This window comes from Chrysemys picta, chromosome 10 (assembly GCF_011386835.1).
Source record: "Chrysemys picta bellii isolate R12L10 chromosome 10, ASM1138683v2, whole genome shotgun sequence".
In the NCBI taxonomy this organism is placed as follows: domain Eukaryota; kingdom Metazoa; phylum Chordata; order Testudines; family Emydidae; genus Chrysemys; species Chrysemys picta.
Genome location: NC_088800.1, coordinates 79,302,836 through 79,424,131, shown reverse-complemented (window position 1 = coordinate 79,424,131; position 121,296 = coordinate 79,302,836). Strand labels below are relative to the sequence as shown.

Genomic DNA, 121,296 nt, shown 5'->3' with positions numbered 1-121,296 from the left:
CTGGCTTGCCCTCTACCCCCCCCCCCCCATAACTCCCAAGTAGGCAGCAAACTGGTGGCAAGAGGGATGAGGCCGTATCACATGCTATTAGCTATTCCAACTTTCATTGCAATGCATGGACATCATCGGGGAGATTGCTGTAGTTACACTGGGAGCCTTAATAGTCCCTACAGCAGCCACATTTATATTCCCTCCACCTTCACCTTCTGTGCTACACCTTCTGGAGGCACAGCACAGATGCTGCCCTCCAGATGTTTTACGCCTATCATGCTGGTCCTGTTGTTTTAGTTGTTTATTTTGCCTGTATGTTACATTGGAAATTCAGGTCGTGTCTACTCTTTTTGCTTGAAAAATTCTATGGATGACTAGAGAATGGGTAGGTTAGCGATCTCACCCATACTAAGCAAGTCAATCCTGATTGAGGGGGCTGTGTGATTGTTATTCCGACTTTAAAATATCCTTTTGGTTTGGTTTTGATAACTTCTATTTAACTCCAGCACTTGCCAAATAGTGAGCGTAATACATGTCTTGTTAAAGATGCTACACTCTCTGCCATCAATCAATCAAGGGTTGAAAGAGCTCTCACTCCATAGCTCTGGGCCCTCCAAGGGACACTGCTAGCAAAACAGGTATGACAAGACATAAGGCTCCTGATATTTTTAAGGTTAAAAATACAATCACCCCCTAGTCTTTTAATACCTTGTTCATGACTTCAGAAAGAAACAGGGAAATTACTCATTTTTGTCCTTTCTAGGTCATCTTTAAGGAATCCTTTATATGAAAACAAATCTAAAACCATACATGTAGCTACAGAAAAACCATCGTTTTGGTGGTTTCTGTACTTGAGATTCAGCCATCAGTAGCCAGCAATGCAAATGAGGTAAGTTGCACTCACCATCTGTTTGAAAGTGCAATATAACGTTCCTGGGTGAGTCATCAGCAGTGGGGATTGAACCCTGGACTTCTGAATCTTAAAGCACAAGCTGCACCTTGTGCCTAAAGAGATGTTTCTGTTAGCTGATGCTATAGAATATCAGAACAGCTATACTGGGTCAGACCAATGGTCCATCTAGCCCAGTATCCTGCCTTCTGACAGTGCCAATGCCAGATGCATCAGAGGGAATGAACAGAACAGGGCAATTTTGAGTGATCTATCCCCTGTCATCCAATCCCAGATTCTGGCAGTTGGAAGTTTAGGAACACAAGGAACATGGGCTTGCATCCCTGATCATTTTGGCTAATAGCTGTTGATAAAGATGAACTTATCTAATTCTTTTCTGAACCCAGTTATACTTTGACCTTCAAAACATCCCCTGGCAATGAGTTCCACAGGTTGACGGTGCACTGTGTAAAGAAATACTTCCTTATGTTTGTTTTAAACCTGCCGCCTATCAATTTCACTGGGTGACCCTTAGTTCTTGTGTTATGTGAAGAGGTAAATAGCACTTCCCTATTCACTTTCTCCGCACCATTCATGATTTTATAGACCTCTATCATATTCCCCTCCCCCTTAGTCATCTGTTTTCTAAACTGAACAGCCCCACTCTTTTTAATCTCTCCTCATATGGAAGCTGTTCCATTATACCCTCAATCATTTTTATTGCCCTTCTCTGTACCATTTCCAATCCTAATATATCTTTTTTGAGATGGGCCAATCAGAACTGGGCGCAGTATTCAAGACTTATCAACCTCTGCATGTGGCCAAGTCACCACAAGAAGGGGACAAAGGGCCACACCGAGTGGGTGTGGGATACAAAAGTAGGGTGAGCTCTACCTCGGCTTTCTTTGTCTACACTTGAGATTTGCCTTAGTGCAGCTGCTACGCTTGCGGGATCAGGGATAATTGCAAATATTGGCAAGGCCTTTGCATTCCCTCCTGAAAGTGGATCCGGATGGAAGCCATCGAATGAACAAATGCATTTGGGAAAACAAAACTGCAATGCCCTGCAAAGCTAGATGTGTTAATAATCAAACTTGATTTGAATACACCAATCAGAACAGGAAGCAAGGGCCACCCAGCGACTCATAGGCGGAGCCGGAATTGTGCTGGAGGGATCAGTAACTGCTGCCCAGGGTCATTTGGGATGACTTCTCAAGGGGTTGACTGACATTTGCAAAGCTGAGTCGTGGGTTTGAATTATGCTAGGAGTTTGTGAGCAACCTCTCGGTCTGTTTGGAGCTAAAGTCTCTGATGGCGTATCGCTTGTGGAACGATGTGAAGTGAGTTGCTGCCTGGCTCAAAGCAAACCACATCAGAATGGATCCGTTGCTGTGGATGGGAGACATGGGCTTTGGGGCTAGCTTTTCAGTAGCCCAGGCGGTGTTACCTGACTCCATTTAAGATATATTTTAAAAAATTTTCACTGGCCCCCTCGCAATGTTTCTGGGCACAGATACAGTGAAATTTATGTTTATGTGATTGTCATTCACTATATATTTGCGAGTGTCTAATTCAATGAGGCAATGAAGTGACTGCCTCTTAGCGGTATCACAACCTACATGTTTATTATTAATAATAATAATACATTTAGCTAAATACACAATAAGAAGGTTCTCTGAAATGCATTGACCAATAAGGATGGATTCTTGTCTAGGTTTTATTGCTCATAAATTGTTTTAAACAATATAGAGATAACTAACTAAAGTCAAATTAAATCTAAAGAAACTTAACCCCACAATCAGCTGTGTGCAGACTGTATACCCCATTTTCAGCTCGTTGAGCAAACCTTGACTAAACAGATGGGTTTAATTTTTCCTATATGTTTATTTTTATTTCACTAGCTATTGAGTGAATGCATTACCACCCCATAATACTATTATGTTAGTGTATTGCAATAGCACATAGAGGCCCCAGGTGGGATCAGGGCCTCATTGTGTTTGGCATCACACAATGTAAGGCCACACCCCTGCAGCTTGATCCACACGAACAAAAGAGTCCATCTGCACGATCCGACAGCAGGATTGAGGCTTAATTAATGAATAAATGTTTGAAATGTTGTACTCTGTTTGCAACAGGGTACAATAAATGCTTTCAATGAGGGAGTAGCCTGTGATAGTAGATAGACAGGCCTTAAGGTAAAGTCCTATACAATTTAATAGGGCTGAAACCAATATGAAGCTGCAGAAATTTCACGGGGTTCTATAGAAAGTAATCTGAAACCAGCTCTTATGAGTTTATCACGAATCTCACCGTATTTGATGCTTGTCTTAAAAGTCCCAGCGCTCGGAGTCATGGGATTATGCAATAACCCTGGATTCCATTTAAAAAGAGTAAATTATTAGCTGTGATAAATGCTTGAAAACGTGTTTCCCGAATAGCTCAGAAACCGGAAGGCAAGTTAAAAGACCCTCTCCCCCATGTATTACTTTAATAACATATCCTGCTTTCTAAACCAAGTTTATGGGGTTTTTTTGGCACCTGACTCGTTGTTTGGGGTTGGCAACTCTGAAAACCCTATGACTGTAGTATGGGATGAGATCTTTCAAAGGTTTTGTTGGCTCAGGCTATCAGGACCTATGGCAAAGAGTCTAGAGACGATTTTCCGTGTAATCCCATACCATGGCTCAAAGAAGGTTTGGAAAAATTGCCGTAAGGGATCAGAGTAGCAGCCGTGTTAGTCTGTATCCGCAAAAAGAAGAACAGGAGGACTTGTGGCACCTTAGAGACTAACAAATTTATTAGAGCATAAGCTTTCGTGGACTACAGCCCACTTCTTCGGATGCATCCGAAGAAGTGGGCTGTAGTCCACGAAAGCTTATGCTCTAATAAATTTGTTAGTCTCTAAGGTGCCACAAGTCCTCCTGTTCTTCTTTTTGCGTAAGGGATCAGGGATTGCCCAGTGCCACTCCCAACATGACGGCTAGGAAGGGGGCGAGAGCCACTGCCACACTCAAGATGGCGGCACGAATGGGCGTCAATGCCACTCCCAACATGGCGGCAAAGGACGGCGCTGAGACGCTAATGCCACTCCCAAGATGAAGGCAGGGAGCTGGCCCAGGAGAAAGAGCGGAAGTGAGGTCAGAGGTGCGCCGGAAGTGTGGGGTGATCCTGAAGCCGGAGAAGCGGCTTGTTTAAGCGGCTCGAGAGGGCGGCCCGGGCTCTGGAGGCAGCTGCTGTGGGGCCATGTTCGACCCGGGACAGGTAAAGCTGCGGGAGAGGGGCAGCGGCCCGGCGCCATAGCAACCCCCGCCCGGCCCCATAGCAACCCCCTCCCATCTCTATCTGACTCCGCCCCCTCCTGCCTTCATCCCTCCCCACAAAGCCTCTTCCCTACGGGCCCTGCTGGCCCAGCTCCCCCCCTTCCATCCCCGTATATCCCTCCCCCGTCCCCCCCCGCAAGGCCCTTCGCTGAGTGGGCCAGGGAGGCTGAGCTCGCCTAGCCCCCACTCTCGGGTGGGGATGGGGATGGGGGCGGGGGCGCCGCACTGATGCCCCCTTGCTCTGGCGGGGGCCCTCGATGGCAGCCTGGCGCCTTTCTCAACCATACCATCCACATTCCCCGTGTTTCACTTCGCGGAATCCCCTTCACTGCCGATGGTTAAGAATCCGCTGAACAAACATCTGTCAGGGATGATCTCGGTTTATTTGGGCCTGTCTCAGGGCAGGGGGCTGGACGTGATGACCTCTTCTCTTGAGACCCCTTGCAGCCCTACATGTCTATGATTCTAGCCTCGCGCGCCTGCTCCAGAGTTGTTTTTCTCCTGTTGATGTTGTTTTGGCTTGGCTTTCTTTTGAGACCCAAGGACTGTTGTCATACTTGTTTTTGATTAGAACAAATGACAGAACCGTGGAAGGGATTAAAATGTAAAAATGAATGGAAAGTAACCTTAGAAATCAAAGTAGGCTAATTCTGGGGCTTGCCAGGTGATCCTTTCACTTCCATGTCAGTGCCCGGCCTGGTTATGGGTTGTTTAGTTAAACTGGAAGGGGAACTGTCTAGGATCTTACTAGTGGATGAATTCTTTCTATGAGTTAGCAGGAATTTATAAATTGTGATCTTTGCTTCGTGCATCTTTTATCCATGAGAACTGCATAATAACTGTTTCTGAAATGATCCTTAAAGGAGCGGTTCAGCTGTTTCAATGCTCTAGCTGTAGTGCAGTGTGTTGGTGGGGTGTTTGGCCATGTCTGTGCTGGGTATTTGTTGTCTGTACTGGCTTAAAATGTTTTCTCTCAGTTTAGAAAATGTATGTCTAGACTTTTAAAACAGAGTCTGACCATAGGACCAAACTCATATATCATATATATTTAGGGTACTGCACTGCTTTCAGTCAGTTCAGCAAACTCGTTTGAGCCCTTTTAAAGACAGGAGGAGAAATCCTGGCCCTCATCAAAATCAGTGGCAAAATTTGCATTGATTTCAATGGGACAGGATTTCCGTGAGGGTCTTTAATAATCTAGTTTTGTTCTTATCTCTGTGTAGGCATGCTGTAAATGCCAGACACTCAGGCCTGGGAGTATTATTTTGCTACAGAATCATTCCCAATGGCTGCTGTAGTGTTGATGAGCTCTGGGATTAATAGTCTGTTAGCTGGGAATTCTTGCCACAACATGTGATCTCAAGGGAGGGAGGATAAAAAGGAAAAACAGAGGTGGAATATGACTTTGCAATTTCTGTAGTTTCAAACGCTGTAAACATCTGACATAAAATGTACAAATAAGCTGAAGGCAGATGGTGGTATAAAAGATGAGGCAAAGTAAGAGGTTCTTACTTGGATCACACGTTTTGAGGGTAGGGGGAATAGAGGTGATAGGTTGCATTTCTGAAGAAGGGGAAAATCACTTTCCCAACTCCCAAGCAGGTCTTGGGCAGTACTGGGAATTAACTAGTTTAGTAACAACACCATAGCAATAAACTAAAGGACAGAATGAGCATAAAAGGGTTTTCTTCTGTTTCTAAATCAGCACTTAGAAGGAGGCTGATGAATTGGCAAAACGAGGAGAAGGCACTGCAGTATTGGCAAGGCAGTAGTGCAAAATCTGTTCTAGAGGAAAGTTGGTCTCTGTAGACAGTAGTAACCAATGGCTCAATCTGTGAGGCTTAATCTGTTTCTACCTCGGCTTATTTTATAAATCCTGCTCTTCCCAGGTCTGTCTTTTCTCCTCTGTCTCTCATTAACTCCATGAGGCTTCCGAGCTGACTTGCTGCTTTTTCCTTTCAGGAGACGCTGAGTGCAGAGATTGGGGAGGACAGTAATGGCATCAACCTGATGGAGTTCTCAGATGAGATCCTTTTGCACATCCTGAGCTACGTTTCTTGCACAGACCTTGTTCTGAATGTGAGGAGAACCTGCAGAAAGCTTGCAACTCTTTGTCTTGACAAGAGTTTAACCCACACGGTGCAACTTCATAAAAAATATCAGGTGGGGAGAAGCTGGTTTTATGCCCAGATAGGGCATGGGGATTGTGGTAGGCTGCCAGAGTGGGCTGCTTCAGAGAGTATGAAGACAGACTGATTTCTCCAAGTACAAAACAAACCATAAACATAGTTATATCCTTATAGCCCTGACTTGGAGGGAAGGGGATGATTTCTCAAGAATTAGGACAGTTAGTATGGCTACTCCAGAGACCTACTGTCACTTGGTTTAGGATGTAGTCCAGAAAGCCAATGTTACAACCACTTCTGGTTTTCCATATGGCTGTTTAAAAACAAACAAACAAACAAAAAAACCCGCTTAACTAGAATGTACAGTAGACCTATTTCAGAATGTCAGTTGTATTCCAAATCACTTAACTGGCATTTTAAAAAAAAATCTAAATTGTATGTAACAGCCTGCAGGTGATAAACTAAAGGGATAGCAACAACTTGAAAACAAGTAGCTTTAAAAAAAGTTTAATGTAGCTTTGGTCATTTCTGTCTTCCCAGGATGATGATGTTAAGATGCCCTTACAATGTTTCTTATTTCTTCAGAATTTGTTTCTCTTCCTGTTAGTGAAACACCCACATGAACAGGGGGAAATGACTACACAAAGTGCTGTCAAATACCCAAAGTAAACTAAAACCGACAAATGTATTTTTCGGTCTCTTGGTTATAGAAAATCTTAAGTGTTGTAATGATAGTAGGTAGTAAAAACAACTTCCAGGTAGAAGTGTGACTTTTAAGTTGACTGTCTCTCTAAGTGTAGGAAAGGGAGAAAGCATATTTCATCTAATGTGGAATGGGCTGGAAAGTGGATGAAGCACAGAGAACAAGCAGTAGTTCCTCTGTCAACTTGAACTCTTCCACAGATGCATAATTCTGCAGACATAGGGCCTGAATCTGAGAAGTGGTGAATACCCTCAATTCCTGTCAGTCATTGTCACTTAGCATCTGTTAGGGCCAGTCAGTAATGCAGATTCAAACTAGAAACTAAATGAAATGTAATCTTCGAGATCCTAAATCCAAAGGGTAAAACAAACTACCAGCAGTTACAACAATATGATACTTAGTACTTTTATTGTGCATTTTATCCAGGGGTCTCAAAACACCCTAGTAGAGGGTATGTCAGATGGGAAACTGAGGCACTGAGAAGTCAGGCAGTATAATTAAGCATCCTCTTCAATGTTACTGAAGCGGTTTGTGTTTAAATACAGGTCAACAAGGACAAAGTGAAGCAGCTAATGAGGGGGATTGGAAAAGAGATCCACCAGCTGAACATGGCTGGCTGCTACTGGCTCCCCAGTTACACCATTGACCATGTAATACGATGCAAGAACCTAGTGAAGCTGAACTTGTCTGGCTGCCATCTCACCTCCCTCCGCCTCTCCAAGATGCTCTCTGCTCTCCAGCACTTGCGCTCACTGGCAATTGATGTAAACCCTGGTTTTGATGCCAGCCAGTTGAGCAGTGAATGTAAAGCCACACTTAGTCGTGTACTGGAGCTCAAGCAGACCCTTTACACACCGTCATATGGGGTGGTTCCATGCTGCACCAGCCTTGAGAAACTGCTGCTCTATTTTGAGATCCTAGACCGATCCCGAGAAGGCTTAATTTTGTCTGGCCAGCTGATGGTGGGTGAAAGTAATGTCCCCCACTACCAGAACCTTCGTGTCTTTTATGCTAGGTTGGCTCCTGGCTATGTCAATCAGGAGGTGGTGAGGCTGTATCTGGCAGTGCTAAGTGACCGGACCCCAGAGAATCTTCATGCCTTCCTCATTTCTGCCCCTGGCAGTTTTGCAGAGAGTGGAACCACTAAAAACCTTTTAGACTCCATGGCTCGAAATGTATGTTTGGATGCTTTGCAGTTGCCCAAGTCCTGGATTAATGGATCTGGCCTCCTTCAGCACTTGAAGTTCAACAACCCTTTCTACTTCAGCTTTAGCCGCTGCACCTTATCTGGTGGCCACCTGATCCTGCGCGTTATTAATGGAGGGAAGGACCTCAAAAGCTTGACCAGTTTGAATCTCAGTGGCTGCATTCACTGTCTGTCTTCTGACTCCTTGTTTCGGAAGGCAGAAGATGATATTGACAGCAGCATTTTGGAGAGTCTGGTTGTTTCCTGCTGCAATCTGAGACATCTGAACCTTTCTGCTGCCCACCATCACAGCTCGGAAAGCCTAGGGAAGCATTTGTGCCAGCTCCTGGCACGGCTAAAGCACCTGCTGTCTTTGGCGCTGCCGGTTTGCTCCATCACAGATGTTCCTACAAACACAGACAAGCCACCTGTGCAGTCTGTGACTAATGTGGTGCCCCCAGGCCTTGGGAAGAAAATCCGGATTGGGGTGCCAACATATGCCAAGAACTTCTTGGAGCAGTCAAATCAGAAGTCTCAATCCTCTGTGTTTTGGACTCTATTGGAGAACCTCCCGTTTTTGAAAAACTTGGAGTTAATTGGGTCCAACTTTTCCTCTGCCATGCCCCGGAATGAGCCAGCAATTCGGAACTCACTGCCCCCTTGCAGCCGGGCACGGAGCGTTGGGGATTCAGAGGTGGCTGCCATTGGCCAGTTGACCTTTTTGCAGAACCTCACTTTAGCACAGCTACCTAATATCCTGACTGGTTCTGGGCTTGTTAGCATTGGATTGCAGTGCCAGCATCTGCAGAGTCTCTCATTAGCCAACCTGGGCATGATGGGAAAAGTGGTCTATATGTCTGCCCTCATGGACATGCTGAAGCACTGCAAGTGCTTGAGGGATCTCAGGTGAGGGCCTGTTATTGAGCTCCATTTTTATTCATGCATATCTAGAAAGGTGTCTATGTGGAGGAGAGGGGGATCTTATTGGTCCAACATAAGGAGGAAAATATACCAGCTTTCAGGTCCCATGGAAGGTAGCTGTGATGGCCTGAAAATTAGAGGGTTTTCCTCCTGGATAGCAGGTTTGTGGAGGTGGGAATGGAGTGTGTGTTCTGTATTGTCCTTGAGAAGCAGAGCTGGTCTGTATACCCTCAAGCCCCTGTGGCCTCCAAGGAGGATATATTCCTAAGACTCTCTCTTGGCAGTGCAGAGCATTGCAAGTTAACATGTTGGTCTACAAAGAGCTATCTCCTCTCTCCTGATCTCTTATCAGACCTCTGGTTAGCTCTCTTAACTAGTGATTGCTCTATGATAATGCAGAACATTTACCCTCCAAAAGCTCTATTCATTGCTGCTTCTGAATTGGCCTTTCTCCATAGAGTCTAAATGCTTTAACTCTCCCAAACAAAGGTAGCATGATTCATCCAGATACATAAAGAAACCTCAACTATAGCTAAATGACATGGTGTAAATTCTGTGAACATTCTCTCAACAGGTTTCTTCATGAGCTCTGAAGGTGGCACTTAGGTCAATAGAAGTGTTTATTTTTAAAACATCTTTGTGTTGGTGAAAGCTGCTGGATTCAGAGCTCTGACTGACATCTTCTGTCCATGGCAGGTGCAGCATGGGCAGTGGCAGTAGAAGCCAGGAGAGCAATTTAGCCTTTGGCTTTGTCTACACGAGGGACTTTTGCTGGCACAGCTATGTCGGACAGTGGTGTGATCGCTGACCAACGTAGCTCTGTCAGCAAAAACCCCTAGCGCAGATGCAGCTATACTGCCAAAGCTGTGCTTTTACTGATAGAGCTTGTTTCACTTGGGGGTTGGTTTGATGCCAGTACAAAGCACAACTTTGTCATTATAGCTGTGTCCACACTAGGAGCGTTTGGCCAGTCTAGTATACTGGTGTTCTTATACTGGTAAAGGGCTTCTAATGTAGACCTGGCCTTTGAGAGGCTAAACATCTTCAAAAAGAGCTAGTTACATAGCAAGACTAATCTTTGGAGAAAACAATTTGATGTGCAGTGGTGGTTTCCATTTGGCCAGGCCCAGAGAACTTTGCATCCAGGAACTATGGTATGCCTTGTCCTCAGGAGTGCCCAGTCTGTGGTGGAGAGGATGTGTACAGCTTCCCACAAAGGAAAAGCCCACATGTCTCCCATGGTAGTAGCATAAGAGCACTCTGCTTAAGGTACCATAACTTTCCAAATGGAGTTGGGGAAGGTTTTATCTGGAGGAGTTGCTCAACATTTAAAACCTGTCAGTAAAGTTGTTCGTTGAAAACCGGATTGGGTGTCATTTGGCGAATTCCACCATCCTCAAGAATTTTCTGCAAGCCTAGAAATTAATTTCAGGTGATGTTACAAAGCAGCAGTGTCACCTAGTGAATAAAATAGAGTATTACTAGCGTGCATTTTCCCTCCACTTCCCCTACTCACGTTTGGAAGTTATTAACCCAGAAAATGGGAGCCAGTGTGTCTTTGTGTCAGATTCACATTAGGATGATGACATATTGTGAAAAATCAGGCAGGTTTCTGATTTTTAGTTAACGCAACTGGAAAATTGAGTATAATGCAGGATCTTAAGTGACAACCAGGTATTGCTCACCTCTAGGGTGAATTGCTGGGTAGCTGTCAAATAAAAACACCTTCCCACAAGCTTCCTTACTGCCAGAAAGTTCTGGACTGGCAAAACAGGACGTAACAATTATCAGGATGAAGAGTTGCTCAGATACGCCTCCATACCACAAAAGGCTAGATAGAGATTATCCAGTCCAGGGTGGGATTGCCTGCTGGTTGTCATCTATTGGATTACACATCTCCAAGCTCCTGGCTCGACTGACCCAGTGACTGAGTCTCATAACTGCTTTGAGATCCTTCTAGCAAACCTGGACTGAGCAGCCGTATCTTCCTGGTGCCACTGACCTTTTGCAGTGGAGATACTTTCTGTAAAATGGTTATTTGGACATGCAGAATCTGGTTAGGCTGCGAGTTACAGCATGGAAGCTGATAGCTTCCAGAAATTTCCGTAAGGGAGGGGGAGGTGTTTAGTACTTTCCACTGTGAATTTTCAAATTGACACATTCCTTTCTGAAGTGGTCCATGTGCTGCAGACTGACTGTCAGATTCCTTTACTTAATCAAATCCAGACCAGTTCTTTGGCCTATGTGAAATATAGGAGAGGTTGCATAGAATCATGTGCTGACAGATTCTTCTCTGACACTTCCCTCCCCCCCCCCCCCTTTCTTTCTTCATCTCCTCTCCGTTGACCTATCAGGGCTTGAAGATGTTCAGCCTGGTGGCTCAAAAGCACTAGGTCTAGGGTTACCATACGTCCGGATTTTCCCAGACATGTCCGGCTTTTTGGTCCTCAAATCCCCGTCCGAGAGGAAATTCCAAAAAGCCGGGCATGTCCGGGAAAATAGGGAGGGGTCATGGGGCTTGGATCCGGGCTGGGGCCGGAGCTGGATCCGGGCTGGGGCCGGAGCTGGATCCGGGCTGGGGCCGGAGCTGGATCCGGGCTGGGGCTGGCGGTGCTCGGCTGCCGGCCAGCACCGCTCGGCCAGGGCCGGGCCGGAACCGGGGCCCGGGCCAGGCCAGAGCCGCTGGGACCGGGGCTGGGGTTGCTCGGCCAGCGCCCCAGAGCCTGAGCCGAGCTGGGGTCACCAGGACTGGGGCCGGAGCCGCTCGGCCGGAACCGGGGCCAGAGCTGCTCAGCCGGGGGGGCTGGACTGGGCCGTGCCCCCCAGCCCCAGCTTACCTGCTGCCTGCCTGTTTCAGGCTTCCCGCGAACATTTGATTCACGGGAAGCAGGGGAGGGGGAGGAGCAGGGGGGTGGAGCGTTCAGGGGAAGGGGTGGGGCCGGGGTGGGGAAGGGGTGGAGGTGGGCCGGGGGCAGAGTTGGAGCGGGGCCAGGGCCTCTCTTTGTTTTTTTTTAAATATGGTAACCCTAACTAGGTCTCCATCAGTGTCTGTTGTGAATCAATTTTTCCTACTTGGTTCACTCTACCTGGAGTCTTACCATCCTCTAGGCAACAAGCTCAATGTGACTAGCTTGCTCAGCATTTGGTCTGCTGGAGCAGCAAGGCCCCATTGTCTATACCAGCTATTAGCCTTCTGACCAGATGCCAAGTAGCCAAGTCTGGGCCTGCCTCAGTCTCCGTTTGCTGATGTCATGTAAACTGCTCATTGCTGAAGGGTAGCACTCTGTAAGCAAGAGGGCTGAGATTGGAATATCACCTTTGCTATGGTGCTCCCACTCAGACATGAGACTATCATGTGCATTCTGTATATAGATAGTGCTAGACCACTCCTGATCTCTGAATCCACCAGCTGTTTTCAAGTGGGAGCAACACATGGCTAAATTGGAGACACTCATTGCACCATTCACAGCCCCATACGAATGCTGCATCCCCCACTTGTTTTAAAGCAGCAGGCTTAAAATTCATCCTCGGACTTGTTTGTGTTTTTCTTGCAGGCTAGAGCAGCCGTATTTCAGTGCTAACACCCAGTTCTTCCAGGCACTGAGTCATTGTTCTTCTCTCCAGCGCCTTTGTGTCATCTCCCGGAGTGGAACTCTGCAGTTTGATGCAGTGATGTCATTCATGGCCAACTGCCTTGAGGTCGTCATGTGCCACATGTTTATGGGAGAATCTCTCACAATTTGCAAAAATCTTCAGCAGACCATTTTACGGAGGTGAGTAAGAAAGGGGCCGAGGTGGAATTTCTGGGGCTGTTCAGGATTTATCCCCATTGCCTTTCCCTCCAGCTTTTATATGGGCCAGGTGTGGGAGCACTGTGTAGTGTTCTCATGACCTTTTAGCATGCTAAGAAGCTGACAGGTGAAATTTAACTTCTTGGCACAAAGAATGGCCTCTTATTTTAATAAGAGCCATTCAATGAGCTACTTGTAAGTATTCTGTAAGGTTTTTTTAATCCCCTTGTCCCATCATGATTGATTTGAAGCTTCAATCATACAGTTACATGATAAATCAAGTGACAATTTCATGTAAACAAAAAAACATCTGGCAGCATTTTAAGTACTGAAGATGTCCGAGTTTGAGCCTTTCCTCCTTCCCCACAAGTAGCTACAGCTCATTCACCGACCACTAATCCCTTGTGAATGTCGCTTACTGATAGTGCCCCAGTAGAGCAGTTCAAAGCCTTCTGATTGGCTAAGGGGGGTTCTTTTTGGTGTAGCCCTTGCATGTTTGGCAGTTCTTAAATAAGTCTTGTCTAGCCCCTTGCAGTGTTCTGAAGCTCACATAGTGGGAAGCATTTGTGTATGAACCGTGAACTCCTTTTGAAAATAAAGCTTTTAATTACACTTGGCATGGTGGCAGCCATCTCACAAAATATTTCCCATTCAACAGAGACTTCACACTATTTTTTTTCCTTTTCTTAAGGCATTTGGTGTGTTTTCTTAGTCACCTACTGTGGCTTTCCTCTATTACATTTTAATAAAAATTTCAAATCAAATGGCATTATTATTATTATTGCATCCTAGATGGTAGTTCTACCCCAGCCCTTCCCCAGCTTCAGGCTTGTTTTCTAGGATTAAATCCAGCAGAGGCTATGACTGTATTATCTACCTAGCAAACTATGTACAAGACTGCTTATTACTGCCTCTAGGAGCATGCCTGTTCCTTTGGGATAGTAGCTATTGGAAAACATACCAACATCTGAGTAAATAAAGTCCCTGTGATGTGTCAACCGTTTTTTTGTTTTACTGGGCTGTCATCTCTGTAAAAGCATTTCTTTATCTAATTCATTTGTGTGCCATGGGGATCTTTAGAAAGATCCAAAAATCCCCTGTCCGCTTTTCTCCTTCTATATGCCTGTTCGAGATGTCATTGCAGCACTGGCCAGAATTTTAATATCGTTTTATTATGCAGAGCTATGCTATTCCTCACCCGTATTGCAGATCTCCTCCTCCTCCTCTTTTCTATGCTACATATCACTTTTGTAAATTCTGTGTCTCTTTATATTTGAACTCCCAGTAATTTTCCAAAGAGCAGCTGATGCCTTGTGGAAAATGCTGAAAACTGTCTTATATTTAGAAACAATTCTGCCTGTCATTATTATTATTCTTCCCTTGTGTTTTATTAATAGGGATGTTTGTATGAAAACAGGATCTTTGGGGGTTTTTTAAAGAGAGCATCTGCTCCTGCTGTTAATTCCCCACCTGAAGTCATAATCCTCTGACACTGTAATTGGTGGCTCTGGAAACGATTTTGATGTCACGTAAGATTATGACTTCAGGAAGAGGATAAGCAGCAGGAGCAGATGCTCTCCTAAGCAACAAAGATCCTGTTCTCGTGCAACTGTCTCTAGTAATAAAATACAAGGAAAGAAATACAGAAAATGATGTGTAAGCAGAACACGAAAGCTTCCATGCCACATCAGCGAGTCTTTAACCATGTGACTTTTCCAGCGTTACCATTTTAGTCCTTGTACAAATATGCCTTCAAATGGGGTCAATAATTGACTCTCTTGACTGTGGTTTATCTGCAACTGCGAGGGTAAAAAGATATGCAGTAAAATTGAGAAGAGATTATTTTTGCTAGCTAGTTCATTGCTAGGTCTTCGGATGAGAATTGTAGTTTGCACAGTGTAGCTCTTTAGTATGCTGGTATTGTACCCCCAAATCCAACAATCTAATACCACAGAAAACACCCAGCAAATATGAGATTAAAATAGCTTTATTCCAGAGTAAGAAAACAGTGATTTTTGCTTTGGAAATGATTTCTATGGGCTCTGTGTAAGGCCAGAAAACATGAAGGGCTAGTGTGTGTGGGGACGGGGCGGGGGCTCTCAAAGCTGAACATTTCTTTGTTTTCTTCCCTCCCTCGGAGCCATGTGGGAGTACATCGGGACTTTCTCTGTCACTGCTATGGACTAGATGATTTGGTTTGGATTCTGGAGGGTCCTGGGGATGGCTAGTTTTGAATGGGGAGGTGCACCTTAAGTGAGATTAATTGTCGTTTTAAAGCAGGGGTGGGCAAACTTTTTGGCCAGAGGGCCGCATCTGGGTATAGACATTGTATGGCGGGCCATGAATGCTCATGAAATTGGGGGTTGGGGTTGCGGGGGGGAGCGGGATGAGGGTTCCGGCTGGGGGAGTGGGCTCTGGGCTGGGGATGAGGCATTTGGGGTGCAGGAGGGTGCTCTGGGCTGGGACCAAGGGGTTCGAAGGGTGGGAGGGGAATCAGGGCTGGGGAAAGGGGCTGGGTCGGGGGGGGCTTGGGTGCAGGCTCTGGGCGGTGCTTACCTCAAGGAGCTCCCGGAAGCAGTGGCATGTCCCCGTCTGGCTCCTACGCGGAGGTGCGGTCAGGCGGCTCTGTGTGCTGTCCCACCTGCAGGCGCCGCCCCTACAGCTTCCATTGGCCCCAATTCCCGGCCAATGGAATTCATGGAGTTCCCGGCCAATGGGAGCTGTAGGGGGCAGCGCTTGGGGCAAGGGCAGCATGCGGAGCCCTCTGGTTGCTGCTATGCATAGGAGCCAGAGGAGGGACATGCCCCCGCTTCTGGGAGCCATGCGGAAAGCCCCCGACCCCACTTACCGGCTGGAGCGCCGAAACAGGGCAACCACCCGACCCCGCTCCTTGGCGGGAGCTCAAGGGCCAGATTAAAAGTTCTGATGGGCCAGATGCGGCCCATGGGCTGTAGTTTGCCCCCCCTCCCCCTCCCCCGTTTTAAAGGGATGTGGAGAATTGAAGGGCAACTCTGGAAAAGCTTTCTGTTAAAGATGCGGAGGTGCTCTTGCTGAAGTCTTTAGAGTTTGGAGTGTTCAAAAACATGGTCTAGAGCAGTGATATTCGAACGCTGATCCGTGAAGGGACTCACGCTGGTGATCCGGGGAGAGCGGACTAGTCACATGGTGCTGTTTCTCTCTCCAGCTGTTGAGTTACATTAGAAGAAGCTGAAAGTACATTATTTTTCTAATACTATTTTTCCATGTAGGTAATTGCTGCAGCCTTCACAGGGATGTTGATTGACTGTCAGCAGGAGGGGAGGTGGCCCATAATCATAAAGAGGAAGGTTGGTGTTTAGGAGACACTGTTCAAATGTCCAAAGTTTGAGAATCCTTGTCTGGTAGATGGAGCACAGGGGGAGCGGAGGCAGGAAGTCTGGTGTTTCAGTCCCAGCTTGGTGTATTGCCTTGCTTTAAGTCCTCAGTTAATTTTCTTCAACTTTCTCCTCATCTGTAAAATGCGGATCATATTTGTGCCTAACTCGCTGGTTGGCCCAGAAGTTGGATAGAGATGAAGAGGTTGATAATTGTATCCTTTTAGTCTTGAGGCTACTATAGGCAAGAAGCTGCACAGGTCCATCTTTTCATGGAATTCATTTTATGGTAAGGTTCCTGGATTCTGCCGCACTGTGATGTGGGCTGGGAGTTCTCCAACAGGATCATCTCATTATCTTAAGTGTAGGCTTTTAACAAATGAATTTTCACATTTAAATCAGTGCAGTACCCTCTCTGCATGCATCGGTATTAAATTCTATTTTATGTCCCAACATCTTTGATGCGCTAGAGGCGTTCATATGAACAGCACAGTTGTAACATAAAAGTTGCAGGGGTGAAGCTGGGTTTCCTGGCAGTTGGGTTTTTTGTCATTAGCTGAGAAGTAAGAGGTATTCCAGTAATTGGATGCTTATGCTATAATGATCAGTGAAATAGCGAACAATGTTGAAACTTAAATTATTGTCAGTCATAAGATGATTTGGGCAGTTCGCACCTCTCAGAGCTATTGCGTTAGGCTGTCTACAGAGTCAAGAAGAGGTCGCTGCCTGAGTTTACTCTTGCTTTATGTTTTCAAGGTTTTCTTCCCATCATAAGGGGTAGAAACCATTTTTATTTTAAACAAAACTTCAATTTTGAAGCACAGCTCTGTGGTAGGGGGTGCCTTTCATGGCTGTGGAATATATTGCGTCCTGACTCTTGACAACTTTATAACTGGAAGGCTTTGTGTAAAGGTTGGCTTGTAGCCAGCTTCAGAAATATAGTTGTCCCAGTTGGTAGCTGAGTATTAATGGTCTCTGTGCGTGTAGTTTATTTCAGTCTCTAATGTAGATGCATATTTGTGAGCTTTTAAACGTTGGTATGTTTGTGGTATCTGGTTCTAGCTTCCCTCGCCTGTTTGCTATACATATGTTGGCTGTGGTGGTCACCTTTTCCTCCAGATGCCTCTGATATAATTTTGTGTCCACTGCACTGGCACACAGTAGAGATTGTAGAACTGATATGGAGCCCTCCCCTGATAGTTCAGCAAACAGGATGACAAGGCCACGTTCCCTGAACTGCAGAGGAGACTAATTACTTCACTGTATGCAAATAGGTTTCTTGGCATTTAGGGGGGAGGGGAGGGGTGTTCTATCATTCACTTTTCATGTTGCCCAAGCACACATGAGTCCCTCTTGGGAAAGTAAGGAATTAGAGCATTAATCTGGGACTTGGGAAACCCAAATTTGGTTCCCTGTGCTGCCACAAACTTCCAATGTGTCCTTGGACAAATCACTTAAATCTGTTAGTCATAGAATATCAGGGTTGGAAGGGACCTCAGGAGGTCATCTAGTCCAACCCCCTGCTCAAAGCAAGACCAATCCCCAGACAGATTTTTGCCCCAGATCCCTAAATGGCTCCCTCAAGATTGAACTCACAACGCTGGGTTTAGCAGGCCAATGCTCAAACCACTAAGCTATCCCTCCCCCAGCAACTGGTAATACTCAAACTTAGTATATCTGTGTCTCTGTTCCCCATCTGTGAAATCGGGATAGTGGCTTTGCCTTACCTCATGGAAAGTTGTGAGAATAAATATATAAAAAGATTGTGGGGGACCCAGATTCTTTGGTGATGGGGACCATCTGAGTACCTAGCTAAAAATGGAGCGAATGAGAATACTGCTGTTTCCTTTTTAGATTTGCACATTACCACTACCAGAAATACACTTCTGAAATATTTCAGTCCAGATGGGTGTTAAATTTACTTAAGTAGGCGTTCCATTAACACTACTCCACGTGTTAATTCTTGAACTGTACCGTAAATATTATGTTTCATGAATATGGAGCATGACAGTTTTAGATTCCAGTCTGACCAATTCTGTGGAGCAAGAAAGTTTCCTCAGGAGGCAAAATTAAATGCTTCCTTCTGGGATTTGTTTTACCAACTCTTGCTGTAGATTTTAAAAATAGTTGTACCTAGCCAGTGTGTCAAACCCTATTCCAGCCAGACACTTCTATGGTGTTAGGACATTACTTTCTCCAAGCTGTTTTCCCAGAGTAGATTTTTGAATTGTAGTTCTCATAAATCTCCACTAGATAGAGCTGTGGTATATAGTAGATCTACCACCAATGTTGACTCTGTGTGTGTTGCGGGCCATGTATTTCTTCACCCCAGAAATCTTGCAGAAAAGGCTGGAATTCAAATCCCTTTTGCATAGTACTTCTACATGGCACCATTAGCGGGCATGGTATTTCACAAATGCCGAAGAGAAGTTCCTTTTCCTGCAGAGTTTACCAGCAAAAGAACGGACTGCAGAAAGAGATGTGGTATGAAATGTTTGGCAAATGTCTTACTGGCTCCAGGGACTTTTTTTCCCCTCCCAGTTTATTTTTAATCATTTGCAACTGGTAATACTCAATCTTTAGAATATTAGACCTATAGCACCTATCACTGCAGCAATTTTTAGCCACATTTCAATAGTAAATCATGGAAATCTCTGAAAAGTCCCTGACAAGACACCATAGAAATAGAATGGAAATGCAACTATAGCTCAGCGATAAAAAGGCCTTTATCATTGAGGATTTTTGGAATATAAAGCGAAACCATCAAGGAATACGTTGGAGTTATGATATTTATAGTCATGGGATCACAGTTAGGACTGAGATGTCAGCTCAGAGCTGGACAGCTTGTGGTTTCAAACTAACTGCAGTGTTTTGAGGAGGTATGTGATGAAGGGTGGTGATTGCACTGCTTGGTACAGTTATTTGTCTCAAGAATGCGTTATTGTAGTACCCTATACTTGCTGCTACTATTGAAGTCTGCTGGCTAACAAGGGAGTGACCGGCTACTCTAGGAGCATTAGTTACAAGGTGATCCAGGGGACTGATGCAGGGTTGGGAGCCAGACGCTCCTGTTTTTCAGTCCTGGCTATATAACTGTCTTGCTGTATGGCCTTGGACAAGTCAGCCTCTCTGCCTCTGTTTTCCCATCCGTATTGGTTACCTGTCTCCATAGAGCTGTTGAAGATTGTTTATGCAGTGCTTTGTGCCTTTAAAATGTTGTGTTTAGTATTACTCCAGTGCTGCAAAGTGACTGACTCCACAATTCTATTCCTCTAGCCGCCACTGTTCCCAGCCCCTCTTGTGAATCCTTGGAACTGGAAACTGGGGAGAGAGGAGGAAAAGAAGTACCAAGTCACCTTTTCCAATCCCCTGCCAGTGTAGGGTTCTTCCCAGCATTGTAAATGGAGTGCTGTGTCTAGTTTGAATTGACTTCGGCAATAGGAGTCCTACCACTTCCCTGGCGTGGCTATTCCACAGTCTAATTAGACCTCCCTGCTAGGAAATTTTCCTACTATTTAGCCTAAGTCTTCCTCTGCTCACTTTCATCCTTTTCTAACCCTAAACTCTTGGATCCTCCTAAATACTTTCTCCTATGGTGATGGTGACACCCTTAAAATGTTTATCCAATTCCCCGCCCCCCTGACTCTCCTTAGTTGTCATTTAGTCTAGCTGTGCCTATTTAATTCTCCCTTTCCTCAGAAGTCACCCCATTAATCATTGTAGCTGTTCTTCTCTGAAAGTCCCTCCAATTGGTCAACCTCTTCCTAGTGAAGGCACTTTTTTGACCCACTGGATTCTTATTCCGCATGATGCTCAGTTCAGATTCTGGTTCAAACTCAGTGGCCCCTATGGATGTTACTGACTTGCAGAGCTAAAGCTCAGGGGGAAAAACCCAGTGAGGGTGAGAAGCTAGTGCAAAATTACAAATCTTCTTTGTGAATTCTGCAAAGTTCTCCACCATGCTCTTCTACGCTGCCCACCTTGACGTTGCAAAGAGTGGGTATTGCTGCCTATGGCTTATGCTAGATTTAAAGCTGCGTCTTTGCCTTCTCTTCTCTACACTTCTTTCTGACCTTGAAAAACGACCTCCTAGTACACTGCTGTTCTTTGTGAACCCAGTGTTGGCACATTAGCTGCCAAACCCACTTCACTAGCTTAAGCATATTGTGGACTCAGTCCCTGCCTCTGATTGCAAGAAGGCTTAATGTATCGCTAGACTGGTATAGTGAATCATTCGAATCTTGGTCCAGCTTTCATTATCTGTTTGTTTCCTGCTCTTAGAAACCCCTGAATCATCCTGTCTCAGACTGAATTAATAATAAACTGCATCCATGTCCCCTTACATTACCCATTGGAGTGCTTGGTGGAATTTGACTGTATTCTGGGTATGGTATTGCAACCATCGTTAGTACTGCCTAGCTTCGACATGGGCCAGTTACGGATACCTCTCTATGGGCAAGCTGATCTGATTTGTAGGTGCATCCCTGATGGGATTTTAATATTTTCTTGTTGGGGCCACCCATCTATCCCCTTTCTGGCTGCATTCCTGTTGTTAGCCTGCACCACTCCTCCTAATTACTTGTATGCCTGCTGTGGCGGGTACGCAGTTGAGGAAGTGTTAGAGGATTGCATGATCTGGACACAGTCCTCCTCAAATAGATCTATAGCCCCGTGTCCTATGCAGCATGGTCTCTTACTTTCTCCTGGCTATGCAGTCCTAGTGGAATCTCTGCCCTGGTGCCTTTTTGCATACATGAACGTGGGTATGAACAGAAATGTAGCTTTAATGTGTTTCCAAAGTAGAAAATGCACTCACTTGAGCAGCTATTGCAATAACATCTTAATCTGCAGAAGATGTTAAGAAAAAACTTCCCAATGTGTTTCAGCTGGTTTCTGGCAGAGTGTTGCTCTAGCACTTGTGCTGGGTGCTCTGGCAGCTTTCCTTTGGGTCTCGTCTCTTAATCTCCAACTGCCCTCTCGTGTTTGACTGCTTGGTCTGCAGCTCAGGGGGCATCATAACTTCCACTTCTTCAGTACCCCAAAATCTCAAAGCACTCTATTGTTAAGCCTCACAGCACCCATATGGAGTTAGTGATGTATCATCCCCATTTTACAGATGGAGAAACTGAGGCACGGAGAGATGAAGTAATTTGCCCACACTCACACAGTGTGTGTGACAGATCTCACTCCCTGTTCGTATTTCCTACCCACAACACTATCCTTTCCCTGCTGGGAAATGACATTGTGTCACTGAAACCTAGGGACAAGCAGCAGGATAATCTGGCTTGTCATTACTTGACTGGCTTCCAAATAGTCCTGTCCGCACCCATTGGTCAGAGTTTGGAGGCTGTAATTAAGAGCCTTAAAATGAGGGAAATGATGGGGTTCCTTTGGATGCCATTGGGGACAGCTCGGTCATAGCAGATGTGGGGATGAAGAGACCCTGCTACCGAAAAGCGCTTTCAAAACAGAGCTGTACTGTAAATGTAGCTGGTTTTGCTGAATATGAACAAATTGAGGCTATTTTAATGAACCCAAGGATCTCGCTTTCCTGCGAAGCTCTTGACGGCAACTCCTGCTCTGGGGTTCTGAGCTGGAGTCTGCTAATCATTGATATTCCAAAGGGGTCCACAGCAAGAATGGCACAGGGGAATTGGCCCACTTTATAGTGGCTACAAACCAGCTTTGTTCCCCTCTTGGGAGACTCCGTGAAGGACAGGTAGATGTAAATGGAGCTCTCTGCCTCATGAAAGAAGGCACCTTGGGGATAATTATACCAGCACATTCCAGGGAGCCAGAGCTCTGGCACAGATGGAAATTAGCCCTATAGAAGTTATTGGGGTAGGGAGGTGTGTGCGTGCATGTTTGTTTGGGAGATTGTCATAACAGGGTATGACGGTTGAAATTTCCTAGTGGCAGTGTAATGTGCGGGAAATGACCCAAGCAGCAGAACCTAGTGGCATGGATGCTTGGAGTGATTGGAAGCAGGAGAAAAGTGCACATAGGTCATGCCACTTAAGATGACCTGTCTGCCACTCTGGCTCACAATCTTTTTTTATACTAAATTAATCCACTATGAACTGTGCACACTGTGTGCCCTGCTGCTCACGTGCTCTTTGTAGCTTCTGCCACGCCGCGCTTCAGGGAAGGGAATTTCAAGCCCTGGCATCGCTTATAGGCTTCAGCCCTACATTTAAATCACAAATGTCTCTTCCAGTGAAAACAAAACTGCTGGAGTTTCTGGCTTAAGGCGAAACAGCGTGCACACAATCACGCGTGTGGCTGAAACAAATTGATATGACCAGAAATAGGGCAAAATTTGAGTTGTACTGAGTAGCCTTTCCTGGCTAATTAGCTGCTTCCTGAAGTAATGCTCCAAAGTTAGGAGTGATGTGTAAGTGCTGTTACAAAATGGTAAGTGGATGTAAAGGAGTCTAAGACTGTGTAATTTACACACCGAGAGGCTGGCAGGAAGTAAGCCGGAGCATGGTAGGATTGGAAGAATAGTGCAGGGGTTCTCAAACTGGGGGTCGGGACCCCTCAGGGGGTTGTGAGGTTTTTACATGGGGGGGGGGGGTTCGCGAGCTGTCAGCCTCCACCACAAAGTCCACTTTGCCTCCAGCATTTATAATGGTGTTAAATATATAAAAAAGCATTTTTAATTGATAGTGGGGGGGGGGTCGCACTCAGAGGCTTGCTATGTGAAAGGGGTCACCAGTAAAAAAGTTTGAGAATCACTGGAATAGTGGATTAATTCTAAATGGCGACTGGATCCAGTTCAACCAAAGGGTACCCTGCTCCCCACAAATCATGGCACTCCTGGCTCCCTACCAATATTTCTTCCTCCCTATTCTCCATGTAGGGTCCCAAAACTCCTAGATGGTATCCTCTTCTCCCCTCTCCCCCGTGGATCTAAATTTGGTGTCTTTGTCCTCCTAGCCCAGGTCCTGAATTTGTGGATTCATGGATCAAGAGCTAGAGTCGTCCTCCTTTAGTTGCTTTTCCTGCTACACACCTCTCCTCCGTCCCCTCATTGTGTAAGTTATACCAGCTTAGCTGCCCTTACACCTACTTACTGGCATGTGTGAAGTGATGTGCCAAATTCAGATGATGTGTAACATACAGAACCTTTGTTATATTCCTCTGGAGGTCTCGGGGGGAGCAGGGAGAATGGGAGATTTGTTTCAATGCAAGATGTCACCAAGTCCCTTCAAAGCCCCTCCTTATAACCAAGAGAAAATAAGTTGGTATAGTGCCTACCGCATTGGGGCCTTTTTCCTAATGACAGTCTCTGGGAGCTACTGTAATACAAATAACTAAATTGAGGTATTAATAATCTGTGCCCTAGTGTTGCATAATCTTTGCTAAACTTTGCTTGTTCTCGGCTGCCTTTTCTATGCAACTTTAGTAGGTGGAGTTTAAGGGGCTCATTCTGTTTCCACTTTAAAAGTACATCTGACAGCACATATATGGGTATTTGCCATGAGATAATGAATTCAGTCTAGTGACTCTTTTGTCCTGGAAAAAATCAAGGAAATCTGATTGAACTACAGATTTGCTTTCAACTTTTCCTTCCTTTTTGACTTTGTCCATGACCTACATATTGGATCCTGCCGTGCCAGTTGGAAATAATTGAGATTGTAGTGTAGGTTATTTACCAGACTGTTCCTTTGAAAATACTCGTACTGTGCCCAGGCCTCCATAATTTTGGGGCAGGCAACAAAGCTCCATTAACCCTTTTTGGCTAACAGCCTTGTGCAATACATTAGGTGTAATTAAAGGACGGGATAGGAAGGCAAGGTCTTGCTTTTGTTAATGCCAGAATGAATTTTAGGTGTGCCCTGCATCACAATCGATGTGTCCATTTTCGAGCTCCAAGGATGACTATAGCCAATTGCAGATGTTCACATCCAAATACATACTCTTCAGAAATCTGCTTTTGCATAAAGAGCCACTGGGGTCTTGTTGGTTTGAGGCTAAGTATACTGGATCAGAGGCTGCTATGGAAAGCTTGTCCTTTTCTTTGTTATCCCAGAGATTGCCCCCTCCCCCCCTTAAAGGATAAATACTGAAGAGCCAGCTAGTCAATTGCTTAGAAAACTTACTTCCATGTAATTAATCACGAGGAGTCTAGTTTGGAGATTGATTTGTAGGAGAAAGCAAGCAACAGTCACAATTTTTGGCTTGTTTTCCTTGGAATAGAACAGGGATTCAAGTCTGGAGCTGCAACTCTTTTGTCTCCCCAGCTCCACATCCCCCTCCATCCGACAGGTTTTCACTAAACACACCATAGACTTTCAGAGATAGATCCAGTTTGAAATCCATCCAGGTGTGGAATGAGGGAAGAATCTTCAAGAAGATTACAGCAGCTATGCTGCAACTCGTTAACTCAATGTCTTCCCCTTCTCCCCATCTCCACCCCATGCCTGGGGTCTTTTAGTGCTAGTACTAAGTGCTGTTCACTTAATCTAGCCCACCTGGCCAGGTGTATGAAGAATGGAATTGCCTTGCGGCAGAGGACGGAAGGAACATGCACACAGCTTCTGCAGAGGTGTCTGCTTTGGGGAAATGCTAATCCCATTTTAGCATTATGACAGCAGCTCGTTAAAAGTTGTTTTGAAATGTGCAGCTAAAGCACCGGCTTTGCACGCACACACAGCTGAGAATAATGGTAAACCATGTGCGTTTCATTTTCATTTTCAGTTGCGCAAATCGAACATGGAAAGAATTTGCAGGCATAAACTTGCTGTGGTATGCAATTTACAAGTTTCAGAGCAACATACAGTTTCCAGTTTTAAAAAAATACAACTCACAAAATTCAAAGGCATATTTTGGCTGCTTTTTTTTTTTTTTTTTCCTGCAGATCATGTTCAAAGCTCTTCAAAAATATTTACATAATTCCAGCTTCTTGGAAGGCATATTTAATGTGTATTTTTCCAGTACTCTGAGGCAAATTATGTGTAAACTTGGTTAGAGTCCCACTTTTTAAATTATGTATAAATTCTGTTTGTCGTTTGTGTGGTGTTACGGTAGCATCCAGAGACCTCAATTAAGATTGGGGCTTTGCTATGCTGGAATGCCGTACAAACACAGAAATAGGAGAGAGTTTTCTTTGCCATGAGGAGCTTACAATCTAAGGCACCAGTCCTAAAAAGAGATCTGCGTGGGTGGGTGGACCCCAGTGAACTTGGGGTGGGGATTATTAATATGGTTCCTTCTTCAGCAGGATTGTGGCCCTTAAATGAGTAACGTATGAAGAGCTGGGGGTGGGGGAGAGAATATCCAATATGTTTGCTACATCCTAGTGTTGAAATCACATAAATACCAACTTTATCCAATTGCCTTTGGCCTAGCCATTATTTGTTGGCTAATTTCTTACAAGCATTGCTGCAGAAATAGGTCTTGAGATGGGAATTGGCGGCAAGAGTGACAGGTTTATGGATCTGTTTCGGGAGAAGTTTCTGTGCATAAGGGTTGGCATGGAAGGAAGCACAAATATGTTTGTGGGAGGTGCTTCTTCGATCCATCACCCAGAGAGAAATGCGAGCCTCTCGTGGATCGAACTGCAGTATGATCTGTCTGCCAGCATTAATCTTTAATCAGCAATAATTACTCTGAAGTTTCGTATGGGATTCTAGCACCTGAACTTACGGTCACTCTACAGCCCTGTAACACCACAATATGGATAATTATTTTAGTGTGATGGGTGTGCTCAGAATTGTACAGACACATGGGTAGACAAGAATCTTGGGCTATAGTGGACACTACTACAGTTCAGACACATGATTCACAGGGTGAATGTCAAACTAGGCTCTGCCTTAGTGGGTTTATGTTCTAACATGGATCCAGTCTACCCTAGAACAGTTAAGGAATAAACTCTGGACACACTGCTCAGGGAGATTGCTATAACCCTGCTAGCAACAACCCATGTGTTTAAATATAGTTGCATAACTATTCTAATAACAGTAATGTAGACATGGCTCTGCCCAGTCAGCCAATCAATACTTACCTGTCCTCATTCTGATGGTCTTCTCTTACCCTGTAGTCCGTCCACCCCTCCTCCCTCCCCCCCCCCCCCCCCCCAAATGTGTTCTTCTGTGACTTCTCTGATTTGCTGTCATGCACCGTACTTGCTATCTGTGCCGGCTTTCATTTCAAAAATATTGCATATGGATTTAACTTCTGCTGTTTTCTTCTCCTGCTCCGTAATTACAACCCTGCTGCTCCTGTCTCTCCTGTTGTCACATCAGTCTGCTCTCTGTCGAAAGGTCTGTGATGCTCAATGTCTGCTGAACGAAGTGGCAAAAAAATTAGCAGAAGGGGCTGGGGCTAAAAAGCTTGGTGTAGAAGGGAGTGGAGGTAAAGGGCTAATAGATTTAAAAAAAAAATGTAGTAAGCCAAAATTCTAGTGACAAATATGGCTGTTTGCTTTTGGGTTTACTCAAACCTGGAACTGTGTGCACCTGTCACAGGCTGTTAGGTGGCTTTTATTAAAAATGACACTGTTGCCAGTGTATTATTCTAACACTCATAAACATTTAGTATCTGCAGTGGTAGAGCTTTCCTTTTTCTCTAACTGCAGCGTTTATCCTCCCTAGGCTGTACAATTGACCCTTCAGTGATAATCCCAGGCCCAATCCTAGGGCAAATCCCAGACAATTTAGTCCTAATTTTGCAAGCTGTAAAACCTGCTGTTGTTAGTGAGAGTTTAAATTGCTACCCACCAGCATCTTACCCAGCTAAGGAAAGTCTCATGCAAAGTTCTAAGGATCCCTTCCTCCTCTTGTAAGATCTCCATGTTGTGCTTCCCAATCTCCATTTTGGGATTGGATCAGGACTCCTTTCAGACTCCTCCTAAATTAGCCACATGGACCCACTGCAAGGTAATAAAGTCCCACACAGGTGGGAGAACTTGATTTCCTGTCTCAGCAAGACTCTCCTTCCCCTTCTGCTGCCTCCTACTCTACCCATGCAAGTTTTTTCCCTTGTCGCAGAACTAGCATTTCTCCTTGGCTAATAACTTGTATCTGATTTAGTTTCCAGGCAGACCGCCCTGCATTAAATGTCGTCATTTTCCCTCTACTACATGAGGACTTGACGGAGGTCATCAGAGATGTCCCCATGATGCACTTGGATGAAATTACCTTGTTTAAAAGCAGAGTGGCTGAGGAACCTCCAAACCTGTGGTGGTGATTGTGCCATAGCACATGTAGAACAGTTGGGATGAACGTGTGAAACAGCTTCTTATTGGCCTGGAATCCCCCTTCTTGAGCTTCTGGCCGCCTTATGGGATGCTGTACGATCACTTTAAATCAGTGCAATTGAAAAGCAGAAGAGCCTCGACAAACACCGACCTTGCACATAAAAATACAATATCAAAGCCTTTTGGAACCATATGGAGATTTCCTTGTGGTTAATAATGAATTCCTCTTTTACGTTCTATTAGTTAAAGGTAAGAGAAACTAACTTAAAGAATGCTCCCATTCTTACCCTTCGCCCCTTGTTGCCTGATCTATTTCTGTAGGGTTCCTGTGTACTTTGGTGGTATGCGCTGTTGTTTCCTCAGTGATCATTCTTTGCTTGAGTCTGTTGTTAATGGCAAAGTAGGAAGCCTGATTCTGGGTGAGTTAATGTCCCTCTGTTACAATGGGCACAAAGGTTCATTGCTCGAATGAAATGTATCATACCTCTTATTATAAATGTGTGTACATAGTTACGCACGTGTGATGAGAAATATTTAAGGGTATTCTCTTTTGAGAGAAGTACCTCAGGTTTTTTTGGTTTTTTTGCCCCCACGTAGCAAATCATGATTGTTAACCTTTCAAGCCCGTTGCTACATTCGCCTTGCTGTTAATGTTTGGGCCGTTTGGCTTGTGGGGAAGAATTCCTCATTTGTGTCTCGAGTTTCCTCTTTAGATTTCACAAACTCCATGTTACCAAATCGCCAACCTGAGTCCCATCTACCCTAAAAATAATAAATAAATCAACATGTCAGAACACTGGGCCAATGGCAGTGTAGGTGGGAGCCTAATGGACCAGCTCTATCCCCAAATCATGTGCATGAGCATGATTTCAGAGATTGTATGGAGTATTTTCAAAGTGTAACTTCATTAGCCTTGCCTGCTCTACTGAGTGTCCTTAGGAATTTGTAGTGGGCTGGATCACTTTTCAGAGTGCCTTATTGATGTAGCACTTTCTAAAGGGTCAAATCGCTGTGCCAAAAGCCAAAGTGCGCGTATTTAGTACAAATGTTCTAGGTGGTGGTAGGATTTCCCTTGAAGTGGAATATTCCATGGTAAAATATGGGGCTAATCTTTTCCTTAGAGGTTATCCATTTGAGTTTGAACACTTTCAATCCAGTGGTATGGCAAACAGCTGTGCTATGACATCACTGCTTGGGAACTCAGCACGTCCATGGGTGACGTCACAGAATCGGCTAGTCAGTGTTTCCTACAGAGCAGTGCCATAGTTTCATAAGCAGTGGCTACTGGGAACGGTGTCAAAAACATCATGGTTTCAAAGGGTGGATTGGATAGCAGAATAGATCTTTACGCAGGCTTCAGACACTTTTCTCTAGTCTTGTTCCCACTGCTTAAAAATTTCCAGACTTGTTTATCCTGTCCTACACGTTAAATCATGGGCCAGCCTGATGCAACCCATATGTGTACAAAGAGGACCTAACTATATGTGTGCTCATTGATACTTTCTCAGCATTCACCATTTATTAAGAGTGAGGCTGCATATTACCCAATTAACCCATCGGAGCACATTTGTACTCCTCTTTGCTTTAGAGCTCACCCTTACCTTTAAGAGCATCAAGTAGTTAACTTTTGCCTTCTCTTTCTGTACACTCTTTTCAGCAGCCCCTTTACTGAGTGGGACTTCCAGATCGAAGCTCTCTTTCCCTTTCCCTTCCCACAGGACAGATTGGCTAGCAAGGGTGTGGGAGTGCGAGCTGCTAGTCTTGTAGCTATTAAATAAATAAGCAGATGGATTTTATGCTTTTGCGTGAAGCAGGTGCCCTGTAGCATTTCCGCAGCTTTAGCCAGAGCCCCTCACCGCTGGGCCACTGGATGAGGTGCTCCAGAACTAAACTAGGTTTCCAAAATATCCCTGACGTGTGTGTGTGTGTGTGGGGGGGAGTTCTGTTAAGCATGGGTAGGTAGGTAGCTGTTACCCCTTCGCTAGGGTCCTACCACTGTTTTCTATCTAGTTGTCTCCAGAATCCTGTCTCTCTCTTCTAACCTCTTCTTGTATCTGTGGCTTGGTTGAGCCCCCTTCTTTGTCAGGCTGGGCTCCTTTCTCCCTCACAAAGCAGATGTACTTTTTGGGGGGGCAGGAAAATAAATTACTGCTTTGTCCAGGTGAGACCGCTCTGGGCAGTTGCTGAGTAGATCCCTTCTCCAACACAGATTATTGGGGTTAGGTAATGAGGAGATATTGAAGCATCACTAAAGCTGCATTTCTTTTCCTCCTGAACCCCTAGCAACTTCAGTGTGGAGCCAGAGGGAAAGGTGAGTGGGTACAGGTCTGGAGACAGATCTCTGATATTCAGTCCATTATGGGAACTATCCTAGCCAATAAACAGTGGCCTCAAGTAGTGCATAGTGTGGTGCCTGAATGCTATAGGTAAGAACCCTTTTGCACTTGAGCAGGGATTTCTCTTTCTAACAAGTAATGGGGCACCGTTAAGAGATGGCTCAATGGATTCTAGTTACGAGGAAACTTCCAGCTCCCATTTTCTTCCTGCTGGAAGGATCTGATTTCTGTGATATCTGCTGAATAGGCAGAAAAAATAGATTCAAATCTGGCTCTATTGTTCAAAAAGGTATGTTCTAATAGGTCCATGCTTTTCCTAGTCCTTTCTTTTAAAAACTGTGTTGGTGTGATAAAATATGCTTCATGAAGGTCAGTTCCTTTGTAAAGAGATTCTTTCCTACCTCTAGGTAAAATGGGAGTGGATCCCTTTATCAAGTATGTATACGACCATTATTGTATTGCCCGTGGCATGATGCTTAGACATCTGTATTCACGTGAGCAGGTCTGTGATCTCAATATGAACCGCAACGTTCAGAATAAGGGCTAGGAAAGGCCAGCCAGTCGCACCTCAGGTTATGCTAAAGGGACCGAAAAGAATCCTCACCCCCAAACGGTGGGACCATGCTCTGCATCCCTGCTACAGAGCCTCCTGACTGTGAGTGAGAATTTCCGCTGCTTCTGCACTCCAGGCAGGAGTCACCAGATGTTAATAATGTGCTTATTTTCTCTAAGTGCTATTTTGGCATCGGTGTTAATTACAATTTATATTCTGCAACGTTTATACTGGGAAAAGAACCCACCCTAATAGTCCCCAATTGGCAGTGCTGGGCTATTAAACATAGTACCATATGTTCTGAGCAGAGAAGTATATGGGATTCAAAGCATAGTCAGCATTAAGGTTCCATGTGCAGTTTTTGGGGAGGACTTTTTGTCGTTGTTCTTGTTCCTAGTTTTTCTTTGACACAAAATGCCCTTTTTTGTTTACTCTCCATCCCCTCCACTCCAAAAATCCCTCCCTGCCATCTGTGGATGAGACGATTGTCTGACTCACCCCGTTCTCTTGAGCACCCTGAACCGCATCAGGTGCCCTTCCCACAGGGGCTGCTTCTGCGGTGCTCCCGGTCCCTGCCGGACAGTGAAGGAGCACCAGTTATTAGATCAGAACTCTGACCGTTCCTCTGGCAGTGGGCTCTATTGCTAGCAAACCATTGGGTAGGCCACAAACTCCCGTTCTTTGCAAGTGTTTGGATGGATGCATTTTGACGCTAACTGGATCGGATGCTAAAGTTAAATTAAAAGTTACAGTCACAAGATCATTGATGCCAAAACATGTGTAACAAAATGGCTTTCCATTCCTGCTGCTTGGTGGGTTCTAGGCTTTTTTTAAAGTGGTTTTAGCTTTTGATAAGGAGAAGCTGACTGGATCAAATTAGTCGAAAAAAGGCACCTTAAAGGGAATGTAATCCTGTTAGTTTCTTCCTCTGCCTTTTGGCAAAGCTCTGTTTGGGTTCTCTTTTGGCACCTTGTTTAAAACCCTCCCACCCACTCATGGTACAGCAACAATATATCACGTCATCAGGTTTCCCGAGTGCTGGGAGTGATGCTAACCTGTCACCCTGCGGTGTGGCACTTCAGCGGTAAGAAAAGAGTTTAAAGAGAATGGAGACAGCTTGATCTGTTGGCTGGAGCATCAAACTGGGAGCTGGTTTTCAGTCTCCTCTCTGCCACTTGCTCATTGTGTGATCTTGGGCAAGTTGTTCAACCTCTCTGTGCCTCAAGTCCCCCATCTGGCTCCCAGGTCACATTAGGCTATTGTAAAGCTCTAAAGTGTTGTCCGTCTTGGAGGACAAACAACCGAGGACAGTGCTAATTTAGGAGGAGGGGAAAATGGGATGAATTAGAGCAGCTGTCTTGAGTTTCCTAACGTGGCCCAAGGTGGAGTAGAGTCCAGGTGCTGCCAGCTGCAATCCCAATATCAATATCCTGATTGTCTCAGGTGACAGAGTTAAAAACACAGAATAAACAGGGCACTGGGGAGCTTCCCAACAATGGAAACTGCTGTTGAGCATTTCTATTCCCTGTGAAAGGCCACATGAACCATATACTACTAACACTCCCATAGGCGGCGGTCACCTTCCTTAGCTGACTGTTACTGGGACTTACCCTGCTGCTGGCAACGGGCTGCCCCATGACTGCCGGTGACTGTGGGCTAAAGGACTTCTCCATTGCTCTCCTCGTATTGAGAGGAAGGGATGAAAGTCTTGCAGATGAGTGCTACTATAGGGCTTGCCAAGAGCCCTCAACTCTTGTTTATCCCAGTGAGAATTGCGGGTGCTCAGCACCTTGTAGGTCCAGCCTTTCACCTTTTGCAGTGGGGGTCTCGTAACTTCAGAAACAAAATCCTGATACTTAATTTAGCAAAAAGTGAATACTCCAGGTGGTGCGGTAGCTTATTTGATCTGCTCATGGGAGACTAAATCCAGTGCTGATCCTGGCTGATGCTGTGTCCAGCCAAAGTCTTTCACACTCCTACCAGGAGGAGAATAAGTCTGGAAAAGGAGCAACGTGAACATGACTTGGCTATTGCAGAAGAAAATCTCTCTCTCCATTGCAGGGTCCGTAGGCTGCCTCCCTGTTCGATTAGATGCATAGGCAGCCAAGGCTCTCTAGCAGGAGAATCATTTCCATAGAAACCGATTGGGATGTTGTAGAGGGAATAATGATTAATAGCGAAGGGACGTTGCCTCAGGCCCTTTTCATTTTTTCGGGGGCAGCGAGGGACAAACCAGAAGGAAGCAGAGCCCAGGTAGGGGGAGATGCAGTCTCTAACACTAATGAAAAACATCTCTTCCATTAATTTCCAGGCCAGCTCCCCTCTTCTCCCTCCCTCGGCGGCTGCTTTCCAGCTTCCTTTGAATTTTCAAAATGGCTAACCTGGTTAGAAGTAATGATAAAAGGATGGATGATGCCTGGCTATTAACATGGTTGCTGTTAGCAGCAGGATCTCAGCCATAAAACATGAAGCAAGGGAGACATTGACCTTTCTGCTGTTTTGAAATGAATGGAGACATCGATATCTATTGTTTTCAGTGGCATTGACCTCTGACACTCTCACTTCTCCTTCTCCCTCGCTCTTTTATTTCCTCCTGACGCTTGGGGAGAGGGGTCAGTTTGTACCATCTATTGATCCTGATCTTACTTGGTGATAGGGAAATAATTAGAATTGTAAAAGATCTACATCATACTAGCACTGTATATATATACACATACATACATCCCTCCCCCCACCCCCCATTGGAAATTCAAAACTCCTAGATCTGAAAGAAGGCCGATCAATTTAGGTTTAATTACTAAATGTTTTTTATTTTAGCTTTGTAAATGCTCAAGTGTAGCATTTTATGTTACTGTCACAGGAGTCTGGATGCCTGGTGCCTTGTTTTATTTATTTATTTTGTCGTAAGTAGCCCCTCTTATGTGAACAACTTCTGCGTACTGAGAATGTGAAATCAGGCATTGCTAATTAGCTGGATGACAATTAAGTAATGTAGCACAAAACCATTAGGACATCGAATTTGTTTTTGAAGTTTCTCCTTTGAAGTGGAAGCTGCAACTCTGCCCAAGGCTGCTAGGGAAATGTTTTTTTGTCAGAATTTTCTTTGAAAAATGTCCGTGTAAAGTCCCTATTCTGTTGAGAATCTCCTATATTCACTCCTATATAAACAGAGGGTGAAACTTTGTTGTCAAAATGTTGAATTTAAAAAAAAAAAAAGACATTTGAGCAATTGGTCTCTAAGTAACACCCACTTTTTTGGTATAACTGTTACTGAAACCGTTGTTTCAGCTTGCTGTAAGAGAACTGTGTTACAATGGGAGTGAAGACGTATGTTACACCGAAACATGAAAGCTAGAGGAGGTAGCTTCCAAAATCAAGATTTAGCCTGTGATGTGCTAAATGACACCAGGAACCCAAGCAGCCTGTTTGCAAATGACTGACAAACTCCTCAGTTTTAACAGCTCCATCTGTGCACTTGTTTTACACTTGTATTTACAGCTCGCTCTTTGTTCATAATAGTGAACCACATTCTCAATGTGCAATTTTTCATGTACATTTGTGGCATGTAAAAGATTTCAAATAAAGAGTGAAACTGATTTTAAAACAGGTCCAGTTCATTGCCTCCTGCCTTTTTATTGTCTTCAACAACAACGAGGGGGGGGGGGGGGGAAGAAACATGTTGCTAAGAGGCCCACTTTTGTGTTTAAAGTTAAACAGAAGCTATATGGGTATGTTTAGGACCGTATTGGTACTGGCTACAGCCAAGCATGTTGTGGGTAGGAATGTTCTAAGCTTTCGGACACAGCTCTGCTAACCCACTTCAGTTTTGACTTGGAACACCCCTACTGTTTGCAGTTAAGGGCTCAGTTATGTATTTAATGGAGACAGGTCCTGACTCCCAGACTTTTAGACTTTTATAGCACAAGCCTGGATTTTCAGAATTACCGATGCAAAAATGCACCTAATCACAGTAACTTTGTGCACAAAATGACCAGTTAAACTTGTAACTGCCAACTGGTGTATGCACTATTGCAGGCAGAACAATGGTGACTTCACATGCCCAGTCCTGAAAATCCTCCCCCTTGTCTGTCTAGCACCAAGCTGAGACTGTAACTTGCATATGAACTTTGCCTATTCTAAATTTGAGCCCAAGTTCTCAAGGTGGGTAGGTAGATTAAGTAATGCATTGCAGCCACCTGGTCCCCATGCCCTGGCCAAGCTAAATAATGTGTACTTTCAGACCTATGTACTTGTTACCAGTACAGGAAGGAGCTGACCAATCTGACTGCAGCAAAATGTGACCCAGGGGGTATTAGGAGTCAGTTTGTGTAGTTGAGTGAAATTACAGCATCCTTATTTCAGAGACTCATTTAACCTGAGAGAAGGGAATCTAGAAGTTAATAAATAAAACCAGGAAATACAATGAAATGGTGAAAGCGTTAAACATAATCAACTGTCTGAATCACGACTAATCAAACCTTTTTCTGTGACCTCCCAACTGGATGAGGATTAACCTGTATCAGCACCTCTGGGTCCATAACCTCTTCTTTGCCACATCAGATAGAATCCTGATGTCTGGTTTCATGAGGAGCCTGTGTCGGTTGTTGACGGTGTATGTGCCATCAACTGTCTAAGCCGGACGGAAGGGTATTTTTGGGAGTACTGTACCAAGTCCTCCTCATACATGGTAACAGCTGGAGTGGTGGCAGCCTCTATCTGTCTTCAGTAGAACAACATACAAGCTGTAACCAGGGTTGTAAAGATTCTTGCATCCTATCTATACTACAGCTTCCGCCATTGTTTCTCCAGTAATGATCAACGGCTATGAAGTTTGCTAAAGCAGATGTCTGAGGCCTGGTCCACAATCAGAGTTGTGCCTGTTTCATTAAAGGTGTGATTTTAAACTACTGAAATGATGTAGCTGCATGTTTGCACATGCTTAAGTCATTGAACTTAAATGCACAGAAATTAAGTGACTTGCCTAGCACGAGAGAGGCCCAGCTGGGAGCAGAACTGTATCTGGCTTACTTGAGTTTAAATGTTCTGGGGCAAGCTAAACTTGTTTTAAAACTGCTATTTCACCAGTTTAACTAAACCGATGTAAATTTGTTTGTAAACAAGCTCATAGAACGTTGAGCATCTTGCATCTGGTGGAACAGCACTAGGGAGTGACACAGGCAAGTCTCCTGAAAGTGGCTCATGGTTTGTGACCTTTTTCATAGATTAAGGACAAAAGGAACAGAGAGTCCTGTGGCATATTTAAGACTAACAGATCCAGCCTAACACGGCTAGCCCTCTGATAAGGACAAAAGGAACATGTGTTAATTTAGCCTGACCTCCTGCGTAACACAGGCCATGGAACTTCCCCAAAATAACTTGCTTGAACTAGAGCGTATCTTTTCCTTTGCTGTTTTGGCAGGTTTGACCTAAGGTGCAACCCGTGAGGAGCCTCCTCTACATTTCACTCACAAATGCTTAAGTTATGGTTTTGTTTTATCATTCCAATAACTTATCTAAATGTGCTTTTCGGGGAGAGGAAAGGAGATAAGAGAGGAGTAGGCTGAGGAAGGAATGTGCTGTCTGAGTCTATTACAGAATGCCAAGCGTTATTGCTGAGGTTTGCCGCATTGTTTCAGCATTAATAATCTGAGAGGAGGAATTGGGGGAAAAATGACTGAAACATTTTAGCCTGCAACTTTAGCATCAGATGTATTGGCAGATGAGGGGGAGTCCCACTAGGATGAAATGGAAAGGAAACATATGCCTAGAGACAACTAGCCTTCCAATTTTGTACTGGTACTAGTGCCTTTCAGCAGACTATCTAGGAGCACCTTACCAAGATGGGGTGGCACTCCCATTTTCCAGATAGAGAAACATGCACAGAAATTAAGTACTTTCCTAGCATGAGAGAGGCCCACCTGGGAGCAGAACTGTTCTAACCTTTGACTATCGTTCTACTCTGTCCAGCCACTTCTGTGCTACTAAGTCTCTTAACAGTCCCATGACTTGGGTAAGGGAGATAAAGGGGCTCTGCAGCTACTTTTGGAGAAGAGGGGAACATGGTCGTTGTAGAACAGCTCCCATCAGTCATCCAACTGTTTAGGACATGGAATAAAAAATATTCAGGAAGGCTACCGATTCACCACTTGAGTCTGATTCCAAGTGAAGGCCGGGAGGTCAAACTGACAGGAAAAGGTGAACTCGGAGCTAGATTCCAGCACTAGGTAAAGATCATAATGTAACTGGTTCACTGCCCACCTATCTGCCCTAAGAAGCTTATCAAAGAAAGCTCCCTTTGGGAGTGATAGAGAAGGAATGTGAGAGTCTCTAGGTACAGCTACTCTGAGCGAAGGCCCCAAGATCTCTCATCGCTCTCCAGATGAAGTAGCAGGAGGACAGGTTGGTATGTTGCAAGGTGGAGTGGGAGAAGATGGTTGTGCCTCTTTCATAAAATTTCCAGACAGGAAAAGTTGTTACGCCTGCCGGGCAGGGGCTCACCTTAATTATTTTTTTTATCTGAGCTGATGTGCCTCCACACACGCAGATTAACAGCAGCCTGTCCGCATGCTCCACCCCTCCACTTTTCTTTATAATTACTCCTTTGTGTGACCGGTAAACAGCTCCAGATGTGGAGGTCTATCTTGTTTAATGGGTCTCACTGGACTGGGACTATTGGCTGGCTCAGAAACAGGCACTGTCCCGAGCAAGATGATAGATTAGGGCCGGCATTCTCAGGCCAAGGGAAAGTCAGGGTGTCAGGAGCAAGGAACGGGCCTGCACAAATGTTTACTTTCAGAGCTTTGTTTGGAAGGAGACCTGAACATTCAGAAAAGTATCTGCAGACAAGATAATGAATCTAACTATCTAAAATAAATCACCTGGCAATGAAAGCAGCGTGGGCTGTGCACAAAGAAACTCAGCTTCTTATCAATGGCTGTGCAAGGTAGGGAACAATCCCGCATGGGTGAGAAGACGGAGGAGATGATCGAAGTCTCTGCCTTCTGTGCAATCTGCTCCCAGTCTCCATCCTGTTGAATTGGCTTCTCGTGTTGTCATACACTCTGAGGAACAGACCTGCTATTTCTAAAGTGCAATGAGTCTATGGGGCTTGCATTGGTACAGGGAATGGGTCCTGTAGACTGCGTGTGTTAACTTCCTGTTGTTGTTTCAATTTGTGTAGCAATGGTTACCCACCATGGCAGATTCAAAACAGGTTTTCAAACAGAAAATTAAGGAGGCAACAAAACTAGAATGTAGAGCTACTGAAACAAATGTCTTGCATCCTGTCTTGAAGGCTGGAGGAAATGGGCTCTGGTGGACCCTCAAGGACAGTGAATTTCTAAGACCGGATTCTTTGGCTGAAAGCGCCCATATGCCATTGATCAATGGTTCCCAAACTGTGGGTAACAATCCCAAATGGGGTTGCACCACCAGCACATGGGGTCATGGCAATCCCTAGTGTGTGGAGGACACCATTTTGCTCCACACACCAAGACCTTGCATGTACAATGTGTGTGAGGTCACAATGCAGGGACGATGACATTTTGCTCTACAACATGGGGGTCCTCTGCACCGTATGACCTCGCATGCCCCATGTGTATGAGGTTACACAGTGCAGAGGGTTCCATTTAGCTCTTCTAAATGGCATACTCTGTGCTATCTGGAGTCCCAGCAGGAAATACTTCATTAAAATTGGCTGGTGCTGGCAAAAGGTTTGGGACTCCCTGCCCTAGATGGAGGTCAATGCAGTCCGTGGAGTTACACCAGGGCTGAATTTGGTCCAAGATGTTTAAATGGGGAACCTGCTCTTAGTAAATTGGAGAATTGGTCTGAAATCAACAAGATGAAACTCAATAAAGATGGGAAAAAAATCAAATGTACAAATACAAATTGGGGAATAACTGGTTAGGCAGCAGTGCTACAGACAAGGATCTGGGGGTTAGAGTGGATCCCAGACTGAATGAATTAAAACATGATCTAGGAGGAAAGGCTGAAAAATATTGAGCACCTTTAGTCTACTGAAGAGAAGCTCAGGGGGCTGCAAGTCTTCAAATATGTAAAAGGTTGTTATAAAGAGGACAGTGATCAATTGTTCTCCGTGTCCACTGAGGGCAGGATAAGAAATAATTAGCTTAGTTTGCAGCAAGGGAGCTTTAGATTATATATTAGGAAAAAGAATTCTAGCTCTAAGGATAGTTGAACACCGGAACAGATTACCTGGGGAGGTTGTGGAATCCCTGGCATTGGAGGTTTTTACGAACAGGTTAGCCAAACACATGTGCACGTGTCAATCTCTGTCTGCCTCTGTTCTGCATCTGTAAAATGGGGCTAATGAACATAATGGCCATATGGGGTCAGACCAAAGGTTCATCTAGCCCAGTATCCTGTCTTCCAACAGTGGCTGATGCCGGGTGCCCCAGAGGGAATGAACAGAACAGGTAATCATCAAGTGATCCATCCCGTTGCCCATTCCCAGCTTCTGGCAAATAGAGGCTAGGGACACCATCCCTACCCAATTGATGGACCTATCCTCCATGAATTTATCTAGTTCTTTTTTGAACCCTGTTATAGTCTTCGCCTTCACAACATCCTCTGGCAAGGAGTTCCACAGGTTGACTGTGTGTTGTGTTGTGTGAAAAAATACTTCCTTTTGTCTGTTTTAAACCTGCTGCCTATTAATTTCATATGGTGGCCCCTAGTTCTTGTGTTATGAGAAGGAGTAAATAACACTTCCTTATTTACTTTCTCCACACTAGTCATGATTTTATCATATCCCCCCTTAGTCGTCTCTCTTCCAAGCTGAAAAGTCCCATTCTTATTAATCTCTCCTCATACTGCAGCCATTCCATACTCCTAATCATTTTTGTTGCCCTTTTCTGAACCTTTTCCAAGTCCAATATATCTTTTTTTGAGATGGGGCGACCACATCTGCACACAGTATTCAAGATGTGGGTGTACCATGGATTTATATAGAGGCAATATGATATTTTCTGTCTTATTATCTATCCCTTTCTTCATCATGCCCAACATTCTGTTCGCTTTTTTGACTGCCGCTGCACATTGAGTGGATGTTTTCAGAGAGCTATCCACAATGACTCCAAGATTTCTCTCTTGAGTGGTAACAGCTAATTTAGACCCCATCATTTTATGTGTATAGTTGGGATTATGTTTTCCAATGTACATTACTTTGCATTTATCAACATTGATGCTGCCTTTCTGCCACTCTTTGCCTGTCTTGTGTATTTAGATTGTAAGTTCTTTGAAGGAGGGACTGTCTCCTACTATGCATATGTGTTAGCATCGGAAGAGGAGATCCTGGTTAGGATCTTGAGGTGCTATGGTGGTTTTATGCAGATTAACATCGAGTTTGCTGTGTAACAGGCAGCATAAGATAGTACAAAGAATAGCATTGGAAAAGGATGCAAAGTGGTCAGGCGGGCAGGAGACATGGGAGGAGCTGGCTGGGAGGAAGTAGGACGAATTGGGAGCAGAGATATAGACAACACAGAGCCCTGCAGAGCCTGACTTGGATACTGAGCGAGAGGGGAGGCCTGGGAAGGGCTCTGAAGAAGAAAGTGATGTGCTCCCAGCATCAGGAGGGGGAGACTGCAGTTTAGGTAGGTTGGAAGAGGATGAACAGGGGAGGCCAGAGAGGAGCAGCAGATGGTGGTTGCAGTGGTTGGCACAAGCAGTGGCCGAAGTGTGAAAGGGGTTTTAGCAGTAGAATTAGAGGGACAGCAACCTTGCTCTCAGTAGTCCCGTCCCCACCCACCCAGGATCTCCTACCACACATCCGCTCCCCCACCTTTGGCTGAAGGATGAAGATCCTACCGGAGATGTTGACTATCTGCCTGCAGTGCTGTACTTGGCTATCTTCATGCCATATCCTTTTGGCTTTTCCTATGCATCCATTGGATGGATTCAGGCCCTAGCCTCCAAGGACACTAGTGACTGAGATCAAAGGCCAGGTGCAAAGTGCTCTGACACGCAGATATTTCCATCTGATCATCATTCCCTACCATTCATGCTGGTTTTCTTGTTCCAATGGCCTCCAATTCCTGTTTTGTTTGCTTCCTGGTAAAGCCTCAAGTGAGGAAGGCAGGCCAATGCCCTGAAGACGGGGGATAGGAAGATGAGATTGATAGCGCAAGCACAGAACTTATTGATGGATGGAGACGTATTCCCTTTGAACAAACAAGGCTTTCAGCAGCACTTCCCAGAAGCCCCATTATCACAGAACCAGCACCACTTTCCCCCAAATATATAAGAATTAAAAAAAAAATTTTTTTTCAAAAAAAAGAGCCTTTTGCTGTCTGCAGAACAAATACCTCGAAAATGCTAAAGGACATAAAGGGCATTCATGAAAGGGCTGGATGGTTGTTATTGCAGCAGGGGGAAAAACAACATTATTTCACTGTGCAGATAAAAGGAAACGGAAAAGCGGCATATTTATAGCCAGGGAGCCTGGATTCCTTGTTAAGCCACTGTTATCAAATTAATGTCAAAATGCATCAAACAGGCACGAGTGTTCTGGGCTCCTTATGCAAAGTGCTTGCAAATTGGTTACAAATACATTTGTTTACAGGGTACGAAGCAGGAGCTCGCTAATTAGTCATTGTACCATTTTTTTTTGGCAATTACACAAATAAGCTGTTTTGAAGTATAAATATAAGATATTTTATGGCCCCCCCCCCTTTTTTTTTAAACCAAAAAAAAAAAAAAAAAGGGTTTTTTGAGGATTTTAAAGTGAGCTGTGTGGTGCCAGGCGTCCTAGGGTATGTAGTGCTGGCACTCCGTGAATTGGAAATCAGGGGACTGTTTTGAAGTATTGTAAGCCGGCTAAATGTCTGAAACTGTGTTTCAAGGAGTAAGGATGGTATTGGAAGAGGGCGATGGCTTGGACTCTGGCATAGCTCCAGCTTTGTGTCTGGGCCTCTCGCGGGGCCCTGTGCCTCAGTTAAGGGATGGGAGATTCTGTGCTGGAATGTACAGGAGACAGCAGGGATAGATTTGGCCCATCGTGTCCATAAGAGTCGAGGTCACTTTCTCGCCTCTGCTGCAACATGATGTGCTGCGTAACCACAGGCAGCAGGTCGCAGCAAATGGGAGGTGACGCAGTGCTCAGGGGCAAAGACGTGACCTTCCACATCATCACAGATATTTTCAAAATACACATTCAGAAGTGGCAGGTGCCATAATGCCCTAGCATGTGTGATGCTGCTGCAGCCTGATCTTCCATCACACCACACACTCGCTCAGGCCTACCCTTCAGCATGCGTACATGCCACCCTGGAGCCATCTCTGCTTCCACTCAGCTGAAGAGAAAGCCCTTCTCTCTGGTAACTGAAGTCGTTTCATCAGTTGGGCGTAGCCATAAGAAAACCAAGGACTACCATTCACCCCAAACCAGTTAAGGCCTCGATAATGTGGCCTAGGGGATAAGGCACAGGGCTGGGTGGCAGGAGATCTGGGTTTTCTTCTGAGCTCTGCCCATGACCTGCTTGGTGATCTTAGGTAAGTCACCTCTGTTGGCTCATCTGTAAAATGGAAATAATACTTGGAAGCAAAGAGCTTCAAAGGGCATCTGTGATTATAAGCACAGTGTGTTTTGGTTTTAGCCTCGTGTATCCATCGTGAACGAAGGATCAGTCTTCACTGCCAAAAGGCCACGCTTTAGCTTCATATATCCCTAAAATAGCCGTAAGAACACAGTATTATTACAGTAAATGGTCACCGTGCCCTCTTTTTGTAAGGAATAAGGCCTGGCATAACCACCCTGGAATCTAGCTAGAACCTAATTAGCTAGACACTGAGAGATTGCCTGGTTCATATGGATCAGAATAGGCAGTGCTTAATTTTGAATTCTGAAGATGGAGCCCCGGCCAGCAGCACAGAAGTAAGGGTGGCACAGGAGGGTGTATCACCGCCCTTACTTCTGCGCTGCTGCTGGCGGCGGCGCTGCCTGTAGGGCTGGGCGGCCGGAGAGCTGCAGCTGCTGGCCGTAAGCCCAGAGGTGCCAGGGCTACGAAGTGCCAACCCTAATGGGGCCGGGGCAAAAATTAAGCACTGGAAATAGAAGTTTATCCTGATGGGCCACTTCAGGATGGGGAAGCTGGGCCGGTTTAGGAAAGAACAGGGGTAATTTTAGGATAGAATGAGGCTATACATCTATCTTTATTCATCCCACCCACCAGCTGAGTTGCACCACAGCACCCTGGATGGTGGCGGGAGGGGTGGGAGAGTCTAAATGAAACCACCCTCCTGGCCAGGGAGGAGATAGCTGAAAGCTTTTTAATTTTATAGGAAAAAGGAAAGAGAGAAGGAAAAGCAAAATATTGCCTCTTTGATTTGTAAAGGCTCAGGATCTCCATTGTCGGAAGGAATGTTAATAGCCCTGCGGTATATTCTCCCTTTGTATCATTTCTGGTAAATTGCCCTTCAGGCTGAAATAGCCTCCCCGACAGCGCTGGCCCCTGTGGCACTGTGCCAGGCAGGATCTCCACTACCTGAGACGCTGGGAACATTTGAGTTTAATGCGGTCGTGAAACACTGCTGTGGTTTCCATTCCCTGCAGTGGCCTGGCAGGAAAGCCGATTTTGGCCCTGTTTTCACACACAAAGGCACGCGTTTTCTCCACAGCAGAGTCGACGTAGCATGGACAGGTGTCGCATGCACAGAGGGGGCCTTGGGAATTAGATGGTATCTCGGGCATCTCACTCCCACACCACAACGGGGAACTGCTCTTTGTGGCTGTGTTCTTGGGGTTTTACTTTGGAAGGGATTTGGACTCGCTGCTGCTGAATCGCCAGCATAGAAGAGATCACTTTATCTCCCTGGCAAAGCGGATGCCTGCTCATCATGGGAGTGAAATGCTGCTGGGCTCTTGACGTCACCCTAAAACCAAAACTCTGATCCTGAACCGTAATACCCTAAATCTCAACGCCAGCCCTACATTTCATCGACAACATGTTATAACCACACCTACAGATCTAGCAATATTTGTAACCATAGCTTACGTGTCTCTGGAACCTTCCATCCTAAAGACTTCCACTGCCTGTCACAGTGTATATATAGCACACCACTGAAATGCAGCCACCCCTGGGGTGGAGGGCAGCAACCAACTAGCAAACAGCAGGAGCAGAAATTATGGCCCAGGATACTGGTTAAGCCCCTATTGCTCTTTCCAAAATATCACAGAATCTTGGCTATCCCCCCAGGGACTTTGTTCTTTTACGATCTTGGGTAACATTTTCAAAAGGGCCCAAGTGACTTAAGAGCTTAAGTCCTGTTTTCAAAAGTGACTTAGGTGCTTTGGAGCAAAAATCTCTTTGATTTTTGTAGGTCAGTTTTCCTTGGCAGGACGGCTGTTCCTGTTGAGATTTAAACATGTGATTTTCTTGCTCTTTCCGGCATCAATTTCCCAATCGCCTAACCCCTGGCCTGGAGATCTGTTATGTGTGAATCTGACTCACCTTCAGCAGGCTGTGTGCATGTGTTGGCCAGCCAGCTTTACTTAGGACACTAGGTTGTTATAATCAGAAGGTACTGCTCATTGTTTTTTGTTGGGTTTTGTTATTGCGTTGAGTTCTCTGCTTTCCCCAGATGTTCACAGAGGAGCCTGTCTGTGAGGCTTTCCGTGGCATGCTGTCACACCACGGGTTATTACTTTAGGTAGATAGATACATGTGTCCCTTTTCCTGAACAGCAGTTCCTAGGATTCCAGATATTGCCATGTGCCCGTGGCATGTGCCTTAGGGTGAGGGATGTGTATAATAAAGGCTAGCAGAAGTTGGTGGCCAAGTTCAGCTTCCCTCCCATTACAGTGATTCATAAGAGGCTGCAGTAATCTAATTAATTCAGGGGAGCTCTATTAGTGACAGTATAAACTGCAAGAGTGGCGCTAGAGGCACCAGACCCCGGTGATGGAATTAATTCCATGAATCTAGCCCTGTTTGCAATTCTATCAAAAACCCAAAGAGAACATTAAAGTTGCACAATTAAGTACTCGAAAGTCAGGGTATGCCAGAGAAAGTTTCACGTGCAACCTTCTCTTGGCATTAAGGTGCAGCCTTTAATTACATGATCACATACCATTTTAAAAAATAAAAGAGGATAATACAGTTCTTTCTGCAACTTTAGATTCACATGTAAGCACCGTCTCCTCGTTTGTATCACTCTGTGTATACCAGACAAATAGAGACTATGAAAGTCTCTCACAGAAATACATAGTGAATGAGGCCAGGGACTCCTGCAAAAGCCTGCTTTATTCCTCTCCATCTTAAAAGCTGCATCTTTCAAAGCAGGAGAAAAAATAGTATATTGCGTTATGTGAGAAAGAGCATGTGATCATATAACTGAAGAAGTGTATGCACAAGAGAGCAGAGTTTTATGTGCATCCCTTAAGTGCTTAATTGTGTAACTTTTTAACTTTCCTTGAACATCTTTTTTTTTTTAATTGAATTTCCTAAGTTGTTTTTCTTTAAAGGGAAAAAGATCAGTAATCTGGAACTGGTTGGCCAGGCATCACTGGAACGCCCTGGCCGTGGCAGCGTGAGACACTCTATGAGGCAAAGTCTGATTCAATCTATACTTTGCTCAAAGAGTGTTTGCTTCACTGAGGGCTCTTTTTGTGCAGTTGAAAACTCACTGTACCCGCCATACTGTAGTTTCCCAAAGAATCTCCATTACATGCCAGCTAACATCCTTCCTGGTTAGACGACATGGAGTTAAGTGCCAATCCTATGCAGACGATGCACAGCTCTGCCTATCCTTCACCACATACAAAGCCCCCACTATTGTCAAGTTGGCCCAGTGCTTGGATGATATATATCATGGACAAAGAACAGCAGCTTGAAGCTTAACCTGAGCAAGACCGAGATGATGCTGGTGGGCAGAAGAAAGCTTTTTGAAGAGTTTTTGCCACTGCGTGGGTCTTCTTTGTCTGAAGGTACACATCCATACTTGGTCTATTAGATCCATAGCTTAGATTCCTGGCACTGTTATCACATTGCAACATCTGCGAGTAATGCTTTCTACCATCTCCAGTTACCTAGGAGACTCTATTCCATCCCAGCAAACGATGACCCCGCCTCTCGCCGCTCAGCTGGACTACAGCAATGCAATGTACCTGGGCATTAAATCTTCAGCACTTAGAAAATGCCGAAGCGTGTCTTCTCAGCAACCCGCCTGGGCTACCACAAACATCACATCTGTCCTCCGCTCCCTACACTGGCTTCTCATAGAAGAGCGAATCAAGTTTGAGTGTCTCAGTCCTTATCTAAGTGCTCAGTGGCCTGGGCCCAGGGTATCTAAAAGATCAGCTGAAGCTCTGAGGTGAAGGCCGTTGTTGACAGTTCTGCACAATAAGGGTAAAGCTCGTCTGCGCAGGAGACAGAACCGGGGCCGCCCAGAGGATTCAGGGGGCCCCTTCCATAAAAAAAAGTTGCAATGCTATAGAATACTATATTCTCGTGGGGGGCCCCTGTGGCAAATTGCCCCACTCCCCACCCCCCCCCACCCTGGGGCAGCCCTGTACAGAACGTTCTTGGGAGTCAGCCCAAGACTGGTGAATTAACTCCCCCAGGAACGAAGGACCCTCACAGACCTCCCCACTGTCCGCTCCAAATGCCAGATGCATCCTTTGACCTTGGCTTCTCTAACGTACGTGTGTCTGTATTATAATACATTTCAAAACAAAACTCTCCACTGCGCACCGTTCTCCCTCTGGGGAGAGGCGGAGAGAACAGACACATGTCAGCTGTTGGTCATGTTGCTTAATGCACTACTGGAAAGCACTCAGATACTGTGGTGATGAGCGCCGTATAAGAACCTGAACAGAATAGAAATAATGGGCAGTGAGAATAAAAAAAAGTAGAGGCAAGGGAGGAGCATTTTAATTCTTGTTTTCTGATGAAATGTGAAGATCATTGGGATGGAGAAGCAGAAGGCTGCTCCAGAGGGTCGGGGCTGCAGAGGACAAAGCTATAGCTCCAGTCGTGACTGCAATAGGACAGAGGGGAGGCTGGTGCTAGATTTTTCTTTCACAATGTTAATGAATGGAACAAAGTTGAAGACATTCTTGGAATGATTAAAGTCATAATTGGTTGAGTCAAGATAACGGGATGGCAGTGACTCAGAACTGCCATTTGAACTGAAGCCCTTTAAACTACTGTTCCGAAAATGCTTATGCAACTGAAATATCGGTTAGTCTAAAGCAAGTGACTGCCCATTGTTCTTATGGCTGAGCCGTGCATTGTGGCTGTTCAAAGCACGGCTTACCGTACAATCCTTGTCACAATCCTCTATAACTTTACACTCTGAAAGACATGCAAGAAGCAACTTCCAGCTGAGACAGTCTCAGCATGGCTCCTCGCGGCGGGTCTAGAGGACGGCTTTGCTGTAGCTCACCTATTTAAGCTGCAGCCTGTGGTTCGAGTTAGACCTGCAGTAACATGCCCAGGACACACGCAAGGGGTCCAGACATAAGAAGTGTAAGACCTGATTGTTAGAGTACAAGAGGGCGTCAGGAGTGGACTGAGAGGGGACATGATAGCAGTTTTCAGGTATCTAAAAAAAGGGTGTCATAAGGAGGAGGGAGAACACTTGTTCACCTTAGCCTCTAAGGATAGAACAAGAAGCAATGGGCTTAAACTGCAGCAAGGGAGGTTTAGGATGGACATTAGGAAAAAGTTCCTAGCTGTCAGGGTGGTTAAACACTGGAATAAATTGCCTAGGGAGGTTGTGGAATCTCCATCTCTGGAGATATTTAAGAGTAGGTTAGATAAATGTCTATCAGGGATGGTCTAGACAGTATTTGGTCCTGCCATGCGGGCAGGGACTGGACTCGATGACCTCTCGAGGTCCCTTCCAGTCCTAGAATCTATGAATCTATGAGTGCTAGGTGGTGTTCCCAGATGTGCCACTTTCTGGCTGTCAGACCATTGGCAAGTCAGTTAACCTTGCTGTGCCTGTTTCCCCACTGTAAAGTGGGGATAATTATGCTAAAAGGAGAGGAAAGAGGGTGTTGTGAGTGTTAGTAGACTGGGTTCATTTCCCAGCTCTGTCACCGTTTTCTTGTGTGGCCTTGGGCACATCTCTTAATCTCTCCGTGCCTCAGTTTCCCAGCTGTAAAATGGTGATACTGATACTTGCTTTTGCCTACCCTTTGTCTGTCTCATCTCTTTAGACTGCAAGCTCTTTGGGGCAGGGACCCGCTATTGCTATATGTTTATACAGTGCCTAGCACAAAGGGGCTCTGAGCTCAGTTGGGGCCTCTAAGTGCTACAGTCATACAAAATAATAAAAACCTACGTAGCTGGGCTGTTGGGAGGGTTTCTAAAATGCGTGGAGAGTCTCAAATTGAAGGCTAAAGTGTGGTTGTTGCCTGGGAAACTCATGAGGCTGGATTTATTGATCCAAATTAATCCCTGATGACTTCAAAGAAGTTACGGCAAACGGCTCTTTTCCAGGCTGAGGGAATTTGCTTATGTATCATTTAATTGTTACGTGCCAAAGCTGGAGTAGAAGGTATAGGGTATGGAGGTGTTTATACACGTGTGGGAGGGCAGGGGAGAGATGAAATGCCAGCACAATAGAGAGAGGTGGCAACTAGCTCCTGGAGACAGCAGTGGTATGAGTGTAGAGCAGAGAAACGTCTGGATTAAGTCCCCCGAACCGAGTGCATGGAGACTCCCACCTTCCCCGCAACGGCGCGGTCACTTCCCAAGGCTCAGATCACCAGCCGCTGGGCAGGGGGCATTCCATTACAAGCTCTATTAAAGCAACAATTAGTGTTAGCTGAGTGTCACAGGTGGCGTGATGCTTAACAGATGCTGAGCATCCAGCGTCGACCTGATAAGGAAATGAGCGTGATCATGGTTAATATTAAACAGGTATCCTCTTTCTCCTGAAGATGTGCGGAAAAGCCCAGAGCTCACAGGTATTAGAGGGACATCCCAGAGCTTTGCACCGCACCGACCCTCTGAATTCAGCAGTATGTGCGCACCCCAGTGAAGTGGGCAGGGCTAAGCGCAGGGTGTGGTCTGTACCTGGACTCTAACGATCAATCCCTCGGGTTTAAGCGTCCTGAGATGTATTGCTCCGGGGATATAGGGAAGATGCCTTAGTTTTCTTTTTGGCAGTTTATAGCAGCTCAGCTCAGGGGCAGCATCTGTTTCCTTTTCCAGCCAGGTCCTTGCTCTTTCCTAATTTTACAGGTGGGTTGACTAAGTAACGAGGAAGTTAAATGACTTGCCTGAGGTCCCGGTGACTCGAGGCCCTTTCTGATTCCAAGGCCTTAGCAGAACTCACTAGATAACACAGTTTCCCACTACTCGACCTGCCTTTCCAGCGCCCATGTGATAACTTGCAGCTGGGCACGGTAACTTGGGTAACGGGCTGAGTCAGCCAGTGGCCTTTCTGTGCTGATGCAATGAAGAGCTAAAGGTTTTATCCAAGCCGGGCTTTTTTGGCCCAAAGTTTCCTGCTGTTGTTCCCAGGGCTGCAGCTGAAGCGTGAGATGCCCAGCTGGATCCAAGCAGCCTAGCTAGTGGCTGCAGGCAAGACCTCTGTTTTATAGATGAGGTGGTACCAGTCTGCTCCCTTGTATTCAGACTGGCTGCAGCCCTTGGGTTCCTGGCAAGTTAACAAGAATAGCAGGGCCTGGCAGTTTTAGAGTGTAGAGTGAAGCCAGAGGGTGGCTCTGAACCACCTGTGTGTCCTTGGATTCTGGGCTGGTTAGGTTCCTGGTGCTACACAGAGTGAGTGACACCCCCAAGTCTCCATAGTCGTATGTGCTACAGAGATTTCCCCTTTCCTCCTCATGCACCGGGGATGGTCTCTGCATGGGAGGCGTTCTTCCCTGGCCCCCTTGCACAGCAGCATACATGGGCTGGAGCAGAGAAGGGAGAATCCCTCCCAGGGAAACTGAGGCATGGAACAGTTAAGCAACTTGCTTAACAGTGCAGTCAAGGTGCTTAACTGCAGAAGAGCAGGAAATAGACCGCAGACCTCCTGATTCCCCACCCTGTGCTTTAACCACTAGACCTGGCTTCCTCTGTGTCAAGCTGTCCCCAGTGTGAGCCCTCCTGTCATGAACTCTTTGACGGATGCACTTATCTGTTCCTTTGGAAGCAGCAGTGAGCGCCTGGAGATGTGAGGATCCAGATGGCAGAAGGAGGGAATTTCACCACCCTTTGTCACCTTTAATAATTTCATACAAGCTGTACCATGGACTTCAGCGGCCTGGAAGGCCCACAGTCCCCAGAGGAAACATCTGTCTCTGTGAATCGGACCTTGTCATCTCACCTATATAGCATGCTTGGTAGGGTCCAGATCTGCAGACTTTTGCCATCCAAGCAGGACCCATCACGATGGAGAAGAGCTAACACGGTGCAAGGCTGCCTTGTTGTTTATATTCCAGTAGCTTGGGGCCCCATTCTGCTAGGCACTCTAGAATCACACAGTCAGAGACAATCCTTGCCCCCCAGTATAAACTGATTGGCCAGCCAAAGGGTAGCGTTACATCCTCATTTTACAGGTGACGGATCTGAGGTAGAGCGAGATGAAGTGACTTGCTCAAGGTCACACATGAAGTCTGTGACAGCGGGAAGCTGAACCCAGATCAGAGTCCCCGCCCAGTACTGTAACCACAAGACCAGGTCTGCAATGGAGCAGGGGCCAGTGCCAGGAAGAGCTTGAAGACCCAGTCATGCCCATTGAAAATGCAAAGCATTCTGAGCCGTTTGTCTTAGGCATTTCCCAGAGCAAAAGCCTTTCCCAGCCTTTGATCAGCCACTCTTCACTGCAAATTGGGCCTGAGGCTGGTCCTATTGACATCAGTAGCAAACCTCCCCTTGCCTTCAAAGGGAGCAGGGTTGAATTGGGCCCGTTGTGTATCTTTTAAAGCCTTTTTACTCAGTTCTCTGACCTGAGCAGTTCGACGGTGACTAAAAGGGAGAAAACAGGGGGAGCCACATCCAGACAGCTGATGCTGAACAGACTCAAATAACCCGCCACGTTTCAAACCAGGCCAGGCTGTCGTGGCAACTGTCTCCTTCACAGCCCTGCCAAGTTCCACCACCAAGCTCCAGCCTGGCTCAGAAACAAACCCACCTGCTCTTCAGTTTGTTTTGTGAAATAAACACAGTTGAATGAGCAAAAGGCCCGTTCCTGGGAGGGAACAATAAGGCCGAAGATGCATCCTGGCAAGGCCAGCTGGAATGTTTGGCTTCACAGATGCAACAAAGCTTTTTAACTCTTTGGTGGTTCCCCCCACCTCTCTCAAGCGCTTCTAGGCTCTGAGCCTGTTAGAGACACAAGTGAGCTGAATTTGCGGGTGTCAGCTCAGCGCTCAGGACGGATTGTGCCCCATCTCCCCAAGATTGAGGCCACAAAGCAAACCGAGCCACACACTAACAGGCTGTAATCTATGCTGCACAGTTACTTGGTTAGGAATTGCATTTGAGTCAGGCCTGGGAGGGCCACACAATGTAGGAATCCTCTCCCCACCTCTCCAAAACCTCTTAGAGGAGAAGAAAGGCCAGGCATAGCCACCATGGTTCATTCCAAACTTCAACCTCTGCTTGGGTGAGTTTCCCATCCCTTCTGTTTTGTTTTAAATGCAGCACGAGGCCCCAAACAGTCCTTCACATACAGTATTTTATTGGCATGTGGAAATAGTTCTGGCTGGGTTTTAGGTCTGGCTGATTTTTAATCTCCACCCCTCTGCTACTCCCAGAAAAGAGTCAACAACTGTGATCAGACAAGGGAGGCCCAAACTTAACCACACTTGTCTTTTTCCTTCTTTTTCCTTGTTCCGAGAAGTCCCAGCTGTTATTTTTTCGACGAGAGTTGGATTGTAGTTTCAATGCCTATTTCATATACAATGTTCTTTTTGTTTGTCCTTTTCTCTGGAAGTTTCATCCGAGGCCTCCTGAGTGCCTGCATCAGTGGAGGGCACAGCAGTTACCTCTCTTAAATGCCAGTTTTTGCATAGAACCCCTTGGGGCAGGAAGAGAAGGGAAGTGTTGGTTTCGAAACCTGGTGCATGCAGGTTTATGGTGTCAACGGGGGTTCGTAGGAATGAAAGCTCTGGCAATAAGCAGAGGCAACTCCCGTTCATGTCAATGGAAGTTGGGCCATCTAATGCCAAAGCTGGATGTGGAAAGGAACAGAGTGAAAACCACATGGACTTCCTTCACCTGTAGGGTTAGAACTCAAAGAATGAAGGGGAGTGACGAGCGAGCCATCCTGTCTAGGCCCTGGAGTTTCCAGTAACCGTGGCTATCGAATGGGATGGAAACTCAGTTTCCTGAGGAATCTGGCACAGGTAGCAGAAACAGACAAACGAATTTGCTTTAGGTAGTCCAGCCTCACAGAAAGATCTGTTGCATTTAAGCTGATACACCAGTATGCATGTGGTCTCCATGCAGCCCACAGTGTCTCTACCTCACAGCTCCATAATTCTGTTTGTGCCTTAAGAGGATAAACGCATGCAAGAAAGAAACTGCTGGACCCTGTCTTCATAATACATGGGCCTGGTTTGGGGTAGGGTGTGTGTGTGTCTGCAGAGTTCTGATTACATCTTTAAAGGGGACACTGGAAAATCCTGCAGGCCAAGAATGTCACATTCCTTCCTTATTTATTAGCCGGTAAGTGCTGACACTCCACATTCTTTTAAAGCCTGTTCCATGTGAGAATGTGCAGCTTCTAATTGCAATGGGATGGAGGGGGGCTAGTTATATTGATTCTTCCAGCACTGCATAATTAGACATGAAAATTAGCATTTACTTCAGCTCTTGTACCTAAATGAAACAGCTTGTGGGTGCACACTGCCGTGGCAGGGGTGGCCAGTTTGTGCAAGGAGCAGAAGAGAAGGGCCCAGCCCTAAACCGCAGATGTGGGTACACAGTACGTGGTGGGAAGAGCGGTAGGAATCTGATAGAGCCTGATCTTGCAAATGGCCCCTGATCATAACAGATCAGTCCTTTCAACCCAAACATTGGGGAAGTTAGAAAGCCAGATCTGCATCCAGATTTTTGTAGTGTGGACCCAGGAGTCTGTAGCACCCAGACTCTCATCCACAAAGTCACCCTGTGTTCGAGTCCTCTCCTGGGTGAGCTCATGCCCAATGCTGACAATGAAAGACTGGGTGCTGCACTTTTAGGGGTGAACCATTACACTGAGATCCCGGCTGTTGGTTGCTGCTGGATCTGTCTTAGATGAACGTAGAAGATCTTGCTCCTGACTTGCTCCCAGTGTAGACCAGCCCTAAGAAACTATTCAGTGGCTTTTACTCATCAGAGGTTTGTAAGGCCCGCAAGTGCCCCGTTAGCAAGTCAGCTCGCTAGAAGGGGCCGATGCTGAGGCCACAAAGAAATGCCGTTGGCTTTTGGATGAAAACTTAGACTCTTAGACTTAGACTTAGACTCTTCCTTCTGAGTTGCTCATAAAAAGAGCCCTCCCCTCTCACTGAACTCAGCAGGAGCAGAGGATGCTTAATACCATCCAGGATTGGGAGTCAGGACGCCTGGGTTCTGATCCTAATTTGCAGCATGAGACTGAGCAAGTCACTTAGCCTTTCTGTGCCTCAGTTTCCCCAGCTGTAAAATGGAGTTAGCACTTACCTGCCTCACCAGGTTGTTGTGAACCTTCATCCACTGGTGCTTTTATAGAGCTCTGAGACCCTCTCAAGGAAGGTGCTATAGAAGGGGAAGGTATTATTATTTCATGCACTGAATCTAGCTTTGTTTCACTTCACAATGATTATTTTGCACCTGTATAGCATCTTTTGGCCAAGGGGCTAGAGCTTACACCGTACCATGTCCCTTTGAGGTTGGGATTCTTACCCGATCCTACAGTAGGCCAGCAGAGACGCAGCAATCAGTGGCAGAGAGCCCTGAAGTCCCGGCTCCAACCACTAGACTGCACTTAAACGTTTTTCAGCTGCACTGGGAAATTAAGAAATGGCACTGCAGGGTTTGCAGCTGCATACGTGAGTCTGAAGGTTCCAAGCACACGTGAGCTGGGATATCTCACTCCCCCACATGCCTTGATGAGAGTTACCACCTGGATCAATACTCACGTTTAATATATTTTAACATTTTGTACCACAATCCAGGCTCACAGGCTCAACTGCACCCCGCCCCCATCCAGAAATACACACACGAAAACTCCACAAATTTCCCCCATCCAGAAACTTCATGTCCATTTACAGCACAATACAAAGCCCATTAAAATCAATGGAGACAACACCCTTTGGCTTTAGTGGGTTTTGGATCAGGCCCTTGTTGCTCCAGAAGGTGGATTGCTCTAGTACCGTACACAGCGAATAGATGTTGCCTCTTTTTCTGCACTAGTAACTGGACCCTGTTAGTGACCTTGTTCGCCATGTTACTGTGTTCCTGGTATAATTGTTCCTGTGACTTTTTAAGTGTGACTGACAAATGGAGGAGAAGAATGTATTTTGAACAAGAGCTTATTATTATTCAGGAAATCAATACAGCAGGGGGGAAAAAAATGTTCCTTTTGTGTAATGCAACATCTGTCAGGAAATAGTCATGAAGATTTCTTATTCTTTTCTTATTTTCTCCCTATTTAGTTTATCCTATGTGAATATTAACCCACAATAGCCTGTAGCACTCTGCTCATTTAAGAACCAGTCTGCTTAAAGTCACTGCAGTCTTCCAGAAATGCCATTTCAGTGTATATTATGTGCCCTCTGCCCCTGGAGGGGATGAGTCTGTAACAGCTCCCAGTTAGGGGCTTTGGCCTACATCCTCAAAGGTATTTCGGCCTCAAATGTCTATTGACGGCAATGGGAGTTAGGTTTATCGGGGCCTTAGTTCTTTAGCTCAAACGGTACAGGTTCCTGATTTTAATTCAGGAGATCTGTGGCTCAACCCCCTGATTGATCAGGATAACTGTTGTTGCACCAGCACTTCATAACAATAGTGCCACCTTGTCTTGTGGGATAGCAGATGGTATCAGAAAAAACCCTTGGACACCTCGGCTGTTAATTTGCTGCACACAGTGGCCTCTCAAAAGTAGCAAGGATAGAACTCCAAACCTCGACTCAAAACAAAACAAAACAAAAAAAAAGCACAATCCCCTATCACTTGAGCTAAAAGAGAATATTCACTAATGGTTAGGAGTATAGGAACAATGCCACAAAATTGAGCAGTTCTGAGTCCATTCAGTAGAGGGCAGTGTTGGTCATACCTACCAGCCCACACATAACAGTGTTCAGTGATTGCTGTAGATCACAACAGCACATAAAAATGAGACAGTTTATTTATTCGGTGTTCAGGAGGGTGAAGAAAAATTATACACAGCAGAGAACCAGGCACGTTCTCCGTGCAAGGACGGTTTATGCTACAGCTCATCAGCTTTCTAAACTTATAGCAGGCAGTACCTAGCCTCAGCTGGCACCAGTTTGGGTAAAGTTGCTTCCCAGGTCTGCATATTACACGGGATCCAGTTTCACTCTGCAGGAGGAGTCCGCTGTAATCAGAAGATGTAGCTTTGCCAACCCCAAGCATTCAATAATCATGAGTCAGGTCCCAAAAGCATGAGATGATCTTAAAAATTATGAGATTTTTAGAAAATAATAATAAATTTTAGATTCTTTTTATTTGCCTTGTAGTTTTTGAGCTTTTTGAGTTTTTGAGCGGCCATGTTTCTAAGCCTTTCTCTGCAGCCAGGAGCGCTAGAAACTAACTTTTTTTTTTAATTAATAAAAGCTGATAGTCTCACATAATCACCTGACTCCAGGAGCTGGAGCTTTAAGAAAAGCACCAAATTTGGTGAGATTGGTGATAAAATTATGAGTCAGCAACACTGAATGTTTAAAAGCCAGGGTTTTATAGATTCATAGATTCTAGGACTGGAAGGGACCTCGAGAGGTCATCGAGTCCAGTCCCCTGCCCGCATGGCAGGACCAAATACTGTCTAGACCATCCCTGATAGACATTTATCTAACCTACTCTTAAATATCTCCAGAGATGGAGATTCCACAACCTCCCTAGGCAATTTATTCCAGTGTTTAACCACCCTGACAGTTAGGAACTTTTTCCTAATGTCCAACCTAGACCTCCCTTGCTGCAGTTTAAACCCATTGTTTCTGGTTCTATCCTTAGAGGCTAAGGTGAACAAGTTTTCTCCCTCCTCCTTATGACACCCTTTTAAATACCTGAAAACTGCTCTCATGTCCCCTCTCAGTCTTCTCTTTTCCAAACTAAACAAACCCAATTCTTTCAGCCTTCCTTCATAGGTCATGTTCTCAAGACCTTTAATCATTCTTGTTGCTCTTCTCTGGACCCGCTCCAATTTCTCCACATCTTTTTTAAAATGCGGTGCCCAGAACTGGACACAATACTCCAGCTGAGGCCTAACCAGAGCAGAGTAGAGCGGAAGAATGACTTCTCGTGTCTTGCTCACAACACACCTGTTAATACATCCCAGAATCATGTTTGCTTTTTTGCAACAGCATCACACTGTTGACTCATATTTAGCTTGTGGTCCACTATAACCCCTAGTTTGTTTTAGGTCTTCTCAGTTAGCAATATTTCCCCCTTAAATTACAAAGGAGACCGAACTGTCGGGGGCTCCTTAACTGCTATGGCCAAACACAAACAAAGTAAGAGCTCCCTTGTTAATACAAAGGGCTTTTCTGCTCTGGGAGTGGGAGGAGCAAAGCCTTCAGTTTCTTCTAAATATGAGCTGGTTCAGCAACCCCATCCTTAAAGGGACCACAGCCACAATATTCTATCTCGTACTAGTCCAAAATTATGTCAATTCTCCAGATAACAGGTAATAAAATATACAGTCGCACCCTTTTTGTTTGTGAATTGGTCCCATGTGTCAAGCAAAAATCTGTGTCTTCCGTTTGAAATAACTGTTTGAAACTTCTTATTTAAGTTCATTAAGCAAACAAGTTTATATTTTTGCCCTTTATTTTGACTGTAGGAAATAGAATCTAGTCCATTGGATTTAGTAGCAACAGATGACTCCAATGCGAATGAATTCTATTTAGCTTTTGTGTGTGTTTTTGTGAGTTATTATAGAGAGCAGGGTGAACACCTTATTTTAACAACTACGTGAATATTCCATCAAAACAAAACTTGAATTTTCTTTGGTTGAGCTCTCATCCCTATGAAATTCATGTTCCTTTCTGCAAATCTTCCAGTGAACGAATTTAGCGGCAGGAATGTTTGCAGGAAGCAGACAATTTTAAGGAGATATTAGAGAATATTTATGGAGGGTGAATGTGTGATCAGGAATGTTTGAACTAGAAATGTGATTATTCTGAGAGTTACGGTCAGCCAATCAGATAATTAAAATGTCTCATTTATTACAGATTGTTACACTAGCACAATGGGATCCAACCTGACTGTGGTCTATAGGTGTTACCACAATAAATGTTAAATAATAATTATAACAATACTATATATCCAATCCAAGCTAACCAAAACAGCTTGATTTTTTAATTTCAGGTATTGAGTGCTTTCCATAAGCATCTCCTCAATGATCTATAGACCAAAAATGATTTGTCTGAATTATTTAGTTAATGATTCTGAGTAACAAATAAATATGGGCTAATTGTAACCAGCTCACGGACAGTTCACTAACAGAGAGAGGCTAAATTCATAGTGAATAATTGATTCACTATGAATTATTCGCTCAGCTCTGTTACTGAAGAACAGCATCTTCCCAGCCTTTGGCTGCCAAATGGTCTGTCTCTCACAATGACTTAACTGAAGCTGAATCAGCTATTTTCATGAAAGGCTCATGCTGGGTCTTAGAGACACAGGGGTTTTGCTGCTCTCAGTTGGTGGGTGCAACCCCATTTCCAGGTCGTGACCTACTGGTTGAGCAGAGCTCCTCTACAGCCTTCAGGGACGGGTCTAAAGCCTGTTATCTCTTTCTGTTAATGGGATACTGGCAAGTATTTCAGGCCCAAGATGTAGCTTCTGTGTAAAGTTTTTATAAGACCTGGTACTAATAGGAATGCGATTGTGGAATTTAAGGGGAGGGGGGAATTAACTTGATTTAACTTCCCCCCTCTGTTGGGATTACAGCTCAAACATTGCAGCATTGCGTAGTCCTTGAGAACCAGAAACTAAAACTAGTGTCATTTCATATCATTCAAGGTGGACAGACACCATGAGCAATTCAAAATAAATCAGACGTAACAAAAATATTTCAGTCTTAATCATACACATCTGTTATTAATGCAGAGAAGGAAACATGTTTTCCACCATTTTTATAAGCCGACGCCCTCCCTTTAAAACAAAGGAGGATTCAAATGTGGACAGTAAGGCCTGGTCCACACTAACCCCCCACTTCGGACTAAGGTACACAAATTCAGCTACGTTAATAACGTAGCTGAATTCGAAGTACCTTAGTTCGAACTTACTGCGGGTCCAGACGCGGCAGGGAGGCTCCCCCGTCGATGCCGCGTACTCCTCTCGCCGAGCTGGAGTACCGGCGTCGACGGCGAGCACTTCCGGGATTGATCCGGGATCGATTTATCGTGTCTAGACCAGACACGATAAATCGATCCCAGAACATCGATTGCCTGCCGCCAGACCCGGAGGTAAGTGTAGACGTACCCTAAATTGATTTTTTAAATGTGGGTAGTGAGTTCTGACCTGTAGAGTCAATAGGACCTGTTACTTCTCCCGCCGACCTAGCGCTGTGCACAGGACCAACTATGGCGGCACAACTTATGTCACTCAGGGGATGTTTTTTTCACCCACCTAGCTGTTATTGGGACATTTAGTACACTGGATGAGGTACACCACATGTTGGGATAGGCATGTGTAGGACCCATGGATCTTGAAAAGTGCTGTGGGAGGTATGGATGATTATAGCAGTGGAGATATGTCTGTAGGTTTTGCATCTGTTGTTATGGCAGGGTCTGGTGATGTTTTCTGTGGTGCGTCCTGGTCTGTGGGGAGCTTGCTTCTGATAATGAGCATGGTGAATTTGAGGAGTTGTTTGAAGGCCAGAAGAGGGGGGTTGAGAAAGATATGACCTTACCCACTTCGTCTCTCAAAGAATCTCAGCACACTTTCCCCGAAATGTCTTGGGGTTGAATGAAATGCATGAGAACTTTCCACCTCTGTGCTGCCCTACGCAGATTTGTCGACTGTAGATCTTGTGTGTTGACTCTACACCCAGTGAGAGCGCATAGTTAATTACCCTCAAAGGCAAAGTAAAGAACCCCCCGACCTCTTCTTATAGGCTGCAAAGTTTGCTTGGTATGGCAGATCCTAGCTAACTCACTAACCTCCAGTTGCATCGAAAGGGGACTCAGGAGAGAGATCAAAATTAAAAAAGCATCATTAACATGCATGACATACTTTCTGTACCAAAGTACTGCAAGCCTACCCTTTTCTTTTTTCTTTTTCTTTCTTTTGTGTGTGTGAGAGAAATCTGTCGCAATGGTGTGAACGAGGAGAAAGCCAAAGAGGTCAGTGAAGTTGCTCTGGATTTACGCCATTGTAACTGAGATCAGAATCTGGCCCAACATGTAAAATTCTTGGTTTCTGATGGGCCGATGGAAGAGTGAAGTGGTCTTTAGAGGAGGACATTATGTGCCTTTATCGACATTCCATGATCAAACAGCTGAGACCTCGTCTAAATGTAGTGTTGCACCAGTTTAAGTAGAGGTGTGTTTTTAAATTGTTTGAGGCCTTGGCTACACTTGCCGCGGCAGCGCTGTGAAGCGCGAGTGTAGTCACGCCGCCAGCGCTGCGAGAGCTCTCTCGCAGCGCTGCAAGTACTCCACCTCTCCGAGGGGAATAGCTTGCAGCGCTGCGAGAGAGCGTGCAGCGCTGCAGGTGCTGATTACACTGGTGCTTTACAGCGCTGCACTCGCTGCGCTCGGGGGTGTGTGTGTTTTTTCACACCCCTGAGCGCAGCAAGTGCAGCGCTGTGAATTGCCAGCATAGCCAAGGCCTGAGTTAAACTGGTGCAAACCCCATGTGTCAATATTCTTAATGGGATATAAGCCACCCAAATCAGTGTGTCCTCACAAGGGTTTGCACCTGTTTAGCTAAACCGGTTTTTAAACTGGTGCAGCTTTTGTGTGTAGACAAGGCCTAAATAGGACTTTCCAGCAGGCGCGAAATTAATCATTTTCTTTTTGTGGCGTTTCATGTGCATTTCTGTTTCTGACCCTAATTCAATTACTTTCACATCATTTCAAAGACAAAATGGTTGATTCCTCTTTTATGCAACACCCACCCGTTTTGGCACATTTTCAGTGCAAATCTGCTTGCACTCCGAAAAATGCCATAGCTCGGCGATGTATTTTTGTGAAAATTGGTCTGTTTCTGAGTTGTTTGTGGTGCCCTTTTCTGTTTCACTATAAAAATCTTCACCCCTCTCCAGTACCAGAATGAGGGGGAATTGAGCCCTGGGCTACACTTAACATTTAGATTGACATAGCTGCGTTGCTCAGGGTAGCTCCTGGTGTATACACAGCTGGGTTGGCAGAAGAATGCTTCCGTGGACCTAGCTACTGAGGGAAGTGGATTACCTACAGTGACAGAAATACCCCTTCCGTTGCTGTAGGAAGCATCTTCACTACAGGGCTCTGGTGGCATAGCTACCGCACCATTGCTGTGCCCATTGCATAGACATGGCCCTAGTTTCATGCAAGGTTGTTGTCTCCCCAGAGCATTGCTTTCCTTGGAATGTTGTGTTGCCAAATCCCATTAAAGGGATGATCCCAGGGGATGGAGATTAAAGAGACCTTTCGGAGAGCTGAGAATTTCTTTCTGTACCAAAAAGAAAATAAAAAATTGTTTACTTTCCCAAATGGCAACATCCACCCTAGTCTGAGTCACAGAGAGAGACAGAACATAGCGACACAAGCCCCGTTGTTATTCTTCTCATGTAGCAGGAAGAATTTCTGAGAGCACCATAAACTACATCACATGGCGAGAGCCTGGGTGAGCTCTAATTGCTTCTATTTGCATAATGAGGCTGGGCTCAGCATCCTGCTGATATCTGAAAGAAGAAAATCAAAATCAGCTCTAGATAAACAACTCCCTCCCCCCCCCCATTTGATCATTCTTTCTCTTAATGCGGAATACAATTTTTCAGCTCCTCTTTCTTCCCGAGGACACTGCAAAGTCTTGGTAAGGCTCTTCTGCCTGTTCAACTCAGCACCACCAAGCCACTGCCTCCCCTTATCAGAAGGGGCCCGCCCGGCTCAGGGTTTCAAGAGGGATTACTTGGGGATAATCACAGGTGCCAGCGCCCAGGAACTTTGCGCCACGTCTGAGCAGCAGGGGCGAGGTGGAGACGATCCCGCTGGCTTCAGGAAGTTGTTCCTAATTTAAAAAATCCGAATTTGACCCTAAACGTTGCAGAAAGAAGGCTCCAAAGGTGCAGCATTCTCAGCTGGGAGCCAGGAAGGATTAGAACCTGGCACCGCCGTCCTCAGGGAGGGGGCCAGTTTTACCCTTTGGCCCTGGAAGGAAGCAGTGTCAAAAATGATGGGGGCGGGGGAAGGGAGGTGAGCCACAAGCCCAGCTTTCGGACCTTGTGCTCAAAGTCACCTGGTTTTTTTTTTCTGTTCCGTTTTTCAGGGCCTGATCCAACTCCTAGTGAAATGGAAAGACCCTCGTTGATTTCACTGGGAGTTGAATCAAGCCCTCTGTGCCGAGAACAGGCTACGTCTGTGCCCCTGCACTGTGCTTTTCTGATATCCAGATTGGAGGATTGGCAAACACAGTAACATGTACGCACACTTATTAATTCACTGCCGAAATCTGATTAGCAGGTTTCAGGCCTCTAATGTAAGCACCACTTGTGTCAGCATGTAGCTGTTTCAGTGTCTGGAAAAGACCCCAGTCTACAGACAGGGAAAAAGTGCTTGTTTCTTTTTACAACCTGTTACAACCCAACAGTCTTGCAACCTTTAATTTACATGATCAGGAATGTTAGCATTTTCCCTGCTAAGGCTTCAGAGCAATCCAGCCTTGGCCACAAGGGCAGTCACTGGAAGGGACTCGACAGGACTGCGCTACGCTTTGTATGGAGATGGCTGAATTTTGAGGCAGCTACAGAATGTTTTTGTTGCTGTGACGGGTATAGTTTGAATCAGGGCTGGACCTGTATGAAATCCCTGACCTTCATGCAGGAGTGAGGTCTCCATTTATACACACATATGTAATGGATAGACAGATTGGGGATGTTGGATCTGCAGGGGTGTTGTAAGCAAGACGCGAGAAGTAATCCTTCTCTACTCGGCACTGATAAGGCCTTAGTTAGAATACTGTATTCAGTTCTGGGCACCACACTTCGGGAAAGATGCGGACAAATTGGAGAAAGGCCAGAGGACAGCAACAACAATGATTAAAGGTCTAGAAAACATGGCCTAGGAGGAAAAATTGAAAAAATTGGGTTTGTTTAGTTTGGAGAAGAGAAAACGGGGGGGCGGGGAGGGACATCATAACAGTTTTCAAGCATGTTATAAAGAGGAGGGTGATAATTTGTTCTCCTTAACCACGGAGGACAGGACAAGAAGTGGTGGGCTTAAACTGCAGCAAGGGAGATTTAAGTTAGACATTAGGAAAAAGTTCCTAACTGTCAGGGTGGTTAAACACTGGAACAAATTCCCTAGGGAGGCTGTGAAATCTCCGTCATCAGTGGTTTTGAAGAACAGGTTAGACAGACACCTGTCGGGGATGGTCTAGATAATACTTGGCCCTGCCTCAGTGCAGGGAACTGGACTAGACTAGATGACCTATCAAGGTCCCTTCCAGTCCGATATTTCTATGATTCTATGATCCGGAACACTGTCACAGTGTAAGTGAGAGTTATCAGGAAAGAGTATCCCTGGTAGATGTTCTCTCTCTCGGGAAGGTGAGATCATTTTGATGCCTATGGGCTACTCTGGGGCATAGGATATCCCAGCATTGTCAGACAGGAGCAGCTTCCCAGTACTGCCACAGCTCAAGCTGGATCCAGAGGCACTGTGCTGTGAGTCCAAGGAGTGCAGGGCACCAGCTTCACCATTAGTAAACCAACTGGCCGGACACGATTCACCCAAGTCTGTTCCAATGGAAGCCTTAGCTACCTTTGCATAGACAAGTGATGGACCAGAGGACATAGCACTCCACACAGCCAGTGAATGCCCATGCGCCAGTGGAAAGGCAAATGGCCACATTATTTCCCTGTAGATTCAGAGTTCTTCATGGTGCTATATGGCTGGGTCCCCGAAGGGGTACCTGTGATGGGTTGTCCTCTCCACACCAAAGTGGAAGGGGTTAATGGAGGCCAGGTGCGCCAATTAAGCTAATAGATTGAGTTCTGAGAAGAAAACCCTAATTAGAGGAACAGGCTTACCTGTGCAGGAACTGATGGGGCCTGTATAAAGCCAGATAGCTGGCTGCAGTGTAGGAAGGCTGCTGTTGTTAGGAAAGGCTGCAGGGAGAAAGGCTGCAGCCACTCCCTGAGTGGAGCAAGTTGGAGGCTGACCCACCCAGAGAGTGGGGAAGCCATGTATGTAGGAAGAAGCCCAGGGTAACAGCAGCAGAGAGGTAGGGCTGTACAGGCACCGTAGCTGCTTGTTATAGGGTCCCTGGGCTGGAACCTGGTGTAGAGGGTGGGCCCGGGTTCCCCAATCAGCCACTAGGTAATGGCACAGGGCATTGGAGATATCAGCCAGACAGCTGCTCTGGAAAGCCTGTGAATTCGCCAGAAGTGACCTGGCCGGAAGGCGAAGCCATGAAGAGGAGACTGCAGATCTGGGAGAGAGTAGGGCTGCAGAGTAAGACAAAGCAAGAGAAGATACTGCCAGAGGGCGTCTAATCCCCAGGACGGCCAGCAGGAGGCGCTGCCAGCAGTGAGTGAATCCCGTGACAGTACCTAAATGGTCACCGGCATATATTCAATGTTGCTCACTAAAATTGCCCCAAGAGATATGCACTCTGTTGTGAGGGTTCCTAGGTGAATAATTATGTGTCTGAAAATATTGTGTGTATTGGAGACGGTGTGTCCAATGGTTAGAATATGGGACTGGGGTTGTATCCCTGGCCCTCCTATAGACACGCTGTGACCTTGGCCAACTCCCTGTATCTGCTTTGTAATAACACCTTCCTCCGACGGATGGTGAACATTATTGCACCGATGTTTGTAAAGGGTGCTCTAGGTAGCCTGTGCATTATTACCCGGGCACTGGATACTCAGTGTAAAATAGCTGGTGCCCGTATTGAGCAGTCACAATTCCCTTTCACTAACAAGGGTTATGTTTCCTAAAGCCAGCCAGTCTTGGGGGCTATTTCAGTAGGGCACGTAGCTTATTCAAGCTGTCTGGGGCTGCAGTCCCCCAAGCCTGACTCCTACAGCCAGCTCTAGCACTAGGCACTTTGACAGGTACGCGCTAGTTTGGCCCAAGGATGTTTGCTGGGGGCTGGAGGGAGGACGTGAATGTAGATCTGCTGATGCCAAACTGTGAACTTGTTTCTTCAGTGTAGTAAACTGGAGCTGCTTCCTTCACTCAGCGGGACTCTGTAATTAGCTTGACAGGTTCTATGATGACATCCAATGCAGCAGTCACCATGATGGCTCCTGAATTCACAGGCCATAAAGCCTGGGCATGGGTTAATGAGCAGGCCTGGGTGTCCTTCCAGGCACGCCAAGAGCACCAACAGAGCTTGCAGCCCAAGGCACTGTGAGGTGGGAATGTGCGTGCGCGAATACGCTCTCCTCTGGTGCGAGGTCCATAAATCGCTGCTCAGAGAAAGTGCGGTGGTTTGAACACCGAGGAGAGAGTCAATAGACAGAAACCTCAACCCTCTTCCACGCTGTCTCTCCCCAGCGTTTTCATGGTGGCTGAGCTCCATTGTGTCCTCGTGCTAGAGCACAAGGGTTAGGCACTTGTGGAGCAGGAGTCCACCAGATGTCACTAGAGCCTCTGGAATGGATGAGGGCTGGCTGGCTTTGGAGTTGGCTTCCTGACCTCTCCCCGTTCACCCAGGGCTTACAGTCAGAACCCTCTGGAACGCAGCTTTGTGCTATGGAAGCAGTGTCTTTGATCAGGCCTGCGGCTTTAACGGGTGTTTTGTTGACACCTGAATTGTCGTTGTAAGTGAATGGGATCCCCTTGTATCTGGAAATCCGTTCAGCTGACTAGACCAGCAGGGCCCATCCTGCAGGCCCAGGCTGCAAGGGTAACGCAGCCTTCCCCCAGGCATAGCTGGTGCAGAGCTCTCCCGGGGACTCGCTGGGCGAGATGCCTGCCGCATGGGGTTCAGTAATCCTCGCAGGCCGCCCTGACCGGAGGCGGTGATGTTCCCCTCATGGCAGCTATGGTCTCTGCTCTTGTGCCACAGACGCATCCCGCTGGTTTTGCTCTTTGCTGTCTTGGTGACAGTGGAGGAGTCTGTCAGTGTGTCAGCTACGGACACGGTCCCAGGTTACCAGAGCCCAGACGTGCCCGGGGCAGTATGCTGGCTTTGTACAACGCTTCTCTCCATATCCCCACAATCGTCTCCACGGTCCCCATGGGATCAGGACTCTGTGACAGTCACCTTCCTTCTGGGTGAGGAAGCCTGGATTAAGATTCCTCCAGAGACCATCAGTACCCTTCCCTGATCGGCTGGACTTTCTGCTGGGTGACACTCCCCTGCCTTCCCCTTCTCTCCTCGGTCGTGGTGGTAGTGGACGTGTGGGGGGAGCATAGATATACCTAGGCTGAGAAGCAAGAGGCTGAGGGTAGGTATGAAAGCTGCATTCCCTCAAATGGCCCTACAGCTAGGCCAGCCCTACTTGACTATTCTGGGAAGTATGGCGCATGTTTGCCAACTTCAGAGGGTGTATTTATGCTCTGACTCAGTCCAAGGAAAGTATGGGAATTTCACTAAAGCTGGTTCTCTGTCCTTGCCACACCCCAGGGACTGTAATGTAATGTACCAGTTTCTATGCGCATGCCCCACTGCTGTCTGAGACAAGGCAGTGCGTCATAGACGCTAATGGAGATTCTTCTTTAGCTCAAGAGGTAGGAGCTGTGATTTCAGAGCAGGCGGCCCTGGGTGAATTTCTTGTGTGACCATGGCATGCAGCACGGTCCTAGGTGGGCTCGAGCATGGATTTGTGGCAGTGTCATGAGTGCTGCCATCCCAAGGTTCAGTGGGGTAGACTATGGCTGTATCGTGTGCGTCTGTGGGTTTAAACTGGACCCACAAAGTGCAGATCTGCTTTGAAAAGTGACTGCAAAAATATCACCTTCTAACCCAGCAGCTCTGCCCTTCATGTGTATCAGGCATGCTTATCTTGGTGAGCCCTACAGAGCCAACACGACTAAGGCCAGGTCTACACTAAGAAAGCTTTGCCTGTTTAGCTATACTGGTTTAGCTGAACTAACAAACCTTCCTAGAGTAGACACACCTTCGATCGCCAAGAGTCCATTTGCCAGATTCAGCTTACGCTGGTTCGGCAAGCAAAATAAACTATACCAGGAAAAGCACGTTATGCCAGTAGATCTGCATCTACACTAGGGATTTTGCCAGTGTAGAAATGCCACCATAAAGTCACACCCCTAACCAACCATGCTATAGTGACAAAAGTTTTTAGTGTAGGCCTGGCCTGCGAGGTGACCTTCCTTCTAGTCCTACCAGGACCTCATCACCAGAATTGTTTACTAAATCCCGGTGATGATAATGGGATTGCCTGAGTGTCAGTGAGGCTGTAATTTGCCCTGCAGAACTTTTGGGTAGGTCTTTGCTACAGCGGCACTGTTACAGCGCTGCAGATGTAGCACCATAGTGTAGATGCTTCCTGCATCATTGGAAGGGGGTTTTCCATCGATGTAGCTGGTCCACCTCCCCGAGCAGTGGTAGTTAAGTCAACGGAAGAATCCTTCTGTTGACCTAGCCGTGTCTACACTAGGGGTGAGGTCGACCTAATATGTTGCATAGGGCAAACATTTTTCACACCTCTGAGCAACCCAGCTAGGTAGACCTAACAATGTAGGTGTAGACCAGGCTGAAATCTCAGTAGTGGTGATGCGCAAGAGGGAAAGAACCCGGCTTGGCTCTCAGATCCAAGTCTGTATTCAGCTCTTAGGTACTCTGGTGGTATGCAGCCTATAAAGCCTTCAGGTACATAGACGGAGCCTGATCCACCTCCCAGTGAAATCAGTGGGAGTCTTCCCATTGACTTGATTGGAAGTGGGATATGGCCCGGAGTTTACAGTTCTGGCAGTTTGGGGGCGGAAAAAACCCATCCTTTCACCTATAAACGGAGCACATTTGGCCTGGCAATCACTGAGACACAATAAGCCTGGGACCTGACCGTGTCACTTGTACAAAGTCATCTCTCACTGCACTTGTGTGATGTGACTGCAGTAAAGAGCAGGGTTCGGTGGCCCGGAACCCCTGGGTGGTTTACATGGCTAATGAAAGGGTCTCAGAAGTGTATGGTGATCAAAGCGGTGTCTGAGTTCTGGGGCCTGGGTGTGTAGTGAAGGGGCTTTACTAAACTTTGGCATTAGATTGCAGGTAGTAGATACTGTGAGAGAACATGTGATTTCCAGTCCTCTAGGACTAGAATGATCAGCTCTTTGCTCCTCCTCCCCCAGAGTGCACACTCAGGCTGATATTCTCTGGACGCTTCACGACCCTTCTGGGAAGACGTGCCGACTCCAGGCATTCCCCTAAGTGAGAGCCTTCTGCAACCAGCCTTACTTTCTTTTTACAGAGAGAGAAAACTCCAGTGTTAAAGTGAAACAGGCCTGTTTGTGCTGGGGGGCTGTGTACTGACGTGACTGTACACAGTCTAGGGGATCTAGGGGTTATAGTGGGGGATCTAGGGGTTATAGTGGACCACAAGCTAAATATGAGTCAACAGTGTGATGCTGTTGCAAAAAAAGCAAACATGATTCTGGGATGTATTAACAGGTGTGTTGTGAGCAAGACACGAGAAGTCATTCTTCCGCTCTACTCTGCTCTGGTTAGGCCTCAGCTGGAGTATTGTGTCCAGTTCTGGGCACCGCATTTTAAAAAAGATGTGGAGAAATTGGAGCGGGTCCAGAGAAGAGCAACAAGAATGATTAAAGGTCTTGAGAACATGACCTATGAAGGAAGGCTGAAAGAATTGGGTTTGTTTAGTTTGGAAAAGAGAAGACTGAGAGGGGACATGATAGCAGTTTTCAGGTATTTAAAAGGGTGTCATAAGGTGGAGGGAGAAAACTTGTTCACCTTAGCCTCTAAGGATAGAACCAGAAGCAATGGGTTTAAACTGCAGCAAGGGAGGTCTAGGTTGGACATTAGGAAAAAGTTCCTAACTGTCAGGGTGGTTAAACACTGGAATAAATTGCCTAGGGAGGTTGTGGAATCTCCATCTCTGGAGATATTTAAGAGTAGGTTAGATAAATGTCTATCGGGATGGTCTAGACAGTATTTGGTCCTGCCATGCGGGCAGGGGACTGGACTCGATGACCTCTCGAGGTCCCTTCCAGTCCTAGAATCTATGAATCTATGACTCTATGAATCTATGACTGCTGACTGGGTGCCGTCCTGTTCAGGGATCACTGCACAGAGCCCAGCACTAACCAGCCCTGTCAAGGAGGGAGGGTGGTTTCTGGGGGATGCACAGGCTGAGGACACGGGAGGACCGGGGGGCTCAGTTCTTGGCTTCACCACGAGGGAGTCTCACACTTTGTTGCTTCAGTAGGCTGAGCTCCCTGCACTCCCCAGGGACTCCTGGCCTCCCTTCATTCCCCCTACAAGCACCCTGGGTGCCACCCTTCCATCCCCCTCTATTTCTGGGACACTTTGCAACTTCCCCCTCACACTCTTCCATATGACAGGGGCTCTGTGTACCCTCCCCCACCACCAGTGTCCCCCAGTCTTCACCTCTTCCAGGACTTGTGTGTGCCCCCCATACTAGGATTCCCCATTCTTCTCTCCCATGCCAGGGGGCTCTGTGTGCCCCCCGTCTCCACCACATTATTTCTCTTCTTTCGGCGTGGGAGATAATTGATGCAGTGTTCAGAAGTTATTGCATTACGTTCCGATAGCCAGAGAAATACCACCAAGCTTGCCCTGTGTGATCTTGGGCAAATCAATCTCTCTGTGCCTCCATTCCCTGCCTGTAAAGTGGGGTTGATAATATCACAGGGGTATGGAGAGGGTAGATCTGTTAATGTTTGCAAGGCAGGCTGGTGCAGAAAGCTATGAAGTATTTAGAGAGAGGACAGATGCAGACTGCCCTCACCTCCTTTGCCCTTCAGTGTTTCCCTAGGAGTTCTTGATCCAAAGCTATACTCACATCTCTGTACCCAGCCTTTCAGGCACAAATTTCTGCTGTTACGATCCTACAGGGAGAGGCCATGAGCTGAGAGGTTTCTCACCACCTTGGAGAGGACATTTTTCTGGAGGATTGTTTGGAATCAATTCTTTGCTGATGGGTTTTAAGTGGGACATAGAATCATAGACACTGTGGGTGAGATTTTCAAAAACCCCTAAGGGGGTTCAGCACTGAACCTCATCTAACTCACTGTAATGATATTGAAAGTCCCACCCTGAGCAGGAAAAGACTTATTTTGGTCTAGATGTGAGTGTGAAACAAAACTTCAGATCCAAACACCCCTGAACTTTGGGGTGTAAAATCCAAATGCAGACTCCAAATTCACCATAGAAGGGGAGGCATGATCTCATTACAGTGGGCTGAACCAAAACCTAGATATCAGCACCCCTAAAATGGTGATCCAAATCTGAATCCAATTTAGTCATCTACTCACTGCTGCAAAGCCATCTCCATCCATTGCCAGGTCATGGTGGGATGGTGGCATGTCCTTGGAAATATGGTGGGGTGGGAAATGATGATTGGACAGATTATTCCACACACGTTCTGATGGCCAGATCCTCAGCTGCTGTATATTGCCATAGCTTTATTGACTTGAATGGAGTGATGCTGATTTGCACCAGCTGAGGATTGGACCCTTATTAGAACATAGGTTCTCAACCTGAGAGTCAAGAATATGTCGGGGGGGGGGGAAATAACCACCCTCACTTTCTGTCTGGCTAGATGGGATGGGCGGGCCCCCAAAACAAGGGCAGGGAGAGGAAGTTCTGTTGTAACACAGGATGGAAAAGATCAAGAACCACGGCCTAGAAAAACGGCTTGACACTGGCCAGGCTGAGCGTGGCCACTACAATTCATTGTAAAGGGTTAAATACGTTGTCTGAGGTGCAGTCAGTGAACCTGAAACTTTCTAGTCTCGCTCCCCTTGAAGAATCAAGTTTCTTTTTCCTCTATAAAGCCTGGTAAATGAGGCCCTAATAGTCATGTTATTGGGAATAAAGGGATCCCTGGTGGCTGGTTATGTTAATTACAGGTGAGTGTTCATTAGGGGAATCCCAGGGTTAAATCCGAATTGCGGTGCCCCAAGGGAAGGGGCTCCTTTTAATGCCATCCCAGGAGCACCAATGTTTTCAGCAGCGCCTCTGTGCCGTATCTCTCGCCCTTCCTCTCCCCCGGAGGAAGGAAATCTTAAAGCACCGCACCAGGGTGATCATGGCTCAGACCTGTTCCCTAGTGGGAATTCCAGGAGACGCAATTAGAATCCTTTTGTTGGCTTCTGCTGGTGCGCCAGTAGCTCTAAGGACCACTAGCCCATTGTTCTGTCCCCAAACTTAGCTGCCAATTGGAACCAGGAGGCACCTGCTGAAAATGTTCCATTTGGATTAGTCCCCGGGTGAAGTCAGTCGCACCCTTCCCATTGATGTCTGTGGGTGCAGGACGGGCCCCTGGTTAGAGAATAGGTTCTGACTATGGCATAAAAGGCATGAGACGGGCCTGAGCTGTTCAGTTGGAGTCTGGGTTTTAGTTCAGGCTCATCGATAGCAAAAACCCTCGGCTGAAGCAGAGAATCCTAAGCGGTGATCGGGGAGCTCCCTGATGTGGAAATGTGGCTGGACTCAACTGGAACTAGCTCAGTTAGGGAGAGAACCTTGGAGCTGTATTTTGAGTCAGGCTGTCTGTGCGTGTGTGGACAAACCCTAGGAGCATGAAGAACTATTCAGAGAGCCCTGGCGTCTCTGTCATAGGGGCTGTTCCTATGAGCCCCAAAAGCTGGGCTGTTTCTCGTGCACCCAGCTTTGGTCTATATGACCTGCAGCATGAAGGTGATTAGTCTGCTTTAAGTATGTATCTATGGCAGAAAAGGCACATGCCTGGTACCTCCCCAGATACCTTGTCAGGGTGGTTCTGCTGGTTCATGCTACCTAGCTCTACCTTGTCACACCCCATCCTGGCTTTTCCACCCATTGTCTGTCCTGACATCTCCTCCACCTTTGGAACAAACAATATCGCAGCCACTAGCATTCTCCAAACCCAACCTGCTAAGCCCTGTGTCAAGTCTGGGTCCCCACTTTGCTTCCTTTGTGATGTGGGATGGGTACTGGTGTGGGGGATGGAAACCGTGTGTCACTTCTTGCATAAGTAGCTTGTCATTTCTGGAGTCAGTAGCCTGGGCATTAGGACCCTGAATCTTTTTCTGCACCAAAGACTCTCAGTTCTCAGCCAAGAGGAAGCATGAAGCTTGTATGTTCAAAGAAACATACAAGGTTAAAAGGACACTGCTGAGACAAGCAATCTGTCTGTGTCGATACGCCTTTACTGATGTTGCTAACAGACTTGTGGGAATGCGCGCTCTTTGTTTACTGCCTGCATTGCACTCAGACTGGGACTCCAGTCCAACCTGGTTAGTTTCACTGGTGATTCTGATCAGTTTCATTCTATGGCTCTTGTGCACTAGCACAGAGGTAGGACACACGCAGCCATTCTGGGCACTTGGCTGGAGCTCCCTGGCCAATTGCCAGTACGATGTTGGAGCCTGAGGGGCATCCCTAATTGGCTGGTACAGTGACGTACATCTGTCAGTGAGACATAAATGCCCATAACCATAATAACAGCTTATTGTCCTTGCCCTGCCCTTATGGGGAGGGAGAAGCAGGGGGGAGGGGGATGCTTTCAGGGCTTCATTGGCTCCATGTTTGCATCCCTGCCCCTGCCCTGATACCATGTTGTTGTGTTCGGCTTCTAATGTTTGTGCATGGCTTGCTCAACTTAAACACATGTAACCCTGGAAACTCTTCTGTTCCCATCCGTTTTTGTACAATGTGGGGCTTAACCTATCTGACCCATTAAAGCCTGTAAAACGTGCTGGTGGATCTTTGTCTTTTACAGCTTGAACGGTTGAATATTATTTACTTTTAATTTTGGGGGGCTGTTTGTGGATGGTGGGGGTCAGGTGGTACGGCATTCACCCAGGACCAGACCCTGGTCCATTGAAGTCAATGGGAGTTTTGCCCATGGTTAGTGTGATACTCTACACAGGGAAGAATTAGCCACCAGTGTGTTACAATGACACAATGTACAATTGAGTAAAATGGCTGACTTGAAGCTGCCAGTGCTCCATCCATGCCATGGGCTAATGCAGCGGTTCTCAACCTTTTCATTTGTGAACCCCTAAAATATTTTGAGTGGAGGTTGGACCCCTTTGGAAATTGTAGACATAGTCTGTGGACCCTCCGGGGTCACAGATCTTAGGCTGAAATCCACTCTTCTATGGTAACGACAACCTTTTGCGGACCTCTGAGACATAGTCTGCAGACCCCAGGGGTCCGCAGAGCACAGGTTGAAAACCACTGGGCTAAATTAATCCCTGATGCAACCACCCTGAGTTCAGTGGAATTACACCACTGGGCTAGATTCTCAAGTGGTATAAATTTACTTTGGTGGAGCTGTGCTGATTTATCCCAGCTAAGGATCTGTTTCAGTTTTGCCAGCCCTTCCTCTCTGGGACAGGAGAGAATAGGGGAGAAAAAAGCCCAAAATAGAAAATATTCCAGTAGCTCCCTGACTTTAGCAGAGCAGAAAACGGAGCACAGCTCTGTACAGGCTATGTAGCCTAAGAATGTGTGCACATTAAATCCACGCACTTAACAAAACATGCTGTCTGTAATGGAGCAAAGCACCGAATGGCCACTTATGCTACAAAATAGAACAATAACTGCGGCTCAAAATTACATAAATGCCTTGCCTCTGGTCTTCTGCACATTACAAATAACTCAGCCATTCCGGGGCTAACACTTGCATAAACAGTTACGATCATGTTCAGGAGACATTCCAGCGAAATATACAGGGCTTTGAGACCTGCTTCAAAAGCAGCCAACAAGCCATGAATAGTTCATGTCCTACCCTTCTGATGTTGCAACTCTCAGCATCTACTGCAGCCCAGGTCCTTTTCTTGCTGCTTTGTTCTTTCTTGGGAACAGATTGTTCCAGTGAGGCAGAGTTCCCCAAAATATCCGGGTGCTGAGCACAGACGAAAGAGCAATCTCAAAGCTTAGCTAAAGAATGTGGTTAGCGGGGAAAGGTCCCACCTTTTGAGAGGTAGATCAGGCTCCTCCTGGGGTATTTTTGCTACTTCTAAGATCCTCTCCAATCCGTTACTTTTGCTGCCCCAATCCCCGGCTGCCTTTCCACTAGGTTTGTGAAATCCTATAAGCGCGAATGACATTGAGTGGATCTGGTTTAATGTTCATTTTCAAAAGAGCCGAGATCCCTTCCTCCAAGGAAGTATAAAACCCCTTTCCCACTCCACTCCTCCGGCTAGACCCAGAGCGTGGCGCGAGCACACGCTTTGATCATCTTCCTGGATCGATCGGCCGGGCGTTCTAGACATCTTTTCAATATTTTATAATCCTTCATTCTTCCAGAAGGCAGCAAAGTTAAAAAAAAAAAAAAATCTAACTCCAGGTCTGGCTTTTGCTGCTGCCTCTCGTTTTTCCTCCACCCTTTCAACTCTCTCGTCCCAATTGTCAGTCCCATTTTCTCCAGGTGAGATCCACCATGCTGAAGGCTGGCTGAGGTCTGTCAGGCATCTCTTGGTAAGTCTCTGGACCTGTTGACTTCATGGGCTATGGCTTCTTTCCTCACATACACTAGTAAATCATAGCATCTGTAACGCTGACATACCAGCCCAGTTAAACGCTTCTTGCTACCTGTCTCAATGTTGTGCTAGTTCTTTCCACCCACTCAGTCTATCTCAGAGGTTCTCAAACTGTGGTCCGTGGACCACCTGCGGTCTGCGAGCTCCGTTCAGGTGCTCTGCGCAGGCATGGCTCCACTAATTAGGTGCCTGGACCCTGGAGAAGATGCACATGTAAGGTGAGGTGGTGGCCTTGGGGGGAATAGGGGGTAGGTGGGAGGGGGCAGTGCGGTGAGAAGAGGGGGTGGGGGGAATTTGGGACGTGCAGGGCTGCAGCTGCCGAGGAGAGATGGCCCTCCTTCCCAGCCTCAGCTCTGTGGCTGCTGTGGTGGGGGAGAGAGACCCCCCCCCCTTCCCAGCTAGGATGACCAGATGTCCCGATTTTATAGGGACAGTCCTGATATTCATGGCTTTTTCTTAGATAGGCACCTATTACCTCTCCACCCCCGTCCCGATTTTTCACATATGCTATCTGGTCCCCCTGTTCCCAGCCTCAGCTCGGGGGCTGCCGTGGCGGGCGGGGGAGAGGGCACATCCATCACATTAGAAAGGTAAGACTACTGATATTAAAATAGGAGTTGTGTGCTTTTATCCGTAGAACAAAAAAACTTTAATTATTATGTCTTTTTATATAGCGCTTTTATCCAAAGCGCTTTTCAATAGTTAGCTAACGGTACAAACAACATTTGGAAAGTTCATTACGTGGTTCGCCGAGACCCTCAGCAATTTTCAAGTGGTCCGTGGAAAAAAAAAAGTTTGAGACCACTGGTCTATCTGATCCTGGCTGATCAGGAGAGGGCGTGATGTTTACTATGAACATAAGACCTCAATCCTGTAATGAGCTCAGTGAAGACAGACCCAGGTGGAGCTCTGCTGAAATGAATGGGGTTCTGTGCAGGTCTACCTGTGTGGAGCAGTTTACAGGATCAGGCCTATAGCGAGCCACCCCAATGCAAAAGAAACATCATGTATCCCCATGTTACAAAGGGACATTTACATCATCACCTGGCTGGGAGAGGGGGCGTGTCTCATCTCCGTCTTTCCTTCAGCCTACAGGCCTCCCCAAAGAGTGCAGTGATTCACCATCAGCCAGCTCCAGGGCGGATAGGCGATCTGGTGTCTCCCACCCAGCCCGGTTTGTTCACTCAGCATTCCTGCTCATCCTCATCTCTTTCATAGCTGACGATGCTGAAAATGCAGTACATTCTCTGGACAAGAATGCCGTTGATCTGCTGACGAAATACATCTACCAGGGGGGTTGACAGCCCCTCTGACAGCAGCAGTGCCGTGTGATGGCAGTGGCATGAAAAGGCCCTGGCTGCAGCTGGAGGGTTGGGGTCTGTTGTCTGTGTCTGGACTGCGAGAAAAACGGTTGAAGGCCCCAGCGAGTGACAGGCTGAGATTGGGGAGCTCCCCCACCTCAGTCAGGGTGAGGAGCCTGCCTGAATTCACCTTGGTGCTGCACTCGCTGGAATGGAAGCCTCATCGCGCAGGCTGTTTGGAAAGAGGGGCAGGATCGTTCAGGGGGTAGGGAATTGAACCTGGGTTTCCAGTGCTCTGCCACAGGCTTCCTGTATGATGTGGGGCAAGTCATTTAGCCTCTCAGTGACTCACCTGTACAATGGGGATAATAGCACTGCCCTACCTCATGGCGGGGCGAGGTTGTGAGGATACAAACACTCAGCTGCTATGGTAATGAGGGCCACATAAGTACCACAGATTGGACAGGACAAAACCCTAATTAGCATGTACAATAGGGAGCAGAGAGATGGACTAGTTGGCTGAGAAGACTGCTGCTAACTTCTGTGAGCTACACACTATATTCCCAGCTGACAGCAGCACCTCTAGTTAGGCAAATAACTCTTGCAGCACCTTTCCCCCCAGCACTGACTGGGGCACCCCAGAGATGTGCCTTCGGTCCTGCCAATTAACTGATTTTATTTAAAAAATAATTCCTTGTACACAGTAATAGAAAAACATTGTGTTGTCATAGATCCATGTCTAAGTAAGAAATTTGCAGCTCTTGTTGTGCTATGCACCATGGTGACATGCTTGGAACTCCATTATGACAGTAGAGAGAGAATCCTGATCCTCTTCCTCTAAAAGCACAGACCCCAGCTACTTAAACTAACAGAGAATCTCCATTAGCTGTTAGTTGTACAGGGTCTTTGACACACAATCAGGCAGTCCCAAATCTACCCAGTGGAGTGCAGCAGTGCTCAAATACACGTCAGTTCTTCACAGGTTGGTGTGTGTGCGTGTTGGAGATCCCACTTTGTACCCAACCCATAGAGAATATGGGTCTGTTACAACTCCCACCTTGACAGCCTGGCTCATGAGCTCAAACTATAGAGACTCATGTCGATAGCTCTGTAGGCCCTTGGTGTGTTGGCCGAGAGGGTGGCTGTCACAGTGCTCACTAGGCTATGGCTTGTTGCACTTATGTGTTGGCCCTTTGGGGTGCATCTTATGTTCCAAGAGACCTCTATCAAAGAAGAGATTGGCTGGAGAAGGGAGGTGATGGGAATGCTCTTTACAAGTTTCCTCCTTTTCCTGGCCCTCTCTGAATTCAACTTACTTTTCTTTAAAAAACACCCCAAATGTGACCTGGAAGAACTCCACGTAAGCTTGTCTCGCTCACCAACAGAAATTGGTCCAATGAAAGTTATTACCTCACCCCCCTTCTCTCTAATAGCCTGAGACCCACACCAGCTACAACACTTTAGAACCCCAAACGTGTCAGCTGTTTCTTTTTTCCTGTTTCACACATGAGGTTGAATTGTGCTGTGTTCCTTCCCTTCCTGGCCTGCTTTGTGCCATAGCTGTGCCCAGCAGAAGGCAAACAGAGGGCTTTCCATTAGCCCCAGCAGGGCTGACGGGAGCAGAACACTTGTTTTGACTGGTTACTTATCAGGCAGCCGTGAAGGGATCTATAGGTACTTGCGACAGCAAATTGTTTTGTACAAAAATGTGGGTTGTTTTTTCTCTCCGTGAAGAAGGAGGGCGGGAAGAAAAACCCTCTCAACTTTAGACTGTTCCATAAGGGGAGTGCATTAGAAAAAAATCCCACTGCAGCTATTAAGGTGGAAGAAAGGGAACAAGATGGGAGGATAAGGTTCAAACCCAGATTTGCCTGCAGCCAGGAGATTGCTGATTCCTGCAGAGAGACTGTGTGTGTGTGTGTGTGTGTGTTGGCTTTCGATCAGATTAAAGGGCTGAGGTCTCTTTAAGATCAAGCCAAGTAACCTGTGGCTCTGCCGGTCTTCCCAGGGGGAGGAGGGAACTGTTTACTGAAGAGCTTTGGAAAGGCTCTGCCGGGAGCGAGGGAGGCCAGGTGCTTCATTGCAACAGCCTGGCAAGGCGGCATTGGGTTTCAAGGCACAGCTCAGCGCCGCAGGAGAAGCCGCGGGAGCGCTGCGGTGTACTCTGCTTTGCAAGGGAACAGACTCCTTTTCTGTGCCTGTGTGTTGCCTTGCCGTGGTGGGTGCCTGGCTCTCTGCGGGAGGCCCCATTAAGAGCCTGGCTAGCCCCAGCCTGGGTGGGGTGCGGGCCCTTTCCTCCCCCTGCCCCTCGCTCGGGGTGACAAGTGAGAACGCGGGGGCAGAGCGCTTCGCTTTTCCAAGGGCGCCGTGGAGGGGACTGCGCCGCTGGCGCCCGAATTGGGAATGCAGCGGCGTTTGCCCGTGTCCTTGCTCCCAGCGAGCGAGGGAGTGCGGGGGCGCATGTTTGATGCAGGTTAGGTGGGAGGCACAAGCCGAAGCTGAATGTGGGTCTCTTAAGTCCCTGGTAGTTTGCATTTTTCAGAGCTCATCCTGGGGTTTTTCCTAGACTTAAACCACACACACCAAAATAGTGCCGTTGGGTTTGTTGCGTGTGTAGCCCGCCCTCCTCCCTCTATGTATGTTGCTGCTCTCTGGGGATTGGGCAGAGGGTGGTTGTGTTTTTTTTTAATTGTTTTGGGTTTTTGTAGCACTTTCCCATCAGCAAAAATTCGTGTCTACGTGGAGAACAACCCGCTTGTTCCTAGTGTTGCGTTGTTACGTGCAGGAGTCACTGTCCGGGCCCCCGGGTGCGTTATTAACGTGCGTGGGGGTCTCCGGGTCTCTTTTACACGGACACTGGATTGAGGTTTTTATTCGGGTCTCGGTGGAACGATTTTACACCAGCTCGTTCTGCAGAGCCGCGGGTTGGCTATAAACCGGTGCAAAAACGTTCATTTCAATGCACAACATGCCGCAGACGGCTCCATTAGCGGGATTAATTTGCATTTAATAAACACCCCTCCCCCCCCAAAACAAACAAACAAACAACGAAGTTTTGGGAGGGTTAAAAAAATCACTCCTGGGTAAATTGGGTTTTGGGAAGGGAGGCAGCTGTCATACCAATGTCCGGGAGACGATGTTGGAACTAGAGGTGGAGCAGTTGAATTGCACTATACAGCCGGGCTTGCATTTAAAACATGCATGGGAAAGAAAAGCTGGGCAGGCATTTTTTTTAAATTGTTTTTCTTCGCTGGACTATTTTGTGAAGGACGAAGCCGTGATTGGAGAGAGGGGATCGGTGGGGGTGGGGGGAGAGATGAAATTCAGGCTGGGTTAAGGAGCCCTTGACTGGGCTAGAAACATCATAGTCACAGTCGGATTCCAAGCAAGCTGCTCTGGGGGGGGGGGGAGAGGGGTTAATGGATATTTGTACCCATATGGTGTGTGTTACAAGCTCCTTTCTAGTTGTGAAGATTAATTTAAAACCTCCTCTCCCTGCCCTCCCTTCATTGACAAATGAACATCTGGGCTGAATGTTGCCCAGCTCTTTATCAAAGCATGTTTTCACAAACATTGTCTGCATTTATGAAGGTGGACCCTCCTTTCTCTTACTGAACCTTCCCTGTTTGAATGTGCTTTGCAATTCTACTGAAACACGAATCATCCAATAAACAGCCCTCTTCAATACTTATGATAGGTGATTGGATTCCCCCCCCTCCCACACACACTCTTTCCGAGGCGGGGGGTTTTATGGTATTTTCTTTTCTGTATGGAAGTTGAGGCATGGGGAATAATTTTTTTAAAATGAATTATTGAAGATGAGCACAGCTTATTTTGTTTTTCTGTTTGCCGCATTTTTCTGATGCAGATCTTAAAAAGCAGACCCACATTTTGATCTTCTGCAAAGCAACAGTCACTCAATTTTTCTTAAATGTCCATAATTTCCCTCCGGGTAGCATCAATGTGATTTGAAATAGATGCGCGCAAATCATCTAGGATGACAAATAAAATAACAAAAGCCCTAACCCTTGCCCCCAGAAGGGTGGTGAAGTTATTTTTCAGTGCATTCCAGTCTGTGTGTCTCAAATGGATTTAAACTCTGGAAGGTTGTGGTAGTACAGAACTCCAAGGTTCACAGAGAACCCTACCTACCTCCACATTCCCACTGGCTAAGGCAGAAGGACCCGTACAGTTGTGTCTCTGTGAAAATCTAATGAGCCAACAGCGATTTAATTTCCAAAAGATTTATTCCTGGTTAGTTTAGGCCTCCGATTTAAGAGGTCCTATTTAACAAAGCCTAAGATAAAGAAAAAAATATTTCCATTACTTAAAATAAAACCCATTGGAAAGTGTTTAGAATAATGATTTATAAACAAACCAACCCCCACCCCCTGCAATTTCCTGCAGTGTTTGCAACTTCCAGTAACATAGTGCAAAGAGAGCCTAAAAGTGAAATTGTCAAGGAACTCACTTTAAACAAAAGTGAAACTGACCAGTTTCCAGTATTTTCACAGTCCAAACTGAAGGAAGCTGTAAATGTCACAAGCAGAAGAAAAGTGAACTAGATTTCAAAAATCATGTCAGATGCACTAATGGAAGGTGTTAGTAACAGGGCAGGATTCGTGTTTGGTGCAGACATCACGGCCACAGCATTGGTCTGGATCAACACAGCCTTGGGAACATTCTCTGGAACAGTTTAAACAGGGATGCCTGCAGAACGGGCCCCAAGTGCTGTAAATCCAGTTTGTTATAAGAGTTCAGATTCCTTTCTTGCCATTCTTTGTGTTTCCCATGTAAGGTTAGATTTAGAAGAATTTTTGAAAGTCTTTTAACTATCTGGATGCTTAATAGCATTTGCCTTGCCTGCTATGTAAGAGGAGAGGAATGGGCAGAGACTTATATCTGAGTAATGTAAAAGCACATCATGTTTCCTTTCCAAACAGGCATAAAAGTGCCTGTTAGGCGAGTTAATCTCCATGGCCAGTGATTCATATGGACCATGGTCTGGGGTTCACCAAAATTAGGCCTTGTCCCATCGCTCCAGTCAGGGAGAAAGCTGGGAAGAGAGACACAAAAAGCCTTAAGGAGGCATGTTTAAAGCAAGAGTATGTTCCTTCTCTGACGATATTCCTACTCAGTAGGATTCTATTAAAGTTCCTGTGGCGTGGAGGAAAAATTACAGTGCAAACAAACAAAAAAGAAATTTAAGAGGGGTGGGAAGGCAAATGTGAATTCAGCTGAACTTGAGTAGCCAGTAGACAATTCTTTGGCATGTCAACTAAACACCCAATATTTATACCATTTTAAAGTTGGGGAAAGCAAATCTGTGTCTGTCTTGGACTTTCCCACTCCCTTTTGGCAGACATTTAAGCCTAGGTTATTTACCCCTTGAGATTTATGAATTAAAATGTGTGATTTTGTGCCTTTTAAGACATCAAGGGAGATGCCATGTTTATACTGTGTCTGTGTGCGTGTGGTGTTACTGTGATATTAATTAAAAACGTTGTCTTATATGAGAGAAAAAAACACTTTTCACAGTGGTTTTTGCTCCTCTTTGGCTCTCAAAATACAGGGAATAATGTGAGTTCTTTATAAATCCTTCCATCAGTGGCTGCAGCGCACAGACAAACACACATGTGAAACTCCTCTGGTGACTCGAGGGGTTTCAGACCCATAGGGAGGCACTGACCTGTTAAAAGAAATAACCAGGGCGTACGAGTTCTCGTTTATTTTAAAAGCTGGAGAGGAACCAAACTGATCAGTTGCAGAGATAATTGCAGGAAGTGGAGTGTAAGAATGAGATTTAAACAAGAAAACCCTGCAGGTGCACAGAAGGTTGATTCCTCCAAGAGGAATTGCACAATGCTCTCCCCGCTCCTCAAGGACATCACCATGGCTTCCCTAGAGAACACAGATTATAGTGGAGATAGGAGAGCAGCCCTGATCTGTTGCTCCTCTCCAGTCCTGGACACGTGTACTAGTGGAAATAGCTAGTCACCGTTGGATGCTTTGGGGGTATTAGGCTTTTGTCTACTAGCCACTGGAGTAGCTCCATCAGTGCAGATCCTTAGTGTGAATGCGATTTAGTGGAGCTGCTTATTCTGGTTTGAAGTCGACATAGCTGCACCAATGTGAATCTCTCCGCACTGGAGTAAACCATGTCTACACGTAGGATTGCACCAGGACAGTTATACAGGGGGTGAAAATCCCAGTGCAGATAAGGCTTTGTATAAGAGCTTCCTGCCTTTTTTTTTTTTCATGGCTGTATTGAAATTGAATATTTTGGGCCACTGATCTTAGCACGTAAAGCCCCGAAGCTACTCTTCTTGGTGCTTTTTCCTGAAATCGCTCACACCCTCCCTAGTATGAAATTAACCAGGAACTGCAGGAGACTGAGGACTTCGTGGAGGAGGAAATGGGCACTGGCAACACCAAAAATGTCTAATACTTAGGAACCCCAGTGTAGCACGGAGCTGAAGGCCATAGCAGTGTGGTTCCAGGGATCAGGTGAAATATTTCTAGCTAAAGATCCATTAGAGTGAGGAGGAGGAGGAGGGAGCCTCTTAAGGGAGCTTTGGAAGAGGGCTCAGGTTTTTTATGTCCGTGGCTGCACCCTGCAGAGATGAGTGGTCATTCAGCTCTAAGCAGGACCTGGCTTTTGTTGGCGATAGAGAGGAGCAGAGGATGCAAAGAAATTTTGTCGCAAAGATACGGCTCAGCCACAGGTTCAGGAGGTTATTAAAAGCAGGTTCGAACAAAGTAAAGTCCCCAGTTAAGATCTAAACCCAAGCCTGTTTGGGACCTCCAAAAGCTTGGGAGCCTTACTCCAGGTGACGGCGTTATCGCGAGTCCCCATGTCAGAGGCAACAAGAAGACAACTTTCAAGAATGTTATTTTTGTAACTCCTGGAGTTTGTCACGTAAAAGCTGGTGGTGAGGCAGTACAGCGGGCCTGATCCAACGCCAGCGAAAGCAACGGCAAGTTACTAACGTGGGCTTTGGCTCAATCCCAACGTGGATTGGAAATTCTTTCCAAAGAGGGCAGTTGCTTTCTACCAGGTAATGTTTATTAGGCCATGTTGGCTCTGGTTTCAGAGGGTGGCCGGGCTTTTCCGTAGTAGGCGGGATTTCTTTTAAGGGTAAAGCTGGCCTTGCACCTGTTGAGCGTCAGCGGAGATCTTCTGAGCTTAAAACACCTCTGGGGAAAGAGGTGGGAACAGATCTCCGGAACCACCCCCACTCCGGGATTCACTCATGCGAATGAGAGAAAACAGAGAGGGAGTTTGTGGTTCCTCTCCCTGCGATGCTCCTCCCGCTGCCCTCATTCCCTCCAGTTGTCTGTTACACCCACCTCTTGTGTTTTGCCTTCAAGTAAACATAAGCTCTTTGGGGGCAGGGACCGTGTCTGCCTCTGGGTTTGTGCAGAGTCTGCACAATGGGGACGCTGATCCTGACCGGAGCCTGCGGCGCTGCTGCAATTCAAATCGTCCATGGTGGGCCACTGCCCTGGTCTCTTGGGATTGCAGGCAGTTGGGGGAGATGGTCAGAGAAGTAAGAGCCTGGCTTCGAAGACGTGTAGCCGCCTGTATCCATGTGATTAGAGTTCAGTAGGCTAGACCAGAAACCCAGCAGACTTGTCTATTTCATTCCATCTGCAGATCTTCAGCCCGTTGTCGAGCTGAGTGCAAATGAAGGGACTCCTCAAGTCCCAGCCTGCTGGCCTAGGCAGAGCCCCTGAGAGCCCTGCAGCCTTAGGAAGGCAATTTTCTCTGTTATTTTTAATTTCTAGGGGAATTCAGTTCATTCCAGCACCTATGAAAGAGAGCTAGAGAGTGGGTAGCTCTGCAGGTTTCCTCCACACAGCTGGACTCATGTCCTGACCTGCAGCCTCCCTGCTGCTCCAAATTCTGGTCCCTTGGCAGCTCTGCCCGTTCGTGCAATTCCTGACCTGCAGTGCTGCAGGCACCCAGGAGAGCAACCCTTCTTTAAGCAGAGAGGGCTCAATGATGGGTTTGGAGAGAGGTATCCACTGGAGATTGAGAGACGGTCACCTGCTTATTTCATACCTGGGCCACCGAATCACTGTCAGAAGGTCACCACCTACCTGCTCTGTATTTGAACTGGTGACACAGAGGTGGGGGAGACTCCCCTGCCTCTATTGCCGGATCCCTGGCCCCATCTGGTCCTTCATCGTGGCCTGACCCTGCCTTCCTGTTACACTCAGTCCCCTTGCCAGCGAGCGTCAACGTTCTGAGTACTTACGGCTCCCAGCGATATCAATAGGAACTGGGGGTGCTGAGGCCCTTTGGAAATCAGGCCTAGAGATGGATTTAGGGACCTCACTTCAGGCACCTACAGCTGGAAAATTGGGCCTTTTTCCTCTTTCTTTTAAAAGCTTAACCTTTATTTAACTCCGATGCCTAACTAACACTTGGGGGTAAAGGAAGCCCATCAATTACAATTCCATAGCTCACAACAAACGCGGGAAGATCCGTGATGTCTGAATCGAAGAAGATGGGAAAACAAACCCTTTTATTTATTTATTTTCCCCCTTTCCCTCTCCCCATTCAAGGCTCTGGGATCCCACTCTTCTTCGGCATTCAGCTGGGTCTGTGCCTTCTCTCTGTTTATTCAGCCACACAGTTCTGTTCCGGGCGAGCTGGGAAAGGGAATATTTTCTGCTACTTTGTGGTGCTGTGTTTGTTCCAACTACACTAGTCTTGGTTAAAGGGCGGTTCGAGGGCTGATACGCGATCTGCCTCCCGCGCTTGCCTGCGTGCATTCTTTTCACATGACATCTTTTCCCCCATCATTTTGTATCTGAGCGCGTTGGGGCTGTGCCAGGCCATTTTCTTCCCTTTTTTCACTCCCTGCACCCTGATTGTCTGAACAGCAGAATCAATCAAACGCCAACATGAAAACACGGGGTGAGGTGGGGGAGGGGAAGGGGAAAGAAGACTGTTGGAAAAGAGCGGTGTTAAAATAAATTGACCCTTTAATCTACAGGTCATCAGCAACCCCTTGCGTCACTCCCCAGATGAAAAATCACATCTGTGGGGTTAGATCGGCAAACTGCAGTCCGGTGTCAAAGGTTGGTTAGATTTATGGGTTTTAATATTTGCACTATTGATTGCCGGGCTGTCTCAGGGGTTGTTGCAACAAGCACAATTACTGCACTTTTGACAGAGGTGGTGATTTTGAAGATGTCGGAGTCGGGGGGGGAGGGAGGAGAGTAGTCCTGGGAAAGAGGTTTAGAAGCAATAATAAACCCTGGCACACCGCATCTGGAATTCTTGCCCCCCTTCCATTCTCTAGCTTTCTCTCCTATCCTATCCTTTCTTGGCCTCATGTAGATTGGACATTACACATGAATCATGACCTGAAATGCCCATGTATGTCCAGTCCTGCCCCAACTCCTCCTTCCTATAAGCCTGGGGACACACCTCAAACCCGACTGCTAGCAGCAAATATCTCCAAAGGCTGGTGGTGGGACACTAGATAGGGAGGGCTCTGAGTTACTACAGAGAATTCTTTCCCAGGTGTCTGGCTGGTGGGTCTTGCCCACATGCTCAAGGTCTAACTGATCACCATATTTGGGGTCGGGAAGGAATTCCCCCCCAGGTCAGATTGGCAGAGACCCAGGGGGATTCACCTTCCTCTGCAGCATTAGGCACGGGTCACTTGCTGGTTTGAACTAGAGCAAATGGTGGATTCTCTGAGACTTGAGGTCTTTAAATCATGGTTTGAGGACTTCAGTAACTCAGCCAGAGGTTATGGATCTATTACAGGAGTGGGTGGGTGAAGTTCTGTGGCCTGCGATGTGCAGGAGGTCAAACTAGATCATGATTGTCCCATCTGGCCTTAAGTTCTATGAGCATCAGAAATAAGGTTAGAGACCACTTGATTCTAGGATCCTATTTCTCCCATCACAAGATACAGGTAACTTCCATTGGAGTGAATTCAATGGGATTTACTCATGTCTCCAGTCTTCAGAGGTGAAAGGTGAACTTCCATTTCTGGACATATATTGTGCTAATAGTTACTAGATGGGGTGATGAGTCAGAGTGCAAGAAGTTTCCCTCCAGCAGTACCCTCTGTGCATTGGCAGAGGCCTGTGTAAATGCTTGTATTCGCTCAGTGTTTAGGACAGACTGAATCTCTTTTGCGTCTGTACCACACTAGCCCTTAACATTGGGACGCTCCTAAAATAGCACAAGAGGTTGGGTTTTCTAGAGTGATTTCAGCAAAGATTTGGTAACTGGAGCCTCCTCTGGGTTCAGATTCCAGCCAAACCACTGGCTGAGCATGTAGCTTTGAAGGAGAAAAGTCTCTTGTGCAGTTGGAGAACAAACTCAAAGCAAGAACCTTGCTGGAATTCCCTCAATTGTCTGACCTGAGCTTCCCTTAGGAAATAAAAGGCAATCCAAGCACACTAATATTTTTCATTTGAAATGTGCTGGTATGTGAAGAGCATTAGGGGCGGGGGTGCATCTCGTTTAAAAGCATCTCCTTTGGCGGGTATAATATTACGAAATGCAATCTCAGCAATCCCTGGGCACGGCCCCCTCGCCTGGTGGTAGCCTAGTGGTGGTCCTCTCAACTACCTGGTGGGAATTGATCCAGGCTCGATGCATGATCCTAATCTGGGTGCCAGAGGGGACTCAGACCAGTTTAGAAAGAAGCAGAGCACTCAAGCCTGGCTTGCGGGGAGAGGGAGTGTCTGTGGTTGCACCATAAAACCCCCTGCAGCTGATGGAGGGGCAGCATTGACTAGTGCAGGAGGGAGACCTGGCCGGTCAGTGTTAGCAGGAAATGTGATGGGTGAGAGGGATCAGGGAAATGGGGGAAGTTTGGGGCCCTTGTAGGAAAGGATGGAACACCGGGAGTCTGTGGGGACTGACCAGTGATGGTGCCGTTTGTAAGTCCTGAGCCCAGCATGGGCACATGGGGATTCCAAAGCAGGGGGAGTGCTGTGCCCCCACCCCCCTTCTCCATGCCCCTCTGATCTCCAGTGCTCACCTTCAGTACACAGTGACGAGCTGGCTTTGGTTTTGTCTTCCATTTAGGCTGTCGTTGTCAAGTCCCTGTGGGGAGTGAACCACCATCTTCTAGCAATGCAGGAGCTCCTACCCAGACTCCCTGTCGTCGGGAGGCACTCAGCCAGCTTAGAGCTGTGTCTAGGCGTTACTTCACAGTATGTTTCTTTTCTCCTTCCTTTTATATAAACAGACTCTGCAGTCGGGCTACGGCATCCTCCCAGATGCTGAGGGGATTTGGGATGGTGGTGCCTTTTGTCTGCCTTAACCTGAATTTTCTCTTGGCTTCTTCGAGGGGGACAGTGGAGACTTTTTCATCCACTTCCCAAAGACTTTGTGGGATCACTCCTTTAGGGACTGAAATCCCTGTGTCCATCTCTTCCAAAGCCAATGGGTGAAGCTCTGTCCATTGATATCCCAGCCCCTGATGATAAAGGGCTGTCCCTTTCGTTGAGAGACCCGGCATAGAATCCGGGACAGAGAGATGGTCATCCTGAACCAGTGGCTCATCTAACCCATCCGTCCCCAGCAGTGGCCAGCACCAGATGCTTCAGAGGAAGGTGCAAGACAGTTCAGAGGAGGCTGTTCTGGGATAATCTCCTCCTGGCCCCTGGTAGTTAGAGGTTGGCTCATGTCCTGAAGCATGTTGGTTTTATCCCTTCCATGGCTCGTGGGTTTTGAAGGGGTTTTTAATCCTTGCTCTTCTACCGCTGGCTGTTTTCACAAAAGCTGAGGGTTCTCTTTAGCCTATTGCAAATTCTTTGTGGGAACCGAGATTCTTGCCAATGCCATTTAAGAAGGACAATGAAGAGTGGAGAGACTCCACCAACATCGTCAATGTGGAGTTATGCACAGAATACAGTGTCTCAAGGTTGTCGCTGTACACTAACCTGTAACTCTGGCTGAGGAGATAGTATATTGACTGTGCCACACAGCTACTTTTAGCTCACAAATAGCATCAAGAACAACTGTTTGAGTTGTCTGACTCCCTTCCTCTCTTTCTGTCTCAGGGGCTCTATCCTGCTGCTCATCATGGTAGTATCGGAATACCTCCCTGCCTTAGGGCTTGTCTTTATGGACAGCGCTACAGCCGCTCCCCAAGAGGTGGTAGCTATCTTGATGGGAGAAGTTGTCTACATGGGGGCGGGGGGTTAGGTCACTCCAAGGTATGGATTTTTGACACCCCTGAGAGAGACAGTTACACCAATATAGGTCTGTGGTGGAGACTTGGCCTTGGATTGGCAATAGCGAAGTCCCTGGGGGACTTCATGGCCTGTCCTGCTCTTTTCTTGGGTCTCTGCTTGTGGGGGGCTGGGGAGGTGGGTGAAGAGGGGGAAATTGTTGCAGTGAATGTCTTTGTCTCTTGCTTTTGTACTTTGGGTGGAGGCTGCTGCTTCACCCTCCCCCTCAAGGGTGCATTGTTTTCCTTATTACTAGAGTATTGTGACCAGGAGCTGAACACTCTTGAAGTCAAGGAAGGTTTGGAGCCAGGGTTTGGATTCTGGCCCATCTTGTAATGAATTCAGGCTAAGGCCCAGGCCCCACAAAGGCATATAGATGTCTAACTTCCATTGATTTCACTGAAAATTAGGCACCTTTGAGGATCTGGGCCTAAGTCTCTCCATGGGACAGCAGTAGGGATAGAAATGCATCTGCTAATACGCTATCAGCAGCTACAACCTGTATTTTCCTCGTTGGCCTTTGTGTCCCAAGGCAGGCCTGGTTGTAGTGAGGAGTGCTGAATGGCCAGGGAATCTATCCAAATCCCCTGTGAAACAAAGGCTTTTTAATCACCGAGGAAGAAGGCAAAGAAACGTATGCTAAGGGCACATCACCGGGGGAAGTTTCTACTGAGCTTCTCAGAAATATGCCGAGTGTAGTGGGAGTAAAGCAGGGTGTGCAGCCCGGCTCATTGAGGATGGGGGACGGCAGGGTTCAGGAAATAATCGTTTCCCTCTCCCCTGCCCCAGGGAACATTTTGAAAATGGCTGCAGGGCTTCCAAAGGCAAAGACAGTGCTCTGGAGAAGGACTTGGCTGAGGCTCCTAGAGAAGCCCTCTCTGGCAGGGGTCGTGTAGCGTCATTGAGTAGGGGTGACTCTATCCGAGGTGGAGAGATCACCCCAGCCCTCCCCTCAGTTCGCTGCTGGGATTTCTCCAGCTTGTCACTGTCAACCAGATCCTGTGTGTTCCTTAGGCCCCAGCGTGGGTCAAAGATGTATCTAGCAGATGAGTGGCCAGAGTGGTCAAAGCACAGATTGCGTAGTGCAGTGGCTCTCAAACTTTTCTACTGGTGACCCCTTTCACATAGCAAGCCTCTGAGAGCCACCCCCCCTTAGACATTAAAACCACTTTTTTATATATTTTACACCATTATAAATACTGGAGGCAAAGTGGGGTTTGAGGTGGAGGCTGACAGCTCACAACCCCCATGTAATAACCTCGTGAGAGGTCCCAACCCCCAGTTTGGGAACCCCTGACGTAGTGTGATGGGTGACACAGGCCTTCTGGACCCAGAGAAGAGCCCTTGTGGTCTTGAATCCCCTATGCCAGCGTTTCACTAAAAAGGGACATTTGGACCCAGAGGAATCCTCGGAGGAGGGCAGGGCATCTGGATCCAGTTTACTGGGGAATCTATGGAAAGGCCTTTCTGGGGGTGGGGAGTTCGCCTTCCATGCCTTGCAGGGAGAAGCTGTAAAATGTAGGTACTTTTGTTGTGTGTTTTGTATTGTGTAATTACCCTGGTGAACTGAATATTCTGCACTGGCTCGTCAATTAAGATACCAGGCTTCAGGCCACAAAGAGTTTCTCCTTCTTGACACCAAGCCTGAGCCTTTCTGTGGCTTTATAGAAAGGACTGTGGGTCTCAGACTTCGCACACTTGAGTGCAAAATTGGTGAGATGGTCAGAACGGTCTTTCCCCTGGATTAGAAGTAGAATCAAACCCCTTAACCTACTTTGTCTGGGTGTAGGTGACTGTATTTTTACAACTCCAATGCTTATACCATCAGACAGGATTTTAAGCAACCTCAAACCTCTTTCATTCCTGCCTTTGACTGTGCCTCCACTTGGTATAAAAATGGCTTCAAAGTTTTTAAAACAATCTCTTTCTGTGTGCTCGCATCTTCCCATTTGAAACCCAGGTCTGTGCTTCCCTTTCTTTGCTGAAGGAACTTAGGAAGATCTTCGGAAGACTCTGCTAGTGACGGCCTATGAGAATATAACCTGAGCTACCGCTCTCCTACCATTTGGCTTTGCCAAGCTTCTCCAGCACAGCAAGCGAACCCAGGACCTGATCGTTCTAACCGTGACAAGCAAGCCAGCAAGAATGCTTCTTAAAACTCCAATACGGCCCTTGTACATCACACGGAAGCGGGAGAGGGCAGCAACATTTTATTTTTTCGCCTTTGCCGGCCACCGTTGAGCAAAGATTTGTCAGCGACCTCTGTTCGGAAAACAGTTTTAGCCTTTTTTGTTCACTTCTCTTGGATTTAACAAGGCTTCCAAATTCGTGCGTAGCCAACTCCTCGCTGGAGCTGCCAGGAAATGCAGCCAGAAACAAGTATGTGCTGATGCTACCCACAGCAAAACAATCTTTTTTGTTTGGTTGGTTAGTTGGAAGAGGTTTTAAGTTGCCCCAAACCCACCCATAAGCACCTCTGTTACTTTTTGATGTTGGGGGTATTCAGTCCTGTGGGGTGCTGAGTGCTCCGGCCCTGTCTAGCACAGCATGTAAGCGCATGCTGAACTTTAAGCACATGTGAAGCCCTATTGATGTCCATGGGGTATAAGAACTTTTCTGGGTTGGAGCCGGAGTGCACAGGTCAAATCCATAGTGACTGATTCACTACGACTGTAAGTTCTTTGCCTCGTTCCCTGGGTTATTCGGAGACGTTTCTGGCCACCTATCCCTGTACCATTTTAAGCACTAAGATGGGGTCCCATGCTCTTCCCCCCGCTAAATTCTCTCATGCTAGGAATGACTCTTCATTGGTAGTAGAATCCCTTCTTGCAAGAGGCATGAATCGTAGTTTTACCATGAGATCCAAGCAAGGGGTCAGGCATGGTTGCACTGCCCCTGGAGCAGCCCAGGAGGGAGCTCTGAGTTGCTGGTTCTCCTGGTCTCCCCACAGCGACAGGGAGAGAGTAAACTGTGCCAGATCTATAGGTGGTGCACCGTAGGCGCATGCTGGGGGGGGGGGGAAGCCATTTCCTGTCCCCTCCCACCCATGTGCATGGGGTCAAGGGGGAAGTGCAGGATTTCCAGCACCAGCTTCCCCTTTGATGCTGCTCGCCCTGAGGCAGGAAACCCGTGTGCCTCGTGGCACTGCGGTAGCCAAGCTATAGGTTTGCCAGAGTAGAGTGTTAATACTGGGTGCGTTACTGGGCCCTCCTACACGTGCCCATGTAATGGTGAGGGCTGCTCCTCGGTGTGTGTGTGTATGTGTGTGCGTCCGTCCGTCCGTCCCCCCGTCCAGGCGATCTACTCTACTGCCTACTGAAGTACTAAGGGAGAGCTGCTCAGGATGCACCAGTGCAAACACCGTTAGGGAGCGTGGTAGGCAGTGGTGCCCGGCTGGGTTGTGAAAATGTTGCTGTGTAGACCCAGCTCAGCCACGTTTGTTTCAACTGGGTCAGGTGAGTGTCATGTATGGGTTACAAAAAGGCGTGTAGCATGGGGAAGGGCCTTAATCCCCCATTTTGCTTGGCCTTGGGACTGAGCCACGTGTTAACCTTGATGCGTCCACCCTGCAAAAGCCCTTGGCTGTGGCATAGAGGCACCATTCATGTTCCTGGACTGTAAGCTTTTTCAGGGACTGTCTCTTTATTGTAAGTATAAGTCTAGCATCATGGGGCCCTGATCCAGGACTGGGACCCCTAAGTGCTACTGCAGTAAAGGTTATTATTTATTGCTTTCAAGGCAAGGTCCCCCAGCAGATCCCTCTGCCCCCCCCCCCCATATGGTAGGAACTGCAATATAGATAGGGCCTCAGTGGAGAGCAAATGTATGGGAGAGGAAGAGCAACCGAAGATTAGGAACTCTGCCAATTGTTTAGCCCTCTCCTTGTAACTTCTGGGAAATGAGGAGGCTGAAGGCTTATTGCTGATGAATGCAAAGTAGCAATTTCTAGTCATCTGCCTCGGAAGAGTCAAGTACAAGCAAATATTAGGGTTGTGTGTATTGCTCGTATGTAAACATATATGCTAATTAGGTGCAGCCTCTGGGCGGCTGTCAAGTTGCCAAGGCCACTCTGGGTTCCTCTGATTTAGGGGGTGCTCGCAATATTTCCTTCTCCCCTTCAATTAGACCAAACCCACATGCTGGCTGGAGTCGTGTTTGTAAATTTCAATTGCTACTGGAGCAGCAGAAGCTCTGACTGTGGCTTTATAACAACTGCTCTGAAAACAGACTCCCTAAACTTTAATCGGCCGCCCTCCCAATAACCCCCGCCCTGTCCCCGAGAATTGAAGCACGTTTTCTTTATCTGCTCCTAAGCAGGATTTATTATCCCCAGGACTTCCTGTGCTTTCTTTCAACATGCTCCGTTTCTTTTCGAGAACAATAAATCAAAACTGTTTGTTTCATTTTCCTGCCATGGCCTCTCTCTGCAGTAATTGCACTCGTGTGACAGCACTGGGACAGCCTGGCTCTCTGCAGAACTTGTCTGCTGGCACGTGGGGGATCTCTCCCTGACTGTGTTGGGGGGGGGGAGGAGTGAAAAATTCAACTCCCCCAACCCATTTTCCATCCAAATTGATCCCTTGTTTACCATAGAAATCAACCTGAGTCAAGTATTGAAATTTCAGCAGATCGCACCTATGAATTGCCACCCAACTGCGTTTTCATTGGGTGGCTGGGTTTAAGGCTGTGCTTTGACCAGATCCTGGATGTCTTGGTTGGGGGGTCTAAGGAACCTCTAAGCCCCATAAAGGGTGTACAGTGGACACAGACTGGAACCACTCCTGTGCAAACAAGTGCCCTGCACTGGCTGGCTGGATCGCTGATGCCTGGGGTGTGGGCTTCGCCAAGCAAAACTGAACCAAGGACAGTTAACCAAACAGCCCTGGCCTGGCCCCCGTAGAAAGGAGCTACAGGAGGAAAATGAGAAAACACGCTAAGTGTCACACGCTGAACACTTCTGATTTACAAACACTCCGAGCAGCCAGAATGAGCCTGGCTTGGTTTGGGGAATGGGGGGATTCTTTCTTTTGAAACGGAGAAGCCATTTAAGTGTCTTTCAACGTGAAGAGAAAGTGAGACACTGTACAGAATACACTGGGATAGGGTCCTCGCCGCGTGGAACTTGGCTTAAAGACGGCACAATGGACACAAATGGCTCTTCGGCCAGAGGGAGGCGATGCAGGTTACTTGGTGCCATAAGTTTGTATGGTGCTTTCTAAAGAGAATGAAGAGCTGGCCCCTGCCCCGAGGAGCCTGCAGGCCAGGTGCTTTGAATATAGCTGAGTTAATGCTGGGGGGAGAAGGATGGATGTGTGGAAGAGACCATGGCAACCTTGCAGCAGCTGGGCTGAGAGGGAACTCCCAAAGCCAGAGGAAGCATGAAAGGAAGGAGGAGGAGGATCCAGAGGGTGTGGTGAAGCAGGAACAGGGCAGGGAGGAGAACTGGAAACAAGGATGTATAAATGAGGCCAGGGCCAGGTCTACACCACACACTCACTTTGGGATAACAACATCTCTTGGGTGTGAAAAATCCCACCCCGAGCGACGTCGTTACACCGACCATAACGTGCTGTGTAGACAGCCTGGCGGTGGAGTTGTTATGCCGACGTGAGCGCGCTCTCCCATCAAATTAGAGAGTCTTCACCAGAATCGCTACAGTGGTGCAGCTGCATTGGGGCACCTGCACCAATGCAAGTTTTTACGTAGACCTGCCCTGAGCTGGTCTGTGCATGACAGTGAAGGAGCAGTTGTCTGCTGAGTGATCTGCTCTTACTATGCTCAGGAAAACCCACTCATGACTCATGGAAAATACTTCATGTGTAGAGACAACTCTGCCTGTCACATTTTCCATCTTTTGTCCTTGATCATTTTTTTTGCTTCTAGGGATGTTAGAATGAAAACTTCCAGGATCCTTGACCTTCAGAGCCTATTTACTCATTCTCCACCTGAAGGCATTGCTCTGTCGGGAATGTTTGCTATGGAAATTATGATGCCACTAATGCAGGATTACACTTTTGGGTGGGGAATGAGCTGATTGGACTTTTAGAGGCTGCTCCTGAATTCATTCCTGAAACTGCAGAGGGAATCGGGCACGTTTCCTTCTTGCCTGTGCAGCTTTTCATATCCCAGTATCAGCAGGTACAACAACTTGCACTGTGCATACACAAGTGCCTTGCTGACCGTGTGCCCGGCTGTGGTTTGTATGGGCGAGGGTGAGTTTTCACATGACCCCAAGCGTGGCTATGCAAAATCAGAGTGCAAAATTGCATTTGCAATTCTAGCGGCTCAAAAGAGGCCCCTTTGGAAATATTACTCAGACTAATGTGCTGTTAGCCTGTTTTCATGCAAATATCCCTGCTTACATAAATGAGTGAAGAAAAATACAGAACATATGGTCTAGATGCATCGCAACAGAATGGTTTTTCCAAGCTTCCCGTGAGTAGGCCTGCCCTGTGTTTTGAAATACGTTGTGTTGTCAAACTGCCATCCAAAAATTAGCGATGGGTCAGAACCGAAGCTCTGGATCTCGATAGCCTGGAGCTTTGGGGAAGCTTGAATCTGAAATTCCTGATTGCCCCCAATCTCTGCAGTGAGCTAAATCAGACCCCCGAGTTTGCATAGTCTCAGATTTCAGAACAGTTTGGATCCAGATCTGAATTCTGCAGCTTGGGCTCATCTGTCCTGGAAAATACAGAAAGCGTTGAAAGATTTTCTTCATTGCTACATGGAGCTGCTGAATTCTGCCCACGGGAGTGCACATGGAACATCAGGATGAATGGACAGTTTGGGGTTCTTTAAGCAACTGGTCTGGGGGAAGCATCCATCTGTAAGAAGCCCTTGGTTCCCAGTTCTCCTGTTTGATTTCCATGTGCCCTTCTCCTGCCCTAATTTTGCATCTCCTAAGGGTGGGAGGTGTCTCCAATTCTGCAGCTGATACTTACTGAGCCTTTTTTTAGCTTCTTTAGCTAGATGGGATCCTCCCGGGGCGCAGCCTGGGACTGTGGGACCACTGTGCGCCCTTAACTTCCCAGTCTGGGCTGTTTCTCACAATGCTTTGCTAGTGACCAGTAGAAAACCCCTCTAGGCATTATCACTCAGCCAACCGCATGTGGAGCCCCACACTCCCCTAGATTGCATGAATGCTCCTAGAGCCACTCATGAATCACACAGCGAAAGGCACCAGAGCCAAATCCTCCCAGCACTGTACCCCAGGAATATACCGTCTTGCACTGCTTAAGATGAGCAATGCAGACTTATTTATTGGTTCACCACTTCATCAATGGAAAGTGGATATACACCTGCCTTTGCAAAACCTGAGCAGATTTGCCACACACTTCAAGCAAACTCACTGGTAAAGATAAACAGTTAAACAAATTAATTGACTACAAGCAATAGATATTAAGTGATAGGCAAAAAGTCAGTTAGTTACCAAAATAAAGTAAAATATAAGCACGCAGTCTAAACTTTCAACCCTATTAGACTGGGCAACATCTAGATTAAGCAGTTTTTCTCACCCCACTGGATACTGCAGTTCATAGTACACAGATTTCACCCTTGAAACCTGGGCCAGTCCCCTCAGCTGGAGTTTTCAGAGTGTCCTGATTGCTTGCAGCGTAGGTGGGTGAAGGGAAAAGGCCAAGCATGTGGCCTCTGTCTGTTTTATACCCGCAGTCCATGTGCTTGGCAAACACAAGTCCGGGCATGTCTGGGTGCATTACTGAGTTTCCAGGCAAGGTTGAGCAGTTTCCCTGGTGTGTGAGGTTTTTTTACCCACGAAAACTTATGCACAAATAAATCTGTTAGTCTTTAAGGTGCCGCCGGACTCCTTGTTGTTTTTGTGGATACAGACTAATACGGCTACCCCCTGATACTTGGCTGGACTGGACAATGGTTGTTGATGGGTTGATTGACACTCCGCCTGGGTGTTGGCTACTTTCCTTGCTGTTGCCTCTGGGGAGCTAATATCTGGCTGATTCCCCAACTTACAGCCTGTTTTAATGACCACCATACAACACAATTCTCATAACTTCATATACATTAATGATACACATCTATAGATAGAGAAATCACTTTCAGCAGGTCAGACCCTTTCCCCTGATACCTTATAAGGCATGCTTTATATGTAAGATCACGATTATATGAAAATGTGGAATATGGGGGTTCCAGGACACTTCCCCAAGGTATAGAATGTCACCTTCCTAATGTCCAGAAATTCTCCTGAGCCTTCAGAGCTCTGGGTTTGTTTTGAGACTTCCAAGTTTAGATGATGCTACTCAGGGGTCCGTGTCAAGAGTGACCCAGACTAGTTTGTTTCCTATTCTGCTCATGGGGCAGGTACCTGTGTTTGGCGGGGGAATCCCACCATTGCAGTGGTAAGTTAGAACCCTCTGAAAATGGCACCGAGTTTTGTGGCTGTTGGAGGATTGGGAGAGGAGGAGGAACTGGTAACATCAGGGTCCCATATCCTTCCAGACTCTCATTTTCTTTTCTCTTGCGAGGCACTTGGGAGATTCATCATGGGCCAGTTTGCACGCAGAATCCCTGGGACAATCTGAACCCCTTGCATGAGAACACCATCTATGGTCAAAGTTTGCCCACTGGGACTGGAAAGGCAAATGCCAAGACCACGATTAAACTGTCTAATTCTAGAGGCTCACTTAGACTGCTTTATATTTAACTGTTCTGGTTTTTCTTGGGATCATTTACAGATCAGTGGCAATCATCTTCCCCCCCCCTTCCCCCACCTCACCCCCGCCATTTTCCACTAAATTTTATCTTGTCATTTCCCCCCCCTTCTCACGCCGTCCTCTCAGTGGTTTTTTGGAGTGACGACTTTATGGCTTCGTTTGGAAGGGAGGATGGAAAGTTATTTTCAATCCCCAAATTAGAAACAGAATGATATTTCATGTTGCGTTTTGGAAGGGATGGCGTGTGTCATGCTTCAGCAATGAAGGGCCCTCACCGAGGAGGAGCAAGCATTTTAAAAAAAAGTCTATCTTGACTCCTGAGACCTGGCTTCCGTCCTCTGGCTCTGGAAGGGATCTGATCCTGGGAAGCGCTGAGCACCCGCAAGCTTTCTGGCATCTGTGCTAAGAATGTTTGCAGGGAGTCCCTGGCACCTTGAGGAATCGAGCCCCACCTGACCTCTGAGTGCTTTCCCTCTCCCTGCCGCAAATGAAAGTGCCTGCAACAGAGCCCCAAAGCTCTCCCACTCTCCTTAAGCTGCAAGCTCATCACTGTAGCAACCGTCACTGCTACAAATTGAAATGCTGCAGGCGGCAGCCCGCTTCTGTCATTTACAAACGTGCCATCACTAGGGGGACTGAGCAAATTAAAGCAATTAAGAAGCTTCAAGGCAAGTGACCACTATTTCATTCCAGCACCACAGGCTGCTTTGCCGTAGAGCTCCGTGCACGTGTGTGTGTGTGTGTGTGTGTTCATTCCAGTGTGCAGGTGCATTTTGGTCCTGTAGGGTGACACCGCCTTTGTTTGATTGGATTATTGAGTGGGCAGAGAGAGAAGGAACAAAAGAGATCTCGGCCAAATAGGAACCTGTCCACATCTATTTGACACTGTTGTTTTGGATGAAAATGGGGTGGTTGTCGAACTTTTTTTTGCAACGTCTTTTTGTTTCCAAAAAACTTGAAAAAGTGGGGGAGGAGGGAAAGGAAATGCTGGGGCGGGGGTTGTTTTTGTGTTTTAAGACGTGCAGGCATGAAAAGAACTTCCCTGTGAAATGGAATTTTTGAAAATGCAACAATTTCCCCCCCCACACACTTCAATGTGTTTAATTAAAAGTGAGAAATTTCAAATGAAACGAAAATTGTACATCTTCTCTCAATCTTCCATGGTAAAAATCAACCCTGTTTCAACTAGCTCTGCTTCCAAACGTCCCTTTCCCCTTGCACCCTTTCAGCAGCGGAGAGGATCCCCAGAGATGCTGGAAAGGCAGAGGACAGTAGAAACAGCAGCCCTACAAGTGCTCTTGTGTAACAGCGCTTCTCCTTCTCCGCATGTCTGTACGCTTCAGAGCCTGAGCCTTAGAGATCAAGATGTAGAGCCCTGATGGCCGCTGCAAAGGAGCTGTGCTACACCTTCCATTCCAGTGGTGCACTGACACCATTAAAGCTGGTGCTTTTGGGCTGTGGGCCATTTCAGTCTCTTGGCCGTCTCTTCCCTCTATCTGACCACCACAGTGCCTGCTCAAAAGGCCTGTGTTCTCTTGTGCAACTTGCGAGTGCTCCCTCCACTCCTGGGTCTCAAACCCTGGCTCTGAATGGTGAGCTGATGATCGTGGGCAACTTTTCATCCGGCACAATGCTTTCTGCCTTCAAACACGTGCCCTCCTCCCAGAAGTCGGGTGACATTTGCTCTTCTGATCTGGTAATGCCGTGAGCAACCTTGAGATGCTACTTGGCCAAGATGGCCATAGAAGAAACGCTACTTCAGACAACGTGTATCTTCCAACAAACAAAGGGGTGGAAGCTTTGCTCATGTGAGGCATGAGGAAAAAATGATTCTGTTGGAGGAGGGGATTCCAACTCCAAACCATTCATTATTCCCTATGTGGGCATGTAGTTGTAGTGGCATTGCTCGTACTTGCTCTGGGAACAGCTACAATGCAGCCTTTCCTTTAGCATAACCACCCATCCTGTCTGTTAATAGATGTCCCTTATGTAGTGCTTAATGTCCCATTATCTGTACCCAATAAGGAGTGGCCAGGGAGTGTCGGATCAGGTTATAAAGTCTGTTTCTAAGCAACTGTATAAAGGTCAGATGCTGATAAAATTGTAGCTGTGTGTGTAGGGGTGTCCCATTAGGGAAAAAAAGGTCTCATTTTCTGCAGCTATGTTCTAGATGGTCACTCTATGCCTTGCTCACCCTAAGCAGTACGCTTTGTGTATATTGACTGTATTTGCAGCTCCCAGCAGCAGTCTCCCTACTCTGTCCAGGTCTCCACTACAGACCTATATCGGTATAACTATGTCATTCAGGGGGGTGAAATTTTTCAGGACACTTCCTCCCATCTAGCCAGAAAATGGTTAGATGTTGGCCTTGATCCCCTGAAACCTGGTTGTGACCCTCCTGCCCCAGTCAAGAGCTCATGCTACAGTATTTTCCTCAGTGCATTTCTGGCTGTGCCATCCCACCCCATTGGCTTGTTATGGTAGGGGATGTTTATGAACGCTAGGCTGCTGTCTGTATTTACATGGCTACATTAAAAGGGACCACCAGCTGGTTAAAACACAAAGAATTATCCTTGCTGGTGTTATGAATAATTCCTGGCGTGTTTAAAAAGGACAGTTTCAAAAACCCAAATTGCTTCTTGCTATTGGTGCAATTCTTTAGTTTTCCCCCCAGTCTCCACTAGCAAACCTGGGCTTGTCATGTTCACTTTTGTCCCAAGTCCATTTCGCTTCCTGGCTGTCATACGCTAATGCTCAGATAAGAGTTGATCCTACACACAATGAAGTCAATTGCAGAGCTCCCATTGACTTTAATCATAGAATATCAGGGTTGGCAGGGACCTCAGGAGGTCATCTAGTCCAACCCCCTGCTCAAAGCAGGACCAATCCCCAATTAAATGGCACAGGATCAGGGCCTTACTGAGGTGAAAGGTGTAATATGTCTATAGGAATCGCTGGTGCTGGAATGCTTAGCCTACAAACACTGCACAGGGAATGTTTAAATCCAACCAAAATCAGTTTTTAAAAAGGCATGAAACAAACTCTATTAATAGTAACTGTGTGATGAAATGTTTCTTAACACAATCTACAGGCTGAGTTCACACCACGTGCCAGTGACCGCTTTTCTTTTTTTAAACCAGTCTAAAAACCAACTCCGTTATAAGCTATTCTGGAGATCTGCAAACTGATAGGCGAGCCAAAGGGCAGCTCAGGGTGAAGCTCTGTATAAAACTATGCTCAGGAAAGCTCTTCCTTCTGCTAGCCTTTCCCCTTTTCCCTCCAGGCTTTGTCCAAGAGTCAGAGCCCAAGTGCTGTCCTGCCATGTCCAATGATAACAAGAATCAAAATGCCAAAGCTTAAATTTTTGCCCGTATATCCCAATGGACGGCCTGTTGGAGAACAGGAAGCCAGTGTCCTGAGAGTCAGACATTCCTAGGATGTTGAAAAGGTCCAGCATTGCAGCTTGAGGGGAAACAAAGTACCATGTAATGGTTGGAGGGATCAGGCAGAGGGGTGCTGATTCCAGAAATGGCACGTTTATCCTCTCTAGCTCCTTTTTGCAGCACCTTCTGGTGTGGTGCGTAACTAAGGCCTGATCTGAACACCTTTATATAGGTGTAACCATCTTTATTCCAGCGTCACTGTCCATGTTCCTGGGGTTGTACTGCTCTGACCATACTGGTACAGTTAATGCAATCCACGGTAACTTCTAGCATAGGCAAGGCCTGACTCTCTCCCACACATTCCCATGTCTGCGAGTCCAGCCCCAACAGCTGATAAATGTTAACAGACCCCACGTCTGCGGAGTTAAAATGCTGGAGTCTCCGCTCTAAAGGTTAAGCAAACTTGCCTTATACAAAGTGCCATCGCATGCTTCCCAGCCTCCCTGAATATTTCATGCCCCAGGTGAGTATGTCTCTGCCTGTGGCTGGTGAACGGGCTGCCAGTAAAACATTCCCTTCCCCTGAATATCCCAAGGGGAGAGCCCAGACAGCACAGCCTGTTGTTTTCTTAATTCTCCATTTCATGGGTAACGCTCTGTACGGAGGCTCCAAAAATAAACCTATAGTTTAGATTTAATAAGACACTTATTGTATGTTAAATACCAATGGCTGATAGGAAACATGTGTACTGAGGATTAACAGCTGTGTAAAAGATAAAGGGCAGAGTTAAACCTCAGAACAGCATGTTTCAAATAATCCATTGCTATTGTAATATGGTGCAGTAACGATTGTAATAAACAGAACTGAACTCATTGGTAAAGACAGATACTGTATGTTCCAGATCACCCGGTTATTAACCTCTCTTGGTGACGTCACGTCATGAAAGCCAGGGTAAAGGAGCTGGACTGTCACTCAGGAAAAGATTGGTCCTTTTTGGTTTAATATTTTGAATGTATTTCTCTCCCCCTGTACAAAGGAACGAACATGTCAGAACACCAAAGGTACGTGCACTTTATTCAGAGCGGATGCTTAAGGCACTGGATCTAAATATGGGGGCTGGGGGTTCAAATTCCAGCTTTGCCACTGACTTGGGCAAATCAGTTTAATTTCTTTGTGCCTCCATTCCCTCTTTTGTAAAATGGGGATCAGATTCCCTTTCTCCTACCCTGTCTTGCCTGTTGAAACTGTAAGGTCTTCAGGGTAGAGAGACTCTTACAGTGTGTCTAGGGGTCCTGATTCCAGTTGGGGCTTGTTGGCACTACTCTAGTACACATGCACGCACGCGCGCACACACACACCCCTAAGCCTACAAGCTGACCTGTGCAGTGGACCTCTGGCCATGTACTTTGGGACATATTTTGCCCTTCTTAATAATAATTACCTGGCATAGTTCATTGCCTGTAGAAACAGTGGGGAAAGAAGAGCCAAAGGGCAGTAAATGGCCTAACCCAGTTCATGAGGTTCCACATCATGTTTGCGAGGGGACTGTGTTTAATCTGTGGGTGGCCTGGGAGTCTTTTTCCCATCCTGGAAGTGTCGTCTTTGTATGTAGCTGGGTGCTGAGGTGACTGCTGATCCAGTCTAGAGCTGGAGGCGGAAATAGCCTGCCCAAGTGAGCCGTGTGGCATACAACACGCTGCAATCCAGTAAACAGAGCCCAGTTTTCAGTCACTGATAACTTACCCCAAGTGCAGCCTGAGGTGACGTGTCTCACGTTTGTTCAAATCCGATTGGTGAATTCTGTGAGGCGGGCGGAAGGGGAAGGTGAAGACCCCTGAGCTATTGGAGAGTGTAATAACTGTCCTACCTCCCCCAAATAGCAGCAAAGTGCCCTCGCCTTGCTTCCTCCTGCCCCAGCCAATGTCCCCTTCCATTTAACTCCCTCTCGAATGACCTTATTTTAAACATGGGTTTCCCCCTTTCCCAGTCCATCTTCCCACCATGTAAATAAGAGATCTGGGCTCTACAACAACTCTACCATGTTCTGAGAGCCTTCGAGCTGGTCACCCAGAGCCTGACCCTGTTCCCAGTGACCACAGGGCGGGAGTGGGTCCTGATCATCCACTCCCTCCAGCTGCAGAGTGTGGGTAACACTTCCCTTCCTCACGGGGACTTGGGAGGCTTAGTTTATTAATGTTGGGTAACATGCTTTGAGATCCTTGGCTGGAAGATGCTAGAGCAGGACAAAGGGGAGTGGGGATGTGGCATTGGATCGCATTGTGACGTCCTGATGCTGGTGCCCTGACATCGCTGTGATAAATGGGAGACTGATTCCAGGTCTAGCCGAGATGAAAGATGGGCTGTGGGAGGAGAGCAGTGACAGATCCAAATGCAAGATCTCTGCAGTGCTGAGAATTGGAGGCAGACAAAGCAGCTTCTCCTGCTCTCGCCTCCCTTTTCCTTCTCCCCACTGATCCCTATGTGCCTTTGAGTTTCAGACACTCACCACTGTCTTGCTCAGCTGTGCCATTGACCAGTACTGCCAATCTGCTGTTGGGAGGGTGGGATCTTCTTTTGTCCCAGTCTCTTAGGGTATGTCTACACTGCAGTTAGGAGCGAGCCTCCCAGGAGACAGACCTGGGCTAGCTCTGCTCAAGCTAGCATGCTAAAAATAGTGTGGACGTTGCAACATGGGCGGCAGCTCAGACTAACTGCCTAAGTCCAAGCCCACCCGACCCCTCCTGGTCCAAGCTCAGGTGGCTAGTCCGAGCCACCACCACTGCTATTTTTAGCACACTCATGTGAGTCCATCTGTTTGGGCCAGGAGGCTCGCTTCCAGATGCAGTGTAGACATACTCTTCGGCTTTTCCCTAACACTAAATAAGGAGACCCCCTTTTTCCTAGCGAAGGCAAGGCTGTGCCTCAGTTCTAGGAGAAATCTTCTCCCTTGGAGCAACAAACTCTGCTCCTTTCCCTGATCAGCTTCCCCAGATCCCAGTGTTCTCACATGTAGCCGATGTTTGATGTTATCTGGGAAAACCTCTCCAGACTCTCTTTGAAATCTGAACGGCTTCTGAGTTGTGATTGGTTGTATAATCTATGTGATATCGTTTCTATTCCTGATTGGATAAGCCTGACTTTTACAACTGGATTTCTGCTGGGAATGGTTGCGCAAAGTGAACACCCCTGTCTGAGCTAGAAGGTGCTAGCTTCAAACTGGTTCTTGTGACCATTCATACTGGTGTCATGAGCCTTGATCAGATACACTGACCTCAAGGCTTGTTGGTGAGGCATGAGGCCCTACCACTCAAGCCACAGGAGAACTCTACTTCTCATAGTAGAGGAGGCGGTAGTCATAGAGCCAGCCACCAGAGGGGTTATGCTAGCATCCACTAGGCCAGCGCATTACACTAGTGATCTTGCACCAATGTTCTCTGAAAGCAAATCCACCAGGGGTTCAAAGGCAGCCGGAATGAATTCAGTGAATAGTCAAATGAATATTCCCAGAAAACACTGCCATCTCCAGGCAAGATACAGTGACTCTGACTCTACTTTATCCTTTTGCCCCAGTGAACTCAGGCGCGCTAGACTCTCAATGCTTGCAAGCTGCTGTCTGTGGCTGTATTGACAGTGCCCTTGTTCTTCTCACATAGTGGTATTAGGCTTCCTAACAATCCGATGATCCAGCTGCAAATCTGTTGGAGCACATGGCATAGGACTGCCCTATCTAATGGATCTGACCCCCTGACTGACCGCGGTGCCAGGTATTGCTGTATGCCGTCTCTGTGTTACTCTCCTTCCCATTCCTGACGTGGCGATGGAACAGCCCGATTCCCTTACTAGCACTTAGCAATCATGCTGCCCCATGGGTCGCACCCCCAGCCTGCTGCCAGCGTTCTCCTGTCAAAGAAATCAGCCGAACAAAATGTTTCCTTGCTCTGCCCATATTTTAAACCTCTCTCTTTTCGGTGGGCAAATAATGAATGGGGATAGGTGGTTACCAAGGTGTAAATCCGCCTCTGATTTCGGAAGCTATTGCAAGCCTGTAGCATCATCAGAACCTAGCCCCTGATTTACAGCCTAGCAATCATCTCTTCCCTTGCCATTACCCAAAACACGCTGGCTGCCTTTTGCATTCTTTTCCGTGCCTATCCTTTCGTGCAGCGTGCCGTGGGGTTGTAGCCATTTTGTGTTGTGTTCTCTTGTGTGCAGCAGCAGTTCCCATTGCTTATTTTGAATTATGGTGTGTGTCTGCCATGGTTAGGCGGGCTTTGTTAGACTGTTTATCGCTGTAAATTTGGAATTCAGCCTCCAAGGCCTCCCCCTGAAATAGATTGTAATCTCATGGGGTCTTCTACCTGCTTAAAGGAAAGGAATAGGATAGGATTTTTTTTATAACGCTTCCCATAATTAAAGTATCCCTAGGCCCTTGAGACTACGGAGTTAGGTTCTAGCCGTGTAACAGGAAACATCATGGCTGCAGAATGTGATCACGCTGTCTTAGCCAATGGAGAGAGGAAATGCTGGGCCCAGGGTTATACCCAGATCCTTTCCAAATAGGCTACGGGGACCTTCCAGCCTGCACAGCCCATGGCCACTTCAGTGCCACTAAGTGTATTGGCTTGTTGGGCGAAGGCGGCCGACGCATCATGTCAGAAATGCGTCTCGGCTGCCTGAGCCCGACTGCGGGAGGAGCGATGACGTTGCTTTCAGCCTGCTTTAAACAGTGGCTTTTAAAAAAGAGACGAGAGCACAAAACTCAGCCTGGACTAAGCAAGGGCCACTCCCGGGGCATCTTGAGGCCAAATTCAGGCCGGATGTAATGACAAGGTACTCCCACGCTGGGTGTGAGTGACAAAGCCAAACAAGAATAACTTGCATGCTGAGGGCGTGGAAGAGGGAGTGTAGCAGGGAGAGCAACTAGCAGAAGGCTGTCAAATAAAGTCGGCTCCCCACTTCAGCCCTCCCCTCCACCCCCACCCCAGTGGCATCTGCTTCATTCCCAGGAAAATCCAGGTCTCACACAAACCGGCATAACTGCAGGAGTCGTGACTCTGACTCTAATGGCTCACACTCATTGAATGCCAATCCATGGGCGTTCCTTGCTCGCACATGGGTTAATGCCTTGTGTAATTTGCATGTCTGCTGGGTTCAGTCCAGCCGGTTTAATTTTCAAGTGTGAACAGATTATTTCCCCCCACCACCACCATTATCGGTGCTGACTGGAAACCGTTGCCACCCCCAAAAGATTCAGAAACTTAAAATGTAGGCCAATATATCCCACAGTTGCCAACTTTCACGTGGTAAATAAGCACCCCGACTTTCACAAAAAGCCCAAAATCAAGCTAATCCCATTGCAAAACAAGGCCAAAACAAGCCAATCCCAAAGAACCCCAACACTGTATGTGACTAGATCCCCCCCCGGCGTGCAGGCTGGGACTGTGGTGGGCCCGCTGTGCGTTCCTGACTCTCTCCCCCCCTTGCCCCTGCTTGCTGGGAGCCGATCAAAAAAAAAAAAAAAGAAGCTACAAGCCAAAAACTAGCCAACAAGCATCTCACAAGCCAATTCAGCTAAAAACAAGCCCAGTTTCTGCGGGTTTTTTCATGGGTTTGGCATGTCTGCTATATCTTAAGCCTGGTATGTAGTGCCCAAAGGTCTTGCCTGCTCTCTTTCCGTTAGCCCCCTTGCCATTCCCAAACCTCTTCCAGGCCCAGCTCTTTTTTCAATGCCAATATCTTTGCTTATTAGCAAAAAGTGTCAAAGGAAATGGTTAATTTCATAAAGGGGATTTAACTGCCTCTGTATAGGTGCAGCCTGTTTTACACACTTCAAGGTTTGTTTAAAGAGAAGGGAACTCCTGATGGAGGGGCAGAGGATTTATTCATCTTGATATTAAAGGGGAAATGAGCTGGGGAAATGGAATTAGGTTTTTGATGTGCTAATTGGAATGTTTGGGTCAGTAAGTGAAGGTTCTTGTGGCTACAGGGTCACTATCAAAGCGAAACTCCCCATGGCAAAAAGGAGCTTGTTTATGGGTGTTGTGTGTGTGTGTGTTTTCCTTTATAAATTAAAAGGGTGAAATTTTTTGCCCTTATTTAAAAGGATGAGACTACAGTGTCATCATGGTCCTTCTGGCCATAAAACCTGTGAATGAAATAATAAACAAAGGGAGCAACATCTGGCTGTGTAATCCCCACTGAAAAAAAAGTTACACACACCTGAGAATGCTAGGCTTTGCCATGAATGTTTCTGTACACTTCAGTGAAAATAGGGGCTTCCTGTGTTTGGATTCTATTATGCCTTTGCTGTCTTTATAGCTATTCAGTACTGTCTTAATGCATGAAAAACTGAATCGTTTGGGGTTTTTCACAGTCCAGTAGCGTGACAAGCAGGAAAAAGTAGAAATGATGACAGGTCAACTGTCTTTCAGATGTCTTTGGTTGCAAAAATCTAATGTGTTTGTAAGAGAACATCTGGGACCTGATTCTTCTCCTATTGAAGTTACTTGGAGTTCTGCTGTTGACTTTGTTAGCCCATGATCTGTAACCTAAAGAGTGTCCCTTTATAGTAAAAAACTATGGACAAGGTCGTAAGCTTTATGGAACTCTGATATCACTTCCATCTTTCCAACGCTTAAATTCCCCTTGCAGATGGAGTCATAAGGTTACACGCTGGCAGGGAACGGCTACTTCTGACATGCATTTGAGGCCAGATCTACACTACCACTTACTTTGGTATAACTTACATCGCTCAGGGGTGTGAATAAACACACACAGCGACACAAGTTACATCGACCTACACGCTCGTGTGGACAGTGTTATGTCAGCGGGAGAGCTTCTCCTGCTGACATAGCTACCACCTCTTTTGGAGGTTGATTTATTATGCTGATGGGAGAGCTCTCCTGTCCGTATAGAGTGTCTTCACCAGAGGCGCTACAGCGGCATAGCTGTATCAGTGTAGCTGCGCTGAAGTAACATTTCTAGTGTAGACTAGCCCTTAGGGAAGATTTCACCAGCAGAAAGGTTGAAATTCATTTAACTGAGGGCCCTGAGGCCAGGAAATTTAAAGCCAGGTGGTCAATAGTCCTGTTCCTGGGGGAGCTCCTGCCCCTTTCATGGTGCAAATTGATAATTTAGGTGACAAAGGGGGAACAAACAAACCCTTCATCTCTTTATTTGCATCTCAGAACAGCTCTTGTTCATAGAATTTGGAAGCAAAGGAGTTGGATCAAAAGTTGTAACAGCCTCTGGCCTCGCCCTCTTTTTATTCAGCCTGGAGTGAGTATTTGAAAATGTACCTTAAATAACTAACTGTGATGGAAAGACACAGGATTGTCTACCATGTCTCCTCCTTGGGAGGTCGCTTTGGAGATGCAAGGGCTTGGTTGCACTTTTCACAGACACATGCTCATAGGTCATGAGTAGGGCTTCTGATTTTTGTTTTAGCTGATAATCACGGATAACACACCCCTATACAAAATGAAAGAAACTAAACACCAGACAAACACTAGGAATGGTTACTTGTATCTAAGGGCTTGTCTAAGGAGTGTGTGTGCGATTTCTAAAGTGCTCTAGCGTGTTGCGCATAAATTGGTCCTCCTGCTGGTAGGCACTAAAGGTTCCCTAGTGTCGCGGTGTTTGAAACAGTACTGCGTTACAGTGCACTAGCGAACATAACAAGGAGATGAATGTACAAATATACATTACTCATTACAGTACATACAAAGAGCCCCGAAACCCCCCCCCGATTTTGAAACTCAATAACCACCCCCCAAAACAAAACTAATCGGTCTCAAAGAAACAGAATCCCTATATTGAGCTTACTGTGGTAAACAACTGGCTGGAGGGTGTCTCCCAGCTCTTTACCAGAAACTGCACTGTGTAGTCAACAACAGTTTCTTGCCCCTCTGTAGGAAGCAAACTGAAGCCATACACTACAACCTTTTGCCAGCGGAGATATATCAGTCGGGTGTGATGAGGTGTGATCCCTGACTGCCACAGCTGTGCCAGCAAAACTCCTAGTGTAGATGCAATTCTACTGACAACATTGTGCTCTTCCTGGTAGAGCTCATTTGGGGCACTCCTACTGGTGCAGTGTCACTCATTTTGTTTGGGGGAAAGGGTTGTGGGGGAACTGGAAAAAACTATACCAGCAAAGGAGTTTTGCCAGTGTAGCTGCATCCACACAAGGAGTGTTTTGCCAGGATAGTACACCGGGTCTATAGCTATATTGGCAAAGTGCTCCTAGCAGAGACCTGGCCTGAATCTCCTTTCTTAATGGGCATCTTGCCGTACCCACTCAAAACCAAACAGCCAAGTGCCATTACTGTCCCACTGGCCTGGTCTCGATGGGCAAAAAACTTGACTGAGCTAATACACCTTATTTTAACATGGCTGAAACGCCCCATCAGAAAGCAGGCTAGCTCCTTTGAAGCTGTGCGAACTGGATGTGTTTTAGACTCTGTCTGCACTAGCACTTTTGTCGGTAAAACTTATGTCGCTCAGCGGTGTGAAAAATACACCCCCCCTGACCGAAGATAGGTTACACTGCCAGAACCGCCAGTGTGGACAGCGCTATGTCAACGGGAGACGCTCTCCCGCCACCATAGTCGCTGCCGCTCATTAGGGATGGGTTAATTATGCCGATGGGAGAGCTCTCTCCGGCTGTCATGGACAGGCTACATGGGAGACCATACAGCAGGCGCAGCTGCAACGGTACAGCTGTGCCACTGTAAGGCCTCTAGTGTAGACATAGGCCTAGTCTTCACTTACCGGCTGGTCCGGCGGCACGCCATCGATGTTCTGGGATCGGTTTATCGCGTCTGGTTAAGACGCGATAAATCGATCCCGGATCGATCCCGGAAGTGCTCACAATCGGCGCCGGTACTCCAGCTCGCCGAGAGGAGTACGCGGCGTCGACGGGGGGAGACTTCCGGCCGCGTCTGGACCGCGGTAAGTCCGGACTAAGGTACTTCGAATTCAGCTACGTTATTAACGTAGCTGAATTTGCGTACCTTAGTCCGAAGTCCGGACTAAGTGGGGACCAGCCCATAGTCTGACTCCTGTCTACGATACAGCCAGCTAACACTGCTTAGACATGTTCACCTTCATCTTGATGAGGCTTTTCAACCACATTAAGCTAGCTCACCCTTTTCATCTTTCAGGATATACCTGTGATCTGGGATCTAGTTCAGATTTAGTTTCAGAGTAGCAGCCGTGTTAGTCTGTATCCGCATGTTATGTTCCATTCTATATGCATCCGAAGAAGTGGGCTGTAGTCCACGAAAGCTTATGCTCTAATAAATTTGTTAGTCTCTAAGGTTCCACAAGTCCTCCTGTTCTTCTTTTTTCAGATTTAGTAAAATCCTTAGGTTCACTAGAATCGCAGAAGACCAGCTCTTCACCTCACTTTCCTCTCACATGCTTGTCAAGGCTTACAGAGGAGAATAATCCGCTCTCTATTCTGGACTGGAATATACTGGTCTGAGGGCCTAGCCCACCACACTGGCTTGTTGCAGGGTTGTTTGCCTGAGTGTTCGGTGGATGGACCTGAATACTTATTGGAACATGCAAGTGGAATTTGCAAGCAAAAGCTAGGAAATCCCTTCATCCTCTCTCCCATGACAGTGTCCACAAAGGACCCAGGTCCTCTCCTGAACCCAAATCACCTGCAAAACCAACTGCCCCGGAGCAAAACCCTCTGTGTAACTTCTCTCTGAATCTTTCAGTTCTTCCTCTTACAAAGGGACTAAATCTTCAGTCTCGCTCCTTGGAGTTTCACTTGTAGACAAGTCCTAAGGGCAGGTCTACACTAACCCCCCAATTTGAACTAAGGTACGCAACTTCAGCTACGTGAATAACGTAGCTGAAGTTCGAAGTACATTAGTTCGAACTTACCTCGGTCCAGACGCGGCAGGCAGGCTCCCCCATCGACTTTGCGTACTCCTCTCGCCGAGCTGGAGTACCGCAGTCGATGGCGAGCACTTCCGGGTTCGACTTATCGCGTCCAGACAAGACGCAATAAGTCGAACCCAGAAGTTCGATTTGCTTGCCGCCGAACTACTGGGTAAGTGTAGACCTATGAAAGTTATTCCAAAATAAGGTGAGTGTGTGGTGGGTGAATTTAAAGCAGAATAATTACTCCAGAATAGCTATTCCACCTTACATTCATGTGTAGACAAACCCTTAGAATGGAGAAGAAAGGATGTGAGATGGTACTGAGTGGTTTCTGGCTGTGCTGTCTAAAAATGCCTGTAATAGTTTAGAAAATTGCATGAATCTCCTGTGTGTGCCAAGAAGCTGGTACCTCTCCCTCTCTCTGGCAATAGGATGCTACACATCGTGTAGTGCTAGCTATGGAATTTGGAATGGAAACAATGTTTTTCTAGTAGAAATATCTTTCCTATTCTGTAGTAATGTATCTAAGTTAAGTAACTAACACACTGTAAAGCATGCAGTTATTCCAGATGCCCATGCACCTATCTTCCACGACATCTGGAATTTCAGAAGAGCTATCAAAGTGCATTCCAAAAATAGGTTAAGATTACTACCCCTAGTATACAAATAGGGAAACTGAGGCACAGACCGGTTCCATGACTTGCTGAAGGCTACATGGTCATTAGCAGAGTTGGAAGTAGACCCAGGCTCCCAGACAAATCACTAATCCACACTGCCTTCAGTCAGACGAGCACTGTGGGTACGGCCACAACACATAAAGCTGCTTTGTTTCTAGAAAGACTGTTTTGTAACATTTGTCCGACAAGCCCAGACCCGTTAGGTCAGGCACGGCGGGAACCTTTGTTAGCCAATCACATTTCTCTTTGCATCTCACCACTCTATAGAGTAAATCCAAATCTGCCAGCTTTATCCTCCCACCCTCCTGTGCATACGCCCCCCCTTCCCGCCAATACTCTTGGAATCCTGTCCCCACACGCTCTGCAAAGGTTGCCCGGAAGGTTGCACTCTGCCTCATGCCACTTTAACTTCTGATGCCAAGAGGAAGAATAATTGTTCGTGTAGCTGTGGCTCAAAATTAACTGCAGAAAATTTCTATGGAAGCTGAAAATGGTATCTCGTCTCTCCCCTGTCTCTGAAGTGCTCTGCTGGCTGGTTTTACTGCTGTCAAATAGATTTTTCTTTTCTTCTAAAGGCTGTCAGCAAAGGGATAGATCTGAAAATAAAAAATGGCAATCTCCGTGCAAGATGCCCTGCTAAACCATCCCTGAGCCTCGACAACTGGCTTCTATTATGGCACAGAGTTGATTTTCCTCTATATCCCCTTTTTCCTTCAAGACTTCAACTTCTTAAAGGGGCAGAGTGGGGAAGACATAGAGGCAGTTAGAAGAAAGAACAGGAGTACTTGTGGCACCTTAGAGACTAACAAATTTATTAGAGCATAAGCTTTCGTGGACTACAGCCCACTTCTTCGGATGCATAGAGGCAGTTGTGGAGTATGTATGGAGAGGGCGGGAATCTCTTCTATGCCATCTGGAATTCTAGTCCATCTCTGTTAACAAAGAAATGCATCCAGCTTTCTTAAAAAAAAAAGTCCTCACAAACACACACCTCTTAATCCACATGCTGAAGCTTCTGAATGTCTGTTGAGTAACAATGCAGAGTCACACCTGATGGTGAATCGGGGCTATTAGCCAAACATTAACAAGCATTGAAATGCATTACCTCCCCCCCCCCCTTAGCTGATCACTCAAACTATAATAGATGCCCTATGATTGGAGGAATTTATTACCAAAATGTAAAATAAAAATAAAAATGCTTTTAATTGAAGGAGGAAATTGCACACATTCTAAGCAGCATGAAATTTGACATACACGTAGGCTTTAGCATCAAGGGAACAGGCTCTTTCAACACTGCAGCCTTGAAAGTAACACCAAAGTGGAATAATTTTCTGTCTATATAGGGCCAATTCCTGCTCTCTCACAGCAGTGCCAATGGAGTTACTCCTTTTTGTGCTAGTTTTAAGAGAGATCAGAAATTGGCCCATAGTATCTAGACATGGAAAATCCCTATTAGGCCATTGGACCAGATTCTGATCTCATTCATACCGGTATAAAGCCGGGTAATTATACTGACTCCAGTGTGGTTACTCCAGATGCAGCTTTGTAAGACAATGCCTACGCTGGGGGGAGATGTGCTCTTAGAATGCAAGAGCTCCTGTAAAATTCTAATGGAGACAGGACAAATTGTACTTGACCTCTGTCACGGAGTGTGGGGCAGACCAGGCCCTGCACCCCCGGCTTCCTGCGATTCACCATAATTCTCAGCCAGCCAGTAAAACAGAAGGTTTATTTAGACGACAGGAACACAGTCCAAGACAGGTCTTGCAGGTACAGACAACTGGACCCCCTCAGTTAGGTCCCTCTTGGGGGGGGGGGCGGGGGGGCCAGAGCCCCGTTGGGAGGTTAGAGCCCCATCTGGGCTCCCCTCCATTTTCCCAGCTAGCTCCAAACTGAAACTCCCTCCAGCCGTCTCACTCAGCCTCCCCCCCGGCTCCTCCCCCACCCTTTGTCCAGTTTCCCGGGCCAAGGTGTCACCTGGCCTCCAGCCCCCTTCTTGGGTTCTCATGTTATGTGCTCCAGTATCCTCCCTCAAGAACAGTCTCCCATCCCCAATGCAGACAGTCCCAGCAAAACTCCCCTGCCTCCTTTCCAGGCCAATACTCCCCACTCAGTATTCAAAGAACACATTAAGAATATTCCCAGTTTGTCACAACCTCAGTGTAACTAGTTGAGATTAACTTTAGGCTCCCCTCAAAAGGAAATCATGCATCTTATATGGAGATGATAGGGATGGGGGACTTTGTTCCAGGAAGCCGTGGCTCTGAAAGTCTTGAGGGGTCCTGGTGCATAATCAACTAAACCTGAGCACCTAGTGCTGTGGCCAAAGGGGCCATTGAAATCCTTGAATGTATAAATAGAGGAATAGCAAGTAGGAGTAGAGTGGTTATTTTATCTCTGTTTGGCAGTGGTGTGACTGCTACTGGAGTATTGTGTCCGGTTTTGGTGTCAACAATTCAAGAAGGATGCTGATAAATTGGAAAGGCTTCTGGGAAGAGCCATGATAATGATTAGAGAATTGGAAAACATGTCTTAAATCTATGTCAATCTATTTATCTTAGCAAAGGGAAAGTTAAGGGTTGCTTGATTACAGTTTAAGTATTTGCATGTGGAACAAACATGTGATAATGGGCTCTTCAGTCTAGCTGGCAAAGATATAAAATCCAAAGGAAGTTTAAGCTGGAAAAATTCAGACTTGAAATAAGGTACAAATTCTTAACAGTGAGGGTAATTAACAATTGGAACCATTTAACAAGGACCATGGTGGATTCTCTATCACCGGAGATTTACAAATCAAGGTTTTGATGTTATTCTAAAAGATCTGCTCCAGTTCAAACAGGAATTAATTCAGGGAAGCCCTATGGTCTGTATTATAACACAGGAGATTAGAACAGATGATCACATTGGTCCCTCCTGGTCTTAGAATCTATGGATGTCTTAGCCCAGGACTGTGATTTGTCTAGCACATTGGTTCATCAACACTGGCTCAAAAGCCAAACAGTGATGTATACCCAAATCTCAGGGCAACGCTGGAATGAAATACCTAGTGGTGTTGTAAAAGGCAAATTTATGATCCCACGGCAGGGGTCCTTCTCTAATGAAATGTTAGCTATGGAGATGAAGGGGAATGACTCAAACCACTGCCAAAAAAAGCACTGTTGGGAGGTTTGGTGGGTTTTGTGTACCTGAAGGAAAGGGACACCCTATAAGAAGGAGAGGGTTGTGGGTCAGGAAAGAAAAATGGTTATAATGAAGATGTAGACCCTAGAGGCTCAGAAATTTTGAAAGTGAGGAGGCAGCCATGTTTAAATATGGCCGCTGCTAGCAGGGTTCTAACATGACCTTGCAAATGATTGTTGCCGGGGATGTCTTTCCTGAAAACAGTGTTAGCCATGTTGGGTCAGAGTTTCTGAAGAGCTCAGGAGGTTGGGTGCATGGTAGGTGCTGAGTCCTTTGAGGATCTGGCCCAGTTGTGGGGTGCTGCTAAGCACTCCAAGTCTAACCCCAAGTTCTTCTGAAAACCTGGCCCACTGTGCACCACAGCCCTGTATCTCCTGGCCTTCTAACGTCTTAAAAACCATTTAAATTCAATTATAGTTAACTAAGGGGGTTGCAATTCCTCTGTAGCCAGAGCTGCAATGTCTGCAACCTGCCACGTCAGACACTGCTCGTGATGTCCTAAGCTGCTTCAGTGTATCAAAGATGTAGCTTCTCTTTTTGTAGCATTAGGAACATTTATAAGTGTATGGTACAGGACGGCCCACCATAGATGGGTCTGAACTGAGAAGCTTAGAAGTTCCACGCTGGATCCAAAGGGCAGAGAGTGGACATGTGGGGCTTTGTGGGCGCCCATCTCTAGTTCTGAGACCACTGCACTGGAAAAGCCATGTGCTAATGCCTCTAATGGATCTAATCTATCCCTCCCTCTTATTGGCAACAATTCGCCCCAGATAGCCAAACAAAAGACTTGCAGAATCTCCCCAGGAGTCCATTGCCCCACTCCTTTCCCCCTCCAAATTATTTTAAAGATCTAAGAATATCAAGTTTCTATGGGCCGGACAGAAATTTGGATCCTAAAATGGGACTGGTTTCAGCAGAAGGCTTAATTCCCAACTGCTGGCAGTTTGGGTGCGTGATTTCTGTTAATGGCTAGAACATAATGTGATACGAACCGGAATGTCAAAGGGTGACCCAGAGCAACTGCCAGGCTGATATGAGCCAGGTGCACCCAGCAATAGGCACCACTGGGCCCTATGCAGGAGAAGCAGGGTCACACAGGACCAAACTCTACCACCCAGTTTTCCAGGTGAATGGCCTCAGATCAGCTCCAGTCTCACGCAACCACTCTCCTTCACGTCACCTCCCACTCTTCCTGACTGACCTCCAGAAGCTTCGCCGCTCACAGGCAAAGCCCTCGATGCCGGGGAGGAGAGCCGGTATTAACACAGCCCATGCAAGAAGCAAGCCCCACCTTGGGCCACGGCGGGATGGGGCTTGGAAGAAGGTGATTACTTCCAAAACAATGGAGGAGGCAGGTTCGTGGCATTCAGCACATACAGCTGAAAGAATGGCAGACGTGAGTTGGGCCTCTGGCCAGAGATTCTGATCTGGAAGGAGAAGAACCTTTTAAATGCTGCCATAAGAGAAGGGAGAAATTATGCATCAAATTCTGTGAATATTTCAAGTCAGAGTCAGATGATTCACTGGTGTCAGAAGGAGGCCATCTCAAATATGGGGGAGGGGGAGAGCGCATCATCCCATCCCCTTTGCTTGCAGCCTGCACAACAGGATTGCAGCCAATCTTCTCCTGGTTCCCTCTGGCACCCACCAATAAGGCCTCGGGTTCTGAAAAAATGACCAATCCATGTCCCAGATTGGGCTAGCCAATCCTCTGTCCCCAGTGAAGCAATGGAAGAGTTCCAAGAGGATACAGAGGTCGGCAACCTTTCAGAAGTGCTGTGCCGAGTCTTCATTTATTCCCTCTAATTTAAGGTTTCGCGTGCCAGTCATACATTTTAATGTTTTTAGAAGGTCTCTTTCTATAAGTCTATAATATATAACTGAACTATTGTTGTATGTAAAGTAAATAGGGGGTTTAAAATGTTTAAGAAGCTTCATTTAAAATTAAATTAAAATGCAGAGCCCCCCGGACCGGTGGCCAGGACCCGGGCAGTGTGAGTGCCACTGAAAACCAGCTCGTGTGCCGCCTTTGGCACGCGTGCCATAGGTTGCCTACCCCTGGGATACACCATCCTGGGACAGAGCAAAATGAGCGCAGAGAGCAGCTCTGGCGGTGGGGAGGCAGGGTAGAAGGGCACTGATGGAACAGCTGCCTGTAGAGTAAAGTTTTGGTGACTCTTTCTTCCAACTTTGGCTGTTCCCACGGTTCTTCGGAGTCCGTTGCCACCTTCCACCATGACAGTGATGAGGTTCCACTATGGTAACTCCTCTGGCTTGCTGCACTTGTGCTGTAAGTTCTTTGGCTACCGACGTACGAGGCGAATACAAAAACATCCGAAGCACACGCTGCACATGACTCCTGTGACTGCACTTCAGTCACTCGGGGTGGTGCTGAGACCCCAGATTTGTTCATTTGCTTGGTAAATGCCACAAGACAATCTGGTCCTAAAGCACCACAAGTAAATAATTCTTGGGCCCTAACATCCCTTTTTATCCACCGCTCACTAATGAGAGAGCTGTGAACATAGCGTCTTATTTTTAAAGACAAATGGCAGGGTAGGGAGAAGGCTCCTACATTCTTGGCATGCAACTGGCCCACCCTCCCCTTATTTAAATTCATTGTGCTGATCTGAGCTGCAGTTTAATGGCAAAAGAACAGGGGCTGCTCCACGCTTTGCAAATCAAAGAAAGCAGAGTGGCACAAGGGCATCACTGGGAGCAGGGCCATAGAGTATCTCCTGTGATGCAAAACACACCCTCTCCTCCCTGCCTATGTATCATTCTGGGAGCAGTCTGCTTGTGTAACTGCTCCCTCCGACTTCAAGTCCTGGCCCTGCTGAGCCTAAACGAACACATGTCAGAGCAGCTAACCTAACTGCCCAAGGTTTAAAAGTGTGTGACTCTGACGCTGCAGAAAGAGATCTGTTATGGGAGTCTGCCTAGTGGTTAGAGAAGAGGCTATGGACTTGAGGCCCCTGAGTTCAATTCCTGGCGTAGCAATGTGAATCAGGATATGACTGGGCAATACACTGCCTCTCTCCCTAGTCTGTAAACGGAGATCCTGCTAAGGAACTGATCCTGCTGCCCTTATGTGGGAGTAGCCCCGGTATGTTAAGTGACTCCTCACATGAGTAAGGGCTGTGGGATGAGGTGCAACACTTGTAGAAGTCTGTAATTCAGAAGGCTGTATCAGATGCTCTTATGCTACATAGAAAGCTTGCACCACTTACCCTGATAACTCGGTTCTACAAAGTTCTGAGGGGCCTCCGCTCAGCTCCAGACAGGACTAGGCACAAGGGCTCTATCATCTGAGGGCAGGAGAGCGCTTTTAGACATACACTTGTGTCATGGTTAGAGGTCTCTGTCCCCTCTCAGGTCTCTCTGCGGGCCCCCCCTCAGGTCTCACACATCCTGCCTTTGCCCCCATGAGGCAGAATTCTGGGTATCAGCCTTCTTACTCAGCATGTCTAACTGAGTGAGCTGCTCTTCCCTTGAGGAACCTGCATGAGCAGTGCTGAATAAAGTGATCGGACAGCCTTCTTAAACAAAAGCAGTGCTTGTTTTAACAGTAGGAACTAAGCACCTAAAGGAAAAAGGATTTTAAAACAAGTCTACGCACGTCTGTCTTACCATCCCCTGCCGGTAAGCTAGGCAGGCCTAACTTCAGACCTCCCCCGCAGGTATCTGTGTCAGGCTGAGTTCTGTTGTCTTGAAAGCAAGGTCCTTTTTTAAACTGCGTCAGTCCTTTTATTCTTCTGGTTCCCAGGCTTGGCCCATAATGACATTGTCTCTTAACAACCCTCAAGTGGTTGCAGAGAAGTGGCTTCTCTAAAGCCATTTTGATTCCTTCCTGCTAGTCTTCCTTCCAGCCCCAATTAATCTAAACCAACATATTCATACAGTAAACGTCCTAATAACCAGGTCACCATAGTGTTCCTAAATGATTACAGAGCAGCTCCACATCTGGCACCCCTTGCTCTTTGCAGGCCTTGGTGTTTGGCACCACTGCAGGTGTTGAACTGGCCACTGGCAATATGACCCCATTGGTAATTGTGATGCCTCTTGCTAGACAGCAAACTTGATTCTGATTTCACTTTCACCGGAGTGAATCAAGAATAAGCTTGGGGTGAGTTCTGGTCACTCCCTCTCAAAAAAGATACATTAGAATTGGAAAAGATACAGAGAAGGGCAACAAAAATGATTAAGGATATGGAACAGCTTCCATATGAGGTGAGATTAAAAGACTGGGACCGTTCATCTTAGAAAATAGATGGCTAATGGGGGAGAGAGGGAGTGTCTCTAAAATCATGAATGGTGTGAGAAAGTGAATAGGGAAGTGTTCAGTATCCCTTCACATAACAAAATAACCCGGGGTCACCCAATGAAATTAATGGTCAGCAGGTTTAAAACAAACATAAGGAAGTAATTCTTCACACCGTGCACAGTCAACCTGTGGAACTCATTGCCTGGGGATGTTGTGAAGACCAAATGTATAACCGGGTTCAAAAAAGAATGAGAAGAGTGCATGGAGGATAGGTCCTCAATAACTATTAGCCAAGATGATCAGAGATGCAACCCCATGTTCTGGGTGTTCCTAAACCTCTGACTGCCAGAAGCTGGAACTGGAGGACAGGGGATGGATCATTCAAAATTAACCTGTTTTGTTCATTCCCTCTGAAGCATCTGGCACTGGCCACTGTCAGAAGACAGGGTACTGGGCTAGCTGGACCATTGGTATGGCCATTCTTGCGTTATCTTATCTTATGTATATTTAGCCGTATTAAAACAAATATTGTTTCCTTGAGCCCAGTTTACCAAGCAATCCAGATCGCTCTGTATCAGTGACCTGTCCTCTTCATTATTTACCACTCCCCCAATGTCAGTGTCATCTGCAAACTTTAGCTGTGATGGTTTTATGTTTTCTTCCAGGTCATTGATATAAATGTTAAATAGCGTAGGGACAAGACCTGATCCCTGCAGGACTCCACTGGAAACAGACTCGGTCGATAATGCTTCCTTGTTTACAGTTACATTGTGAGACCTATCAATTAGCCACTTTTAATCCATTTAATGTGTGCCATGGTAATTTTATTTCATTGTCCTTTTTTCATCAAAATGTTATGTGGTACCAAGTCAAATGCCTTCCTGTGTACTACATCAGCACTATGACTGTTATCAACCAAACTTGCAATCTCGTCAAAAAAAAATAGCAAGTAAGTTTGACAGGATCTATTTTCCATAAGCCCATGTTGATTTGCATTAGTTACATTACCCTCCTTTAGATCTTTATTAATCAAGTCCCATATTAGATGCTCCATTATCTTACCTGGAATCGATGTCAGGCTGACAGGGCTATAATTACCCAAGTCATCCCATTTACCCTTTTTAAAAATTGGCACAACATTAGCTTTCTTCTGGAACTTCCCCAGTGCGCCAAGACTTATTGAAAATCAACACTGATAGTCCAGTTTGCTCCTCACCCATGGCGCTCTTCTTTCTCCTCCCCCTACCCTACTCATTGTGTGGCCTTCTGGGCCCCATCCAGTGTGTCTGCTTGGGATTATAGTAAAGCAATAACATCAGATATGCTAATGCTCTACTTATACATACTCATCCATCACTGAGTTTAGACATGCTTTATATTATATAACAGAGTTGCACATTTCCATTAACATCAATCTCCTAAGCAATGTAATACACAGATGTGTGGAGATTACCTTAAAGGGACTTTATCAAGGGCTGGAGGCCCCACATCTAACCTCCCTTTCAAACATGTACAGTATATTACCATGGCAAGTGTGCTTTGTTTTCGAGACTGGAGAGAATACTGGGGAAGGGAGTGTGCGGGTCATTCTGTATATGAATAATTTAGGAACAAATCAGTGCACTTATTGTAAATCCAAAATATAAGCCAAGCCAAGCTGTGTGCATGTTGTCTGTGACCATACCACATCCACACAGCTGTTTATAGGCAGATGGCCAGAATCTTTAAATAAATAAAATAAAATACAATAAAATAAAGCAGTGATGCACAGATAGGCAGTATCTTCCTGAAAAAAACCCCAAAACAAAACACCGGCTTTTTAAAAACATGTGCACTAGAAAAAATAAATGGCTCAGATGAATTATACATCCACAACCAAACCCACCTGAGATATGATGATTATGGCTTGTTACCAGTATTTCATTTTCTCTTATGTGGGATGGCTTTCATTCATTGTTTAGGGCCCTATGTTAAAGTACTACGTTTGTTACTAAAACAATAGTTTACAATGCCAGATGGGACCACTATGAGTGTCTAGTCTGATCTCCTGTATTAGCCTGGCCACCGGACTTCCTTGAATTAATAGTGTGTATTTTTAAAAAGCAACAATCACTAGGCTGAATAAACAACACTCATATAGTATTTAAATTTAAAGGCAGATAGATGCAGGCAGCCTTTCTCACTTGGGAGATCTGAGTGCAATTCCCAGATCTGCCACAAACTTTGTATGTGACTTTGGGCAAGTAATTTAATCTTTGTGCTTCAGTTCCACTTGTGTAGAAACTGGAATAAAACTTGCCTACTCCCAGGGGGTGTTAGGCTAATTTTATTAATATCTGCTCTGTTGCTTATCCTAAGTATTCAAAAATCCCAAGTTAGACCGCAAAAAATCATGAGACTCTTTTTTTAAAAAGTTTCGTTCTCTTTCTTTGCTTTCTGCAGTCTGACCTTTAGGTTACACTCAAGTCACATTTTCAAGCTTTTTCTCTGCAACCACGATGGTTAGAAACTTGTTTTGAAGAAAGACGGAGAGTCGCATGTAATCACGTGATCAAGAGTTGGCAACCCGGAGGCACTGACATTAGTGATGGGTGCCATAAGAAGATAGATAACAGATGCTGGTACCATAAATGTCTTCATGCTTAAAGCTCCAAGTAACTTGAAAACTTAGTAACAGCTAATGGATTCTATGATCTGTCTCTAGAGGGGGTCTTAATTATATTGATACATATAGCCTGATGACGCAGAGGGTGAAAACACAAGATACTTTGAAAACACAGTCTCTGGGTAAAGCCTAGAGTGACTCTGCTAAGGCCAACGGAAGCTGCCTAAGGGCTGGGTGCTTTGCTATGTTTTCCTATAGGACTCTTCAGAGAAGTAAACAGGACTTTGGGCTTAATAAGCCATTTGTAAAGCTCTCTAGATAAACAACAGCGTGTGTGTCAGGCTGAAGCCGGCTTCTAAAGGCTCCCTGGCAGTGGGTGGGACCTCAGCACAGAAATATTTTTAAGATAAACAAGGGAAAATGAGTTCTGGAGAAGGCTGAGACTGCCTGCAGTCACCCAGCTAGAAGCTGATCCTAGAAATATTTTGTAGCAGGAAACTTGCTTTTAATGTACCAGGGCTGAAAAGTGTGTTTTAAAAGAAATGTTTTTAGACTTTTTAAAATCTAGCAATCAGCGGGCAGCAGGACATGCTACTAAGCCGGGGTTCTTAGGAAAGCCGTTTCAGAGTGCCGGTGAGGGGGAGAGGGTCTGATCCGATCGCCCTTGCTCATGGGAATCATCCCATTGGGACTTCAGTTGGACCATTTGCATGGAACTGCAGGATTGGGAGTGAGATTACTGCGGTTTCCACTAAAAGGTTGGAGATCTGTCGCAATTACAACATGGTGGTCTGGTCTCTTGATGGACGGACAAAGGGCGCCAAGAAAATATTTTACTGTGTGAATCTTTGGGGAAACAAATAAAAAGGTGTGCTGTACACAAAGATTAAACCCAACCATTGTCATAGCAAAAGCAAGGGGCACCATGGAGACGCTGGATTCTCTTCAAGTGGGTTCCATGATAGTGCTGCTAATATGCTTTGAAAGTCTTTACACATACAGAGCCGGGGACTGGCATGGAGAGGAGACAGAGGAAGAAATGAAAGCTAAGTTCAAGGAATTCTCTAGGGCATATAACAAAAACAATTGCCTAAGCAAAAAATACAAGACAAGATTGTAGGCCTCAGAGAACAGTAGGAAGAACAACCCATCATTATCTTTTAAAATCTCTTAAACTGAAACAGAGTGAAAGGTTATTGTAGGCTCGCTGCAGACTGAAGCAGGGGTGAATTTGCTGGGGGGTGAGAGTGAGGAGGTGCTGAATAAAGGGTTTTTTTTTTTTTTTAATGTATTAACATTAGACAAGGATGAACAGTACCAAATAAATGTCAGGACCAGGCATGGAAGGAGCTAAAGAAGATATAATAACTAACATTGCTCTTGTCTAACTAAACAATTACCTGGCCCAGGAAGGCATTTAATCAGCTTTGTTGTAAACTCCTGGGCGATGTCTTCACTGTGGAGTTAACTCAGGTGATCGGCATCAAGGTTAGCTGCCTTAGCCTGTGTGAGCAATCCTCACTTGTTCCACACTCCCAGCTGTGGGCATTGCTAAGACTTCTGGGGACACATCCCATGGTTCTTTGTGTTGCAGTAAGCTGAGCCAGTCTGCATCTTTCCCTGGGAATTGTGGAAGAACTTGTCTGTCCTTCTGGGGAGAGAGGGAATTGTGGGAAGGCATTGGAGGACTATCCATGCCTGTGTGATTTATTCTGCATCCTCACTGCAAAGTGGG

At 46.6% G+C, this 121,296-nt stretch overlaps 1 protein-coding gene and 1 long non-coding RNA gene across 6 annotated transcripts; both read left to right on the top strand.

Moving 5' to 3' along the window:
- Window positions 1-3,857: 3,857 nt before the first annotated feature.
- FBXL18 (F-box and leucine rich repeat protein 18) lies at window positions 3,858-33,987 on the top strand. 5 transcript variants are annotated; one of them, XR_006175128.2, is made up of 6 exons: window positions 3,860-4,141; window positions 6,163-6,363; window positions 7,575-9,121; window positions 12,691-12,909; window positions 16,176-16,253; window positions 27,317-27,448. XR_006175128.2 is itself a non-coding variant. In XM_042853120.2 (5 exons), exons 1-5 carry the CDS (start codon window positions 4,124-4,126, stop codon window positions 23,257-23,259), a joined length of 2,025 nt encoding a protein of 674 aa, XP_042709054.2. In that variant the 5' UTR covers window positions 3,858-4,123; the 3' UTR covers window positions 23,260-27,310. The 5 variants fall into 5 exon arrangements, 3 of the variants coding, with proteins under 3 accessions (XP_042709054.2, XP_065415068.1, XP_042709053.2); XR_006175127.2 differs by lacking the exon at window positions 16,176-16,253 and adding an exon at window positions 32,684-33,987 and having other exon boundaries at window positions 3,870-4,141; window positions 27,317-27,732; XM_042853120.2 differs by lacking the exons at window positions 16,176-16,253; window positions 27,317-27,448 and adding an exon at window positions 23,220-27,310 and having other exon boundaries at window positions 3,858-4,141.
- A 39,721-nt stretch (window positions 33,988-73,708) lies between these two features.
- On the top strand, window positions 73,709-98,122 carry LOC135973830 (uncharacterized). The gene is made up of 3 exons (XR_010590869.1): window positions 73,709-83,742; window positions 85,718-85,845; window positions 88,856-98,122. It is a non-coding gene; the product is annotated as an uncharacterized LOC135973830 (long non-coding RNA).
- Window positions 98,123-121,296: the final 23,174 nt, after the last annotated feature.

Excerpts from the sequence above, each read along its gene's own strand:
- FBXL18 (XM_042853119.2), top strand. Across the intron at positions 9,122-12,690 it reads AAGTGCTTGAGGGATCTCAG|GCTAGAGCAGCCGTATTTCA; the intron begins GTGAGGGCCTGT and ends TTTTTCTTGCAG. Across the intron at positions 12,910-27,316 it reads CAGCAGACCATTTTACGGAG|TTTCCAGGCAGACCGCCCTG; the intron begins GTGAGTAAGAAA and ends TATCTGATTTAG.